The sequence below is a fragment of the Centrocercus urophasianus genome, unplaced genomic scaffold (genome assembly GCF_019232065.1).
Source record: "Centrocercus urophasianus isolate 14NV4802_14NV808 unplaced genomic scaffold, USGS_Curo_1.0 seq_19, whole genome shotgun sequence".
NCBI classification, from domain to species: domain Eukaryota; kingdom Metazoa; phylum Chordata; class Aves; order Galliformes; family Phasianidae; genus Centrocercus; species Centrocercus urophasianus.
In genome coordinates, this window is record NW_024884744.1 from 19,386,792 (window position 1) to 19,519,291 (window position 132,500).

The following is a 132,500-nucleotide window of genomic DNA, read 5'->3' on the forward strand; positions in this document are numbered from 1 at the left end:
CGCATCCCCAATGGCGGCCTGTCCACCATGCGCATGCGCATCCCCAACGGCAGCATGTCCACCATGCTCATGCGCACCTCTCCTCCCAGCCGGGAGCGCGCACGGAGGCACCTCCTCCCGTGTTTCTGCGCCTGCGCGCCGGCGGCACTTCGTCGCGGTAGTCGCGCGAGATGTACGCACTTCCGCCGGCGGCGGCCGGGGCCTATGTACCAATGGCTGCTGGCGGCTGTCGGCAGTCTCTTCGCCGCCGCGCGCCGCTCCGCGCCACTCCCGGCCCCGCGCAAGCGGCCCTTCCGCAGGTCAGCGCTCCGCCGCGTGTCCCTCCGCGCTGCGTCCGGCCCTCGGGCGTGACGGGGTGCCGGTCTGCCCGAGGGTTCCGCTCCTCGGCCCCGACATGACCTCCCTCAGCCCGCTGGGCGCGCTCTGTGCTGTGCGGCCCTGCGTCCCGTAGGCTTTCTTGGCCACCAGGACGCACACGGGTCCTTTTGCAAATTGCTCCTTTCCGGCACGTCTGCACTGATGTGTGCAGCTGTACCTTCCCCAGGCGCGGGGCTGTGTGTGTGACTGAGCGAGATGTAATGGACGTGAACTGGGATGTGGGGAGTTTCATACAAAAATGAGGAATAAAAGCTCCTGTGAGGGTGTCGGAGCCGTGGAGTGGGCTGCACGTGGAGGCGGTGCGGTTTCCTCTGAAGATACTCAAACCCTGGGCACTTTTCTACTATAGGGAACCTGCTTTAACAGGGGGTTGGACTGGATGATCTCCAGAAAGGTCTCCCAACATCTGCAACTCCGTGATTCTGTGTGCAAAGTGAAAAGAAGGGCAGTGCTTTTGCAGGCAGGAGCTGGCGGTGTGCAGCAGAGCCATCCCTGCCACATCCCTCTTCCCAAAGGGAGAGCAACACAGGCTGCCTGCCACGCTTTGGGCACTCAGCTTTGCTAGGAGATCACTGCAAATGTGGGAAGCAAGTAGGGTGGAACTGCTATGTACCAATGGCAGAGGTGTTTTCAGCAGCTGTGCAGTTGGAAATAAGGTCTGAAATGCTGCTTGTCTCTAAAATGACAAAGGTATTCTCAGCTCCCTGTGTGAGGCTGCAAGAAAATCATAGAATGGCCTGGGTTGAAAAGGACCACAGTGCTCATCTTGCTCCAACCCCTTGCTATATGCAGGGTCACCAACCAGCAGACCAGGCTGCCCAGGGCCACATCCAGCCTTGAATGCCTCCAGGGATTGGGCATCCACAACTTCAGTTCTCCATAAGTGTTGTTTCTCAAAATGTACGTGAATGGGACAGGCAGGTGAATGGTTTGGCTGAAATTTTGGATGCAGAGATGTCCTGAGCAAGCACCATTCCCAATCAAAGCGGTGGAGCACATGGTTGAAGTTATACAGAAGTTGCCTTTTTTGTTACGTCTGCCACTTGGGGTTTTCCCACAGTAAAAAAAAGATGAAAAATTATGGATATCAGTGGTGAAAGTAATGGGTAAAAATGAGCTGCTCTTAAATGCTGCATTGCAGCATCGTGTGAATTTCAGAGGAAAAGTCAAACTTCAAACAGCTTTACATGGTAAACTATCACGAAGTGCCTGCAGCAGTGATGCAGGAGGAGATTGGGGAGAGGAGAGAGGCCTGCACGTGGGTGTGTGCATGCAGAAATAAGGGGGTTTGTGACATCTTGTTTTCGCCCCCCCCCTCACTGGTGGGGTGGAATAGAATGTTAGGCTGTTGCCACGGCGTCGCAGGGGGAGTTGAGCCCATCTTGGTGTGGAGGGGAGACACACGTCTGCCTCCTGCAGTGCTTTTTCCACCTTTTTTGTGACTGCTGCTCAACACCCTCTGCTTTTACTTCACCTTGAGAGCCTTAGAGGAGCACATGCTACAGGGGCACAGCTTGAACTCCTCATGAGTTGTGCGTTCTGCTGCATAGCTGAGCTTCTTTACCACTTGCTCTTACTTGGAGTGAGAAAACTCGGAGAACATCAGAGGTTTTTTAGTCTTTTTCTGAATCGTTGAGAGAAAACAAATCCTGCCATGTCCTCAGAACAACCTAAAGAGCCCAAGCGTCCGGCTAAGTGTAAACGGAAAAAACGACATTGCAACAGGTACAGGGTGCAGTGCTGAAGCTGGGGGAGGAGGCCCTTCTCTGTAAAAACTGCTGGTGGTAACGTAGCTGGGTGTTAAAGCCGTGTTTATCTCTGAGTGCAGCCCTGGGGAGGCTTGTGGTGCTGTGTCTCTGCACGAGGTTTGAGCTGGGAGCCTTCTGCTGTGGGCCTGGGAGTGAAAGTTAGCTGTTGCTAAAAGCTGGGTGGGAAGACACACGTGGTGTTGTTTTCTTCTTAATTTAGCCTGCTGAAATATTAAATACGCCAAGCAGGAACGTGGTTTTTTGGGAATAATTTGTGTTTACCACCTATTCCTTGGTATTTTCTGCCTGAAGTTAGCAGCGCAGTAATGACAAATATCCTCTGTTTGACATGAAATGTAGAGCTATTTTGTGTTTCTGATGCGAAAGGGTGACAGTCCAGAGGGGGTGAGATGAGCAGGGCTTGGATGTGTAACAGTTGGAATTGTTTTGATCAAAGAAGGACCAAAGAGTCCTTGCTGTGTAGGGGGAGAAGGACAGAAACACCACTTTGTGTTTTTGGAAGTAAATAGGAAAAAAATAATATATATATATATATATGTAGAAATGAGCTGTGTATTCCCACCATTAATAACTACATTTCTAGACTTTATCTTTGTGACGACTGATGCAGTACTTCAGCTGCTGCTCAGTAAGGAGGGGTGCAGCTGAGAGTGATTGCAATGAGGGGTTGGCCAGCACTGATTTAGCAGTGAGTTATTTATGTGGGTGTACGTGCATTGCTTTCCCATCTTATATTTCCTGTCCTACTTAGGCTTTTTTTTTCCCTCTGCAGCTCATTGTAGTGAACTCAGATGGCTTAGTAATCATCGGCGTATTTCTTTCCTTGAGGAAAGAGGCAAAGCTGTATATTAATTAAGAATTTTTGGTTGCTTGTAGCAGATAGAAAGTATATATTGTATGTTGGAGAAAGGGGCCTGAAGTGTTTTGAATGGGTGAATTAATTTTCTGTGCGCGCTCTGCTGGGTGGGAGACATCAATGGGAGATGCTGCCACATGTTTCTGTCTGGACTGATCCTAGAGGTGCTTGGAGGGGAGACCTCTGGGATAGGAGGATTGATTTGGGAAGTTTGGGTCCTGTGAAGGGAAAGGAGTGTCTTAGAAGCTCATCTGCAGTCCCCAAATGCTGATCTGCACGTGTTTTCCACAGTGTTCAGCCGCCTCTGCAAGAAGATCCTGACGAGCCTCAACCAAAAAGGAAAACATCAGGTACTGCACATTGCAGAAGTAATTAATATGCCTGATTTTTTTTTTTGTTTAGGTTTTGGGTACTTTAATAAACTGGTTTCTGTTCTTCAGCATAAAGGCTGAAGTTTTGAGCCATTCTCTAAATTGTGATCATATGTGTAGCCAATGGCCTGAGGCAGAATTGTGTCTCATGTACTGGCTGTGGCAGGAAGGGGTACTTTTACTGCCAGCAGGAGATGCCCCACGTCTCTCTGGCCATGAGCCCATCCACATCAGCACAGTGAGCACTGTGCATCAAAGCTGAGTGCTCCCTCCTGTATTCATGGTCTGTATTCGTAGTGTTTCACATCTGCCAGCTGAAAAGAGCTGTGTTTCTTCTAAGAAACCACCTAAAATCTGGGGTACAAAGGAAAGCACCTTCAAAGTGACAACAGGCAGAGAAAAAAAAGGCATTTAGGAGTGATGCAGCTATGCTGCTACCTCTGTATTCATTGCACAGATCATGGTTTGAGATCAGAGTTTCCCTTTTTCAGTCAGATGAAGAGGGAGAAGCTTTTTATGCTGTAGGATATTTCCTAGCACAAATTTTATGGGGAAACATGGAGCTCTGTAGCTACTGCTTGGCTTCCCCTAATTTAATGCTGAACTGTTACAGCGTGCTGTTCTGGTATCACTTGATCCCTTTTCAGTCATGTTCTTATATGACCTGTCTTGTTTTTTTTTAAGGTTCTGAGCCTCCAGGAGAAGCAAGCACTTCTGCTGAGGTGAACTTGCCACCCAGGGCAGCAGATGAACACTGGACAATTTCAGATGACAACGTAACTTCAACCACAACCTTGGGAGAAGAGGTCAGCACAGGTTTTGAAAGTAGGCAGTTGGAATTGTTGAATCTGTGGGAGACAAAAGGAAGGAGCTTCTCTGCATAACAAAGCCTGTACAGCAGTAGGGTCGTCTGTGCTATTTGTAGCAGGCAGCTCTGCTGGCTGGGTTTGCCTCATTCAGGTTTGCACACTGTGCTCTAGCTCTTGTAACTAAGGAGCTCAATGTTTGCTGTCTTTCAGATACTCTGTAGTCATTCATAGCTGTAGTCTTAGGATGTTTACAAGTTGTTTCTAAAGCTAGTAGTTAAGGGATCAGTGTGCATCACCTTGCAAGAAAAACTGCATAATTGCTGTGGGTAAAGGTCTCTTTGCTACATTATACACCAGACCACCAGAGGATGCCTTTAAGACTTTGAGTCTTAACCGGTGAACTGTTGCTCCTCTCTGTAGCTTGGTTCAAAGCTGCAGTGTTATTTTTCTCATTGCCCCACTGGTATAAAAGAAGAATAAGAAGCTGCCATGATCCGTTTGTTCTTGAGAGAGTTACTCTCTTTCACAGAACTTATTTTTCAGGGGCCAAACTCACGTTTCAGTGTGGTTAGGAGCTGAATAAGAAGAACTCATGGTTAGATTCATGTCGTTTTAATCACTGCATATAGGAGCTCCTGTATTAAAAAAATTTAGAAAGTGTACTTGTCAGAGATTCTGCAAATATTTGCACTCTGCTGCAGTCTAAACCAGCATATCATGATCCCCGAGTCATCATAGAGCTGCCTACATTCCAGGAACATCATGTTTGCTTGTGTTTGCATTCAGGTGATACTCACAGTGATATTTTGTTTTTATTCCAGCCTCCATCTGCTCCATATGACCCTTCATCTGAAATACCATCAAGCCCTGTGCTGGAAAGGCTGCAGATTGGTAAGGCTGACACCAGGTCACCAACTCATTTCTTTTTCACCCATCCTTTTGCACCACATGACCCAACTTCAGGTTTACATACAGATGATTGCAGGCACAGTGGGTAACATCTAGGGATATTGCATGTGAGCTCTGTTTCTTTTTGATTGGTGAAGCTCTTTACTCTGAACTCAAAACTTTGGTTTCCTTTTGTAGTTACTGATGTAACTTGTGTTCCTGTTACAGATAATATGCCTTTTGAAAGCGATGCTTACTTTGATAGGGTCACACTGGCCCTTTCTCCTGTGACAGTTCCAGATCTCAGGTAAAAATCCTTTCATTTCTTTCTGGAAAAGACTTTCCACCTTTCCCTTTCATTCTTGAGTGTTGTCAAACACCTGGATCATTGTCCACATAATAATAGTTACCCAAATTATTTTGGGACCTGATCCAGTTGCTGTACTGCAGTGAGATATCCAGCTGCCTTTTTTTCCCCTCCCCCTTTGAATCCAGATACTTCATAGACATGGGAGATTTGTTAGAAGAGGCAGCTTTGTTAGCTAGAAGCTTCTGTATTGACTCAGGGCTTGGGCTGCCTTGGAAATGGCCCCGAGAGTATCTGCATCACTTGTGCAGATCAAACAGCAGTGTGTATTCGAGGCAGTTGTTCTGCTTTTAGTTTTACCTGTGTGTACTTTCTCATTAATTGGTTGAAGACAGCAGGTCTTCATCTGAAAGTAATCAACATCTCATGTCAAAACAGTTGTCAGTGCAGGCTGAATTGTAGGTGTTTATTTGAACGTTTTCTTGATGCTGTTTCTTTTGCCTTTGTTATTTTTTAGCAACTACTACACTGAACCTCCTGGAGATGACACTTCAACACCCACTGAGGATGAAGAGCCAAAACCTTCTACTTCAGGAATGGACAAAACAGGGAAGCCTTTGCGCAGTGTTGAGGTACGTGGCTGAGAAAGGCTTTTTGAAATTAAACCATTCAATAATTACAGCTACAAAAACACCCAGTTCCTTCCCTGTCCTTCCCATATCTGAAGCAGCTGTTGGAAAACACGTAATAAACCTAGATTTCATGGGAAAAAGACTGAAGTAGTGGAGGAGCAGGCTGTGGCAAGCAGTGAAGTATGATTAAGATATCCTGGGGACTCATAGCAAGCAGTCATTATGTGTACTGACAGGAATGCATATTAGCCTGAATTATTATGCAAGAGGTGCAGACCGCAGCTGCAGATAAGAGGCCCACATTTGAGGAAATGGTTGTGGAAGAAATGTTGAGAATTACAGTGAGCACAAATCCTTCCCACAGGGCTAACACAAAACAAACGTGTGGGAATTGCTGTTAAATGAGCTGCTGTGTTTAGAGAGCAACCTGTGCAGGCTGCACCAAATCCAGATGACAAGTATTTGCTTCATATGCAGTGATTCTAATCTGTTCTTCTGTTTGTTTGTCCCTCCCTTCTGCTAGGATGCTCAGAAAGAAGAAAAAGAGAAATACAAGCAACTCTTGAAACTACTGAAGGACAAATATGCTAAATACTGCCAAACTGCAAAGCCGACAAGCTCCAAGTAATTAATTGTAGGAAGAAATTAACATAAGATTTGGTGGACATGGAAAGTGGAGGGAAAAAAATGCAGCTTTTGCACTCTCAGGGCTCCTGATAGTGTCCCAGGGCAGGTCTTTGCATAAACTAAGTTTTAAAAGCTCAAGAGATGCTTCCCCTCCCTGCATTCACTTCCTCCAGGTGTAGCAGGAATGTTTTGTGAATGTGTTCTGCAGATGAAAGTTTGTCACTCTGTAGGGATACGTTTCTCTCCCAGTAGATTAAAAAGAAGAAATCTCAGTCTTGTGTACAGAACTGCTGTTCTGAGAGCAACCTACAAGAGGGAACTTGCGTGTAAATGTGATTCATGAGTAGCAGTGATGTGGGTTTGATATCTCTGTTGCTGTGTAAGAGATTGCATGAAGCTAACCACACCAGGAAAAACACAAAAATAAGAGAAGCTCTTATCTCAGTGGGATACTACACCTCAAAGCTTTGTACAAAGAGCCCAATTAGAAAATACTGATGCCAGAATGGTGAAATAGCAGCGTGCCTTTCTGCACAGGCAGGTAGTAGGAAATGCCACGTGAATGCTGTGAAACATGGATTGCTTTAGCAAAGCTAGAATCCCAGTCTCTGCTTTGTCTCACAGCTAGAAGACATGGAAACACAGGGCTTCAGAGCAGAATAGCACATCACATTTAAACATTCTGCTGTGTGAATACAGAAAATGACACTTTGTGTAATTTTAGGTACACCAGCATTAATATTTGAGGTTGGATCAACATGCTGCTTTTGGCATCTGATCTTCCAGCCTCTGGTTATTGTGGTTTGGCCAATATCTCAGAGCAGTCCTGAAGGATGAATTTAAACATTCCAGAAACGTGTGCTGTGTGGACAATGTATTCACAGTGCCACCATTATCTCCAATAAAGGGTTGGCCAGGGATTGTGAAAGAGAATGCTGCCTCGTCCTATAAAACACAGATTGCATCCAGATAACAGATACTGCATGTATAGAAATTCTGATTCTGTTTTGTTTTTTTTTTTTCCTGCTGCACCAAAGTGTTGAGATTTACTACAAAGAGTCACTGTCTGCTGTAACTTTCCTGGAAGAACAAAGATGTGGAGGGGATGCCTCCAAGCTTTTGACACCAAAACCTGGTGAGTGAGCCCTGCTTTATAGTTGCTCTGTTTTATAGCTAGGCTTATAAAATAGAGCACTTATTTAAGTCTTGAAGGTATATTTTATGCTATGCTAGACGTGGTGTGGCTTACATTGGCTCTTAGAACAAAACAAGCTGTCTCTAGAAAGAAAAAGGAGAGCAGGAACAAAACCAGAGACAGTTGTTAGCTGAAATGGCTTTGTAAGTGACAAGCTTTGTTTAAAGCTGTTCCTCCACCCTGGTGCTGTACCAGAGGTGCTCTTAGCTGCAGAAGTAACTGCATGCTGTGCAGGTGAAGTCTGTAACATCTGGCCCTTTGTGCTGGTGGAGGCACACTGATGTGTGTGAACCCTTTAGGTTACCTCACCCAGCTGTGATAATGCATTACTGTTTAATCCTTTTTTATGTGACCATATCCATGATATCAGAGCTTCAACACTAAGCCAGCTGTTACAAACTGAAACATTAACCCAGTGGAAAGGCAATAAGGAGTGAAACAGCAAAAGGGACAAGCATGAAACAGGGTGGTGTTATAAAAGAGAAAGTGCTTACCTGTCTCTGAAGATTTAGGCTCACAAGGGAGCAATCTCCAAGCAGAGCTCCTTCCCCTCAGCCAGGCAGCCCTTAAATGGGGTCTAAGAGAGGTGCAGCCAGGCTCCTCCCCCATTGCCTCCACCTGTGCTCCCAGGTCCTTTCCCCAGGTGCTCAATCAGTGCTTCAGGCTGGGACTCAACAGTTCCCATAAACCAGCAGATTGCTTCTTTCCTGGATTAGCACAGCACCTCTCTTTATAACAAGTTGGCTTGTTTTGTAGATCTTTTCTGGTAAGCTGAAGAATGTAACTACTGAAAGTGACTTTAGATCCTGGGCTTCAGAGCTCACACGCTTTCACATGATGTCCAGGAGGCCTGTTTGCCAGAGTTAAAACTTCATAACCTTGTAGTCATTGTTAGGAAGGTTGTTGGGATTTTTTTTTTGTCTTTTCCTTCATAATCTGAGAGTCATGTTTGCCTGATCCTCATTAAATGCTGACTTCTTGTATGCTTTTTTGTGCAGATGGCAGCAGCCCACGCCACTCTCCAGAACGTGAGCAGCCCAGGTAGAATCTTGGTTCCTCTTTGGTTTTGTTCTGTGTATTCCAGCAGTGTCCAGAAAGAGAATAACCATCCTCATCTCAATGTTCTGGCATGAGAGCAGCTAGCTTGTGGCTCTGGAATTGCTTGCAATCCAGTTGTGTCTCTCATTTCTTCTTTGTGAACCATCTGAGCAGCAGCAGCGTGAGCGCAGGTGGCTGCGTGTTGCTGAAGAAAGCAAAGCCAGTGAGAGAGACTTCTGTATGGCAGTCTGATCTGTGATAATGCATTCCTTAACCAGAAGATGGATGTGTAAGAGTTACATGCATTGCTACAGCCTGCTTCTCTGTTTCCAGTTGCAGTTACGGTACGCCAGCAGAAAAGAAAGGACAAGAGGGACAGCCCAACTCAGGGGTGAGCTTATTATTCAGATGTATGTGGATACATGGGTGTATGGATGCATACTCAAAATACACTTCCAATTTTATACGTGAGCAAGACTTTGTGTTATCCCTTAGCAAATTTGCTTGCTAACTTGACCTCTTTTTGTCTGAGACAGCATGGAGATGAAGTCCCAGAGAATGCCTCCTCTGGATTGCATCTGCCACCCGTTGTGTCTGGAAGACCATCTATCCGTGATGAGGAAGAAAAGAAACTCCCCAGATCCCAAGAACGCTTTCCTCCACTCACAGAGGTACCAGAGTTGTCAGTCCCTTGTTCAAATTAGAAAGCTGTAAAACATCCACATAACTCTTTTTTTTTTGCAGATGGTTCTTGAGCCTGTTTTGCAGTGTTAGGAGCTTGCATTCACCACTTGTAGAATGTCTACAGAGCAAGGGTCAGCAGTAAAGCTGATCTTAAAGGGTTTAATACAATCCACACAGTCCTTTGGTTGTGCTCACGTAAGGGTTTGTGGGAATTGTGTGAGCAGGACCAAAACTGGTCCACGTTTAACAGGTGCTTTTCCAGAGCAGTATTTGGCTGCTCTGATTCCTTGAAGTCCTGCTGATGTAACTGAGCACCTTCTTTTTGGCCCAGTGACGACTGGTTTGGGAAGGGCAAGCAAATTGAGGGTTTGCAAACTGTGGACAGTGAAGCTCCATACAAGACAAAAAAGTTGTTTTTCTCACTTCACTGGCCCAGATTTAACCAAAAGGAAGTGTGCTTTGCATCCCTTAAGCAGGCTTCGATGGAAATATCCATACAAGAACAGTTACACACACAGCTGGGACTCCTGAATGCATGACTCCAGTTGTCGACACCTCAGTTCCCTTTGGAGTTCCCCACTTTTAACTTCTTTTAGGTCCCTGACTCACATGCCTTGGTATGAAAAATGCCCACTGTTGTGCTGGTCTTATCACTCGAGCCTTCATGTAGCAGACCTTGTTACAGCTGAAAGCTGCCCACAGGTTGGTGTGCTCACAGGTCCTTTCCCATTCCATTGCTTGCTTCAGGCCATGGAGAGAGAGATCAAGGCTGCGCTGAGCGAGGGTAAACCAGAGGAGGTCGTGAGCAGTGCCTTCAAACTCAGGCTCAGCCGTGAGGACATCCAGACACTGAACAACTTTTCGTGGCTCAACGACGAGGTAAAGCTTGCTGCAGCACAGTGATGTTTGTGTTCTGGATGTCTCTTCAAATGTCCTCGCTGGGCACAGGTGTCTGATTTCAGTTATTTGCAGACCCTCACTGCAGAACTTATAAACACCTGTTGAGTCTTGCTGTAGGTATATAAAGGTCTAGAGTTCTAGAAACTCTATTTCTTGGGTCACACAGTTTGTAGAAGTTAGTCTTCTGAAAGTATTGCTTCTCTGGTTTTGGTTTTTATTTTTACTTTTTTAATTTGGTGAGCAGTGTCTTATTTTGTATTTTATATTTGCTTTTTACCATACAGGTCATTAATTTCTATATGAATCTTCTGATGGAAAGAGGCAAAAAAGAAAACTATCCATCAGTGTATGCTTTTAGTACTTTCTTCTGTCACAAACTTCTTTCTGAAGGCTACACAGCAGTGAAAAGATGGACTAGAAATGTGAATCTGTTCAAACATCACATCATTTTAGTTCCTATTCACTTGAGATCACACTGGACCTTGGTGGTGAGTCATGCTGGATTTCTTTTTTTTCTTTCAATTGTAGAATTAAATGGGGAGAAAGCAAGCAAGCAAGAAAGGTTGATCAGTTTTTGTTCAGTTTGCTGCATAGGCTCGTGCAGTGTCTGATGGTTACTTTTCAATAACAGGTCGTAGATATCAGAATGAAGACCATCACATACTTTGACTCACTTGGAAAAAGAGGAGACAAGATTTGTGAAGCTGTATTGTAAGTAACTGCTCAGTGCTTTTTGTTGTGAACTCTGAGAAGGTTTTTAGCTATTTGTATCTGAGACACAACTGGAAGCGTTTGGTTTTTTTGTAGCTAGGGAATAAAACCATTCTCATATCACTCCTTCCATCCAGGAAAGTGATGCATGTTTCCAGGATGTACAGAGCATCACCACGAAATGTATGCAAACTAAACATTTGAGTTGTTCCTCCAAATGCTTTATGGCAGTAAAGATCCACTGACATCTTACTGTCCTGCCATTTGGCTTCCTGTGGAATTTCAGGGATCTCTTTTTTGTTGGCCTAAAATACAGAGGTGAAGAGTTGTTTTGTTTTGTTTTAAACAGCCAATACCTGCAAGAGGAGAGCTGGGAGAAACGAAAAGTGAAGCTGTCACTTTCGGAGTGGACCCTTCACAGCATGGAGTCCCATGTATGTGAGCACTACTGGGATCTGAAACCCGCAGCTCCTCGTCACAAAGGCCTTAATGCTTTCTTAACAAGTCTAAGCTTTAAAGAGCATCCATAAACATAAACCATCTCAGGCTGCAAGTGGATTAGGAAGCTGTGCTGGGATGCGAGGCAGTGCCTTTCCTTGCTGGCCAAGTACTTTATTTTTCTATGAGTCTGCCATGTTAGGGTGAATCTGGCTTTGCACCTTTTACACAAGTTGAATTTAAGAAGCTGTTTAGCTGTTGTCTGAGAGAGGAGGCTTCCAAAAGCAGGCAGGGCTTTGAGGTGATTCTTCTTCATGCATGAATTCTGGCAGGTGATGAAGAAAAGGGTTGAGCTGATGTCTTTCAACAAATTAATAGCAATAAGCAGCATCTGCAGGCTCAGGAGACATGACACCACTGTGCTGCTCACAATGCAAACTTCAAGACACCTTGCAGGGTGGATTGCTGCTACCCCTGCAAGTATTTGGATTATGAGGTCCAAGGAAAGGAGACAGAGGGCTGTGAAGATGTGGTTCATGGGTTTACTCCTTGTGTGTGGGATGGGTTGTGCACGCAGGTTTGCAAGTCAGAGTATTGGGGGTGGTGGGTGGTGCTGCCCCCAAGCTGCTTTTCTTTTAAGATAGAAAACATTCTCCACCTTCTTTCCTTTCATTAGGAAATTCCTCAGCAATCGAATGGAAGTGACTGCGGAGTTTTTATGTGCAAATATGCAGATTATGTCTGCAGAGACAAACCCATTACCTTCACTGAGGTGAGCCAAAGCTCCTAATGGTTTCAGATGAGTGCACACGTGCAGGGGCTGGGGAGGTTATGCAGCTGTTTGCTCTGCCTGGGGTGGAAGTTTTGTACTTCCATTTGTGGTGCGTGGCGCCAGGGCTGGAACTCAAAGTGGCCTCAGCAGAGTAGAGCTGTATTCACCATCCTTAGGTCTCAGGCAAACCTTGAACTTCCCCTCGGGCCAGGTATGGTTTTTGTATCTTTTGCAGGAATAGGCCTAACCCTTAGACTGATTAAAATATGAGTTATCTTCTGATGCAGCGGCCTTTAATTAGAGCTTGTTTTAAGCTGTTGTTAATAGTCAGATAAATCTGGCTTCGTTGGGTTTCATCCATGCAGCACCACAGTGGGTGTGAGACACAGCAGACCGTGTTGTACTCACGGGGGCTGCTTTGACAGTGCTTAAAATGAGCTTGATGTGAGAGAACACCACACGTGTTTTCTGTCCCTTCCTGCTGTGCACTGCATGGGTTTTTCTTTCCTTTTCTTTACAGGAAGACATGCCTTACTTCCGCAAGAGAATGGTGTGGGAAATAATCCATCAGCAGCTGCTGTGAGACATGAACCGACAGAGCAGCACGGTGGATCACCTCGCAGTCACTAACTCCTATTTCATTATGTTTGCAGTGCCTTACTGAACAGGAAGCAGGCACTCACATGTTTCTCTTTTAGGCTATAAAGTAACGGTTAATTTTTTTCCTCCATTTCCGAGACGGTGCCTCTCTTTGAAATGAGCTGATGCGCCTTGAGTGAGAGTCTGAAAGTTGGCTGTGACTTCACCAGGGGAGTGGTGGAGAAGAAATGGTGTGAACTTGTGTCGGTGGGACGGAGGGCTGCCACCTCACTGCACACGTGGCCACATTTATGGACAAATGGGACTCTCCAGCCTGGTGGTAACAGTCGTGGGAGCCAAACTGAGCTCCCCGAGGACAATGTGCTTAGCTGCTGTTTCTTCAAGGAGAGTTTTCTTCTGTTTCTGGAACACCTACGATCTACTTGATTCCTAAAACTGGATTTGTGATGACCATAGAAAGGGGGGGGGGAAAAAAAAAAGTATTGACGGTTTTCTTGATTTGTAACAAATCTGTAGTGAAGCCCCTTTAGTTGGGGTGGTTTTGTTTTGTCTGCAGGGAATTATCTGATGTGAAAAGAGAAGTATTTATTTTGTTTCTTTTTTAAAGTAAATATGTAATTTATACAAAGAGCTTTACTGGAAAGAAATTCTACCTGGTGATGAAATAGAGTGTTTTTTCTAAATGAAGAAAAAAAAAAGAAAGAGGTATCAGAGTGATTTTTGCTTGCTTATGTGAGGAGGAAGACTAGCTAGGGTGAGTATCGGAGCACAGAAGCCTCTCAGCGATGTTTGTGAAATCCTGAAGGGGCAATGAGAATGTTTTATTGAGTCCAGTTGTATTTGGTCTGGTTTTGTATCCTGCTGAGCTCATGCTCTTTAACTGGAGTAAGTTTGGGGTCTCTGAGTTCCCTGTGTACTGTTGCAGAGGGGAGGCTGTTGCATGCTTGGCATGTAGGCTGCCTGTTGGAATGGTGGTATTGAGAACCACATCACACTGTTTCTGTGAGGTGGTTCCATTCCCCCAGCTCTGAGGTAAAGATGCTGATTTTTGGAGATGTGCCCTCTGTGCCCGTGTGAACGATCTGCTTTCAGGCTGCTCCTTGCCAGAGGGGCTGCTTTCCTAGGGGAGCTGCTGAGTGGGTTTATCTGTGCTGTGGCCAGGAGCTGGATCAGTCTTTGCTTCCAAACTGATTAGCTTAATCCATCACAAATCAGAGGAGGTTCCCCAAAGAGGTAACTGTTACAAAGGCAATCTGCTGCGGTTTGTCCTGAGGTGATACTTAATCTTCTGTGGATTCCCTGAGGACGTGAGGGATTTTAGCTGTTGATTAGTTAGGACCTGGTAGCTGAACTGCTTGAAGTGTCCTTTTCCAGTTTGCCTGTGGATTGTTACCCTTAGGTCACCGTAAGATGCTCTAAGAACATCCTGTGGTGGGGAATCATCTCTTACATCTTCTGTGACGCCTTGAGAGAGCGCCTGGGGCCTGTGATGCAGTGTGAGTCACACGAGTGCTCCCTGGGTGGGGAGGGGGAGGGAGAGGGGGCTGCTCTCATGCTGCCATGAGCTCTGCTGATGCCGTCAGCTGCGTGGTGACGCAGTCATTACTGGCAGGGAGGACCTTGGGGGGGGGACTCAGCCCTTGTGTCACGATCAAATCCATCACCGAGGTTCGTGTGGGTCATCCATTGGGGTGGGAGAAGTCATTGCTGACTGCAGGCTGGCTGGGGGTGAGGGGACAGACTTGGGAATTGCTGCTGCAACACAAGACCGGAGGCTGCTTCTACAAAGCACGTGGCCACAAGCAGCCTGCTTTGCTGTTTGGAGCTGCCGGTGATGGGTGCACCAGAGGGAAGGAGCCCGCTCCAAGGCTGTGAGTTGGGTTTTCTCTTTTTGGCACCAGCCTTGCTGCCCATGCACACATCTCGCAGTTGCAGTAAATCACAGGTGCAGGGAGCTCCCCCTTTGCACCCCGTTTTCATACAGGGGCAGTTTGAGCCCCATTTAGGCCATTCCCCATTGGCTGCGCACCAATGCCCAGCCCACAGCTGGTCTGCCTGCTCTTGAGAGCTGATACTTAGCAAGAGACATGGCCCCGGGAACCAGCAGGGATGCTTGAGCTCTAGGGCTGCATAAGCACAACTGGTGGTCTGTCAGAAAACATGAGGTGGCCTTGTTTTGGCTTTGCCAACTGGAGAGGCACAGTGGTGATCTCAGTGCAGAGAGGTGGCTTTGATGATGGTGACATCTCTGGAAGTTCATGCAACTGCTGTCCATGCCTGCAACCCCTCCTCAAAAAACTAGATAAAGAGCTCACGTGGGAGGTGAAATGTGGCTGCGGTGAGGCTGCTGCAGCCTGAGGGGGTGGGATGTGGGAGGTTGGGCTTCAACCTGAGTCCATCGGGTCAACATCCAGCCCCAAGGTCAGCAGCGAAGACGCGGCACGCTGGAGGCTGACAGGGACAGCACAGCTCTTCCTTTGGCCATCAGGGCCTCCACGTTGCTGGATTTACAACAAAACCCCCAAGTCCCCAACCGCAGCCCTACAGTCCACCCACCCTTTTCCCCCCCGGGGCCTGTGCTCAGCCTGGCCACGGCCACCACAGGGCACAGGAAAGAAAGCAACGCAGAGCAAGCTCAGGCTCTTGTTAGCTGGATATATTTTGTTTTTTGTTGTCGTTGGCTTTTTTCACAGAACACTTTGCAGCAGACAAAAACTGGCATTGCAGTCTGTCGGTACATCGCTGGCACGGGCTCAGCCTTCAGCACCTCGCCGGGCGGTCAGCCCTGGTCCTTTCTTTTGCCGCTTGGCTTTCATCACCTTTTGCTATTTTATTTTTTTCCTTTTTACCTTTTTTTTAATTATTTTTGTGTTTTTTTTTTCTTTTTTTTTTTAATTTTCCTCTCCTCTTTTGAACGTTTCTCCAAAGGAACGGCCACTGGCTCTGGGCAAGCTGGAGATTACAGAAGAGCTCTCGGACGCGTGGGCTGGTTTTCCTCCTCCCGCCTCGCAGCTGATTTGGTCGAGATAGTTTTCCAACTTTTGTTTTTATTACAAAAATAAAAAAAATTGCTCCAACTATCAGTTTTACAAGGCATACAAAAAATCTCTAAAAGGGAAACACAAGCGCAAGGTGCTGAGGTACGAAAACCTGAGGTAGTTCTTTGTGTGTGTGTGTGTTGTGTTCTTGTAAAAACGTTTGCAAGGTCTTTTCTTTCTCCAAGCCCTGGGCCAACAACGTTTTGAAAATATTTTTTTCCCTCTTATTTCTCCCTTCAATATGAAAAAAAAAAAAAGCTCCCAAAAAGCAATTTATCCTCCAAAAGAGCCCTGGGGAGAGCGGGGGGTTGTTCTCTGCGGGCTGACCACGGGGCAGGGCTGGTTTTGGGGTGCTAACGTTGAGCACAGCTTTGTCTGGCAGTGATGGAGACAAAGAGATGGACAGATGGACAGGGCGTGGGGCAGAACAGATGCAAAACCCAGTTGTGAAGCAAAGAGGAAAGGGCGTGTGAAAGGGAGAGTTTTCTCTGGTAGGAGACGGTATCCCTTCTGTTGGCTCATACAGGCAGTCCCCATGGCACTGCTTTCACAGCCCTTAAGAAACTGCTCGTTAACACTTCTTTAATTGTTGTTCCTGCTGGCAATCCTACAACTCTGTGCTACTGTGCATTAGAGAACCACTGGACTAGCTCTTTTCCTTAAGCCTAGAAAAGCCTGCTTTGACTAAAACAAACATCCCACCCCTGTGACATTAAAAAAAAAAAAGAAAAAAAGAAAAAAGAAAAAAAAAAACAGAAAAAAAAATTATAAAAAAAATTATAAAAATTAAAAACCAGCATTAGTTTTGTTATTGATATATTAATTCTAAAATATAGGACCGGCACGGACACCGGGTGCCGGATGGGATCCTCCAGCCACACCTGGCCAGGGAATGGTTGCAAAACGGGGCATTTGGGGGGAAATAATAGAAACGATTAGAAAAACAAACAAACAAAACAACAAAATCCCAAAGCCCTCTGCCTATGTTAGTCCAACTAAAGGGATAGCGTCAGGAACCGAGTCAGGCGGAGGCTGTGGGATGGAGAGGCCGGGCGCTGCGGGGTGCAGGGGGCCGTCCCCACGCCATCCCTGTGCCCCGCGGTGCTCTTTGGTTGCTCCCTGCCCGTGCTGGCAGGGGTACATTCATCGGTGCGCTGGGAGGGAGCCTCACTTGCTGTGCTGCGAGGCAGGGGCTCCCTGAGCGTGTTTCTGCTCCTGCTGCTTCACCTGCTGGACGATTTCCCTGATCTTGCGCTGTGCAGTCTGGAGAGAAAGCGAGAGGCGGCGGTCAGGGGAGCCCGGGGTGCCCAAATGTGTGCTTCACCCGGACGGAGCCTATCTTTAATTTCTGCACTACCGCCACTGGGGAGAGCTGCTGAGACGCCAATAGTGCCTCCCAGAGCCGCCAGCAAAAGGATGCTCGTGTAGGGCGGGCATCTGGAAGGCAGAACGCGGAGAGGTGAGAGAAGACGCAGCGAAAGCCTCACCTGGCTGGCAAAGAAATGCCCGATGATCTTAACGATGACCTCCTCATTTTCATCCGGGGTTTGGTCTCGGGGCACGATGACCTCTGCGCTCGTTAAGTTTTGCAGCTCGTTCACCTGCAGCAGAAGGCAGAGCCTGTGTTGCTGGGGTAGCCATACCCAGGAGGACCCAGCCCTGCTGCTGCGCCTGCCGTACCGTTTTGCCACCTTTGCCTATCACACGGCCAGCTGCAAAGGAAGGCACCTTGATGTGGGCTTCAAGCTTCACCTCTTCTTTGGGGTTGAAGAAGTTCTCTTCTTTCAGCTTCCCAAATATTCGCCCCTGGGCCTGCGGGAGGGTGATGTGAAACGTAGGAAAACAGCAGCCTGCACCCCAGCACCAATGAGCAGTGTCCCCCAGCCCCATCACCCACCAGGGACACAAGGGATACCCGAGTTGTGCTCCCATTCCCAGCACTGAGCCCACCTTGAACTGTGCCTCAGGTGGCCCCGTGATGATGACCATCCGCTCAGTAGCATCAGGACCTTCTGCTGGGGCAATCTGCAAAATAGGAGGGGGGCAGGAGTGTGTGAGCAGGCTCTGCTTTGGCAAGACCCACCTGGGAGGTGCTGTCCCCAGTGCTCCATGGGGACACCTGGCCTCGTAGACACTACCTAAACCTCCCTTCCCTTCCAAGGAGAGGCTGATCCAGCTCCTTGGCACTTCTGGTGCACACTCAGCCATTGCCACCCACATGCCTGGAGAACATCAGGGTGCTGCAGCATCCCCCAAGACACAGGGATCCACACAGAGAGCTGCAGGGATAGGACCACCACCCCATGGTGGGCACCAGCTCTCTGGAGGAGCCCCTTCCCACCCCCTAGGAGGAGAAAGCCAGATGTGAGGCTGCTGCTCACCTTGATGGAGGCCCCTGCGAAGCGTGCCAGCTGCTTGATGTGCTGCCCCTTCTTCCCAATGATGGCCCCCACTGCCTGCGTTGGGATGAACAAGTTCACAACCTCCTGCTCAGGGAGCTGCCAGGGAGAGCAAAGGTTTATCCTTAACTCCTGCTTTTTTCCATTTGCCATTCCTGATTTTGAAGGTGGTTGGCACATGACCTCCAAAACCATCCCAACCAGAGCCTGCCAAGCAGGAGCATGGCACTGTGTGGGGACAAGTGCTACCCCAAGCTGCATCCCTGCCCTGGGGACAGCAGAGGGGGACCCATGGGGAAACAGGGGCACTTACGGGGTGCTGATGTGGAAAGGCACCAACGGGGGAGGCTCCATACAGCCCTGAGAGGTACGCCGAGGAGCTCTGCAGGGGGACAGGGAGCAGAGTCAGGGACGTCCCCAAAACCCGGGACAGGGACATGGGGATGTCCCTCAGTCTGCAAACCGACACCAAAACAATGCTGTGACCAACAGTGGTACTCAGCGAAGATCGGGTTACAACTGAATCTGTGACTATTTTATGTCATGGATTCATGACATGATTCTCAGTGCCAGAGGAGATAAAGTAAAGGTTGCACCAAGCTTGTGCTCCAGCCACAGGCATCATCTCCTGCACCACAGCACCCTGCCCAGCCCCAGGGACACGGGGAGCTCAGTACTTCCCTACTCCTCCTCACACCACGAGCATCCTTCCTCATGCTCCACACACTTCTCCAAAACTCAGGATTTGAGCTCCAGCCACCTCGATCACCACTCTGACAGCGACATGGATGTAATATTAGGAACAATTTCTTCTTACAAAGAGTGGTGAGGCACCAGCACAGCTGCCCAGGTTGGTGGGGGACTCACCATCCCTGAAGGTGTTCCAGAGCTGTGGAGATGTGGCACTGAGGGATGCGGTCAGTAGGCACAGTGGGGCAAGCTGGGGTTGGATGCAGGGATCTTGGATGTCTTTTTCAACTGTAATGACTTCTAGGATTTCACGTGAAAAACAAGCCCCAGTTCCTTGGGGGCAAGGAACTGCCTGGGAGCCAATTCCCTGTTTAGCATTGGCTTGCTCCTTGTTTTGCTCTGGGAAATACACAGTTTTGGGTAAAGGAACCCAGGAGTCTGCCTGGAAGAACTGAAAGCTGCTCCAGTCCATGAAGCAAGAAATGCTGCTGCCAAATTAGATGTTCCAATCTGCATTTCCCAAAGGCACCAACCTGTACTTCCCATCCTCTCTCAGAGACATACGGACAGACAGACTGACTAAGCACCCCGTAGACATGAAGTATGCTGAGACACTCCCCTGCTGCTCCACAGGCTGAAAGCAGGAAAGGAACGAAAGGGCTCCCTTTGCTTTCAACCTGCTCCAACGCTCTTTTGCCCTGAATTTAGCAATGCCCAGGGGACAGGGACTCATCTGGGTATCACCACACATGGCCACAAGCCCCAAGGTCACACCCAGCCGCCTCTCTGCACCACAAGCCCATGCGCATGGGCTCAGCACTCACCGTTCTCCTCCTGCCACTCTGCTGTTGGCGTTGCCAGAAAAAGAAAACAGTACAAAAGTAAATTAACATGCAGTGAGGCATCCTCCCTGCATTTAAAGCATCTGAGCAAACACACAGAGAGAGATACGGACAGGGAGCTGGACTGGCTTCGCAGGTTTGCACTCTATCTCTTGGTCACACTAAGGGTGCCCTACAGATGCTAGGGGACAAGAGGTTGTTCACCACCACTACAGGGGCCTGGTGTCCTCCCTGCCCACCATCCTCATGGGTTTTTGGCTTCCATGTGTCCTGGTGTGTGTCTGTGCAGCTCAACACGGACACATGTAGGCATAACGCTATAATGGGATGGAAAGCACAGCCATAATAGCAGCATGTCAAAATCTCTGGCTGCAGCAGATGAGGATAAGCCCAAACGCAGAAGCCACGGATGCAGAAATGAAAGGAAGAAACTGTTTACCTTGGGAACTCCTCAGGTAGGCAGGGATCTCCAGCGAGATACCCTTGCCTCCACTGCCAACCCTTAAACAAGGTCTGGGAAGTGGTAGATCCTGGTTCCACCCTTCCAGTCACTCAGGTACAATGCATGCACCTGGGTTGGCCCTGCCTTCCCACCAGGTGCTCAATCACTGCTTCAGGCCATGACTTAGCATTTCCACTACAGTAGGCAACACAGCCCAGATACCCGAACACATTCACATACATCTCCTTCCTAAGGCTGTACCTACATTTAGTAGTTACAAGACTTATGGAAAAATCAGAAAGACCTGTTTCATGTCAACAAGAAGAGTTTCTAGTGGTGTTTCTCTCTGAAGATATGCCCTCAGTAATCACAATCCTCTGAGTGTCAACGAGCAGGGGGTGCTGCTGCTTCTCCCCATCCCAGACATGCTCAGCATGCTGGCAGCAATGCCCACAGGTCCTGCCACAGTTCAGCCTCTCTGAGGAGGTGGTGCACCCACATCTGCAGGGCACCACCTGGCCATGACGCACGGGATGCAGATAGTGTGGGTAAAAAGCAGAGAACCACCATCAAGACATGGCAAGTCCTAGGCAGAGGTGAGATTGAGCTCAGCGCAACACCAGCATGCAGCTCATCTACCCAGGGAGCAAAACCCAAAGTGGGACAAGCCAAAGGCATTCACCTCCTCTCCTCCTAGGAGTGAGCATCTTCCCAAACTAGCCAAGAGCTGGAGCTCTTGCTCAAGGCTCCCCATGCCATTCCTCCCACAGCTACAGCATCAACCCAACTCCAAGAGCTACAAAGACTCCCACAAATTAACACCCACACCCCAAATTCTCATGCACTTACTGCAAAAGGGTGGTAAGGGGCGGCTGCGGCAGCACCTCGAGCCCCCACTGAGGATGGGAGCATGGACAGCCCTGTCGAGAAGATCCCCAGAGCGCTAAGGTTCAGTCCTGGGATCAGGTTGGCCTGTTGCTAGAAATGTAAAGACACACAGAGATGGTTGAGTGGGCTTTTGAGGCTTTTTACCAAATAGCACGGCCCTGTCCACAACAGATTGTCCCCCACAGCTCCATTTTTTTCTGGTTGCCTCAGCAGTGGCTCTGAAGCAGTGGTATGTCAGAGGAGTGGGTTGGGAACTTACATTGACAGCCACGATGTCGTTCTCATAGGCCTCTCGCAGCTTCTTCATGATCTCCACTTCAGCATTGGAACATGCCTCTGTGCTGCCCTTCACCGTGATGGTCCTCTCAGGGTTATAAATAGTTAAATCCTGCAAACTAGCCCACATTCAGACAGAACAGGAGATGCTGTTATATTGCATGCCAAAAAGAAAGGAGAACTATCAAAGCAGAGAATAGGGATCGACCTCGGGACAGCACAGGGCTAAGATGTGATGCTCTTCCCCAGTGCCACTACCCATCCTTGATGAGGAACATACAAAGGAGGACGTGGCTGCATGGTTCAGTGGTGTGCTGGATGGTGGGGAGCTGCCAGCATTACCCAGCACTTACGGTGAGATGGTGATCTTCGTGCCGGTGTCCTGCTCGATCTTCTTCAGGTTGCGGCCCTCCTTGCCTATCAGCCTCCCCACCAGGCTGTTATGTGCTAGGATTTTCAAGGGGATCTCTTCTGCTCTGAAATACGAAAAAAACCCCAAAATCTTAAGGACCAGTTGGCCCAGAGAGTGTTCTCCAGCAAATGGCAGCAGCAACTTGCGGAAGGAACAGAACACCACTGCATCCCACTGCTTTTCCCAGCTTCTGGGGAAGAGGAGCTTGGGGACTTCTCAAACCTGATGGCACTCCTGTGTTTCACATGGTTTAGAATCACAGAATCGTTTCAACTGGAAGGGAACTCTCCAAGTTCACACACCTAGAGCAACCTGAGCTTCTGGACCCCACGGCACTGCCCAGCAAACCCACTGACATGACATGCCTCAGCCAGGGGCACTTACGATTTGGTTTCATCAGCTTCCTTCTGCATGATGTCAAGAATCATGCGGCACGCCTCGGAGCAGCCCTCTGGTGTGGCATGGATGGTGATGGGCTTCTCAGCAGCGCCAGCATTCTCCTTCCGATGGATGTCAACCCTATGGCGAAACAACCAGCAGAGAGAAGGCCCTGAGACGAGGCTGGTGTTGCAAGAAGGTATCTGAGCGTATAGCTTTCAGCTTGCTAAACACAAACAGGCTCATTTCAACATCTGATCCGTCTTTGGGCAAAGCTGATGTAACATCTACTGCCCCTTGGAAGCAGTGTTTTGCTTCCGCTGATTAGATCGCATCTGGCCTTCATGTGCCTCTGCCATCTGCCTGGGAACAGCGGGATGTCAACCCCCATCCAACAACACGCCGAGATGGGGTCGAACAGATCTCTGCTGGACAGAACCCTCAGCAGCCAGCTCTGTCCCTGTGGCTCATCCTGCTGGAGCAGGGATCGGCTCAGAGCCTTCTGGCCAACTTCAATCTCTCTGCACAATACCTGAGGCTGCACAGTACCGCCACGTCCTCCAGGACAGAGGGACGACTTACCCGTGGTTTCCACAGCCTGGAGTCACACGTGCACGTTAACAACAGCTCTTGTACTCACGCCCTTCCATGTGAGACCAGAAAGCTTTCCCCTGCGCACTGGCCGAGCCCATGCTCTATCTCCTCGCTCCTCCCTCGGCAGGTGGCAGGAAGGAGGCACGGGCCTCACCGTGCCTGGCAAGGGCCCTGAGAGAGAGGAGAGAGGAAAGCAGGGTAGGAGATTCCCGGGCACGAACCACACATCTTGAAGAACAGCTTTCCTCCTTTTCCACCGCATCGTTGACCCCCCAGAGGGCAACTCGGTGCAGCCATCTTGTTGGCTGTGTGGCCACCATCTTGCAGCCAGCCTCGACCTCCTTGGAAGGTGCCATACTCGCTGTTAAGTAAATGTCACCAGCGTCACAGGTTCAGCTCCATCGTGGCACTGGCTGGCAACAGCCAAGTTCTTGCTTTTCTATGAGGTCCACGTCCCAACCAGGACTGTTTGTGGGTGCTGCAGGGCAAGCAAGGCCAAGTGTTGTAGTGTGAAGGGTGTCCCCCAGCACGATGCCTGGGTGATGAGGGGTCACAGCAGGTTCACGTGGGTCATCTCCTCCAGGAGCCCACCAGCCAGCACACAGGACTACGAAGGCTTCATCTACAGGGAAGGGGAGCAGCTGGGCAAGCCTTCCCTGAGCTAAATGTCTACTACAGCAGCTTTGAAACGAACTTGGGGGTGGTCTGAGCCAAGCACTGAAGAGGAAGAGCAGAGTCTGGTAGCTTGGAGGGCTGTGTCACTCCAGCAGATGTCCTGCAGCTCTGGCTAGAACTGCTCAGGTAGGACACGGGTCCTCCTTGGACTGTACAAAGAAGCACTGGTTGATTTCATCTCTGCTTCAGTTGTGTCTATGGCACAGTGACCAAGCTGCTTGCTGTCCTTCACACGAGACACCTTCCAAGCTGCTCCAGGCTGCGGAGCTCCATCAGGTTGACTTGGAGGACTTGTTCCTTCAGAGGCAATGCTCAGCAAGCATGGGGACATCCCCTGCCATCCCGTGGTACAGATGGGCTGGCAAAAGGATCACAGAGTGCCAGCAGAGGGGACAACAGGTCCGTGCTTCAGCGTGGTGGTGACATGTTAACACCAGCTTGATGTGACTGTTGGGAGGTACACGGAGGAACCTGTGGCCACTGCAAAGAGAATGGAGCTGGGCACCTTCTTGACCCCACAGGCAGCTGAGGTTGGTGGAGACGGGGCTGTGCCCTGGTATCAAAGTGGAGCTGAGGGCCATGAATGAGCTGGATGGAGACTCCAAAACAGTGAGGATCCAAGAGAAAGATAGGCCAGCTTTCCTGCTGGCCTACAATCCATCTCAAATGTGGATGTGCAAGGATGAGCTCAGTCTGCCAAGAGGAGACAGGACACCAGGAGCAGGCTGCTGTATCCAGGTATGTCCTCCCCACAGAGCCAGAGGGCTCCAGGCATCCCGGTGCTGATAGTGCACAGGTCCAGTTAAGTGGGAGGATGGAGAAGGGGATTGCCATGGAATAGGATGGGTCAGACTAGGGTTGGTTTTGTCCCCAGAGCTCAGGAAGCATCTCTGGCCACTGCTGAGCATGGTAGCAGGCATGGGAAGCCTACACCTCCGCAGCAGAAACTGCCCACACAGCAGCAAACGTTTTGGGGCAGAAATCAGAGCTTGCAGAGGAAAACTTTCCAGTCTCAGGTGGCAAGGGTGAGGGCACACCCACTGCCAAGTACACTCAGGGACTCACCTGGAGAAGCAGGGCTGCCGTGAGCCAAAACCTAGCACACATTGCAGCTGGGAGGGCAGCAGGTGCCTTCACAGCTACGAGGTGGCCACGCTCCCCTCCTTAGGGTGCCGCCCCCTCTCCATACAAACCTCTTTTTGTCAACCAGGACACCTCTAAAACCCATCGCCCATGAGCTCTGGGAGCAGGGGATGGTGGCAAAGAAGATGAGCAGAGCTTGAGCTCCAAGTTCAGCCCAAGGGACGCATGCATGTAAATCTTCAAACATTTCTCTTACCCAGGCTGGAGGTTAACTTTTCATACAAGAACGGGCAGGATGGGCACCAGTCTTTGCTAACTGCTGGCAGGAGCAAGCATCAGCAAAGAGAGCATCCTCCTGAGCTATGCCAAGCACTACACCACTCTGCTCTGCAGATCATGGGGCACAAACACGGGAGACCATAATACAGAGATCTGCAGTGGTCAGCGTGTTTCAGAGACAGCTGAGCATCAGCTGGGGCTGGAAGGAATTCGGCTCAAGCGGATGCAATATTAAGGTTCAAATAATTTCCTCTAAAAGCTCCTCTGAGAAATAGGACGCCCTGGAGGATGTTCTGGTACAGGAGGCTCATGTCCTGTGGGATCAGCGGGTTCAGGATGATGAACATGGGAGAAGACAGCTTTGGGTTAAACACAAACAAATCTGGGTAGAAACAAAGCGTGCAGGAAAACCATGCAATCAATGTAAACATCGACATGAGAAACATGGGAAACTTCAACAAGACAGTCCTTCTCTTGCTTTTCCTTTTTCTTCAAAAGTAAAAACATCAGATTGTGAAAAAAAAAAAAGGCTTCAAATTGCTCCAAAAAGCCCAACCTTCATGCAACACTTGCGCGGCAACCCATTTATCCCTATCTGACATCTCTAATCATTACAGAGCACCAACAAGGAGCAAATCCCATGGGCAAAGTTAGTCACCATCTCTCGGATCCCCATTTTATCCCCAAATTTGCCTATTTTCTCCCAGTGCTCAGCCCAAGCCATGTTCTCAGGGTGAGAGTTCTGTGACCCAAGTGATGCTGGCTGGCTGACTGCAGTGAGCGCATCCATATTGGGGCTGCACTGGAGCTGGCAGTGCTCTCCTGCTTTGTAAAGCACCAAGCTTCGAAATCTCCATTTCTGTCTATTTATAGTACAAGTTTCCCTCTGAGAGCCCTGCTGGAAGCAAACTCCCCCCAGGCCAGCAAGGATGTATCTGGGATGTGGGGTTGATCTGGCCGACCCCATGGGACCCCATGACAACGGGTCAGGCTCGCTGCCCTCTGAGGAAGCTACACCCCAAAAATACAACGTTTGCCAACAGTTCAAAAGCAAGGTAACCTACAGAGTCCTGCAGAAGGAAAGAAAACCATTCGAGGTACTTACTTGGACTGGGTTTGCTTAGTTAGGTTCTTTATGGTCAAGCCCTCCTTTCCTATGATCGCACCAACAAACTGCGTGGGCACCAGCATCCGCAGTGGGAAATCGAGCTGTTTGGGCTGTGAGGAGCCCCCCGGGGAGGAGCCCTGCTCCCTGGAAGCGTGGCCCCCGCGGCGGGATCGCTGGGGGGGCGGAGGGGAGCTCACCTCTTCATCCGGGATGTAGGAAACCTTGAAGGAATAGCTCTCAAGCTGATGGCCGCTGAGCTTCTCGATTGCTCTGTAAGGCAGGGAGAGAAGGGCATGGTGAAGGGGTGCCTTCTAGAAGTCAGTCAGATGCTTCTCATGGCTCCAGGGAGCAGAAATGGAGTTTTTGCCAATCTGGGCCTCCAACTTGGCTTGCCCCCAGATGCCAAGAGGTACACGCAGGACTCCCACCAAAGCAGTGGTTCCTCAGCACCTCTCCCACCTTCCTCTCTGTATTCCTCCTTCCCAGCAGCTGAGGCTGGTTGTACTGGTGGTAACACAGCACATTACCAGTTCAAGTCTAGAAGACAACTCCTGGATGGGCTGCTCATAGGACCTGATACCCACAGGGACCTGCAGGCTGGTAGGAAAGATGGGGTGCGGAGGGCACAGCAAGTGGACACAGCTGAGTGCTGCCTGGGGACAAGAGAAGGCACAAAGGGAACAAGCACAGGGCCATGAGACAGCCCTGGAGGTATTTGAAGATCTACGAGATTAAAAACAACCCAAGGAAGCCGAGGGCTTGGGAAATTGCAACTGCGCTTTGCTGTGAGAATTCATGTGGTTGGCTGGAGATCTGTCTTGCCTGGAGGGTCCACAATGAGGGCAATGGGGCTGGTACTATCTCAGGTCTCCTCTTGCTTAGATGCTGCAGGGCTACAGCTCTCCATGGGAAGTGCCATAGCAATGTGGACAAAACCTATCCTCATGACATGGAGATGCACCAGCTCTTTGGCTCATGGAAAGACGTAAATGTGGCTGCCCCTGCCCATGCACGGTGCTTCACCAAGTTCCCAGAACAAAAAGAAAACACAGACAAGAGAAAAGAAAAAAAAAAAGAAAAAAAAGAAGCCACTTACACTTTTGCTTCTTCTTTTGTTGCATATGTAACGTTGACAACTGCAGTTTCTGTGTCTGTGTTAACTGGGGGAAAAGACAGTGAGTGTCAGTGCACAGCAGGAGATGACCAGCACTACCACTCCATCCTGTGGTACCCCATGTTTGCAGCAGAGGGCAAACCATTTCCTAATCACTGTGAAAACCACATTTACATTTGCTAGGATTGGCCCTTCCAGCATCGGCTGTGGGGGATGCAATTGGGATCAGCAATGGGGCTTTTGCATAGATGGGGGGATGCTGAGAAGAAAACCATGGAATCATGGAGTACCCTGAGTGGAAAGGGACCCAAGGGGTCAATGAGCCCAGCTCCTGGCTCCACACAGGAGCACTCAAAATCCAAACCCTAAGCCTGAGGACAGAAATAGTGAATCACCTTACCTTGCTCTACATTCTCCACTGTCCCATACTGAGCCAAGAGACCATCCAGCACCTGGGGAGAGAGCAGCAAGTGGGAAGTGTGGGGCAGGAGCCATCCGGGCTCAGAACCTGCTCCACCCCTGACCTCCTTCCAAAGTCAGTTTTGGGATGAGCCATTTCTAGGAGGACTCCTCTGCTCCTCAGGGCCATTTTCAAGCCACCTCTACCCAAAAGCTCTATCACCTTCACCCACCCACACCCCATCACTCCAGAGAGACCAGAGGAGAGCAACAGGAAGGAGCCCAGCCCTCCCCACCTCCCAGCTGGGATTACTGGAAGGTAAACAGAGGACCACATGGGTGCTTTGAGGGGGCACAGAGCAAGCGTGGTGCTTCTCACCTCCCACTGCAGGTGCGGGGGGATGTTTCGGATCTGGATCTTTCTGCTCCTGCAAAGAGAAAGCCCCGAGTTGCGGTGGCGGGCGGGCAGCCATAGCAGGGGCTTTCTGGGAAGGAGACAGCAAGACCCCACCAAAGCACCCCGCTGCCCAGAGAGCCCCAGGGGACAGCCCCGAGTCCAGCCCCGGCCACCTCCTGCCGAGCCTGAAGCCATCTCAGGAAAGCTCCATCCCCATAGAGCTGACGTGTTTCCAAGGAAACCTCTCGGCACAGCCTCCACGCACCACAGCAGTGCAAGATGCAGGCACACACCTGCCCTGCAGCCCAGGTGCCGCTGCCACACAGCTCTGCATCCCTGCACTTCTCCCTCTGGGTCTCCTGCACCTCCCCGCTGTGTTTTAACAGATGTTATTTTTCCCCTTTTTGCTGCCGTTTTCAGCCCAGAGCATCTCACAGAGCCTCCTTTCCCTACGGCTGCATGAGCGCTCAGCCCGGTGCAGGGAATCTGCAGCCTGCTTTGGGGACCCACCAGTGGCCAGAGGTTTTGCAAAGCTTTGCCCTTGCTTGGGAGCAAGCTCCAGGTGGAAGCATGCTAGGGATGTGATGCTTCGGGTCACTGTTCCCAAAATACTTTTGCAAAACACCACTAATACACAGCCCCTCTTTGTGACCCTCTCTACGCTGCAGATCTCTCCAAAGGGGGCTCTGCCAATAGCAGAAATGGAGCACTAAAAGACACGGGGAAGCCAGAGCCAAAGAACACAGTCTGCTGCGGCACTACCAAACCCTGATCCCTCCAGTGGCCACAGACTCCTGTCCCTGCTGTCACCAGGGGGATTTCAGGGCTGGGTGCACAGCTGCAAGATCCCTGCATGGCGAGGAAAAAGATTAATCCTATCCCATCCCATCCTCTTCATCCCAGCCCACATCCCATCCTATCCCATTCCATCAACTTTACTGCATCCCACCCATCCTATCCTTCCCAACCCACCCATCCCTACTCCCATCCCACTCTACCTCATCTCATCACACTCATCTTGTCCCACAGCATCCCACCCATCCCATTTTACCCCACGTTCCATCTCACCCCACCCATCCTGTCTCAAACCACCCATCCTTCTGCATCCCATCCCACTGCACTCATCCTTTCCCACAGCATACACCCACACCATCACACCTCATCCTCATTTATCCCACCTACAGAATCACAGACTTGTAGAGGTTGGAAGGGACCTCTGGAGAACATACAGTGCAACCCCCTGCTGAAACAGGATCCCTACAGTAAGTTACACCCCATCCCATCCTACTATTATTGCCACTGAGAGTTTGTACTTCAGACCCCTGCTTGAAGCAGTGCTGGATCACGATACAGATCTGAGGGTTAATTAATTAATGGTCATCATTATTTTTATTAAGTCCCATCTCTGGGAGCACCTCAGGCTAATTTAAGCCCCCTCAAACTCCAAAAGCAGACCCCACGATGAGTACACCTGCACCCCTCCTGCTCTGCAGCAGGCTGGGAGGAATCAAACAGAGTAATACCCATCATCACTAATGATGGTTTACGGACAAGCACCTGACCAGCACTGCCAGCCCCACGGCAGCAAGCTACCCTCAGCTTGGGGGAATGGGTAAATCCTTTGCATGGGCACACGAGCAAAGCCTGCTTGTTTCCCACGGCTTTGCTCACACAAATCACAAACACATGAGGAGAAATAAAAAACAACCAACCAAGTGCAGGCATCAAGAGCTAAAGCCACAGGCAGTCAGGGAGACACCCACCTGCACTGCCCCCAAATACCGAGCTCTGTTGGTTCCCCCCCCCCCTGCTCGGGGTCTCCCATTTGGATATGGGGTTTGCATGGGGAGGAGCATCTCTGCACTGCCCCACATCTACCAGCACGGCGCCCAGGGCTGCTCCTGATGCTCTGAAGGCATTAAGGTCCCCCCACACACGTGACAGCACAGCCGTGGGGACGCATAAGCGCGGGGCTGAGCGCTGCGGTGTCCATCTGCCAAGGTTTTTCCAGATTAAGGGGGGGGATGAAGGGGGGAGAAGGAAAAAGAAAACAAACACACCCTCCATGTTATCCCCTTCCTCCACGGCATTTTTTTCCAACCCCAACCCCAGAGGTGGCCGTGGCCACATGCTGTACCCTGGGGAGGGACAGTGGCACTGGGAGCAGAACCCACCGGCACAGCACGGGGCTCTGCAGTCTAAGTCCTGCACCACCAAAAACATGGAATATCACATGAAAGCAACACGCCAGGGTCAGTGTGTGAGCCCTCCTGCAGCATCACCTCCCTCTGATTTGCTCTGAATTCCATTTTGAACCCGGAGCAAAGCTATTCGTGTCCAAATGAACCGAAAATCCAGTTTTTTCTGCCCTGGTTTTATGGCTGGCAGCACACTGGCCTGCTCTCAGCACGTGTGCAGTGCTGCTCGAGGCTCTGCCCGCAAAGCTCTGCCCCAAAGGAGCACTGCAGCCACTGCCAAGCTGTGACAGTGGCAATACGGGGCCGGGGGCATGAAGCCCGAGTTGTGCCCTGCACCAGTGGGAAAAATAATCCACCCTCCAGAAGGTGCTGCAGCGCAGAAAGGATGGAAAAATAAAACAAAATAAAATGGAATGAAAGATCGAGGGCACCCAGGGGTGCCCAGCACGGAGCCCCCACAGCCTCTGGGGTTTAACAGCCGGAGGAGTAATTCCTGCTGGAAGCCACAAACTCGTTTGGAATCGATTCTTTCCTGAAAGAACCCTTTGAAAACGATTCTGTGTTGGTGGAGGCAGAAAAGGCTCCCCCAGCTCCCCCCCAAGGAGTGGGAGCTGCAGTGGGGCTGTTCCCCCACCCAGAGCACTGGGACACGAGCTGTGCTGTGGCGCCCAGGCTGGGCTTCGGGTGTTCCACTACTGCCAACGTTATCATCATTGCTATTACTACTATTAATATCATGATTCGTATGGCTGTCGCTATATTGCTGTTATTTCCCATCTGCCCCCACCACCGGGATGCTCAGCCCGTCCTTAGGGGCACACCAACAGCGCACCCCCCCGGCGCCCCTAAGCAGAGCTCCCTTTCCCTGCTGCAACCAAACGGCAACCCGCGTTCCCAAAAACTCCCCCAGAACGAAAAACAAAAAAACTTTCGTAACACATTATTTAACCCGCCGACACTCAACACAGACGCACACAAACCCATCCCGACGGCGCAATCACCGATTTTCAACTCGCAAACCACGAAATCGAGGTATAACGAGGTGCGGATGCGGCAGCGAGCACCCGTCGCTGCGGCTCGCCCCCGGAGCGTCGCTGCCCCCGAAAGCACGGCATAAACCACGCAGGCACAAGCGAGGCTCAGCCCGCAGCCGTCGCTTCACACGTCGGGTGGGGAAAACGCGGGTCGGAACCGCGATGTCGCGCTGCCCCCGGCCGCGTCGCGCTCCGGGACACACGGCGCTCGCTCCGAGCTCGTTGGGAAACGGAGCGCTGCGGCCCACCCGGGGCAGGAGAGGTGTTCCTCGCGGGTGGAACGTGGGGAGAGTGACGGGGACACCCCCTCCCCGCGCCCGTGCTGCTGCTGCTGCTGCCCGACCCCCCCCACCGCTCTCTCCTCCCCGCGCGGCGCTTCGCGGAGCGAAAGTAAAAGCGGGCGCCGCTCCCGCGCCCCCCCCCCTCCCCCCCACGCGTGTGCGCGTGTGTGCAGATGCACGGCCCCGTGCCCCCTCTCCCCGCAGATCCCCGCTCACCTGAGCTTTTTGGGCACGGAGTAATCCACCTCCAGCACTTTGCCGTGCAGCTCCGCTTTACCTGCGGGGAAAACGCGCTCAGCACCTCGCCAACCCCCCCCCCCCCCACACTCCCCGGGCCGCCCCCAGGCGAAGCCTTTCCCTGGGCACCCCCCGCTGCATACCCCCCATCCCCACTTCATCTCCCCCACTCCGCAGAACGCGGCCCCGCGGCGCTGCTCCCCCCCCTCCTCCGCCCGCGGCCGCCGCGCCGCGCCGCCCCCCCCTGCCGCCCCTTCGGCCGCCTCCCGCTCCGCGCCCCCGGCGAGTTGGGGCAGCGCACCTCGTAAAATGGTGCCCGGGGCCGGGGGGGTGCCGGGGGGGCGGCCGGCTCCGGGCTCCGCCGTTCGGTCGCCCCTCAATAAAATCGGAGAAAAAAATCAGCGAAAAATTCGTAGGGGCCGGAGAAACCGGGAGGGGGGGAGCGGGAAAGAGAGGGGCGGCCCGGGGGGGGACCCGGAGCTCTAACGGGGAACGGGGGGCGCGGGGGGGGCCGCGCGGGGCCGCTCACCCGAAAGGGTCTCGATGGCGCGGATGGCCCAGTTCTGGTCCGGGTAATCCACGAAGGCGTAGCCGGACTTGAGCAGGACCTGGCCGGCCAGGGGCAGCTTCCTGTCGCCGAAGAGCTGCCGGAGGTCGTCGGCGGTGGCGGCGGGGCTGAGGTTACCGATGTAGAGCTTGTTCATCCTCCGGCGCTTCATGGGGAGCCCCGCGGCTCCTCCCGCCCCGGCGGCCGGAGATGAGCGTCGGGCACGGCACGGCGCTGCGCCACCCGCCCGGCCGAGCCCGCGGCAGCCCTGCAACAGCGCCCCGCCGCCGGGCAGCGGGCGGAGCCGCGCCGAGCCGCGCCGAGCCGAGCCCGGCCCGAGCCGCCTCCCCAGCAGCGCGCCGAACCCCCGGCGCTGCCCCGCCGCCCCCCGGCCCACCGCCGCACGTGGAGCCGCGGCCCCCCCGGCGGGGATGGGCTGTGCCGTCCCCGCCTCGGGGAGGGAGCGGGCAGGGGGTGAGTGCGGGGATGGGAGCGGGGGAGATGGAGGGAAAGTGGGGAGGTGGGAGAGAGGGAAGAAAGTGGAAGGAAAGGCAGGGGGAAGAAAGGTGAAAGAGGGAGAAAAAAGGGAGGAAAGGGGAAAAATAGGAAAAGAAAAATCAGGAAGAAATAAAAGGGAAAGGGACGACAAAAAGGAAAAGGGAAGGAGAGGGAAAAAAGGGAAAGGAAAAGGTGAAAGTAAAGAGGGAAGGAAAATAAATTGAAAAGGGAAAGAGAGAAGGAAGAGGGACAGAAAAATGGGAAATGAGGAGAAAAGGGGAAAAATTGGCAGAATAAAAGAAGAGGAAAGGGAAAGGTGGAAGAAAGAACAGAATGAAAAATGAAAAGGTAAAAAGAAAGAAGGGAAAGATACATTGAAAAGGGGAAAAGAAAGAAAGGAAGAGGGAAGGGAAAGAGGAAAAGGGGAAAAAGTATAAGAAATGAAAAGAGGGAAAGGAAGGGGAGAAGGGATGGAAGAAGGAAAAGGGAAATTGAAAGTCAGAAGGAGGAAAGAAAAGGGAGATGAAAAAAGGGAAAGGGAAGGAAAAGAAGAAAAGGTTAAAAAAGAAAAAAGATGGAAAAGGAAAGGAAAAAGCCAAATTGAAAAGGGAAGGGAGTGGAAAGAAAGGAAAAGGGAGGGAAGAGGAAAAGGAAAAATACAAAGGAAGGAGAAGGAAGGAAGGGAGGTTGAAAAGGGATAGAAAAAAGGAAAGGGGACAGAAAAAGGGATGGAAAAAAAATGAATCTAAAAGGAAAAAAGAAAATGAAAAGAAGGAAAAGGAAAAAGGTAAATAACAAGGAAAAGGGAAAAAAAAAAAAAACGAAAAGAATGGGGGAAAAAAGAAGAACGGAACAAATGAAAAGGGGTAAAAGGAATAGAAAAGTTAAGAAATAAATGAAAGGGAGGAAGTAAATAAAGGAAGGACACCCAAGGAAGCTGTGGATACTGCTGCCAATGCACATCTCTGGCCGAGGGGCTCCAGCAGCCCAGCACATCCCCGCTGGCTGCTGGCAAAGCCCCCAGGCCGGCCACCCCTGCAACAAGCAGTGCCTGTCCCCAGCCCGAGGCCGTGGGCACCCCGAGGAACCAGCAGGTACTGCTGCCTTGTGCTCAGCGAGCTCCCACTGCTCCTGCGACCACAAGGCCGTATCTCTATGAAAGAGGCTGTGAGCGGAGCCTAAATAAAGGCGGTGGAGCCCAGCGTGGCGGGAGGGAACAAGTGTCCTTGGAGGGCAGCGCCGTGCCTGCTGCCAGCTGTCCTCTGCCAGTGGCCGGCGAGCGGATTGCCTGGGCGTGCAGCAGGGCTGAGGAGAGCAAAGCCCCTTCCCTGCTCGTGGCCGTGTCATGCGGCGGCGCGATGGTAGGAATAGCGGTGACGGGTGCTTGATGCCATGCGTACAGCAAAAATAGATGTGGTCAGACTGCGATGATGCAAAGCCAGAAGAATCCTTTCTCCTCCGATTTCTTCTTCTTCGCTCCCGGCGCAGCTCCTGCCGGGCTCAGCATCGGGAGCAGCGTTTTTGGGGGTGCTCGCAGGGCTACGAGGAGCCTCGTGGGGAGGGAGGGTGGTAGGAGCTGGTGCTTCCCATCCCGTGGGCACGTGGCAGCTGCCGGCTTCGTGCCTTCATTGAACTGAAAAATGACGATGCCGCGTGCCTATATTCAGCTCGTCCTGCCCAAGCACTTCACGCAGAGCTCCCACACGAGCTCATCCCTCTGCCCACGATGTTGGGCTTTGCGGAAGGAGCTCGCTGCCTTCCTCCTGATGCCTTCCCAGTGTTGTGATGGACCTTACGAGGAGGTGCGGGGCCCAGGTTTTGTTCTAAGAGCAGTGCAGGTGGGGATGCAATGAGATCGTGGCTCTCGAAGGAGACGTAGGTTGCGTAATGTGTCTGGGAGGCAGCAGAGAGGTAAAAAGGAGGAAAAAAAAGGTGAGAGCAAGGGAAGGTCGAAGGAGGGATTGTTTAGTCTGGAGGAGGAGAAGATAGCAGGCTCGTGTTGTGTGTGAAGAGCTGCTTTGAAAAACCAGGGAAAATCTGGGGGAGAAGGGAACTCGTGGTTGATCGGATACAGGAGAGGAGGAGCTGGGGACATTCTTGGCTGGAGATGCTGGGAGCGGGCAGACAAACATCTTCCAGAGGAGCAGGACCAAACAAAAGGCTTCAAATAGCCCCCAGATAATCCTTGCATCCCCCAGACCAACTCGGTTCCTTTGCACACTGACTTATTTTCTCATTCTGGCCAAGCAGCAGCAGTGACCGCGGGTGCCACAATACGCTGCAGGGAGCTGCAGCCTGCTCAAGAAGCCACAAAAGTACATCAGGTCTTACAAGTATTTATTCCCAGAAAGAGCTCGAGACACGCGTCAAGGACCCACAGGCTCAAGGTAGAGCAAATCCAGCACAGCCACAGAGAGTCTGAGAAACACAGCCTCAATTTCACAGAACAAAACGTTGCTGGTCCTGCCATAGCTCCTGACAAGGGATGGATTTTCAGGAACCGTGATGCAAACACCTCCTTTTCCCAAATCTCTGTGTATCCACTCCTTGTCGAGTTACACAGTGCCAAGGATGAGGATGGATGGTGATGGTAATGTTGGCACTCTGCTGCAAAGGGAGCAGTCTGCAAACTCTCGGATCGCATCAGTGAACTTCCCTGAAACCATCCTTTGGGCTTTTAGAAATCTCCTAGCAAGGAAACGAGCAGCTACTGTGGAAAGGGGGAGGGGGAAGAGCTGCAGTCACCAGCACCAAGCACCACAGCATGAAGAGAGTGTTATTAGCCCTGTTTTGAGAAGATAGTGAACAGTTTGGTTGGAAAATACATGTAATAATTTCACCCACAGTTTGCAAGGACACGAGTGAAGATTTACCAAGTTGCTTCCCTGGCTGTAACAAAACAGCAGGGAGAAATCCTAGAGGTGGACCATGAGGGTCTCCAAGGAATTACATCTTCTCCAGGGCTGCGCAGACCAAGACATAGCGGAGATTCAGTAGGGATGAACTAACAGTTCTTTCACAACGGGCCAAAGGGTTTCAGTGGCTGTCCTAAAGTGACCTTAAAGGTATGAGCATCGAGGACCAAGTCTCTGAAGCAAAAGCCATGTCCCAAAGATGCACAGCCACACAGACCTCCAGTTTTTATGCTGGAGTTACTGGAACCAATACACAAACGACAGAATTACCCAAAGCCAAATGAGGGAGCTGTGATGTAACACCCTGTGTGTGGAGGTGTGGCTTGAACAGCCAGGCCAGCACAGGGATCCGAGCCCCTCCTCACACCCAAGGAGAGCAATATGTTGTAACTCCCCTTAGCACTGATACCCCTGCTCACAGCAGAGGGTTGAATCTCTGAAAGTTCCTTCCACGTGGAACCATACTGGGACTCTGCCTCATCTTCACAGGGTTACAAACATCACCTGGTTTCCTTAGAACCCCAAATCCTGACAGCTCCTCACCCAGCTGAGCTCACCTTGGCTCTGCAGCTCTTCCATCCACCCCCAGTGCAGACCTTGGTCCACATAATCACAGCTACCTATCAGCTTTTCCCGTAACCTTCACATTGTTTTGTTTTCCACGCACTTAAGACTTTGTTTGCTGCAGTGTCTGCAGGAAAGAAGGTCAATGCAGGACACTTTGCATCCACCCAACAGATGTTGCTTTGATTGTGCTACAGCAGTCTGACTAAAATGTCACTAGCAGCACGTCCCGAGCAGGGCTTGAAGGCTTCTTCTCAGCAGACTGCACAGAGAAGTCTGCATTTTGCAGCCCCCGCTATGGTGGAGGTCAGGGCTATCATTCCATGCAGCCTTTCCATCCTTTCCTGCAGTCCCTGGTGCACAAATGCACTACCACAATCCAGCTTCTGCAGTTCAGGATAGGCTTCTCCCTGCTTGGTCAATTTCTGTGCCCAATGCTGGCAGAGCATGCGGACATCCCGCAGTGATTCAGGCTTGTTTCAGAAGTGCATCGCATACCGCAGCAATCTGTCACTCCTGCCCAACAGGGCAGCATTGCACACACTGGGGAGCAGCTCACCAGGGGCTGTTTCTGGGCTTGACAAGCAGCTCAAGTGTCAGCAGCAGGAAACACCCAGATAAGCAGCTCTTCTGATAGCAGTGCAGATGTATCCTGACCAGCTCTGGATGCATTGACCCTACTAGCATGGATTTAGGACTTCTGAGAACCACCAGGTGTAAGAGTGTGGGGTAGGAGTGGGAAGATGCCCTTCTGGCAGCAACAGGCCATCAGACAAATTCAGTTGCCAAGAAGCACACTGCAGATAGTGCAATCCTCATTTTACTAAAACATGAAAAAGCTTACCAGAGAACACCTATTCCTCACTGCATTCGTCAATCCCAGTTCCATGAGTCAAAGGATGTACAAGGTAGTGACTAATAAAACGTGGTCCAAAGAACAAACAGCTTCCCTGCTCCGCAAAGCAGAAAAGTCACACCATGCAGCAAATCCACCTTGAGGGGAAAAGCCCATTCTTGTGTCCTTAACCGCAACCCTAGAGATTGCACTGATCAGGAACAATGCACAGGGATTCAAGCTGCAATGGGTAAATGGCTGCATGCCATCTTCCAGCATGGAATGCTGCTACAGGTTTGAATAGATGTAGGCTGGGTTGGGGAGATTGTTACTAAAAATTAAAAATAATCAGTGCTAAAGATAATTCTTATAGATACAATAAAAACTGAAATAAAGAACAGAATACCTCAGTAGCTGTAGAAACTTCCCTTTGTGAGATGATTTGGCACACTGATGTCAGCATTCCTGGCCTCTGCAAAGATGCCACAGGTAGGGCTCATTTCTTCAGGCCCTAGAATACCATCTCTCCCTCACGCAGTGGCACTGAATGTGCTGAAGTTTGCTTCAGAGAGCAAAAGGGAAAAGCAAGTAAGATGGTATGCGGCCAGTCTTCTAAAAATCTAACAGATTCAGGGACAAATGACTGCCCCTGAAAAGAACTGGGGTGTAGCTCAGATCCTACATGGGTACGTAAGCACTTGTTAAATTAAAGCGTTTGGAAAGGGGATGGAAACAAGCTCACACCAATGCCTTACCACTCAAATCCCAACTGGTGATGGCCTTGGTGGCACTCTCTATTGCTGACAGCCAGCACAGCAGATCATACAACCATGATTTGTATTTTCTAAGTAAGAATGCACTAACAGGTTCCCAATCATCGATCCTTTCCCTCTGGTGCAACCTCATGGAAGAAACTCCACAGAAACCTCTGACTTGCTAGCACTAAACTGCACTTACTCCAGGCCTACTACAAGATACAGGCAGCTACGCTACTGGGATGGGGGCTGCTCCAGTTAGATGTAGTTCCACATTGTTCCCAAATCTTGCAAGTAATCTCCCTCTATGTGTATGATATTCATGAATCCTAGTAGGCAAAAATGGCACTTCTGACTGTTTTGAGTAGAAAATGGAAAGGAAAGCACTGAGTCATACTGCCTCCATCATTTTACCCACATATGCAGGTAAAGATGGACTTTCAAAAGGAAAAAAATCAACACAGTCTGTGTGTTCCTACATTGCCTTTCATAAGCGTGCAGCTATTTACTTCCCAGGAAACCCTCTCCCCCTTTTGAGCTCTCCTTAGAGGATTACATCTTACGTGGGATAAAGCATCTGCTAGCAGCTCACCCCCCCACCCAAAGCTCAGCAGCATTACCGTACGTTGCTAAGTTGTGCTGCTCCATGTGTACACCATCCCTGAGTGCTGCTCCTTCCTCCTGCTACTGTGCACGTTACACATGGACATCTCTACGCACTGGATTTACATACCTGAAGGTATCACAATTAGAAAACAATTACCCAACAACACAACCTTTGTGTGAACTTCACTAATGAACTTTGTGTCATAGGTTATGGAATATCGTGTACGTGTGGGAGTCTCTTTTCAACCCGTAACTTATACTTGTCAAAAGCACAGAGAAAAAAAAAAAATCAAACTTTTTTTATTTTATTTTTCACTTTTTGAAAGCACTTTACACAGGTTTTGATCTTTAGAATACCTTGGAATCAGTAGAAAAAAACTAACTGAACAGTTTGTTTTTACAATAGAAACCTTTCAGGAGTCAAAATTGAGACTAAAAAAATACATGCAAAACATACTCCTTTCAAAACACAACTTGGAACAAAGCACCAAACTACACAAATATGCAGAATGAAACAGCATCACAGAAGTATTCTTCATAAAAGGTGTAAAAGTCACCTATTCACTAGGCACTGTTCACTTGTTTAAACAGAAGAGACAATAAAAATATTGTCCACAAACTCGCAATTTCAACTCAAAGGCTGTAGCTAGAAATTCCTCTACATGTCATGCTTTAATAGCGACCTGAAAGAAAAAAAATACACAGGATTAGACTTCCAAACACTAGCAGATCTTCAAAGTTCTGATTTCACTTGCACACCTCCAGTCCGCATCAATTTCCTAAGTGCCCAATGATCTGCCTGTCAACGCTTAACATCAGCACTGTTCTGTAAGCCCAATCATGTCAGACACACAGGGCTGACATTTCAGCACACAGGATCTATGTGCCCTGTATCTGGGGCTGAAGCCAGTTTCCCCATGTATCAGTAAAAGCACTGTCATATCAGAGATACTTCTTACAAGATACTAGAAAGGTTCTGCAGTGAGCTTCACAAACATCTGTTATTTTAGGGAACGGAAATCACTCTTGCTGGAACTGTCAATACTCTGAGTATTCCCACCCCAAAGTCAGTATCAGTAAAAGCACAGTCCCACCTGTCTTCCTTTGGACACAGACTGTAAATATGAGAATGCTGAGAACACAGCACACTCATCCTAAGTGTATCCATTACGAGGGGAATATGCTAGGAATGCTATTGCATCTTTAACTTTCTGCCAAAATACAGCTTTATCTGTCATGCAAATAAGCTGCTTTGACAAAAGCACCATTTAGGTGCTGGCTTAAGTTAGCCTCCTCTTTTCCATGTTGCATCAGCAAATTTAGTCCCAATATCCAAACCTGTGAGTTCAGCTTTGCTGTTCTACACTTCACCAAACTCTCAACATGCTACAAACTGCTGCCCAATCTGAGTTCCCAAGAAAGAAGCACTACCAAGAAAGAAAAAAAAAAAAAAGCAGCATTACCTAGTTTATTTTGTTGCAATCTAAATATTTGCTCTACCCTCAAGGTTGCCACTTGCTCAATGTAACTTTAAAGGGAACTGTGATTCATAACGACATAAATACAACCACACTAAAGCCATTAGGGATGGGAAAGCTCAAAGGAAGAAGTTGAGGCGAAGTGGAAACGAGCTTTTGACACGAGAGCACTAGAATTACTTACGAGGTGAATAGGACCGAGATCTGGATCGAGATCTGTATCCCCCTCGGCTGTAATATGGGGATGGTGATCTCCTCCTGCAAAACAAGGCCACAGGAACAGCCCCTCTGTTAAACCCCGTGGTGATGAGTGGCAGCAGCTCTATGTAGATACTGTTATCTCAATCAATAGCGTACTGAGGAAAGCTAACGAGAGTATGAAGACCTGATCAATGCTTCTACTGGAGAAAAAGCAAACCTTTAATAAAACTCAAATAGTCTTTTTGTGAATAAAGGGCCAGATTGACATTACAATGGACTAGTAAAGGAAATAAGCTCTCCTACATTCACTAGGAGAATTCACATTCACATTTTACACATATGAGTTTTCCGTTTCAAGCCAAAAGCATCCCAAACACCCAAATCAAAAGCCCAATCACACTTTGAGTTTGAAATACTTGTCCGGATGAAGAATTCTGGGATACCTTTTCAATCCAACCACAAGTTTCTCAGTTCCTTACCTAGTTTCTCCAATCCCTTTAATAGTCATTCACAAAAACTATTCAGGACATTAACTTCTTGGCACAGACCACAAGTTTTTCTTGTGTAAAGCTGCACTAACCTGCCCCCATACTAACCTCACCCCTTCACATAATGAGGAAGCCTTTGAAATAAATTCCACTGCTCATCCAAGATTCTCAAGCATTCAACAGTAGCCCAGTTGCTCTTACTGCATTTGAAGATATCCTCAAACTCGATTCAAATATCCCAAAGATGCCACGCAGAAGAACGTTTCCATTTTTTACCGGACACCAAAAGCTTTCCTGGCATACCTGTAAAACTGATCTCTGTCCTGAACAGCTCTCCATCCTCCTCCTCCTCCTCCACCTCCTCCTCTGTGAAGACAGAAGCAGAACAGTTTTGAAAATTTAACAAAGAAGCTCACCATGCAAGTAAAAAACACGCTCAATCATATGATAAAGTGAAGAGAAGAAAACATTTGGTAGCTTAACTAGATAAATACTTTGTTACTTCCCTACTACCTTCATTTTTGATTCCTGGGTGTTAGCTGAACGCCAAATACTGAAAGTGGCAAGGTGCAGCTGCAGAGGTCTTGCACTCCGCTGGCCAATACTGTGTTTTACATCATACTCTTCAACAAGCAGTGATTTCAGAGCAGTATGAAGCCTCTGCTTTTAAAAGCATTCCCATTCTCAGATGCTTATCCATTCAAAGCATGCAATATTGTTAAGCCTTGAAATCAGATTGCTAAGGAAAGATGACCAAGGTGACACCACGGCTGAGGTAGACACCCTTAACACTTCATCACGCTTAAACAGGGCATCTCCAGAACTTCTTGTACAGAAGTCACCTGGAACTGAACAACAGGTTATAATACTTACACAATATTCAGTGGCTGATCTGCTACTTCCACAGATTTAGATATATAGCAAAGCATTACTGAATCAAGTTTGGATTATGGAGCAGGTGTGACTATCACAGCTCAAAAAGGCAGCAATCATACGACAGTCAAGAAAATCCACTACATTTCTAACCAACAAGTCTCCTATTTTACTTTTTCCCCCCAAAGCAAAGTTTCTCCATTTGGAAGATTAGGTAGTGTGCATTATTTTGCATCCCTATTTTGCAGGCTGAGTATTCCACAGCAACATGAGAAAAACTTTAGCATGATAACTCCATCCTGCATTGTATTTCCCTTCAAGTTTCACTGCACAGAAAGCAAATAAGGAAGAAAACGTAAAGTAATTATTGCTCATTGACTTTCTAGGGTTAAGCAGTACCGTGTAACACTTGCAATTCAGGATTTAGAATTTATTTACCCCATTTCCCTTATTCAAGGGAGAACCCACAGCTTATGCAACACTACTCTGCTCTCTCCTTCAAACAAGCAATACCTGCAGGATAATTACTAAGTATTTAAGTAGAAAAGACCATGGTATTTGTAAAGCAGACACGTGCAAACATCTGTGGCTTACTTTCAATCTTTTCGTATCTGCTTTACCTGCTATATCAGTATCTGAGAAGATATTAGAAAGGTTCTGCAGTGAGCTTCACAAAGATTTGTTATTTTAGGGAACGGAAATCACTCCTGCAGAACTGTCAATACTCTGAGTATTTCCACCCCAAAGCCCTGAATATCACATGACAGACACAGAATGGGAGAGCACGCAGGAAGGTCAGAACATCGCCAGGAGCACAACTGCCTGCAAGAGCTGAACCAACGTGGCTATGAATTCTGCTAGCACTAAAACCAGCACCAACTGAAGCAGTTCACTTCTTGCAGGCCTGCTTTTCTTCCCCTAATTCACGTACTCTTCTTTGTACACAGTCAATCTCAGTCTCTGCATCTATTCTCAGTAGTATGCTCTCAGAAGGGAAAAAATTCAAACTTCTGATAATGTTTTACAAAAAGATCTGAGCCACAGTTCACCATGAGGAACCACAAGGAGTAAAGACATGTTATACCATAATCTAAAGTGAGGAATCTAAAGGAGGAGTAAGTTACAACTGGGAAAAAAAAAAAAAAAAAGTACAGCCAGAAAACCTTGATAAATCCTTCGTAAAAGGAGATCTGTACCACGAGCAAGTTCAAGAAACTGACAACATAAAACTATTATCAAACATTCTATAGCCCTGTTTTTTGCTGGTCTCTGTATGCTTTTGGCATTTTTGTAAGTTTATCACAATTCCCCCCAGAAGGAAGAATGAAAAAAATGGGAGAAACAGACTTCTCTGTTCCCCAACATTTCTGGGAGCTGCTTCAGTTGTTTTGCCTGCTAGCTTTCATTTCATTATCTTCAGGACATTAAGCAAGATGAGGATAATTGTCAATTTTTTGTACCTTGTGCAGAATGCTTGGTCAAAGAGCTACTTTTGGGTCTCGTCTACTTCATGTGGAAGCTTATGTACAATTGCTGGCAAGATGAAAACCAATACATCTTTGTCCTTGTAGCAGCTTAACCTTGATAACAGGCATGCATTTCTCCAGGATGTTCAAAGCCACTGACGTAGCACGGAAATGGATTGTTAAAGGCAGAAAATACTCTTTCCCAGAACTATGAGCAAAGCACTCATGTCTCCAGCATTCACTGTCATGATGCAGAGGCACCTTGATCCTCCCCCTGGCCCCTGCAGTGCAGAAGCACAGCTAGGCAGGGAAGAGAGAAACAGACCAAATCCACAATGACAGGCTGGGAAAAACAAGTGTTTGCGAGCAGTAGGAAAGAGGAGACGGCTGTCCTCAGTGACATACGAATGTCCTCAGGACCATACAAATGTAAACACAGAACATTTTCTTCTACATCCAGAAGAGCACACTGCAAGGATTTAGATTGTTCATTGTCTGTGAGCTATAAGAGAACGTAATTCAAACTCGTGCTTCTCCAAACATTGTCATCAAGCAACCGTCACAGATGTACCCAGTGCTGATGCATTAAAGCACAGCAAACAACGCGGAACGGCTCTATGATTCTGCAACCAAAGGTACATTGGGCAATTAGATAAAAAAATGAAGTGTCATCTTCGTGCCCAATTTGACGTGTCTGAGTCAAATTCTAGGAATTTCACATGACACAACTCCTCCTGTGTTCCGTAATAGAGAACACAGAATATAAAGCCAGCTGTGTCACCAAAACCAATTAAGTGCCAACCAAGTTTTCAACAGATTTTCTATCAACTTTACTAGCCCCCCAGCAATCTATGTTGCCACCTGGAAATTCAGCACTATCAGGGAAGTTAACCACTGTACTATTGAAAACCCAAGACTGCAGACAGAAATAAGAAGCCCAAGTGCCTGCAGTAGAACATCTTCATCCGAGCTGATAACAGTATGCTAAAAAAAGCCTTGCCAAACAAACTTCCAGTACAGAACAAGCAATCCTGTAAGATCTGATTCTTTGCTTTGGCAACATTTGAGATGTCATAATTGTTCATAGGGGATAATGGTGAGTACTGAAGCATCCTACCCATTGTCATTCAAAAACTAATTTAAATTTGGCATTAAAATGCAAACTCAAGTATCAGATCAGCACCTGTATTCCCATCATTTTAACGATGGAAAAGGAAAAAAAAAACAGCATTTAAAAAAAAATGTGAGTGCAGAGAACGGTACTTTGTTTTCCATAAATTAAAAAAAGCAATGCAGAACAAACCACGCTCAAGTTAAACAGCACAAAGCATTTCTCATATCTGAACAACCTCATTTGTACTGACCAGCCATTTTTGTACCGAGATCCCACAATTGGAATGAGCACAGATATCGTGGCACACCGTGGCAGAATGGAGGTGAAGCAGTTCAGCACTACAGCCGTTGCCTCACCTGTATGACCTGCTGTAATAGTCACGATCGTCGTACCCTCTGTCATATCCCCTGTCATAGTAATCCCGCCGCCGGGAGCTGCCGCTGCAAGTGACAACAGAGAATTTCACTTAATAACGAATCAATCAATTCTGTTTGCAATGCAGTCAGTCAAGCATGTGTCATTTTAAATGACTTCAGTCACTGGCCCCCATTCTCACAGTTGAAGTGACGGTGTGAGTGCTTCCCAGTGCTGTGGATGGAAACAGAACTACGTAACAGCGCTGTTTAAAATGCTGCATCTTTAAAGCAGCTACTTTCCTCTTTGTTCTGAAACCTCTCAACGTTTTAAGGCAGGCACACAAGGAATTCTATGTGCCTGCACCAACTCCTCATTCACTTCTAACTCCCAGGAAGCTTTTGGAACAATTTCTCCATTAAAAAAGATAAACTTAGAGCCTCAATACAACACCAATACACAGCCAACAGCACTGTAAGCAGAAAATCTCGGGAAAACAACTGAAAGATTACTTGGGAAAACAACTCACATTGCTGGTAACTTTGTCAAATGTTTACACTATGGATAGGGCAAACTGCAGCAGAGCTGCACAGTAGTATTTGTTGAGGGACACTTGGAAAACTAGAGCTTGCAAAGCCACTGGTATTTGAGAGCACACAGGGAAACACCCACCATTCAGAAACAACATGAAATAATTTAGAAATTCTCCAAAATTCTTACTGCAGGCTTAAATGTACAGACAACTTATGTTTGGACTTCTTAACTAGTGGACACAAGTTTCTGCTTACTGTAACCTAGACTGACTTCAGATCAGCCACTGACAAATTGTTTTGCTGCTGTTATTTTGTTTTTTAGAATACAGGATATGATGTATCCTGACCCTTACACTTCCAGGGGAAAAAAAAGCCACAGTAGTAACTTACTAAGTGGGTCTTCCCATGTAGATTCCAGGGGTAGGTGTGTGAGGTCTTTTTGTTATGGAAAAGTCTACCCGGATTCTTCTTCCATCCAACTCCATTCCATTGGCACGTTCCTTAGCCTAGGCACAGATAAAATACAGTTAGCTGGAGGGATGAACTTTACTACCTACACAAATTCCTAACCACTGCTTGGAATATTAAGAAAAGCCCTAAAAAAATCTCAGTTAAGGCAGTTCTAAATTTCGCTTATGCCTCACATTTATCTGAGCCTAAAAGCTAAGACATCCTAGGCTACGTGGCTATAAGCTTCAGTAATTACTTAAACATGACTTATATTGTGTGAAGTGTCTGTGAGGAACATAATTTACCACTTGTTTCACTGTTTCTGATATGATCAAGAAGAGCCTTTGAAAATGCTTCTACGAGGAATCTTAGCTGCTCCAACACGGAACTTCACACACAGCACAGAAGCCCCCACTGCTCCAAAAGACAACCTCAAACCCTGCCCTAACCTTGAATACAGTAATAACTGAATCATAAGCAGATACTCAACAAAATATTTGAAATAGTTTTTGTTTTTCCTGCCATGTAGGACAGCTGACATTCAAAGCTTCAGTTTACCATGGAAGTCTTATGCCAAATTTCAGGGGGGAAAAAAATAGCCACTCAGATGGTACAAAGTGGAATTTACGCACAAGATAAGCCTAATCGAAGGCCCTACCCAGGGCAGGTCTGAGGGCAGACTTATACACTTAGCAAGCTCCTTTCCCTGATCATTCTGTAGCAATTGTAAGCATATATTCAGTAATTTGTTGTTCAGCAGAGACATCATTTCAATACAAAGCCTGTCTGGCCTTTTACTGTTAGGTGAAATTTTCTCCCCTTTACAACTGAAGCACTAGAAGCAAGCAGAATGCATGTTAATGCCTTCCTAGGGCACCTGAGCATTTGAGAACACTGAAATACCAGTCTGGGGTACTCTTAACATTAAACAGAAGATCACATATGGAATTTTGGAAGAACACAATTAAGAGAAAAGAGAGCACATGTGTTTCTATTTTCCTTTTCTTGTTGGCACAGTTCACACTACAGTAGGTTGATGTTTGCTTCTGTGAATTATACAAGCCAGTCCACACAGACACCAGAATCATAGCCTTGCACTATTTCCTCTAATACAAAGGATGCCTCTTTTGAGCAAACACTGACATTTTATCATGAGGTCTGAAGTACATTTTTGGCTCTGAGAATGCAGGGAAGATACCGTTGCATTAGCTTGCGTTATGCTTATTTCATCTAGTGAAAGCAATTAACACAAGAGGTTCCTGTGTCACATTTTAAGGACAAGCAGTGAGTTACCCAGGCTACATCCTGGTATAAAACATACATCCCAGCAACCAAAAACACAGCAAACATCCCACACAGTCCATGCCACAGCAACTTACCTCCTTAGCATCCTCAACGTTCTCAAAGTACACAAATGCAAATCCCCTTGAACGTCGAGACTGCTGATCGTACACAATGGAAACATCAGCAATTGGACCATACTTGGAGAAAACTTCCCTCAGATCTCGTTCTGTGGTGTACAAGCTCAACCCAAACACACCAAGACAACAGTTTGGATCAGGATTTGCCTAAAGGAAGAGAGAGGCATCAGAATAAACACCTGTGTTTGCTACACCAGGAATAGCACAAGTTTGTATTTGTCAGAGCTTCAACAAAAACACACTGCTGAGACCACAGCCGGGTCAAATTGAAGGAGACACTTCTATTCTAATCAATCCTACAGACATAAATCCTTCTCTCATAGAAATACTTTGTATTTCTGGAAGCCCTGTACCAACCATAGAGGCAGCACACACAAAAAAATACTGTCTTTGCTCCAAAGACATGCTGGTGACTGCTGAATGTGGATACAGAGAGGCATGGATCACATCATACATTTTAGCCATTGCTTCCTCGCCAGCTTTAGCTGGAATCCCACTGCTCTCAGTCACCCGAGATTCAACAGCTTTCTAGTTGCTTTACAAGCTCTTACTTAATGAACCACTAAGCCAGCTTTAAATTAAATGTTTTAGTTTTCCAGACTTTCTAGATCTAGGGAAGACAAATGCCTCTCCCTCCTAATCCTACCTCTGCCCTCACTGCATCCATCTGCTCGTTTACTACAGCAGGCACACCAACATCAGCCTGCACTGCCAGCACTCATCTTTCAAACACACCTCAGCAGGTTGCATTCCACAGAAAAGGAAGACGAACGAACGCACGGATTTGAAGATACGCAGCAGTCATCTGCATGTAGAGCACACGTACCCTGTTCCCAATGTGGCGCCTGCGAGTAGACATGGGGGAATGGCTGTGACTGTGCCGCCGCCGGTAATCGCGACTGTACGACCTACTTCTGGACCTCCTGTGAGAGCGGGAACGAGAGCGTGACCTGGTGTAGTGCCTGCGGGAACTCCTCCGGGATCTAGATCTGAGGAAAAAAGAAGAGGGACAGTGTTTTTCTTCCAGAACCCCGCAAAAGTACCTCAGAGAGTCATAAGCAGAAGTCTGAACAAATACATTTTAAGAACCTGTGGTGGCACGTGATTAAGCTACAATCAATTGAGTCATTAATCTCAAGGACCGATCTCTTGGTCTTAACGTATTACTGAAAAAGAGGGGCTTCAACATTTTGGCTGGCTTTCGATTCCTCAAAAAGCTTTGAACTTGCTTTGCCCAGAACATTCACAGCACTTACAGCAGTATTTAAGTAAAAATAAAATAGCTGAAAATTCTCTCCAAAAGACTTAGTAGAAAGAAGGAACAGGAATTAACAGCAAAGGTGACTGTCACATGCACAACTGGAGAGGTGCACACTTCTGCTCACTCTAGCACTCAGAATAGCACTGCCTTCAATGACACAGATAGACAAATATTTCTTCTAAAGAGTTCATAATGACAAACACAGGAATCTGCAACACGCCCCCAAAACAGAGCTTAACAGGACTGAAGAAGTTAAGTGGTAGTGCACTTATTTACCTTTTACTGTTTTAACAGTTATTTAACATCAGCTGTTCGTACATGCTTACATGTTCACTTTTCAAGTGTATTTAGGCAGAGGTGCAACTGCTCACAAATTTCAGCCTGCTTCTACTTAGAAGTGTTTACTGACAGCACCAGCTCCATGAGGCCAATGAACACTCCAATTCCTCCAACTAAGCCCTCAGCTCTCCCAGTGCAGACAGCCCTGCCTGAACAGCTAGGCAGGCGCTGGAGCAGCTACACCCAAGTGTGGTGTGCTGTTTGCAGTCACTGAATGACCTGCATTCCATGCAGCTACAAAGAAAATGTCTGCAAGACTAAGAAGTGCACTGAACAGTTTAATATCCAAAGGTCCTTAGCCATAAGTTACTCATCTTCATGCTCTTATTTGGGCCTGAACGCTCTTCCCCTTTTGTGGAAGCCGACTGAGCCCAGAAGCCACTGCTGCAGGACTCGGTGTCACACAGTAGCCCAAACACTGCCCTGGGACAAACGATGCTCTTGATCCAAGCCAGTTTTTACTCCCTCCTGAGCATTTAACAGCTTCATCCACTATCAGGTTTTGTCACCAGTTAAGCATCTGTCTTTGACCTGTTCAGAAGTGAGCCCAGCAAGTCTTGCCTTCCCCAGCTTGAAGAATACATACACTTCCAGAAGAAATGACTTCAGCATGTCCCATTACAACACTTAGGTATGCACAGAGAACAAGTAATTGGGAAGGTGGGTGGGGTATAAGAACAAAATATTGAAAGAAACAGAAGAGGGAACCTCCCGGAGGCAGGGAAGATTGTATAAAAAGACAATGAAATAATAAAATGAGAAACTCAGCATGTGCACACAGCGACATCTCAGCCTCTGGTACAGGAAGCCTGAAGACAAACACAGAATCGATGTTCCACATTCCAGAAAGCACCCACTACAATGAACAAAAGCTAGACCCTTCTAAGCTAGATAAACCACTGAGAGAACAAGGCTTATTTTAAATAGGCACTGGTCATATTGCTGTCTTAAATGCTAAACACTACTGCCATTTTTCTCCTCTGCTGCAAAACCATCACAGCTGAAAGCCATGTTCCTTCATCAAGGATTGCTTAGACATTACAAAGAACCAGGCAAAGACAACAAGCCTGGGCAGAATACCTCTTGTTTCTGCTGATGAAAACTTCAAGAAAAACAGCTTTGGATTTTTCAAATCAAAAGTATCCACAGCCCAAAGGACAAACATGCAAAGACACAGATTTGGTCCTAAGAGAAGTTCACATTTATAAAGCTAGCAGCTCAAAAATATATTTGCAACAGAAACAAGCACACACTATGAAAGACTTCACAATGCTCTCTCTGGTGAGAGCCAGAGCTCATGACAGTGATGGCACTTCAAATCAAGATTTGAGGATACTGGTTCTGCATACAATTCACAATTCTGCTAACCAACCATCTTAGGCTTACAAGATCCTTTTGTTATTTCCAGCTGTAGGTATTTTCAGGACAGCTGTTAAATGCTCAGGAAGCTGTGGCAGTCATAAGCACTCACTGTTGTTCATCAAAAAGAAGTCAGATGCCATGGTACAATTTGAAAGGTTCCTTGCAAATGGAAATATTTGCATGGTTACTTTAAAAACTGTATCACAGCAGCAAGACTTGGAAGGCCTAGTTCTTGTGTTTGCCTCTAGCAGCATTTCAAACTATGTGAGGCTGCATTCCTACATGGCATTGAGGTTATTCTGCAAGCGAAAAGCAGCGCTTCAAAGACTAAGGAAGCCCAAGGGGTTACTATGGTGCAGAAGAACATGCTGGGCTGGGTCTTGACTTGCTTGCCACTCTAAAAGGTTCCTCAAGGAAGCTGTGTGGTCTCTACCCACAGAGCCTTTAAAAGCCCAACTGTATGAAGTTCCAAGAACACCATCCAAACCCAGAGGAGTCTGTCTGAAACAGAAGTTTGGACAGGACCTCTCCTGAGCCATCCTCCAATCCCATCACTACTGGCAACACCAAGTATTCATTCCTTCAGCTTCACATTTCTGTTCTTGCACTACAGGTTAAGTGTATGATTTGACAGTTGTGTCTGACTGAAATATACAGCAAAAACAACCTCGTTCCTCTGCTGTCAACATTCTTGAGAAGGTATTTACCTTGCCATTAAAGTCTTTCAGATTGTTCATTCTATCCTTACAATCCAGCCTAAGCACAGTATATACATCATCATTTTCCATCGGGGGTGACTGCGTGATGTCTTCCAGAAATGTTATCCCTCCCACACCCTGACCCTGAGGCTCTGGTAAACCTAATTCAGAGCTTACACACAAAAACACATTGTGAACAGCTCAGCTGGAAACGCTACCACTGAAACCCAAGCTTTTGTTTGTTTTTCTCCTCTGAATGCTTACAAATGACTGAAGGTACCATCAATACATTCATCCTGCACTCGGCACTGAATTCTCTAGACTCTTCAGAAAATAATGCCATTCACCCTTCTGCAGGCTTTGTAGCCTCTTCATCCTTACTTTTTAATTATGTACCCTCTGCACAACACCCATGGTGAGCCCAATGCCAAGTGGGCAGTCCTGACGTTTACTGCCTTATTTTTGGACCATGGGCATATTTTGTGTCTCAGTAAGAAGTCTGTTAGTGGTTTCAAGGGGGATGCTGTCACTGCCTGCAGCCTGCTTAGCAGATAAGTCAAAGGACTGGTAACCCAGTCCTAGAAGCATTTTCATGCATTCAATTCCAGAACAAATAACAAAGTTACTTTCTCCACACCTTTTTTGGAAGCTTAGGAAGCTGCCCAATCTTTAGAGCTCTTCAGATAATTTCAAGTTCAATAAGAACATGTTTAAATGCTAAGACAGGTCAGTTCTGTTTTTTATTATACTTATCTGCTTCTTTCTCAGAGAACGAATCAGCAATTATTCTAAAACATCAGTGCTTCCAGTGAAGAACAGCGTCACCTAACACATAAGATGTGGTGACATGTCAGTTTCTTCCAGTGAAGAGGAAAATAAAACCCGGAGCTCCTGGAGCATCAGGCTCAGAAGCTAGCCACTGTTCGCAGAGAAACTTCAGAGGCAGGCCAACTACAAACCAGACCAGCAGAGATACAGGCCTACAAAGCAGAATGCTTCTCAAAAAGGGCTGCAACAAGATCTAACTTGATCATTCGGCTTTCTAATTCTGAAACCACACAAGCCTCTTTGCGTATGCACCATCACCAATGACCCTCGGTAACAGAACTGGGCTGCAGTGCACTTCAGTTCACCTCTGACACAGTAATCCATAATAATCCAAAGACATCTGACTCGCCAAGAGGAGGAAGAGGTAAAAAGGAACTCACCTGGATTCAGACCTGGATCTAGACTTTGACCTGGAACGCCTTGAATCCTCCTTAGATCGAGATCTTGCAGGGGTGTGCCTCCCCGACTTGCCAGACCCATGAGCACTTCCGCTTCTGGAAGCAGAACGGGATTCCTGCACGCAGATATTGAAAGCCTAATTTGTACACAAGTTCTGGTTTACCTACGGTCTGTAAACAAGCTCCAGTGAAATAAATGGTAAAAATTCATATCTATGTGTCCGGGCAGTTGGCATTAGAACTGCCTAGATTTTTAAGAAGTTCTTCCCTGGTAGACACTTCTTTACCCTGCATGTACTTTTGCTATTAAACAGATAATGCATGCATGTTTAGCAAAATATACAGGGACACATAAACAGACTAGTAATTACTTAGCGTAGTGCTTTCAGATTCCAGATTACTTCTTATCTTAACTTCATTTTTATTCCTTTTCTTCATTCTTCCGTTTCAAATTCTGACTTCTTTCATCTTCCCCACTTCACACAAATTGCTCAATATTCTACAAGTGGGACTTCTGGTCTGATAATTAGCATGCATTCACTTTCTTTTTTTTCAAATTTCAGCTTCACTTATTCCTGAGCTTCAAATAATTCTCATTTATAAAACTTGTCAAATGGCGACTTCCGCATTTTCCTTCTTCAACATTAACCTTAATAGAAAAAGAACAGGATGAAGAATATTTAAAAACTCCAGGATAAAATCTAGTGCCAAAACTGAAACTAGAAAAAAAAATGTTCTGGACTTTTACTACATATGCAGAATCATATCTACCACTTCCCTATTATTTTATAGACAATTTCAGTTTAAGCTTAGCGCTACGTAACTAAATTTGCTATTTATGCCTATATTTAACAGCAAATGCACCACAGATCAACTAGCGACCTACTGATCAATGCCAGCACGAGCAAACTCCCATACTTGGTACTTTATGAACCACGTACTTAAAAAAGTGCCTGAAGTCAAGTTAAGCCCCTGCTGCAGCCAGAGATGCCTCAAAGTAGAAGAATGCAGAAAGCAGTGCAGTTCCTCTTTCAGCCACTTCCTTCCACAACCCTGTTGCTTTCTGGGAGGTGCTTACAGGCCGTAAGCCTGTGGGAGTGCTCCCAGCTCGCTGTGCCGCCTGCCTGCACCGGTTACACACACAGGCCTCACGCCTCCAAATGGGGGTTTTCCAGAGTGAAAACAGACTTCTGTGCAACAAAGCAACACACTCACATGCTGCCCTGCAAGAATATCCCTCCTGCTCTATTATTTACATGCACTCTGCTTTGGTAACAATCTGAGCTAATTAGGGCTTTCAGACATGTTATTTCTTTCCAAATCAGACAGGATTTGTTCAAAAACATTCGATCTATCTCTAACATCTCTTAAATCTCAGCACTCAACTTAGAGGGCACTCTGTATCATTCACAAAATCATTCGCTAAACCAATGTTTAAGTGCACTTAAGCTGCTTCCATGTGACTTACAACAGAGATCTGCTATTCACAATTGCCTACTGTAAAATAACAGTTCAGAGAGAAGGAACTTGCAGCGTGAAGCAGAGTTTTAATTAGTTAATACTAAGAGCAATAGAAAGAAAGCAAAGTTAGTCAAAGCCATGTTCTTCTTTGCCAAAACAATTAAGGTGTTTTAAGCCATTGCCACCATACTCAGCAAGTCTGTGAAAGGCAGTGGAAATACTGAGGCCTGAATTACAAATTAGTTTACCCTAAACCTGCTATTTCCTTCAAAAGAAAAAGCCCACGTAGATGAGTTCTGAGCAAATGTAAAAGAAGAGAGTTGGAAAAAGATTTGAAGAAGGGATTACACACAAAGAAACAACAATTAAGGCCGTTCTTCCTTTGAGGGAATCAACTACTCGCTGAACATAACCCTCTCGACAGACTTCAGCTAGGCAGAAGGAGCAATGCACAGAGACAGAAGGGCTCAGACTGACAGGACAAGAAATGCTCACTGCTGTGGGAGGAAGGCAGCAAGGAGCACCACGCACAGCGGCACCCCCACACCCTTCTGAGGATTTTTGGAAGCCATTAAGCTTTGAAGAAATACAGTAGGAAAGTGCTATTAGCATAAGCTAATGGCTGATGTCTTCATCTGCAAGCCCCAAACTTTATACTCCATTGTGTGACCCGCTGAAGGTCCACATAAGTTTGTCCCACTGCTCACTGATATTGGGATATCCACTACTTTTAGTCTTAACACAGTGCCTTCTTTTCCTTTTTGCTCCTTTGTGAATTTCAAGCTTAAAAAAAAAAAAAAAAAAAGCATCAGGCTCACACCATGGGGAAAAAGAAAATATAGCAGGCACTATTGTTCCTGCCATATTCAAGTACTTCTGGTAAGCAAATCAAAGCTGATGCTCCTTACTGAAAAGCTACTGTTTCTAATCCTGAAAAGCTGAAGCACAGACAAAATCACCACAGGCAGAAGCAGCTGCAAGGTATGCACCAGAACTGTGTTAGATCTCTACTTCCCAATCCAATTTTTCCTCACACTGTAGAACTGTAGATTTGTCTTACAACTTAAATAGTCAGTATTACTGGTACTATTTATACTAAAGCCTTACCAACTCAGGCGTTTCCACTCGTTCTCCTGAAGGAAGGCATACAACCCACCACTGTGCATTACCAAATCTGACTGCAGACTGATCCAAGGTGTCAGGGTGCCAGTTTCACACACGCTCAGCCATGCTATTCCCAAATTTACCAATGGAAAAAAAAAAAAAAAAAAAAAAAAAAAGCAAAAAAAAAACCAAGAAAAAAGCTTCTGCTTGTCCTTTTGAGGCACAGGATCAACTGATCACTCAGTACTGAGAAAAGCCCCTCAGCAAAAAAAAGCCAAATTACTTTCTGACAGCTCAGGATACTGCACTGCCTACCAGGAGATGTGGCCTGAAGCTGGGGGAGGAGGCACAAAGCATGACCTACCTTGGTGGCATTGTGTGACCACACTGCTTCTAACCTTCCCAGACTATCAATTAATTCACAAGGTGAATAGCTATCTGCAGGCTGCAAACATGCAGGGGGCAGAGGAAGCAAGACTTTCTGGCAACCAGCCTTTTCTCCAGCCCTACTTAGCTACACACACTCTACTGAGCACAGTGAATGAAAACAAAAGCATCTTCAGAAACAGCCATAGTTGGTTATGGTGTGCTGCCAATATTCCGGTGCTTGAAGCCATGTATCACTGAATAAGTTATCATTTCTTAGCTTTAAAGTTTCTAGAGTTTAATTTCATCACGAAGCATAAGCTGAGAAAGAGTTTGACTGCAAACATTCAGAAAACAAAAACTATGGCATAAGACAGTTTAAGTTCCTGCTGCCTCCAAAACAGCAAGTGCCATTACTTGTGGAAGCACCCAGTACTGCTTCTTCATCCCCAGAACTGACAGAGTATTCACGGCTACCTCATACAGCTGGAAATGGAATCAGACAAATTCAGCTCATCCGGTTCCCAGATCTGACTGTACAAACACTGCTACAAGGGAGAAAGCAGATACACACCTCTTGACAGCAGCATGGACTTGCAACAGCTTAACAGACAGCTGTAAAGTCATACCCTCGGTTATACATCCAAGCAGAGTTCCTACTCTGCAAGTAAATTTTGGTGCTTGCAGCATAAGGAAACAGAAGGCTACCAACTAAAACAGAAGTTTTGGTTATTCAAACAAACACACTAACCAACATTGGTAGTAACACTCAAAAAGCCACTCCCTCACCTACTCTAGAATAGCAAGCTTCTAACTAAATGGCTGCATCTTTTAGTTTTACAAACAACTGCATACAACTTACCTATGAGTCAAAGCTCAGTTACAGAGGAATAACATTCTTCTAAACATGCTCTAGTCAGTTGCAACTTACTTTAAACCTTGTTCACGATGAAGATGGTCTGTCCATTACTTTTTTTTTAAATAAAAGTACACAAATACAAAAACAGACATACTCTACAAAATTATGTTTCAAGAAGGCTCTACAATAAGGTCTTAATGTTTCCTACCATTCTAACAAAAGAAAAAAAGCTCTATGCAGGTTAGCCTGACAAGTTTCTCTAAAGTTAAACTACTGTCTTAAACTGGTTTTGCGCCTGACTTGCACAACTGCAATTAAATCTACTTAAACTAACATGCAGAAATCCCTGGGTACATGAGATGCAATGCTCACTAATGGGAAACACACCTGGGATGAGAATGGCATGAACTGCGAAGAAAAGAGCACTGAGGGCAGAACAAGTCTATTCCTTAACACCAGTTTTCAGTATCCAATTCCATCCAGCGTTTTCTAGCCTCCAAGGATGACAATTTTCTGACCTACCCTACCCTGAAATAGTAACACTCACATCCTACCAAGCTTTGCTGTAGCAAAAAGGCCATTTTCAAAGAAAGATACAAGACATTGCAGTTTCCCTCCCCCCTCAGTTTTATTACGTTTCAATTCTTTTGACCCCTGCAGTGAAGGTTTAAACTCCGAGCTCCCTACCAGCCCCACAATTCCTCGCTCTGCAAGTTAAAAACTGACGCTGAGACAAGCAAAACACGGCAGTAAGGGCTACAGACCTCGGAGATTAAAGGAGAAACGCCTGCAGTAGAAAACCTCCCCCCAGAAGCGGATGGCGATACAGTTTTGAGGGAGGATAACAAAGCACAAAGAGGCGGCTGGGTTCCTCCTCAGCTCCGCCGCTCCCCTTCCCCACCCCAAGCCCCCGAGCCCCCACAGCCGCCCCGTGCCCCGAGGGGCCGCCTTCCACCGGAGCGGCAGCCCGCGGACAGCCGCAGCACGGAGAAGGCCGCCCCGCAGCGCCGGGCCCGGCCCGCGCCGCCCGCCCTCGGCCATTTTGTCCCTCTCGGCGCTCCCGGTCACCAGCCCAAGATGGCGCCGGGCCGCCTCACCGCCCCGCCGCGCGCCCCCACCTCCTTTCCCGCCGCCATCTTCCCGCGTCGAGCCCGGCCCCGGCCCTCCTCAGCGGCCTCCTCGCCGCCGCCGCCCCTCCCGCTCCGCCCCGACGGCGACGCGGGGGCGGCCGCTCCACCCGCCCGGAGCCGGAGGAAGTGTGCGTGTGAGGGGAGGGGCGGCCGGGCCGCGCGCTCAGGCTCCGAGTATTACCCGCTCGCCGTAGTTCTGCTCCCCGCTGTCGCTCATCGTCCCGCCGCGCCACTCCCCGCCACCGCCGCGCCGACCCGACCCGACCGTCCCCGGCGCCAGCGCTCTCCGCAGAGGAAGTGACGTGTGCCGCTCGCCGCGGACCCCGTCCGTCCCGCCGCCCGCCTTCAGCGCGAGCCCCGCCCAACGGCCGCGAAAAGACCCGCCCTGCGCCGAGGCCGTGAGGAGAAGCCCCACCCTCACTCTTCCCGCCTGAGGAGAAGCCCCGCCCCTCACACCTCCCGCCTTGCGGAGAAGCCCCGCCCCCGAGTCATGGCGGGCATCTCATCCCTGCCCGTGCTTAGGGCACGGTGCCCCCGCAGCCTCCGGCGCTGCTCCTCTGTTTCCGCACCAGGACAAGCGGTGCTCGCCACCTGCAGTGCTGCCAGAGCCCCGAGATGGCACTGCCTTAGGGCTCCCCAGCTCACCTCAGCCGCTTTAAGTGAACGTTTCCAAGCGGTGTGGAAACAGCTATAAAAATCACTGCGCTCTCCGGGGCTTTTCTTTGAGGAAACAATCAGCCCAAGAGCCCTGCTTCAGTGGTGGAAATGGGTCTACTTCCAAAATAGCCACGCGAGGGCAGCACAGCACCGCCGAATGGTTCCCTCACAGCAGCGCTGCTTTTCCCGGGCTCTGCCTCAGGGCTTTGTAACGGTACAGAGCGGTCAGTGGCACTGGGGTCAAAGCAATCATTTCCCTCGCCCTGCGTTACTCAGGGGACTGGATTTTTCCACAGATTCGGCGGTTTTTACATTTCCTAAGCTCTGCGGCCTGCCCTGCTCCGCCCCGGCCGGGAGGAGCCAATGCTGGCGGCCGCCCCGCCCTTAGCGACCGCGGGGCCCGGCCATGAGGCTGAGCCGGGCGGCCGTGCTGGCCCGGGCCAAGGCCGTCGCGCTCGATGGGGTCCGGCGGCTGAACTGCTGGTGGGGGCCTGGGATGGGGGGTGTGGGGATAGGGACAGGGCGGGGGATAGGGACAAGAGGGGCCTTGCCGTGGGATGGGTGTACGTGAGGATGGGGGCAGGCAGGGCCTTGAAGTGGGAGGGACGGGCACAGGGCTGGAGGCAGGCAGGGCGTTGCGGAGGAGTAGGCAGGGCTAGGGCAGGGGACAGGCAAGGCCTTGCAATGGAAGGGCATTGGGGAGGGGTAGGCAGGGCTAGGGGTTGGGGACTGGCAGGGCTAGGGGCAGGGCTAGGGTTTGGGGACAGGCAGAGGCTTGCAGTAGAAAGGACAGGCCTAGGGATGGGGACCAGCTGGGAGTTGGGGAGGGATAGGCAGGACTAGGGCAAGGGACAGGCAGGGCCTTGTAATGGAAAGGACGGGCTTGGGGATGAGGACAGGCAGGGCATTGGGGAGGGGTAGGCAGGGTTAGGGGTTGGGGACAGGGCTAGGGATGGGGACAGGCAGAGGCTTGCAATGGAAGGGACAGACCTAGGGATGGGGACAGGCAGGGCATTGGGGAGGGGTAGGCAGGGTTAGAGGTTGGGGACTGGCAGGGCACTGGGGACAGGGCTGGGGTTTGGGAACAGGCAGAGGCTTGCAATGGAAGGGACAGGCCTAAGGGTGGGGACAGGCAGGGCCTTGCAGTGGAAAGGACAGGCCTGGGGATGGGGACAGGTAGGGCATTGGGGAGGGGTAGGGTTTGGGGACAGAGCTAGGGTTTGCAATGGCAAGGACAGGCCTAGGGATATGGACAAGCAGGGCATTGGGAAGGGATAAGCAGGCCTAGGGTTTGGAGACAGGCAAGGCTGGTGAGTGCTGAGCAGCCTTGAGGTCCCAGACAGGCCTGTGCACAGCAGCCCTGGAGGGGACAGTGGAGACGAGGCAGAGGTGTGTGGGATAGGCCCAGGCCTGCTGCTGGGGGGAGGGCATAGCATATGGGAGGTTGTGGCCAAGGCCAATGCAGTGACAACCCTTTTCTCCCACAGGGGCAGCCGCCTCACCGATGTAAGTACCACTGTGCTGCCATCTGCTTATCTCATCAATCCCCTGTACCTGGAGAGAACTGGCACTGGGAGGGTGCTGGGGCCTTGTGCTCCCCTGGCGGTACAGGATTTAGGCTCATAGGCATATCTGCACTGCAGGAAAGGGATGCCTAGGTGAGAGGGATGGATCCTTCCTGGAAAGCAGCATAAGGACGGCAGAGCTACTGGAAAGAAGAGCAGCGAGATGCTGGCAGGGTGCAAAGGGTGGAGGCTCTGCTGATTCTGTGCTGGCTCTGGCAGCAAATCACTCAGGCAGTGCGAAGCTTGGGTTAGATTGAAGCAACCCGGATTCCTGCTCTTACTTTTATCTTATTTGTGCATGGCTTAAACTGCCTTGGTTTTTGTTGTTGTGTTTTGCTTTGTTTTTGTTTTTTTCCTCTCGGGAGTGCAGTTTAATGTTTCTATCTCTTCCTGCATAGATATCGATATGCCGGGATCTGCCCAACGTTGAGGTGATCACATTCAGGTGAATCCCAAGCTGCTGGCCTTGGAAAGAGTGGAGATCACGTGTTCCACACAGCTGTGTCCTGGCGTTTGGTTTGGTGCTGCCTCTTAGAGTGTGTCTCCAAGCTGCCAGCCTCTCCTCTTTTCTCAAGCAGCAGAGATGTGGAAATGCTTATCCTTCAGCACGCTTCTCTGCACCTGTCCCCTTGCTATTTGTTCTGAGAGGGGCTAAAATGTCGTAGGATTTTTGCTCCTTCTGTCATATTCCATGATTTAAATGGGATTTTCTGGGCCTCCACATGAAGCCAGGTTGCAGAAGGCTGGTTGAAATGCTTGGATCTCTCCAAGCTCCACATTTCTGCCATCTCATGTGGAGTTTCTGCTACCTTTGAAATTGAGCTTTTCAGCTTAGGAATCTTCTGTGGGTTCTCCTTCAGCTTGAGCTGCTAGAGGAAAGGGTGTCAGTGTGATGCATGGTTGGGGGAAGCAAAAGCTGTTTGTCATCTTCAGCAGAGAGCAGCGCCTGCTTTTTTAATTCCTCCCTCTGTTTACAAAGATGAAATGCCATCTTTTTGTTCTGTGCAAAGCCGTAGGCTCCTGAACACCGCCCTCGCTGTGTCGGTGTGAGGCTTCTCAGTGAAGCTGATGCAGAAAAAGGGGCTGAAAAGCTGCGTGCTTCAGGGACCCTGCTCACCACTTAGGGCACAATGAGGAGGGGTGGGCTGAGCCTGTGCTCTCTCTGCAGCCTGAATGGCATCTCAGACCTCGAGCCGCTGAACCAGTGCCAGAATCTGAGCGAGCTCTACCTGAGGAAGAACAACATAGCAAGCCTGAATGAGCTCTTCTACCTCAAAAACCTGCCCCGGCTGAGGGTCCTGTGGCTGTCTGAAAACCCCTGCTGTGGCTCGGACCCCCACCGCTACAGGATGACGGTGCTCCGCAACCTCCCCAGCCTGCAGAAGCTGGATAATCAAGGTGGGTGCTGGCAGGGAAATGAGCCCTGGGCAAGGTGAACTGGAAACCACTCATGTGCTGGTCCCTCTTGTTCAGGTGTCCTTGGTTCTTTGTGATGGGGAGACGTGGTGTAGGTGTGCAGGCAGCCAGGATCTGTTGGAGGTTGAGAGTCCCCTCTGTATACCATTGCTCCCAATGCCCTGCAGTGCCAGGGTTAGTGCTAGCTGGGCTGAAAGAAGCTCATTAGAGCTGAGACTGTACCGTTCATTAGCGGTTTTTCAGAGCTTTCTCCTTTGCTCTGGCAAAGAAAAGGATTCTGTAATTGAATCTGCAGTTATAGAAAGAGCTTTTCTACCTGCTAGCAGTAATTTGGTGGCTTTTGGAGCCTGCAGAGCATTTTTGCATCCCCGCCTGATATCTTTCTCCTTTTAAGAGACGGCCACTCTTCTCTTGCGCAGGGGAATGAAAGCAAAAGGCCTCTACAAAGCAGGATTGTTGGGCAAAATTCTGCCCGCGTAGCTCTGCAGCAGCAGCAGCACATTCCTGATCACAGGCGGTGTCTTTGTGGGCTGCTGGAGTTCGTGGCAAACAAATGGCTCCAGGCTGTTGTTTTTGCTTTCACAGCCGTGACAGAGGAAGAGCTGTCCCAGGCCATGGTTGATGGGGAGGAAATCACGGCCCCACCAGCCAGGAGGAGCATGGAGAACGGCTGCTCTGCATCCACAGAGTCCAGTGCTGCCGAATCCACAATGGAGACTGAGAGCGAGCTGCTGAGCTTCGGTTTGGAGGAGACCAAGTGAGATGTTAGGGCTCCTGAGCTGGACTTGTGGGTAGCATGATAGGACCCTGCCAGCCAAGTCCCATCCTCTGTGGGCCAGCCCTGCAGCGGGTGCAGATTCTGTCGTTCCAGTTAGCTGTGCCAGGTCTGATTCTCTATCTGCCAAACAGGCTGTGCTGTAGCGGGGTGCTTGCTTGCAGCTGCACGTGCAGACAGAGGTGGGTGAGCTCTGGCCTGCTCCTCCTTAGCTCCCCTGCAGCATGCTTTGGTGCTCGTCAGCACCGTGCACGTGTTGGAGTGCACTGTGATGCAGCCAGTTCCCAGTCCCACAGCTGGGAGCAGCCTCCTCGTGGTGCATTGCCTGCTTACGTCCTGTCTCTGTGAGGTTCTCACTATGGTTTTGCTCAGGCTTCTGTATTTGTAGGCAGCTCAGGTGTTGTGGAGATGTGCTTTGAATCCCAGCTAGATACTTGTTGGGTGGCTGCTGGTGACTGGAAGTTTGGCCTGGCAGAGTAAGGTTTTACCATCTGGTTATTGTAACGTTTGCTCTTCTCCCTTTTTTCAGCAAAATCCGAGAGCAGCTTGGTATGAAGCCTGTTCCTAGGGATAAATTTTCCTCCTTCTCACCTCAAGAGACGGACTGTAGCCAAAATACAAGAGTGAGTATCTTTCAACACCAAATTGCTTTTCATCTTCAAGATGCCGTGCAGTGTTTTTATTTTCCCCTGCGTGCAGAGAATGCCTGATGAGGTTTGTGCTCTCCATCTGTCTGCCCATGGGCACGTGTGTCCCTGCACTGTGCTGAGAGCACGTCAGAGGTGGGCAGCAGCTGAAATGCAGCTGGTGAGCGGGAGGATGCTGAATTGAGAGCTTAGGTGCTTCTTCAGCCCCCTCAGTGATGTCGCCCCAGATGAACCTCGTGGATCTTGGCTGTGCAGCTGGGAGCTGCTGTATTCTGGGCTCAGTGCCATGGCTGCAATTGGCATAGGAAGGCCAGAGTGAGGATCTAGGCCATGTTCTGCCTCATTCCAAAATTTGTTGTCTGCATTCTCTTGTTCATTCATGCTTTAAGCTTCCTTTACAGTACCAAGAGCACTACCGCAGGCCCTGGCTTTTTTCCTCTTTTTATTTTTTTTTCTGGCAAAATAAAAATTAAGGGGATGTGGCCACAGGCTGCAGCTGTGGAGCTTCAAGTTGGACATTAGGAAAAAAGTTTTCCCCTAAAAGGTGTCTAGAGAGGTTGTGGAATCTCCCTCTGGAGTTTTTCATGGCATGGTTTGACAGAGCCACGTTCTGGTGTTGGCAGCAGTCCTACTTTGGTGGGAGGCTGAGCTGGGGACCTTCAAAGGTTCTGTCCAGCTCCTGTTTTCACTGTTATCTTGCTGTTGCTCAGATCAGAGTGGGGGCAGGTCCTTTCCTCACCCTTCATGCAGTCACACGATGGAAGGACAGCTGCTCAGTTGAGCGCCCTTTTCCCTGCAGGAGCCAGAGGTGTGCGGGCACTCTATGCAGGACTGGGTGGACGAGTTTGTCCTGCATTCCAGTTAGTCTCCTCCAAGGCAGCCTCTGCCCCTCAGGGCCTCAGGGGGGTTGGTTTGTCCCTGTAGGTGCAGGTGATGAAGTCCCTAGAAGGAGCAGCAACTCGAAAACCGAGTGCTCCCCTTCTCTGGGCCGGCGTTAACGTGCTTGTATAAAGCAGCGTCTGTCTCATCCTGGCAGAACAACGTGCTGAGTGCCATCCTGCTACTCACGAAGGAACTGGACGCAGAGGGTCTGGAGGTCGTCCAGGAGACAGTGGGGAGGAGACTGCAGGCCTTTCGGAAGAGGGAGCTGCAGGAGGAGTGAGGGTGTGTGCCGTGTCCTCCCTGGGGCATTCGGTGAGGCGGGCAGCTCGGCCCCAGCCCAGCAGCACCACTCTGCCCATACATGCCTGGCTCAGCACGTTCCGCCGCACTTCCCCTGCGGATGGGGCGATGCTGGCTGAGTGAAAGTGCCCCTTTAGCTCTCCTGACATTGCCCCTGGCTGCGTGCATCACGTTGGCGGGATCTGCCTCTCGGGAGCTTTCCTGCTGGCGTGGCAGGCTCTGCTGCTGTGTGCGTGTCCTGTCACTGGGGTCATTCGATGGGAGCCACAGCGGGATCAACAAGAAAAAGCTAGCAGGGCTGCGGGCAGAGGTGCTGCTGTGCTCTGCAAATGAAGGGGTTGGCAAAGCCTGACAGCAGCCAGAAGTCCCACTGCTCCATGTTGGCCGAGCGCTTGGCCAGTTGTCATTCTGGGTCTGCGCAGAGCAGGCTCTGAAGGCAGCTTCTCTCACAAAGTTTTGTTTGAATCTTGGAAAGACGCTGCCTAAAGGATTTTCAAGAACTCTCCGGTACAGATGGTGAAGGTCAATGTCAAATTCTTAATTTATCTTGAACTCCTGGTTTCTTTTGGCCATTTTAATACAAGCAGCATCTGACTTGGTGGTCAGGTAGCCCAAAGGAGACCTTGATTCAGCCTGGGTGAAACAGCAAATCCTGAATGCTCAGCTGTAGTTTCGCCCCTGCATGCCCTCGCAGGCATTAGAGCAGCCTAAGGAAATTTTAACCTTGGAGCAAAATATCCCTGTGCATTTAGGGAGAAAATGAGCCAAGCATTACTGTTCAAATGCACAGGAATCAAGGGTGGTGCTTAACTGAAAAAGCTGAATTCAGAAAAATTTTACCAAGCTGTTAAATACCATTTGAAACGTTGTGTCATAGCAAATAAAAGCCATTTTCGCTGTAGGACCTATGAGTTGTGCCTGGGGCTCAGCAACCGTGGTGAGAACAACTGACTCTGGGCATTGCTGTGTTACTTCTGGGTCACAGCTCCCATTGTGAGCCCTGTGAAGCCGGAGGGCAGCTGTTGGCCCCTGCTCCATCCTGCTTCACTGACTGTGAAATGCTTCATCTGACTGCTGTGCTGCTCATGACCAGAACTGCTGCACCTCCCTGCTTTGCAAAGGTGCTTTGTTACTGAGGCAGCTCTCTGCAGCAGCCTGTCTGCAGCTGAGCTGCAGGGAGCAAAGGCACTGTGAGTAGGGATTGGTGCAGAGATGCAAAGCCTGCAAAGGGGGGCACAGCCCTCGGTGTGATTCTCTGCAGGGCCCGGGGTGGTTGTGGCTCTGCTCCCTGTGTGTGTGTGGGCACCCAAGGCCCTGCAGTGGGTTGTGCTGATGGGAATGCTCCTTGGGGGCATGGGCAGCCCTCTGCACACAAGCACAGCAATGTGGCCTTGGGATGAGGGGGCACAGCGTGTCCCTCTGGGTGAGGACTGCAGTTGAGATGACCTAGTTCTTGCCTCCTGTGTTAAGCCCAGCTGCGCTGAACTGGTCAGTGTGATTTATAATATACTGGTCTTGCCCTGACAGCTGAGGCCCCAGAGACTTACCCGGCATCTTGTTTGCATCCTGCCCTTGTGCAGAGGTTAAGGCTGCCTCAACAGCTGCTTGGTGGCAGAATTTGCACCTTTCTGCACTGGGGATCGTGGGAACAGCTGCTGGAGAGTGTTGGCAGGCACCCCACGGCCTGGAGCCCCCCATTTTGCTGGGAGGGGAGTGTCTGGAGCAAGCATCATGGCTCCTCACAGGGCTGGCGGTGGCTGCCGGAGTGCTGAGTGTGGCCTGGGGCCGCTCTGGCGCAGCTCCTTTTTTCTCAGCTCACAGCAGTCAGGCTGTTAATCCCCGCCAGAGCTCTCCGCCTACGTGCCGTGCTTGTCATTCTTGGCTGCTGCTGCTGCTGCTGCTGCTGGTGCCAAGTGCCCCCTCTGCCACCTCACAGCATCTTTGTCATTGGCCTTCCTTCCCCTGTGCGATGCTCGGTGTCCATGTGGACATGGTGTCTGTGGCTGGGCACCGAGTTTCTGGGGTTGAGGAGTGGGATGGGCTCCCCAGAATCAGCATGGGGCAGCGGAGGAACCCACTTCCCACCCCCCCCATTGCCAGGAAGAGTGGTGTGACCTGTGCCTGGGGTCCCCAGGGCAGGCATCACCAGGGAAAAGCTGCTGTTTCCTTCATCAAGTTCTGCTGTTTCTCTGCACTCAGCTCTGGCAGGGATTATGTGGTCGCTATCTCTGTCCAGAGCCTAAAATAAGTGCTGCAGCTAGTAGGGGAATAGCACTGTTGCCCTTAAAATCAAAGGGGCCTCCACACTGGGGCCAACTCAATGGAAAAAAAACCCAGCTCTGTCCAAACCCTACGACTGTGACACGTCCCCATGATGCTGATGTTCGTCAGTCTGGCTCTGGGAGGAAGGAGTCCTGGGAAATGAATTGTCTGGCATCATCTGAGCACAGCCAAGTCCCAGAACCGTGAGCCAGGGCCAAGGAGCTTGGCAGCTGCCCTGAGAAACTGCGTGAAAACCACGTGCATCACCATGACCCATCCGCTTTGAACTTCCCTTGAAGGTGGGAACCAAACCCTAGGAGATGCAGTTTTCCTCCAGGGTTGAGAGGTCTCCTCGCAGAGGGACACGGACTTTGTGCATTCTGGAAGGAGTCACGCATGGGAGGCTGCCTGTGGTCCTTTTCTCCCAGGACCCCAGCTTGGGGCTGCACAGAGAAGGAAACGTCCCAGCTATGAGTTGGGCTCTGGCAAGCTGTCTGCGGCTCAGCTTTCTCACACCCCCTCCCTGGAACAGCACAGGACGGTCCCCCCATCTCAGTGCACACCCCGTGGGGACACGGCCTCCAGTCCTCCCCGTGGCACCGCAATGAGCACGCGCTGACGCAGCGTTGGCTCCAGCAGGTTTTATCTCTAAGACACAAGCGACGCCGCGATGGTGAGACACGGTGGGGTCATGGAGCGGCGGTGAGACGACGGGCACGGCCCTGCCGGTGGCACCAAGGGCCACGTGGCGGTGGTCGCGACAGCCAAGCGTCATGCAGGGTGGCCGGGGACAGGGGGACTGCCAGGACCGGTGCCCTGTGCCTATTGTGGCACTGCACCCCATCTTCCTCCGCTCCCCTCCCGCGCGGGGTCGTCGGCTAAAAGCAGCGATTGGTTTGGGCTATCAAGCCATGACATAAGGAATCAGGAGTACCCCATCATTAAATAATAAACTAGAAGAGGATGATTTCGGGGCCGGGCTGCGCAGCCAAGCACAGGGAAGCCCCCCATCCCCACATCTGCACAGTGACCGGCCCCGAGGAGCAGCAATTTCAGGCAGGGTCTGGGGAGGACGCATCAGGGATGGCCACTAGAAGCCCTTCTCGATGCTGAGCGTGCGCCGGGTGACGTGCTCCATCTTCCCCGAGATGTACTCGGTCAGGCTGATCTGGTAGTTGGCCAGCATCTTCAGCATCAGTCGCAGGTTCAGCCACCACTGCTCCTGGGGCAGCCGGTGCCTGCAAAGTGGGACACAGCTCTCCAGCGGCCCTGGGCACAGCGGCCCTCGCCCCTGAGTTTTGGAAAGCCTGGGGGAGCCGTGGACAGCAGATGGGCACTTACTCAAAATCAGTGACTTTCTTGAGCTCCGTCACAGGGCTGAAGGCCACCACCTTCTTCCTCAGCCCGATGACACAGGCGGAATCAGCCGAGTTGGCAAACACACGCCCTGCAGGGGACACACTGTCATCAGCTGGCAGCAGGCACAGCGGCCGTGCTGCGACCAGCGCCCCCAGCCCCGGGCCCACCCTTGCGGTACGCCTCCTGCAGCTTCTCTGACATCCACAGCACGGCCTTCACGCCCAGCTTGGTCCCATAGTTGCGATCAAAGGGGGTCGGGGCTCCACCCTAGGGACAGAGAAAAGCTGAGGTCATGTCCCTGTGGGCCAAGGCCCGGTGCTGGTGGCCTTCCCAACCCTGTACCTGCTGCAGGTGGCCCAGGACATTGATCCTGCAGTCAAAGATGCCCTTGCCCTCAGAGGAGTAGAGGTTGTAGAGGAACTCCGTGGTGTAGTGCTCGTGGCACTTCTCGTTGCTGGGGGAGCAGAGAGAAGGGATGGGGTGAGCAGTGAGGCACTGCACAGCTGCACAGGGAGGTGGGGGTCATCATCCCTGGAGGTGTTCCAGAGCCACGGAGATGTGGCACTGAAGGACGTGGTCACTTGGCATGGTGGGCTGGGGTTGGCCCTGGGGATCTCAGAGGTCTTTTCCAACCTCAATGATTCTATGAGTAAGGACTCACCGCAGCACCAGCCCTCTCTGGATGTCTGTCTTCATTTTGTCCGTCAGGTGCTCCACGTTGGCCTGCAGGACGAACCCCAGCACGTCCCCTGCGTTCTGCATCCACCCCATGTTTCCCCAACCCCACCAGATCTCATCCACAGCTCTCCCCTGTTCCATTGCCCACCTTTTTTCCCCACCAAAACGGTGCTGCTGGGGTACCGAGGGCCGCTCACCTTCAGGTCATGGATGGTGAAAGGGTCTTCATACACATAGGCAGCATCGGCACCCACGGCGATGCCGGTGACGGTGGACAGATACCCACAGTAACCTCCCATGGTCTCCACGATGAAGACGCGGCGCTTGGTGCCCGACGCCGACTGCTTGATGCGGTCACAGCTCTGTAAAGGGACAACGCCAGTCACAGGGCCGCATTCATACAGCGCAGTGCTCCCACCTCACCGCCTGCCCCTCACCTCCATGGCTGCGTTGACGGCTGTGTCCGAGCCCAGGCTGAAGTCGGTGCCGGGCACGTTGTTGCTGATGGTGGCGGGGATGACACACATGATGATGCAGAGCTCCTCATACTGCCCACGGGCTTCAACCAGCTGCAGCACCCCCTCATATGCCTGCCGTGGGCATGGCCGTCAGCAGGCTCCCACCTCACCCCACCACCCGGGGCCAGGATGGGCCCATCAGGTGTGGGAGATGCGGTGATGCCAAAGGGCGCTTCTACATTCAGTGTTTCCCCGTACCTCAAAGCCACCGATGACCAGCAGAGCTTGGATGTTGAATTTCCGCACGTTCTCCACGATCTTTTCCATGCAAGTCTTGGGCAGAGTCCTGCAAGGGGGAAAGACCCTGCGCTGAGACCCCTGAGAAGCCCATGTACAGCAGTGTCCCTTGTGGCACAGCCACGGGCCACTCACCGCTTGGTGCCTAGCATGGACCCGCCACGTCCCAGCCAGCCTGCCACGTCGTGCCAGCCCACCTCGCGGATCTGCAGGAAGCAGCGCTCAATTCTGGAGCAGGGGACAACCTGCCCACCCCAATCAGAGCCCCGTGGGGCTTTTGGTGCCCGCACGCTCACCTGTCCCTTGGCCAAGCCTTCGAAGCCATCGCTCACCGCATAGACGGTGTGGCCACGGCAGATGCTGATGCGCACAGCTGAGCGCACGGCCGCGTTCATGCCGGCAGCAGGGGCCCCCACGTTCAGGATGGCCAGGCTGAAGGGGCTCTGCAGGGACAGCAGCCGTGTGGTTGGACGGTGGCACGGCCGCCAGGAGGGGAACAGCACCATCCTCCTTAGAATCGAGGGGATGATGGAAAGGACAGCGTGGCACCCTGACTTACCTTCTCCTGCGCTGGCTTCTGGTGTGCCAACAGTTTATAGATGTTCCAGTTGTTCTCAAAGCTCCTGCAAGGACAGCAGCAGCTCTAGAGGAGAACCTCTGTTCCAGCAGGCCTCCCCAGTCACCCCATGGTGGCTCACCTCCCACGGAGCTGGATTGCCTCATCAAACCTCTTCTCATCCATGGCCTTCTGCACGTCCTTCGTCTTGGGGGAGAGATGCAGCACTGCGACACCCGCACGTGGGGTGACAGCAGTGGGATGCCCTAACACCCACTCAACAGAGGTGCCACCAGCCCCATGGAGCTGCCACCAGCCCCACAGAGATGCCACCACTGGCTCTGCACCCCCCAGTGCCACTGTGCACTCACCACCTGGACGCACTCCATCAGCGGCAGCCGCACCGACTGGTTCCCTGACAGGCTGACCACGCAGGCGGGGGTGTCCGGGGTGGCCTCCAGCAGCGCCATCACCGCCTCCATCCCCATCTTGCTGCTCTGTAGCGAGTCAGAGGCACCCCTTGGGTGATGACAAAGTCCTTCTCTTACCTTCTGTTCTCATCCCGCAGCCCCGGGCACCCACCAGCACACGGTCGAAGGCGGAGGGCGTCCCGCCGCGCTGCACGTGGCCCAGCACAGTGACACGTGTGTCAAAGCCCAGGCGCTGCACCACCAGCTGTAGGGCGGAGAGGCTGTCAGAGCAGGCAGGGCCTGGCTATGGGAGCTGGCAGTGGGGTGAGCCTTACGTCTTTGACGTAGTTGGAGGAGATGGGCTTGCCGTTGCGGTCGATGGCCCCCTCCGCGATGATGATGATGTTGAGCCGTGAGCCTCGGCTGCGGGTCTGGGGGAGCAAAGGGCACGGCAGCTTAGCCAAAATTTCTGCCAGCTGAGCGCATCCCGGCCACAAGCATCCTCCTTGCGTCCCCATGGTAGGGACGGGCCCCTCACCTCCCCAAGCCGCTCACACATCATGTCCTCCCAGCCATCCTCTGGGGGGGATTCGGGGATGAAGAGCCAGTCGGCCCCCGAGGCCAGCCCAGACACCAGCGCCAGGTACCTGCAGGGAGCGATGGTGGCACCCCAGTGTCCCCAAGGGCCTGAAATGTCTCAGAAAGCCCCCACTCCACCTGGTGTCCTCACCCGCAGTGGCGGCCCATCACCTCCAGCACGAACGTCCTCTGGTGGCTGCAAGAACACAGTTTAGGGACACAGTGAGTGGGCACGGCGGGGACGAGTCAACGGTTGGGTAACCTTAGAGGTCATTTACAACCTTAATGGGCCTATGAGTGGGCACGGTGGGGTGGGTGGGATGGAAGTTGGACTTGATGAACTTAGAGGCCATTTCCAACCTTAATGATTCCATGATAACCAAGGGATGAAGGTGAGGAGGATTAGAAGAAGGAGGATGAGGAGAGTGGGGGCTGTGCAGGCGCTGAGGCCAGCAGTCTCACCTCTGCGCCGTGGTGGTGATGGCGTCGATCACCTCCATGATGCGATGCAGTGCCGAGTCGGTGCCGATGGTCATGTCGGTGCCGCAGAAGTCGTTGTCGATGGAGCCCACCAAGCCCACCACGTTGAGCCGCCCGTTGGCCTTCGCCACCTCCTCGCTGATCAGCCCTGCGCCCGACGCCCCACGCTTTGGGTTGAGCTCCGGCTTTGGCTCATTGCTACCCATCCCACATCACTCACCGTCGCGCAGCAGCTCATCCAGCAGCCCGGCCCACTCGGCGCGGAAGATGTCGGCACCCGTCAGGCTGCCGTCGCCGCCGATGACGCAGAGGTTGGTGATGCCGTGCTCCACCAGGTTGCGGGCGGCGCGCAGGCGGCCCTGCCTCGTGGTGAAGGCTTTGCAGCGGGCGCTGCCGATGACCGTACCACCCTGCACAGGGGACAATCGGGGGGACGTGGCACGGCGCTTTGGCACGCGGGGTGTCCCAGGTGGGGCCTGGCGATGCTCACCAGCTGGATGATGTTGGAGACGCTCAGCCAGGTGGCCTGCTTGATGTTGTCACCGCCTTCCACCAGCCCCTCGTAGCCCTGCGGGGACACGGAGGTGACATCCCTGCGTGCCACGCGCGGGGGCAGGGCGGCTGGCGGGGGCGCGGGGCGGGCAGACCTCGTAGATGAGGAAGACCTTGGCTCCCACGTAGATGCCCATGCGGGTGACGGCGCGCACAGCGGCGTTCATGCCTGCGGAGGGGACACGTGGCACCGCGGGGATATCGCCGCATCAGGAGGGGACCCACCGCTCCCACCGGGCGCCCATCCCGATGTCCCGCGTCCCCACACTCCCATTATTTTCCCGCGCCCTACGCCCCGCGTCCAGACGTCCCCGCGTCCCTGCAGCACGTCTCCACAGGCCCCCGCGGCAGCGAGGACTCCGGACCCGCCGCACCCTCGCCGCCCGGCAGGAGAGCCGGGTGGTGACGCCCGCCGCCTTCTGCCGCTCCGCGGGGCCTCACCTTGCGCGTCGCCGCCGCTGGTAAGCACAGCGATGGCCATGCCGGCCCCCGCCATCCGCAGCCGCTCCAGCTCCGCCGCCGCCATCGCTGCGCTGCCCGGCACCGGCGTCCCGCCCCGCGCGCCCGCTGGCCACGCCCCTCCCGAGGCCACGCCCCCTATCCGTGGCCACGCCTACCAGGTGGTGCCGCGCCCAGCAGAGGCTCCGCCCCCCCGCGCTGTGCCGCGCCGCTCTGCCTGGCGGGGACGGACAGGCGGACCCGCGTGCGATGCTTTTGCGATGCTCACACACGATAATTGCCTCTAAACTAATTAACGAAGCGCTATCGCTGCCCATGCGCTGGGCTGTCACACTGCTGCGTGCCACGGGGCCCACCGTGTTCCCTTTACTCTGACACGGCCACGTCCGGCAGCGAAAGGGTGCGGGCGTCGTGGGTGAAGGAAATGGGAGAGACCTGGCCGGACTCCCGGCGTCCTCCTCCTCCTCCTCCTTCCCGGCCCCACCTCCCCGGCACCGCTTAACTGCGGCCGCGGGGCCACCGCAGCCCATCCGTCCCCGTCCCGCCATGCTGAAGTTGCTGCTGCTCTGCGGGGCTCTGGGCTGCGGGGCCGGGAGCGACGGTAAGGGGCTGCGGGGACGTGCGGGGCCGTGGGGCGGCGTGGGATGCTCGGGCCACTGCGGGGCTGGAGGGTGAGGATCAGGTCTGGCGTGACATCCGTGCCTCCCAGCAGCCCCGCTCGCCTTCACCATGCTGCAGTGGACGCAGGTGTCCAAGGGCAGCTCCGTCTTTTGGGGCAACGCCACGCTGGACGGGCGGCTCAGCCACATCCTGGAGGATCACAACGTCACTCAGGTGCTGCCCCTGGTGCCGCCCGCAGCTTGGGCACAGCAGCGGGACATGGTGACCAACTACCTGAGCTACTTCAGCGGCATAGTGCAGGTCTTCAGCAAGGAGAGGCCCCTCAACTGTGAGTGCTGCCGGGGCGAGGGGGCACGTGGTGCTGCGCGGCTGGGGATGGCTGCTCGGGGACGGGGACGCAGCCCCGGAGCTGTGGGCAGTCCTTGGGCAGAGGGCTTGCCCTGAGGTCACTGCTTGGAAGCGGGATGCTGAGGGGGAGGAGGTTGTATCCATGCACAGGGACGCTGCTGTGGCTGTGCTTTGACATCTCTCTCCCTACAGCCCCTGTACTCGTGTTCCTTCCTAGAGCCCATTTTGCCCCCATTCATTCCTGCACCTGGGTCTCCAGTGCTATCCACGTCCCCACGTCCGTGCCCTATAGCACATCCCCTGTGAGAGCCACCAGGAGCTCACTGTGCACAGGGCGATTTCCAAATAAGAAGCTGCAGGGAGCTCACGAGTGCAAGCCCACAAGCCAGGGCCGTGCACACACTATAGCTCTACAGCAGCAAAGGACAGCTGGAACCTGATGCCCTCCGTCCCACAGACACCCAGATCCTGCACTGCCGCCTGGGCTGCTGCCTCTTCCCCAACGGCACGGCCCACAGCTTCTACGAGGTGTCCCTCAATGGAACAGCCTTCCTCACCTTCCACGTCCCCACCGCCACCTGGGAGCTCCGCTGGCCACGCAGGGACCCGGTGGCCACTTTTGCCCGGCAGGAGCTGATGAAATACTCTGAGACCACGCATAACCTACAGCACTTCCTCAACACCACCTGCGTGGACATCCTGCGGGCTCAGAGCCCTTACACAGGTGTGTGCCAGGCACGGCGGGGTGCTGGGGGTCCCCCTGCTCCTGGCTCTCATCCCTTGGGAGTTGGGGTGACTTACCATTGTCGCTCCTTGCAGGGAAGCAGAGAGGCCGCTCGCACGCCCCGCTCGTGCTGGGTCTGATCCTGGGGGTCTCCGCGGTGGTGGGTATGGCTGTGGGCATCTTCTTGTGCACAGGAGGGAGCTGCTAGCAAAGCCATGGCTGTCCTGGGTCACTCTGCGGGCACAGGGGACCAACCCTGCATCACCCCATGGGGATCCCAGCTGGGACGGTTCCCCTGCCCCAGGGATGGGGCTCACAGCGCACCGAGGCGTGGAACCACGCTTGGCCTGGATGCACGAAATGCAGAGAGGGGTGAAAGTCAGAAGAAAGCCAAAAAGGGTGAAGAAGGTTGGTATTCAGACCGTGATTCATCGCCACTCTGGGGTGAAAGGGGATGGATGCCTGGAGGACAGATGTCACATCTGGGAAAGGACCCGTCGGTGGCCGTCCATCTCCATGTTGAACAGCCCTGCTTTAGGGCCTGGTGCAATAAAGCCCTTCTGCCCCCAGACTTGTGTCACACTTTCTTGCATAGCAGGGGGGTTACACAGCATACAGTGAGCTTGCACAGCCTTGGGAGAGGCTGCAGGGCTCGTGCTGCCTGATCTCGCCCCAACTGCATGCCGCTTTGCTTGTGCTCAGCTTGGCTGCAATTTTCTCCCTGAGGTCAATTGGTGTCATTTATTTTCTCCTTCACCTCCCTATGGCACACTGAGGCTGACTATAGACGGTTCCTCCTGGGCAGATTAAAGGGCTCATCGCCGTCACGTATGGGCGTGGGATCCCCAAAAGCTGGGTGAAGGAATGGGGAAAAAAAGAGCGGATGCTGACACCAGTGCAAGGCAGGCCCACAGAAAGCACAGACGGGGTCACAAACACAAAATTCTTACCCTTTGGCAGCAAGGAGGGGAAAGCAGGAACAGAAGCGGGATGGGAGATGACATAGCAATGTCCACAACAGGGGACAAAGGTCTCTCAAGAGGCTACAGCTCATCTGCTGGAGCTGCCAGGCAGCCCTGGCCGCCCTCCATCACGCAGCCCCCCACCCTTCAGGGGGCTGCAACAGCAGAGTGAAGCAGCAGCCAAGCGTCCTGGGATCCAGAGCATCAATTGAGGCAAACATCAGCACTCAGCTGATGGGAGGCCAGATGTGCTGTATGTATTGGGGGGGGAAAAAGAGGGGAGAAAGCAGAGGGGTTTGTTTGTGGCACAGGGCAGCAGCACTGTGTCTCCATCACGCGCACGCAGAGTTGCAGGGCAGATTTCACATCGTGGTTCCAAGAGGTTTTGCAACTCGCAGGACATCAGAAAGCGAGCTGGTGGCTCTGGTGGGTGGCAGCCTAAGGACTTGGGAAACTGCGGGGGTCTGGAAAGACAGGGCTTGTTTTGCTTCTGGAATGCATCAGCTTTTAGACAGCTGGGGCCGTCTTTGCTCATAACAGCTCTGGAAAAGCCTTTTTCCCTGTCTGTAGGCTCTGGCAGTGCTCCAGGATGTGGCTGCTCTGCCAGCTCAGAGAAAAGGGCAACAGCTGGTGCCCTCGAGTCCCCAGGCCCTACAGCCTTCCCTGGGCACCGCACCCAAAGCCACCCTGGGTCATTTCCCTGATGGTGACCAATATCAAACAACGCATGACACAAAGGGAAGGGCTATGGCGTACAACTGCACCCCTCCCAGCCTCAAATTCTTCTGCCCACCCTCAAACTGCTTCATCATAGGGTCACCATCACCAGCGGCACACAGGGCCCAGCCAGCAGCCCAGCTCACACATAGGGAGGCCCCAGTTGTTGCTTAAGTGTTTACCATCATCCAGCAGCCACGGCCACGTCCAGTCCTTCAAGCCCTGTGCTCGCCCTCAGAACAAGTGCCAATCCTCAGCTGTATCCTGTCACCCACAGGGCTCTTTCCCTTTCTTCCTGACTTTATCCACCCTGCACTCCCCTGGAGGCTTTCACCAACCCCCCCTGCAGCATCTCAAGAGCAAACCAGGCCTTTCTCTCTGCATGCCAAATACTTTCCATCACTCATACTGCTATTGCTGCCAGCTGAGATAAGAAGCCCAGCCTCTAACGCTGTGTGTTGTTGCAGTGGGTAAGGTGATGCCCTCGGGCTAGGACTGGGTTTCCCCTTCACCTACACATGCATCCCATGGGTGTGCACACATAGCCTTGCAAAGACACACTCATCCTTTGGGGAGGAATGGCATTTTGGCATCAGCCCCACATCCCAGCTGGTGGCTCTGTGTCCTGTCTGTCCCCCACCCTGTGGACAAGGGGCTGCCTGCCACCAGGAGCTGCCCCAGGAACTGGGGATCATAGTATCAGCACTCACCCTGAAGGTGGAGGTGCTGGGTGGGAGTGAGAGCTGTACAGCACCTCTGGGGGTCACACCACAGCATCACTCCTGCTCCCCACACACAGGGTGTTCCTCCATCCTTCTGGTACCAGATTGAGGTCTCCCTCAGCTCAAACTGCCACATTTTTTTTGCTCATCACCAGGACGAGAAGAGTTTATCCTTACAATAAACACTCTATGCACTCAGTGCCTACGCTGCTATCATCAGTGCTGCTCAGGACTAAACAGCCTCGTTCCTCTGAACTGTCCTCAAAGGCCACACACACGTTGTGACAGCCCCAGATGCTTTCCTCCGTGGAATTTCCAGTTTCCAGACATCCATTTTAACTCTGCTGCTGCAGCAGGCTGAGCATGCTTGCTGCATTCAGAGAAATAAGGCACAGTCCTCCTAGAGACAGGGACTTCTTCTTCGGTTGTGTTTTTGACTCCTGGTGAGTTGGGGATCTTTGGAAGCACTGAGATCTTCATCCACCACCCTGCCATGATTATGCCTTTTACTTCTGCATTTGCCTTCTCTAGGAGGCTCCTCTGCCTGTCAGCCTCCTGCTGCCAGGGGTGAGCAGGCAGATCCTTGGAAATACTTAGGCAGAAGAGGCAGAGCTGACACATCCCTCCCACAGAGAGGATGCCCAGCTCCTATCACTGCCCTCTTCTCTTTCCTAACGCCTCCCAGGTCAGTGTGCCTGGCACAGCTGGAGGAAATAAGAGGCAAAAGCTGGGCTCTGGCCACAGTCAACACGGAGCACAGCGATGTGGCAGCTGGGCAAACAGAAGCTGTTGGGCAGTTACTGCACCTCCCTGCCAGCCACAGCTGGGCCGTCCCTGGGTGGGACAAGCATTGGTCTGAGTAAGCCTTGCAAGACTGAGTGAGCAGCTCAGCTCTGTGGCATTGGAGCAGAGCGGCTGCTATCCAAACACCACCTAAAAACATCACTTAAAAGAACAACAGTAAGGAACTGCCACTTCACCTTCCTTTCCTGTCCAGCCCCACACCAGAGGTCCCCAGCTAAGTTCACACAGCTGGATTCCAGGAACGCTGCAAACCTGGGCGCCTTCAGGACGGCAGTTCCCTCTCCCCTCTACTGCCTGTCTCTCAAAAATATGTTTAGATACAGATAAGTATTTTAGAATAACAAACTCTTCGTGGAGGGAAAAAAAAGCCAGCCCACACAACCTTTCCAGAGAAGTTTCCATGGAGGAGAAGCTGCTGTTTGGGAACACTTTCACCCTTGCCTTTCCTTGGTGAGGAGGGGACACTGTGCAAGCAGTTTAACTGGCTGTAGTGAGAAATAAGGCAGCAGCTGCTCTCTCCTGGCCAAGAGCATCAGGAACAAATGCCCTGTGGGGCCACATGGTTGCTAAGGACCCACATACCAAGCAAAAAATCTCCTGTGTACAGTCTCAAAAGTGTAGCATCTGGTCTAGGGTGGGCAGCAAGGCTTTGCAAGCATCAAACCTGTCTCGGAGAGAAAAGAGAACTGGGCAAGGCTGCTGGGTCAGCAGCTGTTGCTTCCCTCTCCTCAGAGCATGCAGGCTGTCACAACGCTTTCTGGAAAAGCCATCCTACACTATGATTTCACCATCATCTACTTTTGATGAGCACTGCAGGACAGGGAAGCCGCCCAAATAACCAGCAGTAGTACCTAGGCTGGCTGAGCAAGAAAGAACAGGTATCCACCTCTGCTCAGTTGAGGTTACACATCTCCAAGCAGAATACTTCCCATCATGTTGCTTAGTGCTTCCTTAGACTTTACTGCGTAACCATTTGCAGTGAGAAGTCCTTTCCCTCCCTACACAAATGCTTTACAAGAGATATTTCTCCCACAAGAACTGAAGGGACTATTTGCCCAGTTACCTCTTCAAAAGCAGTAAGCCAGAGGAATGTACTCACTTGCCTGGCAAGAACAGCTGCAGTTACCTGCTCCTGGCCTCCCTGCTGGAACAGGGAGCAGGGCAGCCTGCAGGACAGCTGAGAACTGATGTGGATGTGGAGCCCTCAGCCTAACCAGAGCCAGCAGGATGCAGCCAGGGGGTAGTAACAAAGCACTGATGGTAGCAGTGGGATCTTCAACTAGAGCTGAGGGAGCCTGTGGTTAGACCCTGGAAGAACATACAACTTGGAGGTGATCAGAAGTATTCACTTTGTAAATCAGGATCCTGTTTTTGGCAGGCAATAACCGTTTGCTTTTTAAAATACACCCTTCTCAAAGCAGCAAGAGCTTCTCTAAAAAGCACATTGTGAGGACAAGCATCTCGATAAAAGAATTGAACATCCCTGCATCTGAACGGCTGGTCCTTGCCTTGCACAAGGCTGTGTGAGATCAAGCAGTCCACGTGTGCTGTGACTCACTCACACTGGTTAAGCCTTACTGAGAGAGAGAAGGCAGTAACTCACAGCCACCAATCGCCACAGAACCCGGGGATCACAGGGGGCAGATACAACTTCTGTGATCCTTAAAGGTGCTGGACTTTCCTGCTGCCAACAGAGCAAAACCCAAAGTGGAACATTTGAACAATAGCCTAGCAAGCACTAAAGCACACAGCTTCCTGGAAAGACAGCACGGAAACCCTGGAGCTCGTCTGAAGGCAGGGACAGCAGCAAATCCCAACTGCACACTACGCAGCAGGGAAAAGAAGGTGGAAGGAAGCCTGGTAGGATTTGAGGCTTTTTCTCTTTCTCTTCTTGGATCACGTCTCAGTGAATTACCTGCACCACAAACAATGCAGCCGTTCTCTGCTGACTTGTGCTTTGCTCTCACACTGGCAAATATTGTGGCTTGGCAGCTATCGTTGCCGCTCGGCACAGCACCGGCCTCTCAGAGCAACACTGATCCACAATGGAAAGGGAAAAACATCCTACAGGAAGGAAAAGAATTAGCATGGAAAGAAAAAGCAGCGGTGGGAAGAAGGAGCTGCGCTCAGAATAAATGCACTGCCTGCTGCTGGGCGTGGGGGTAGGAAGGGTTTCACCACAGCCAAAATCTCGTGCACAGAAGTTGAGACCTGGCTCTAGTTTTTAGCTTTATCTTTGTACCAGCAGCACAGGCCATGTTGGTTGGGGTAGGAAGAAAGGCAGGCCGTGCAGCTGTCAGCAAATAGACCCTCGTAGCACACACTGAGACAAGAACCAGTGCAGCCCTAACAGGTGTGCCTGCCTTTGGAATCTAAGGTTTCTTAATCAGAGCCAAGGGGAGAGGCAGGGCACAGAGCTGCCTACAGGGACCTGGAAACAGCAGGTCAAACAGGCTGATGCTCTAGGTAGCAGTCTCAGCCAGGATTAACACCAAGCATTAATGAGGACTTAGAGGAAGACTAGTGTTGAGACTGAGGGTTTTGCACCCTGGGTTCCCTAATTCCCCACTTTGTTCTGCCAAAGCAAATATACAAAGGATCCAGCAGGAAACCTCCCCAGTGCTGCTGCTTTCACTGCGTCAGCTCCTGCTGCTGCTGGGTGGGACACAGCTGGACCATGGCAGCACAATGCCACGGCTCTCCACCTCACCCAGTTCAGACCCGTGCTGCTTTAACTTGAAAACAAAGGAAAATCCTTAGCAACAAAAGCCAAAGAGAGACTTCCAGTCTCCTGCTGTTGCTCCCCAGAAAGCATTTCCCTGTTCAGAAGCAGATCTCATCTATTTCCCAGCTCAGAGAACGAGGAATCAAGCAGCAGCAGCAGCCACCCCATTTCACAGCCCTCAGGAGCACGGGATGAAGATGCAGAGCAGCATCCTACACCAACAACTGACTCATCTCTCTCGCTGCCTGCATCCCTGCCACAGCAAAGCAGCACGAGGCTGAGTGACGCAGGCACCTCTGGGAACTTTCTTAGTTACCACTCCCAAAGTTCTTGCAAATAACATGCAGAGATGAGCATTTCTGACAAGGGTGCTTAAAGGAGCAGCGCCTTCACGGCAGACACCAGAGCAGCACAGGTCCCTCCCTGATGAGCTGCTGGGCCCTCAGTTCAATTAAAGCAGCTGCAGAGCTTTTGCTGGTGTTAGCAGTAGTTTCACCCTTCGTGGCAGCTTGCAGCAAGATGATCACGAGTCCAACGACTTGCAGCTGTAGCAGAGCAAGGGCTGCTGAAATACATGAGCAGGGAGGTTTTGCCATTCCAACTCAAACGTCTTTATTTCTGCACTGTTACTTTCCCCGTCCTCACGGAGGACAGAGTGCAGGAGGGAAGTAAACTTTAGCAGACAAGCTGTTGGTTACACTCAGGGGTTAGAAAGAATGAAGACCACGAGGAGCCACTCCCATTATTTTCCCCAAAATTTCATGCTGAAAGTCCAAGGAGTCCCTGCTGAGCTGCTGCAACTCTGAATTCAAACTGAGCATTGACTTTTGGGACAGGAGCTTTCAGGAACTCCTTCCCCTGCTTTCCCAGCCACACATGGGCCTAACATGTCCTGCAAAGGCCCTCCTGCCAGCCCACCCCCAACAGCACCTGCATGCCTGCCCAAGCAGCACTCACTCTGAAGCAGTGCCACACTCTGGACTCAGAGGGGAAGAAGATCTGGAATTTAAATCAAACTTAAAAAAACAAAAACAAAAAACCCAGAGACCAACATGGAGGACAAAAGAGGAGAAGCTACGAAAATATGCTGAGATGGTCGAGAAAAGTCACATCAAAATATATTTAAAAACCAGGAATTCCAATCTGTGTGGAATTTAAAACTTCTTTTCCCCCCTTTCCATCTGCACAAGGAATTTTTGTTATTCCAGGACATGGAACACGATAAGCAGCACCCATTGTGTCCTGAAAGATGAGACTTCCCCCCCTCCCTCAACTCATCTGAACTATTCCACCATTTACAAAAAAAACAAAAAGAAATTATATATACCTTAACAATCACCCCACCCTCCCTGTTTTCCATTCTACAGTGGGCAGGAGGAAGAACTGCAAACAGAGCTGACTTGTGATTAAAGTCCTTTTTCACCCCCACCAACATCAATATCCCTGCAATCCGTTGTACACCTTCTGCACAGAGCCTTGTTTCAACAGCTGTTTGAGACCTGCAAGAGAAACAAAAGCATTACCATGCAGCACAAACAGAAGGAGGACTCTGCAGGTGCTGCTTATTGCATTTACAGATGGGACACACAGGCCCTGTGGCACCAGCCTTGAGCTCGAGCACACATTTCTGAATGACAGAAACACACTGACACCACAAGCATCATTTAAACAACAACAAAGAGAATCTCCCCCAGGCTCAGAGGCACAGCAGCTTTACTCCTGCTTCTTCAGCATTCCCACCAGCAGAAATAAGACCAAATAGGACCAAACCATAAGCCAATTCCTCCAGGGAGAAGAATCTCTTTCACTACAAGCTCAGAGACCAGCTCGAGATCCTCACAGCTGTAACTATCTGCACAGCTGACTCCTAGAGCTGCTTTGCTATTGAAGTTGAGAACACATTTGTCATCTTAAGTACAGCTGCATCAAGAAACAGCTTTATGAGCATTTCCAGAGTTGAATTCCAGTAGCTTAGCTCATCTACTCAGCTCCCTTTAATGCCCTACAAAAATCCTCTAGCACTGAGTTTGGGAAGGCTACGTTTGGTTCCTCCTGAACTTGTCAGCTACAGAACTTCACAAGAATAACTACACAAGGGAGGTTTTCACACTCATAAGTAGTGCCTGGGAATACTGCTGACTGCTAGAAGCAACCCCCAGAGAGTAAGCTTGTTTCTCTTACTTGCATCTACAGACTTGATAGCGCCCTGCTGAAAGCCTGCATTTATAGGTTTGAAAGCCACTGTGTTACAAAGGGGTCTAAAGGAGCATCACTGGGTTGGATTCAGCCTTGAACAAAGTGCCATCCTCACCGCTCCTGAAAAGCCATTCATAAAAAACATTTTAAAGAATTGATGACCTGATGTCCTGTCAGCACTCAAGTTTTACCAGAGCCAGATAAGAGAACAGGAAGGTGAGTCAGCACTGTAACCATAATAGCTAATCTATTCTATTGGGCTTAGCATGGCCAGAGGAAGACTAGCAGGTCTTTACTGCTACTTAAGGGTCAAATCTGCACAGAGGAAGCAGGTTGCCAAGAATGTATGCTGTGCACTTTTTCCAGAGGTAAAATCAGAGGGAACTCCCTCTTTGACATCAGCCAGGACTCCCAGCCCTGATGGCACAGCCCTGCTCTGATCAGCACCTAGAAGGATCATGATGGACAGGGGCTGGCAGGACCTGAGATTGTGAGGTTAAACTCCTCACATCCTGGGTAACTTACAAATTTAAAGAACAGCAAAAACAAACAAACAAACCACAAAACAACCCAGCAACAATAGAACCCCACTAAGTTGCTTTAAACCCAACCAAATTCTGCCAGTGGATATCCCCAAAACAGTATCAGCTTCACAACAGCAAGAACTGGCAGCTGGCTTGCAGCTCAACATGACAGAAGACAGGATTTGTCCTGCCTCAGATCAGCCTGCTGGATTGAGGCCAGAGTCCTGGTGAAAAGTCCTGGGCTGGATGCTGACATTTGTAGAACAGATCAGATTAGGCTGCCTAGAAAAACACCTCAGTGGTTATCAGCTTTAAGCAAGGCACGTACGCAGGGAGAAGCACAACCAGTTATTAAAATCAACTCACTCATATAGAAGAGAACCCCTAACATGCAAGTCATTCACAAAAACTAGCCTAAGAGATGATGTGTCTCCCTGCAACCTTTGCCCTGCATGCCTACTCTTACACAGTTCTGTCTACAGGAACTACTGTGCCTTTAGCCCCATCAAAATACTGGAAAACAGTCCTGGAAAGAGCCTCCTACTTCCAGTTCACAGCCACTTCCTGGCTGATGTGTCAGTAGATGTGTCTTTTGGCAATGCAGCCTTTCAAAAGGAAGGACGTCACTGAAGAAAGGTGAGCTCCAATAACCCTGAACAGCATGGCATTACTACTACTGTTGTACCTTGTTTCCTGCTGGCTAGCACTTAAGCAGCTGTGTGCTGGCCTGAAGGATAACCTCATTGGCTCACAGGAAATTTTAGCATTTATCCCCAGCGTTGGGGGCTTGGTTTTCACAGCCAGGAATCCTGGTATTTGGTTCTAATGTGCTCTCAGATATTTACTGGAACCAGCTTGAAGTTCCTCCTGACACCACGAGCTGGTGACAGGTCACAGCACAACTTGGGCACTTTACTGCCTGCTCCTGCTTGCTGAGCACTAAAACATGGAGAACAAACAAACCCCAGCAGCAATGGATTACAGACAAGAGAGGTCACTACTGATCACCAAGCAATAAATTCCCTGATACCACCCAGACAGAGAAGAGCCTGATGTTTCTCTGACTCTAGAGCATCAGGGTTGTGTTCTCAGTGTCTTCCAACTGTACCAGGAGCCATCCATATGGCTATGAGATAAGAAATTAGGAACAGTGCCAACAATAAGAGAAAGGGATGTTTTGAATGCCAAGGCCTGCAGTCTTCCTCTGAGTGCACGCACTGTGCTGCCACACAGCACGAACAGAGCCATTCCCTCATAAAACTCCTTAAATCCCTACATGTTTGGAGATATTCTAGCACACAAGAATGCATCTGACTGCTTACCCAGTCACCTTTCCCTAGGAAGGATGGGATTGCTTCTGCAGAAGCTAAAAACACCCAAAGGCCCTGTGCTTGAACATGCTCATGTGTGTACCACCCTCCTGGGCAGGCTAGCCAGCAGTTCTGACAATCACACAGGACTCTGCCATTGCTTCTAGCCCACAATTTTTTCTCAAACTGCTGAGAGCAGCAGATTGGAAAATCTCAGTTCCATCTGAGAGGTGCTGCTGCCATATGCAGCTTTGAGAAGAGCAGCGCAGTGTGGAAGCAAAAGGCCTTGAACTAATACAAAGACATTCCAGCCTGAATAGCTGTAGAAAGGCTGCAAGAGAATAAGCTTGCAGATGACTGGTCACCCTGGAGCTGTATCTCCAATTAGTAGCTCACACAGCAGCATCAACACAGCAGGAAGTGCTGAGAAGAGACCACCCAGGGCTTGGCTGCCCTCTACGCACTTGAGGAGCTCAGGAAAGCTACACGTTTGCTTCCCTCTAGCAGGACAGCTGCCAGAATCAACTAAGACAGCACATTCAGGGTGATTGTACCTTCTTCTGACCAGCAGAAAGAAGCTGGGAAGCAGGATTTTCTGCAGGAGAGCTGTACTGGTACGTGCAGGAACTTCTTTGCCCCACAGCAGAGGATGGGGCTCCTTGACCTACTCTGCTGCCTTGAGCAGAGAAGCAGAACCCACTGCAAAAGCTGACAAAGCAGAGATCAATTTCCAGCTAGGAGTATAGTATTTATCCTCCTGACAGTGTGAGGATTTCCACACACTTCACTCAAGAGCTTCCATTTTGGCACTGATGCTGATCTCTACTACAAAACAGGTGTATGTGTCTTCACTGCACACTTCTTTCCTACACATGCACAAAGCATGTATGGTAGAGGGAGATGAAGGGATGCACAAACCCTACCCAGTGCTGTACAGCACTGCTCACCCTTGACTGTAGAAGAGTTTTCACAGACTCCAAGAAAGTAGGAAACAGCTTGTGGTCTTATTCCAGGAAAGGCCAATCAGACAGGGGCTCAGCCCAGTTAGCCCTTTGTTCAGGCAGATGGCCAGCTACAGAACACAGCACTGCTAGTAGTGTCAAGTGCAACATCCCAGTAGTGGCACATCCTAACCTAATCCTGTTCCCTACAAACGCAGCAGCCAAGCTTGCAGGCTTCAAAAGAAAATGGAAGTTATTCACAGGGCACTTGGCCGACCATCTTATGCTGTTTAAGGGGTAAATGGGAATGAAAGTCTTTCCTGGTCACTACAGTTACACCAACTTCTTAGCAGCTCCTGTGAGATATCTGTGCAGCCCTAAGCCATAACAGAGCTTTAGAACACCCACCTTCTCGCTGTTCGCTTGTCAACTGCTCTTTGGGGAACTCCACATCAAACGTTATTATTAGTGAGCCTTTGATATTATTGTTATCAAAGTTTGGAAGACCTTCTCCTTTCTTCCACAGTTTGGCCCCAGGCTTAGTAATTTTATCCCGAGCAACATGAACCTAGAGACAAAAGAGATTTGAGAATGCTACCTTTGTTCTGTGAATGCATCTCAGTCTCTCAGATGTCCTCTGCAGCCCACTGGAAAGCTCCAGCTGATATTGATTCCCCACCAAAGTCAATGATATCCAAGGGACCCAGGCAGCATTACTGCCACGATACTGAAGACAAGACATGCAGTAGCTACTCTGAAGGGCTGGAACCTTGATCCTCACCTTGCACCCCTTGTGCCAGGCCTGCTTTGATTCTGGATAAATTGTTCTGGAGGCCTCTAACAAAGGCAGCCACAAAAGGCCAGCAGCTAAATTTTATTTACATAGAGCAGGAAAGCAAATCTTTTCCTCACCTTGTGCCCATCCAAGTGGGTTATATCCATTTCAAAGCCTGTAAGTGCCTCGACCAGCGAGATTGTCACGTTTGTATACAAGTCATCTCCTCTTCTTTCAAAGACTGGGTGCCTGCAGAAATGAGAGATCGTAGTTTTCCTCCAGCTTTCTCCCATCCATTTGTGAAAAGAGTTGGGAGAACTTCACAGAAATCAGAGAGGAAGTCAAGAACGAATGAAATTTAGCTTTGTTTTCCTGTGTGCAAGAGTGCTACTAATAGCCTTTCTATTTCTAGAGCAGTGAGTGGTAAGGAGTGTCAAGTCGTGACTCACTCAGCCTTTCTTACCAGTACATTTTCTGACAATAGGGAGATAGTATGTTTACGGAAAAAGGAGATATCCCCTGTGATTCAGGCAGCAGCTAACCTATGCCAGAATTCAAGGGAAGCAGAAGTGGAATATCATTGCATCATCCTAACAGCAGGGAATTCTCTAGCATCCTCAGGGTTGAGCATCCTGAACTGCCCTGAACACCTGAGCCCTGGCTGTACCAGCACTGAAGAATAAACTAGACACAAGCCAAGCAACACTAGCCAGAAAGCTGTTTGCAGGCTTCCTTGATAGTAACCTGAAAGAGTGGTCCAACAAGGCCAGGCACTTACTTGAGAACTTTTATTCGGAAACGCAAATCACCCGGCTCCCCATCCACGTGGGGCTCCCCTGTGGAGGAAGAAGAGCTGTTTATCCAGTCAGAAACAGCTAAAGAAGCAAGCAGCATATTAAACACAATAGGGATTTGCAGCTCATGTGTCAAAGGGAGAGAAACAACTGCTTGTTTCTCATGTGACTAAAACCCTGCTTACATGTATTTCTTTTGCTAAACAGTTTAGGATTTCCAGCATTCCCTCCAATTCACCCCTCTCTGCTGTTCTGAAGACCTGCCCACACAGCAATGATAACCATCCATTACTTATTAAAGGACATAAACTCCTTCTACAGGAGGGATTCCTTCACATACTGAAGTCTGAAACAAATGTTCTTGTTCAAGTTATCATCTGAAATATAAGATTTAGGGCTTTTTCATTTCTTTTCTTTTTTTTTGTGTATTCTGTAGCAAGAAAGGGAAAGGATCTCAGGAGTGTTACCCAGACTTGCAAAGACTGTGGTACTGGATTTGAGCAGCACACTCTGGAAAAAAAAAAAGCTTCACATAATATGCCCTGATCATTTACCTAGAGCAGAGCAGAGCCCCTTCCACACTGCCATGAAGACCAGCCTTGTATTAAAGCAAAGAAGCAAGCCACAAGCTGGGCACTGCCCATATACATACCCTCACCAATGAAGGGATATTCCATACCATCCCTCACACCTGGCTCTATCTCCACTTCTAGTGTTCGCTCTTCATTCACAAGCCTGCAAAGGGGAATACAGAAGCACAGTTTTCAGTATTAGGTGGTAGCACCTGCTTTGCTACTGGAGAATGAGAACACCCCCACAAATCACACACTCCTTGCTTACACCTAGAGCTGCAGGCCAAGTGCTGCCTTTCTCACTCATTTACAAATTGAGTAAGTTCCTCATCTAACAGATCTGCCCATTTCCACTTTAATTATTAAGTCTGTCTCCTCGGAAATGAGAAGCCTGCGTTAAGCGCTCTGAAATTCCCCCCATCTTCCCGGTCGTACAGACGCTCTTCTCCCTCTGGTGGCAGGTTTTTGAACTAACAGCATATAGCACTGAAGAGCACAACTCACTTGACATTGGGACATTCATCACAAACAACTTCTTGAGTCATCTGGAAACGCCCGGGGCCCAGCTGTGTGGTCCTCATCTCCTGCCGGCAATTGCATTTCCGTTTGCCAGGTGCCTGTCTTGCCACTGGCTTGTTTCTGACAACCTGCAGCAAAGAGGAAGAAGCTGACACCAGCACACAGGCCAGCACCCCAGCTCTTGATCACTCAATCTGAATGCAATTTGGTTTTTTGTGCACATGATCTTGAAAGAAAAAAACAAAACAAACCACACTCTGCATTGTTTTCACCTTACACCTCTTGCTAATCACACAAGAAATGCCCAGTTACCAGAAAATCCCTTTTGCCACCTTCTCTATCCATGTACATCTCTTTAACTGACATCTTTTATGATAACTTCTCTGTACCACATACATACTGTTATATACACATTGAGTTCCTCATTTATCCAGACATGTGTAACAGACTCAAGCAACATAAACTCTAATGCATAGTATTGGAGTTAGCAAAGATTGTCAGCACCAGAAACACAGCTTGCTTAAAGAAAATTAAAAGGCCACCGTATGTTTAAGCATGTAATCCAGAGATTCAGTGACTCGTTTGGCCATAAAGAAGCAGTGAAAAATGCACAGCGTGGTGTTGCAAGAATGGCTGAAAATGGGAAAACTAAGCTGTGTGTTTCAGTCTACGAATGGGCCTCAAATACCACCAAGAGCTAAAGGAAACAATTTTCTTAGCTAGGCACTGACAGCCCGTAAGTTAATATCACAAGAAACATTGTTAAGGCAATTTGCCAGATAGCAAAGAAATAAACACATTGTTCCTTCAGTTAACTACTAACAAATAGCTTCATGACATCCTCAGCTACCAGATACCATGTAAACAAGCATCCATTCTAGTTCTATTCTTTTGAAGATTCAAACAAGCAGCAGCAAGGCCAGTTATCTGAAACTTAGTAGCACTGGAGAGACCAATAGGCCAGCAAACGTACTTCTACAAAGTTTCCTGAATACACCTCCTCCAGTGTAACCTCCAGGTCCACGATGATGTCGCTGCCCCGAGGGATGTTCCTGTCCTGTTGGCGAGGGTTACCTCCAAACATGAATCCAAAGTCCCCAAAAAAGCTGGAGAGAAGCACACAGTTAGTTCAGGAAGGGAATTCTGACCAAGAAGACAGCTACCCAAGGCAGGAGCAATGGGTGCCTGGAAGAGATTTCTTTGCTTAAGAAAACCAGGCTATATGAGAAGACAACACTGGTTTCCATTCGCTGCTCTTGGAGAAAGGACCAACAGACACCAGACAAACTGCTGGAACAACACGTGGAATATCTGCGTATTTCTTCATATCCTTCATGTCACTTTGCATCGCTGCCTCCTGACCAGGTGAGAGGCTTTAACACTGAATCAACCCACATCAAATGCATGCCCAAGGATCACAGAATTAAAGCTCTGTGGAATAACTCAAAGTGGCAAAACCTCCTTACTGTGAGAAGATGTCTCCATGGGAACTCTGGTGCCCATCCTTCAACCCCTCCTCACCATACGCATCATACTGTTTCCTCTTCTCCTCATCTGACAGCACCTGGCAAAGGGACACAAAAGAACAGGGTGTTCACCCACAGGGCACCTGGGTGCTTACACAAAGCTCCAAGAGAAGCCTTGCCAGAGCTCTTAGCTGGGGGACAAGTAGCATTGCTTTACAGTGCAAAAGCATTGGCTAGAACTCGCCTGCTGTGCTGGGAAGTTAAACACGCGTTGGTTAAGTCCATAAAAGTTAGAATTAATTTATTAAAACAACAGATGAAACACAGAGGATATAAAAAATATTGAGTTCACTCTGAGTGAGTTGAGAGAGACTCAGAAAGGAATAACAACTCAAAATCATTTCTTACAAAGCAGGAACTGCTCCTCCATGAGAAGACAAAAAGCACATAACACAAAACAGGGCCCTGGTTCCTCTGCTCTTGAAGCATGTGGAAAGCATTTATCTGACAAATACTTCACAACTATTAGCTATGATGGCAAGTTTGCCTCCCAGGATGAACCTGCTGGGTACAATAATTCCACAGCAACTTCATCACTGACTCAGTTCCTAAGGGCAGCAAAATTCAGGAGCAATCTCAGTACTGAGGCAGAGCAACACATCCCACTAGACAGCATACAAGATCATAAAGCTTCAGTTTTAATTCCTAGGTATTATCTTTGCTTTTGGTCACCACTCCATAGATTTCCAGTCAGATTTTGCCTTCCTTCCCTTTGCTGTTGGTTATTTTTTGGAAGGCTCAAGATGCCATGTTAGCTTTCAGAGAGGAGTGGAAAGAGCTGGAGAAGATGGCTTAATGATGAAAGCCAGCCTCAAATTGTAGGTAATGATAAATGGCAGCAGCAAGAAAGGTAGAAGAAAAACACAACAGTGACTCTAACTACCAGCTTCACCTTCCCAGGACTAAATGTAAGAGCTCAGTTCTCCCTTTGCCACCTGGGATTTGCAATACAACACCCATCTGAGAAAACTGGGATAAGTTCCACAATCCATTAGTAGACTACTAACAATATTACAAGAAAGAAAGGAATAAAGAGTACAAAATATTTGCTTTTCCATTCACTTTGCTTCCTTAGCAGGCTTCAGGAGGTTTAAGAACACAGCACTCTAAATTCTGTAAAGAGAGTTCTTGTTTATTTTAGGTTGCTTCAAAAGCAATGCAATTCAGCAGATAAACTGAAAACCAAAAACAAGATTCCAGCCCCTGGAAGGTGAAAATCACCCTGAGATTAACAGCTGCTATATAAAGGAGCCTCTGAAACTGAAACATCTGTTAAGCTGAGGGGTTCAAATCAGGCTGTTTAAGTGAAGGACACTGAGTCGTTTAATTTACTCTCCCCCTCACTTGTTTTACCCCCCCTCACCCTCCCCCAAAGACTTTTCTCTAGGCAGTCAGCAAGACTAATCTTGAGTAGCAGCATGGAGCCTGAGGCTTTATGGTAAAAACAACAGCAGTTCAGGGGAGGGCATGTTGCATTTGTTTTGTCTGTGTTAGCAACAGAACTCCACATTTTATGCTGAACAAGCTGGGCTCTGTATTTCAGTAGCACTTTGGTAAGGGAAAGGAAGGTAGACTGTCACCACTCAAAAGAGCTTTTGCTGCCTGTGCCACTGCGTCCTCTACTGCTTTGTGATTCTACAGCTGTTTCTTCCCCAGCATTTCTCTGTAGGAAAGACCCTTCTACTGTGGCTAAGACATAAACTGGGACTCTGGACACATAGAGAAATGTTCCCTGTGCATTAAGCACTGCCAAGTGTGACAAGCCCCCAGTTCACATAAACTACTCAGCCCACAGCTGAAGCACGCAGAATGCATCAGCCTTCAAGTCAGAGATGGTAAATGCTAGATCTCCCACCAAAGAATTCTTTACACTCACCAACTTCGCTGTGAGAGCTAAGCCAACTTTTTAAGACTATGTCAGAACTAAAAGGAGTTCTAGCTATAAGACACACACACAAAAAAAATGTGTTCTTCTGAGCAAGGAGGAATACATTCAAGCTGCTTCTCACCTCACTTCCTCATTCATTTTAGATTTACATATCAGAAGAAGGAAGCAGCATCAGGGACAGCAGCAGGAGCCCTGCTAGAGCCACAGATTCAACCACAGCATCAGACTGGGCAGGAAGAAACCCCCTTTCCTCCTGAAGATAACACTGGGATCCAGATTGTCCTATGGCCTGGCTCCTCAAAGCCAGCACAAACCTCCTACCTAAAGTGCCAGCCTGGGCAGGGTCCTGGTGGAGCTGCTCCTGTGCATTTCTGTTGGGTCAAAACTCTCTTCCTCTGGAGCCTTCCTCTGCTCCATGAGGGGAAGCAGGAAGAAAGCGGCAGCAACAGAAGGGGCCAGGCTCTTTTCTGTGGTGTGCAGTGACAGGACAAGGGGCATCGAGCAAAAACTGGAACACAGGAAGTTCCATACAATCACAAGGAATAATCCCTTTACTGTTGAGGGTGACAGAGCACTGGAACAAGCTGCTCAGATTGGTTGTGGAGTCCCCTTCCTCCTCTGGAGATGTACAAAACCCACCTGGATGCCTTCCTGTGCGACCTACTGTAGGGAACCTGCTTTAGTACGTGTGTTGGACTAGATGGCATCCAGAGGTCCCTTCCAACCCCTTTGATTCTGAGATGGGAGGCAAAAGGACAGAGAACATGAAGGAAACACAGTCCACCATCCACAGAAGAGGAAAGACAGACTCTGATTTAAGTGTTGGGTAATTTATATGTGATTTACGTAGCATATGATGCTAGAAGTATAAGTTATTACTTAGATGCTATGCGTCAGCAAAGATATAACAGAACTCATAATGGCCAAGCAACATGAATCTCCAGCCCCCCTGCCACATGCAGGGCCACTAACCTCCCCATTTAATACTGGACCAGGCTGCCAAGGGCCCCATCCAACCTGGCCTTGAACACCTCCAGGGATGGGGCATCCACAACCTCTCTGAGCAGCTGTTCCAGCACCTCATTCTTTATGCATACAGGACTCCAGCAACGATTTTTCACCCCTTACCACATTTACTAGAAGGCAAGCCAACAGCCTTTCATTTCCTACCAGCCAGAACTTACAGCCACTCTCTACACATACACGGACAGGCTCCTGTGCCAACACTCCAGCTGATGCATGCCCGTTTCACACTCAAAGACCTATTAATAAGATCAAATAGCTCAAACTCCATGCTCCCTCAGGTAGGTGAACTGCTGCCCTTTATTGCTCTCAAACAAAGAGATATCCCAGGACAGCCTGGCAGCCTCTCTTTGCTTCGTTACTAGCTACCACACCTCAAATTCAATACAGATTCAACAGGTGAGGAGGGATGACAACAGTGCTCTACAGAGAGTCATTTCTGTTTGCTAGAACTCATCCCAGCCGTTCTGGAGCTCAGCATTGCCCTGACAGTCACAGGCTGGGTGCCTCCCAGCCAGGCCCAGCCTCACTCACAGCACTGTACCACGCTGCCCTCAGTGCCACCCCCAGCCCTCCTCCCCCACCTCGTAGGCAGCTCCCAAGTCCTGGAACTTCTCCTGGGCCCGCGGGTCGTCGGGGTTCCTGTCGGGATGCAGCTGCAGCGCCAGTTTGCGGTACGCCTTCTTGATGTCCTTCACGGAAGCGCCGCGGGACACCCCTAGGATCTTATAGAAATCCCTCCTGAGGGGGGAGAGAGAGAGAGTGGGAAGGCCCCGTCAGCGGGCCGGGCGCCGGAGAGCCGCGGGCCTACGGGATGAAGGGAGGGGACGAAGGGAGGGGGATGAGGGAAGGGCAGCCCCCAGGGGAGCGCTCACCCGGCGGCGGCCTCCCCGCAGAGGCAGAGCAGGAGGAGACAGACGCGGCCGAGCCAGCCGAGGGCCATAGCCGGGCCGAGAGGAGGCCGCCGCCCGCACCCCGTCCCTCACACACGAAGCCGGCGCCCGGCCGCCGTCGCCAGCCAATGAGAGAGCGACCCAGCCGTAGCCACCGGCCATTGGGGAGCGGCCCGGCCCCGCGCGGCTCGAGCTGACGGCCAATCGCCCGCGCACACTTCACCACCGCCTCGCGGGCGCGGCCCAATCGCGTCGCAGAGAGTCGGAAGGAGAGGACGCCGACCAACCGCGAGGCGCGTCGCTTCTTCCCGCCTCCGCGCCGGCTCCTGTAGCCAATGGCGAGCGGCTCCCGAGGGGCGGACGGGAAGCGTCCTCTCGTTGGTTCGCGCGGCCGTCATGGCGGCGGCCGCGGCGCTGTGGCCGCGAACGGAGCCGCTGCTGTTGGGCGCGCTGCCCGTGCCGCCGCCTGCCCGCTTGGGCCCGCACTACCTGCGCAAGATGGCGGCATACGCGCGGGCGCGGGCGGCCGAGGGCTGTTACCCGCTGTTGAGCTGGCCGCGATGGCGGCACATCGCCTGCGGCAAGCTGCAGCTGGGCCGCGACCTGGCCTGGCTCTACTTCGAGCGCTTCCACGACCTCCTCCCGCCGCCCGATCCGCCCCGCCGCCTGCAGCGCGCCGAGGCTGAGGCGGCGTGTGGCAGCGCCGAGGAGCTGGAGCGGGAGCGCGGCAAGGCAGGGCGCGGGGCCGGGGCGGGCGCGGGGCGGCCGGCGACACCTAATGGCCTCTCCCTTCTCGGCAGCTCTCCGTGGACACGCTGCGCTTCCTGCTCTTCCTCTACGTGCAGCAGCTGAACAAAGCCTCCCTGCGAACGTCCCTCATCGGCGAGGAGTGGCCCAGCCCCAGGGCCAGGGCTGCCGGGCTGCCGGGCAGGGCCGCGGGGCACAGCAAGGTAGTGAGGCTGTGGGGAGGGGAGGCTGCCTTGTTGGGCCTTCCTGGGCAGGGCGGGGTGCCGCCCTTCATAGCAAGCAGATTTGATGCGTTCCCTGTAATTGTTGCTAATAAGGTGTCAGTGGTTATATCCATGTAGCCGTATATACTCATGTGTAGCCTGGAAAAGGAGCCTCAGGGGGAGGCCTCGTTGCTCTCTGTAACTCACAGAAAGGAGAGCATAGCAACTTTAGTTTTATTCTCACAGGTGACAGGTGATGGTCTCAAGTTTCACTAGGGAGGGTTAGATGTGGGTATTTCTTCTCAGAAAGAGCACAGCTGCACAGGGAAGTAGGGTGGTCACCGTGCCTGAAGGTGTTCAGAGCTGTGGAAATATGGCACTGTGGGCATGGTGGGGTGGGCTCGGTTGTTGTGAAGCTGCTCTCTTAGTCTTTGTGTTCTCCTTTTAAGAAGCTGCAGCCTTTGCACTTCTTTATAGCCAAACAGGAAGCTTATCCTGTACTGGAAACTGCTGCCCTATGGTTTGTTGTAGAATAAAGAGGTTCCAAGATGCCCCTTAGCAAAGCTACACAAAGTTGTATTTCAGAGGGCTGGAATACATCTGACCACCTATGGATCAAGAGCGTGAAATTGTGATTGTCTCCTGTAAAGCATTCTGAAAGAAGTAAAGTAAGATGGATGTATTGGGTGCAGGTTGTGGGAAGGTCTCTATTTGTCAGTGAAATTGACAGCATTGTCATAAAGGCTGTCTGCATGCCTCAGCTGATTTCTGTTGGGGCTGTTATGAGCTGCACAGGCCTGGGAATGTAGATTGGAACAAGCTGAAACCATTAAAAATGGGCTGGGTGATCTTATACTAAAGGATTTAAAAAACAAAGAGAAAAATGAGAGAAACTGATAAATGGCTGTGGGTGAGGTAGCACTGGAGCATCCAATGGAATTGAAAAGTTGATGTTTTGTTCCAGCTGTGCTTCAGGGGCAGCTATAGAATGTAATTCTAAACAGGAACTAGAGCTGTTCCTGTGTTCCAGAGGATCTTTGTCACAGTGCTACGATCTCCAGCTGCTGTTGTAGATGTGTTATTCCTGCCCCCAGCACAGTGAGGACAAGGTGTGATCATAGCTGAGTATTAATTCTGCACCTTGGCGGCCAGCAAAGCTTGTCTGTATTGGTGCCAGCCACAGCTCCAATCTCCCACTTTTCTTCGAATGGAGCCCTTTAAAATTTGAACTAATGCTTCTTTCAGAGCCTGGTTGGTTTATTGGTCTGCTTGCTTGTGAAGGAATGACCCTCTGCTTTTTTTATTATCTCTGGCTCCACATCAGAAGCACTCAATCACAGCTGAAGGTCTGGAGCAGATGCAGCGATCTTTCCAACAGACACATAGCAAGACCTTGGCTGTCAGTTACTGATTTGTTTCCTCCCTTCAATACTAGCAGCAGATGGCTGAATTTGTGCAGGAAGGATTGTAGGAGAATCTGCTTCTGCTTTCTAAAATGAAATATTTGATACTTAGAGTTAGAATGACACCATGTTTCTTTTTTTGGTGTGCTTGATGGTGAATCCAGCTCCCTTTCTATGTGTGGTAAAAGTAGAGCAGCAGGACCGAGTTTGGCTTGCTTTCCTTCTTTTACAAGTATAAGCAAAGACGTATTGTACAGAGTTGGTGGAGCTTGTCAGCTATGTGAGAATTCACCTTGTTCTTATTTTTCTGCCCCTAAGAACTGGAATGACCAGGACCACCTTGCCTTTGTGCTCACACACCTCTCAGACATGCTGGAGCTGCTGCTGGAGCCAGAGCAGCTCGGTGCCTCCTCGCACGCCACCCACAACAGCTTGGTGTCCTACGAAGCCGTCTGTGCCCTCAGCTTCCTCATCGAAGGCACTGTGAACAACTCGAGGACCATCCATCCTCTGCATGAGCTTGCCCTCTGGCAGCCCTGCCATGGGCAGAACGGCTACTCTAAGATCTCCAAAACCTTCTCCTTCCCCAAACTGGAGAACTGGCTGCGCTCCTGCCTGATAATAAATCCTTTTGGAATGACTGCCTGCCTACGGTCTGGGAAGAAGCTTGCGTGGGCACAGCAAGGTATCTGCAGGTCTTACCTTTATTCTTAGAGACAAACTTCCAGTCTCAGTTCTTCTTGGTGACCAGGCATGTGGCAGTGGCGTTGTGACTGCCTGTTTCCTTCTGCTGTTAGTAAATATAGGGAAAGTGACAGCTTAGGGGTGAGCCTGGGAGAGTAGAGGGTGCTGTGTGATGCCTGTGTGTAGTTTCTGGTCCTCGGGTTACTTTGTGAGCAAACATGAATGACTTTGCTTTCAAAGGCCCCTCTGAGTGAGGTCATTTATCACTGCCATCATTGGTCATTGTTTAGGAACAGCCAGACATGGAAAAGAGATAATGTGATGTGTTTGTGGCAAAGCTGAGAACTGATCAAGGTTCTCATGCCTTGAATCACAGCTCTTCACCTGCAAGGGCACCCTACCCCTTAAAAGGATGGATAGTAGGACTTGTGTGTGGTGACACAGTGTCACTGTACTGCTGTGAAGTTTGGGGCTGATTATTTCCTTGAGAGATTGCTGAGTGATGTGGACAGTGAACCATCATGTCTGTTTCTCTCTGGCAGACATGTATATCCTTTATTTACTTTTTTTATTTTTATTTTTTTTCTTTTTTAATTTAAATGCGTTGATTAACTTTATTTTGCAGTTGAAGGAACAACCAGGAGAGCAAAGATTGCCTGTAACACTCGTGTGGTGCCTGAGGTGTCCCCTATGGTGATAATGAGCCAGGTTTACAAACAGACACTGGCCAAGAGCTCGGACACCTTGGTGGGTGCTCATGTCAGAATTCATCGCTGCAACGAGTCCTTCATTTATCTCCTCTCTCCTCTTTGGTGAGGTTTTGTTCTCTTGAGGCACAGCCAAATGTCCTTTCAGCATTTGCTCAAGTGCTAAGCTCTTGTTAAGCTCTAGTTGCAGTCTTCCCTGCTCACTGTATCTTTGTTGTTTTGCAGCTCTGTGACCATTGAGAAGTGCCAGAATAGCACGTTTGTGCTCGGCCCTGTGGAGGCATCTGTTCACGTCCACAGCTGTGACAATATCAAAGTCATCACCGTTTGCCATTGCTTGTCTCTTTCCTCCACCACTGGCTGTACTTTTCACATTCTGACTCCTACCCAGCCCCTTATCCTTGCGGGAAACCAAGCAATCAGCTTTGCCCCTTTCCACACCCATTACCCCATGCTGGAAGACCACATGGCTCAAGTGGGGCTGGCCACTGTGCCCAACTACTGGGACAGCCCCATGCTGGTGTGCAAGGAGGGCAGTGATGCCAGCGTCTTCCGCCTCCTGCCGCCCTTGGACTTCTACACCTTTGTGATTCCTTTTGAGATGGAAGGAGACACCACAGAGACACCAGGGGGGCTTCCCCGTGCCTATCAGAAGGCACTGAATCAGCGAGAGCAGAAGGTGCAGATCTGGCAGAAAATGGTGAAGGAGGCGTGCCTGACCAAGTGAGTGCTGTATCCTGAAAGGCATCTGAAGCTCAGCACAGTTGTACATCATTCAGTGTGGTTCAGAAAAATGCTTTAGTACTGGGTTTGTTTGTGTGGGCTACATCTTGCCACTTCTAAAGCAAGTCAGCAATCTTGAGATCCTGGCCTTTGGCATTATACTGAGGGGAATCATGTTTACAACTGAAAAAATGCTTTGTTGTGACTGCATTTTCCTAACCTGCAAAGCTGAAGGAAAACATGCCTAGATGCTGCTGAGGGCCAAGTTGAGGTGTCCTGGTGGCATGAGCTTATGGCTTCCCTCATGAGGGTATTGTCTCCTTGCTGTCTCTGTTCTGCTTCCAGTGCTGCATGCTGACATGGGTGAGATCTGGGCCAGTACCCTGAACAACAGCTCCACCAATTGTTGGCCTGCAGCTGATTGGTGATCATTCTTAAACCCAACCTTTACAGTGAAGCTTTAAATTACTGTCCCACCTGTTGTTGAGGTGAGCTAAGCATGTGCATGTGGATTTTAGAATACATCACCTCATGGACAGTAGCTTTTAAAGTTCCCTTTAAAATCCTCTGCCCAGCTTCTACTGTACTAGCTGGGCCTCTCCGTGTGCTGATATGCATCTGTTTGCTCTCTCAACACCTGTTGCTGAGCTCTGAAAGAGTCCACCTTGTTTTCTTTGTCAGTGTGCTTTGTTGGGCTGTCAGGTGTAAAAATCTGTCAGCTTCAGTTTTGCTGCTTTATCTTTCGTGAACTACTTTGATGCAGCAATCTGAGGATCTTCCTTTGCAAATACAGAATGGAGGTAGAAATCCGGATACTTGGTTTAAAAGTCTTGAAGAGGTGAAAACAACTTTTGATCCCTCAGAAAGCCGTATTTGAGCTCTCCATTTTCTTCTTGTTCTGTGTGCTCAGTCCATGAGTTACAGTGGACATGTAACTGGGTGCAGAGAAGCAGTGATCTTAGAGAAGTTTAGTTTGTGGGATGCACAGAACATGAAAACCTGTTGAGTCAAACAGTCAGCACTTCCTGTCACACCAAGCTGCAGAGCTGTAGTCCGTTTGGTTGTTTTTAGAGCAGCCTCCTGAGCTTTCCCTGCTCCTTTCTGAACACCAGCTGCCTTTGTGCAGAGGAGCCTGCATTTGAAAGAGCTCCGGAGTGGGAAGGAGAAAGGGTCCTTAGGGAGGATTTTGCTACAAGCAGAGGATGGCTGAGCAGTAGTGATCCAGTAGTGGTGACAGAGATGTAAAAACCTTCAAACCTCAGCATTGTATCTTGAAGAGCAGCAGAAAGTTTTAACTTCAGCTTTTGTGCTGGAGCATTGTGTCTGTTGGTCTCATCTACAGTGCTCCTCCTACTTCAGCCATTGGAAACATGCAATAGAAACCAAGGCTGCTGCTTCTCACCCTGTTTTTATGAATGTGTTTTACCTACCAAAATCTAACAATTAAAGAAATACTAAATTATACAGATGATGCACTAAGATTTAGCAGCCTCTGCAGCAGGCAGAGGAGGTGACAGCTTGGTACTGGAGTGGCTTATTTCATGAAAGGGGGAAAAACATGCCAGAATTAGAACCTTGCTGGAAAGAAGCTGGGCAGCTGGCAGTGTAAAGTGCCTCTGTGCTCTGTGGGCAAGGAGACAGCTAGAGAGACAACCCAGAGCAAGCAGATTGTCAGACTTGTAGAAAGAAGAAAAGCTGCTGGTGTTTGAACAGGGAGGTGAAAGAGTAAGAAGATGTCTTTCGAGAAGTTGAAGCTGTCTGAAGAAGGAGAGTGGGGGAAAAAAAGAATGTAAATCCTGCCAGGCTAAAGGTAAAAGCCCCGTAAGACAGGACCTGAAAGAGAGCTTGAAGAACAACTTGTAAAAGCGTAAAATCCTGCTTGCTCATTTTCTGAGCACATCAGAGAGAAAGCCTTTAAGGGTCTGTAGCAGATGGAGGTATATAATAAGCACTTGGAGAAGATAAACTCTAAGAGAAGAAAGAAGTGACTGCCTTTGTGTTCATATTCACTGGGGAGGAATTTAGGTTAGTTTCCAGCTTAGAAACCTGCTTTCTGGGGGATCTGTCACTGAACGTTTCCAATGGAAGTGACAGTGCAAAGAAGAGTCTTTAACTTGAAAAAATGGTATACGAGGCCTCTCTGAAGCTGAGTGACACAGAAATGTATGGGAATGGTTTGCTGTTTTTTCCCAGTGCATGATAGAAGCATCAAAACAAATTAGGAACGGGGTCAAAACAAAACCACGCGATCTCCACAGGATATTGGAAACATTCGTGCTTTATGTAGGTTCAGAAATGAATTGTGCAAGCTCACAGGGGGGAAAAAAAAAGAATATCTGTCAGGAGCTATTCAAGAGTAGAAATTCAGGAGCTGAGCTGATCTCAGATGGCTGGGATGCTACTCTGGAGGAATACTGCCATGAGCCTGTGCTGCTCTTGGACATGTGACTGCTGATGGAGTGCCTGAACTAAGTGATGCACCCTGTTGTTGCTGCTCTTAGCAAAAACACAGCAGTTATTTCCCTGCAATGGAAATTATTTGAGGAGTGCTGTTTATATACACACAGTTTTCCTGATCTCCATCCTCTCTCTTCAAATGCTGTCAGTACAAAATTTTATGTCTTCGGTGCTTGAGCACTTGCTGCTCTGTGCACTGAGAGTAAAGCAGAGGAGGCCTTATGGAGCAGAGTGGCTGCTAGTGAAGTGGGGAAGCTTGCATGCCTGAGTTCTGCCTTTGGGGTTAATTTTAGTCATATTCACTTGGTAGAAGCTTTCTTTTCTGGGCACGGTTCTTGAACCAAGCACAGCTCTTAGCTGGGATTTGTAGAGGCTTGTTTTGGAAGTGAAGTTCATAAGCACAGAAAAGTGTTACTTCCGCATGCTTCTTTTCTGATCATCTTTTTGTTGCAGGGATCAAAGGAAGCAGTTCCAGATGCTGGTGGAAAGCAAGTTCTATGAATGGCTGATTCAGACAGGGAACCGTCAGCAGCTGGATAGCCTCGTCCCTCCTGCTGTGGGCTCCAAGCAGGCTGCAGGATAGCATCGTGTTCATCTGCACCAGAAGGAAAGGAAGGGTAAGTGGAAGGTGTCTCTTTTGATTCTTCTATTCCTAGAGGATTTGTCCCATGTTGGTGTGCACAGCCTAGGTGGAAGAGGCTGGGAGCTGTTCAGTGGAGATTCTCCCAAGAGCCTTGTGTTCGGTTTCATTTATTTTGCAGTCAGAACCTCTTATTTGTTGAGTTTTTATGTGTGTGCTCGGCACCTCCTTTGTTCTCTGCAGGTGGTTTGTTGGGATCTGTAAAGGCAGATAGGCATGTTCTATGTGACTTGAAATAAAGACTTGAGCAGCCATCTTTTGAAAGATGTGTATTAATATCTTGCTTACCTGTCTCACTTTTTGTATAAGAGAATTGGGTGAGGCTTCAGATAATTGTTACTTTGCAGTCTCTTTCTTTTCCCAAGCGGAAGTGGTTTAGGAGCTGGAGGCAAGCTCTCATGACTCTCTTCTATTGCATGTTTCAAACCATAAGAAATGTTTTTATTTCCTTTTATTTTTCCCATTTTTCTTTGTCTTCAATAAGTGTTGGGCATAAAATCTGCACCTCTGCTTTGTTGTAGAGTTGTGGGAACAGACAGCGCTGTCCTGAAAACGTTTCCCATAAAGACTTTGCGGCTGTTCTGACTGCACGCGCTCCATGTGGATCTGATGCCCTGCCTGTGTGTGGATTTGGACATCTCTCTGGTTTAGGATTTGGACATCTCTCTGGTTTAGGATTTGGACATCTCTCTGGTTTAGGATTTGGAATAGCTGCTGCTTTCCCAGGAATGTACTGTAACTGTTCTGTTGGTAAATGAGAAGGAAGGTGTGTGCTGCTGGAGGATGATGAGGAAGTACATGTGCCCCTTGCTGCAAGGAGGCTGGTGTCATGGTTACCATCTGTGGTATCTGTGTGTGTGTCCAGCAAAGGAGCCTTTCCTGATGTACAGCTGGCTGTCACACGTGCCTTTATTGTACAGGCCAGCTGCCCTGTTTTTATAAATGTGAAAAACAAATGTTTGATCGTTTATGAATGAAATGCTATAGATTTTTTTTTTTTTTTAATATGAAGACAGCACTTAAGCAGTGTGATTTGGGTGGAATTACCTTTCTTGTATATTTGACGTGTTTGACAGATGTCAATAAAACTCAAGGTAAGCCTGACACAAGCTCTAGGGAATGAGTTTTACCTATACAATTATTGTTAGGGGAACACAGCATCTTCACTTCTTCAATGAACTGTGTACTGGTCAGCTGAGAGAAAAGCACTGATTTCTTAATAGCAGTGGAGCTGAAGTCTTTGCAGGCTGTCTTAGTGCAGTATTTTGACACAAACACAATCTCCTACATTTGTTATTTCTTAGTAGACTATCAACTTGAGTGAGTCCCACTCTCACGTTGTGTTGGTGGACCCTCTCTTGGGGAGGTGTGCTCATAGCTGAGCACCTGAGTGAGCTAGGCAGAGTATGCAGAGGCACTGATTGCATGGATGGCCAAATGCAGCAGCTGTGTGATTTGTTAGGAGTTATCCACACTGAGGGTGGATGGAGGCAATGGAATTCAGTGCCCTGGGGCTCGTGGCAGTCAGGCTGCTAGTTACAGAAGGTCTCTCTGGATTCCTGGGGAGGCAGTCCATTTGAATTAGGAATTGGAGCTGGCATCAGGTACTGATTTGGGGTCTGGTAAACGTGTGCTCATCGTTACCAGCTGAAGATTTGGCATCTTCAGAAGTTGTGCCTTAGGAAAGCATTTGTAAAGCTGAGCTTTTCAGTATCTGAGGGTGAGTCTTCCTCCAAACCTTCAGCACCTGTCCTCTGTCACCTTGGCTGCTCAGTGTCACTTGAGGACCAGACCTTGCTTTCTGTCAACACCTGAGCTCTGGGTCAGTTCTTAATGAAAGCAGAGTTATATTCATCTGCAGTTTTTGTTCTTTGGCACTGATGGTAGTTCTAGTTCCAGTTCCACCTCTGTTTTTAAGCACTTTGTAAAGCTGTAAGATTTAATTCTAAGGCATTAGGCAATACGAGGGGAGTTTTTCATATTTAGTCAGCGTCAGTGCAGTGGAGCTTGGAGATGTCCTGCTGAACTTGCTGGATTGCCTTCTAGTAGGAACTCGGTTCTGGTTGGACTCTGAAACATCTGTGGATGTCTCCACTGCTTGCTAGCACTGAGAGCTCTGAACAGCAGTGCTAGATGAATCAGAACACCTAAAATGGGGAAAGGATGAGGTAGTGCTGTGCCTCTGTCACTGACAATTACATGTGAGTGTAACTTCGTACAAGGTGCAGCAAAGCTGCAGCAGTGTGTGTGGGACAGCAGAGAAATAAGGTCTGTGTGTTTTAGGCACGGCTGTGCCAGCTTCGTGCCCCTTTGTCTTGCTAAGCCTTTGGGATGCTGCAGTGAATAGCTGCAGAGGTGTTTGTTATAATGCAGTGGCTTGGGGAGAGGTGTGGATAGACAGAAGCCAGTATTCCTCTCCCTCCCTGCTCAGTGGGCCAGAGGAGGGCAGAAGAAACGATCCCTTGCTTGAATTGCAAGCAGTGGGGTAAGATTTTTTGAGTGGAATTTATCACTGGTAAATTTTGTCAGCTCGGCTGAGGATATACTATAAAAATGCACAGCATCTCTGCTGTAAAGTAGGCCCTTTAAGCAGAATCTGTTCCTTGCAACCCTGTGCTCTACCCTGTGCATTTGTCCACCCTTTCCTGGCTGCACCCTTCATTGTGAGGGAACGTTCTCCAATAAGTACTTGAGTTTCTTCCTTACAGATGGGGATAGGCCTCTTTAGAGCTGACTGGGAACAATTCTTGTTTGACATGCTTACAAGGAGGAGAGCAGCCAAAATAGCCCCCTACACCCCCGTTTTCCAGGACTGGGCAGGGGGCTGTGTGTTTTGAGTGCGTTTGGCAGAGTTTTGGTGTTCTGACTCAGCAGATGATGACAAAGGGAGGACGGCGAAGCGTTCCTTTATTCCATAATCCTGTTTGCTTTTCTGGAAACGGGCTATAGCCTCAGAATCACTGACTCAATTTTTGGATCCTATTCTCATGACAAAGCGGCTGTCTGGTTTCAAACAAGCCCATTATAAAAAGGGTGCCTGGGTCCTGCCTGTTTTATAACAGGTCCTGACTCGCCTCCAGCACTGGGAAGTTTGGCTGGAACAGAAAATGTCCAGGGCTGGACCAAAGGTAAGCTTGTTTGCAGCCTATACACAATATATACATGAGCTTGATTCACTATGTGCAGCAAAATGTCTGGGATGAGTTAAATCAGTGAATGAGTGCAAATCTCATCTTTTCTCTGTGCCACGCTCATGTTGCAGAGAGGGAAAGAAAAGGCAAAGAAGACCATGAAACGGTATTTCCCACAACCTAAGCAAGTGATGTGCCCTAGAAAGAGGTCACTGCCCCTGTGCTGCTTTATTAGGTACTGCTAAGTATTGCTTACAGTTGCTGCTTATGAGTTTCCTTCTAACACAGCTGCTGTCGGGAAGAAATGTGGTAATTGCTGTTAGGTGGCCGATGCAGTATGAGTTTTGCAGTCATGTAAGGAAGATCTGCTGGGGCAAATCTGTTATCTGCCAGGTAAGCCCCAAAGAAAAGTTTGGACAGTGAGCAGCTAAGGGGATATCACTGTGAGCAGAGCAACTGAATGGCTTTACTGACAGGAGGCGATTTGCATCGGAGTAACGTGTGACTGAGAGGAACTGACGGATCTGGAATTGAAATCTGCAGTTCACCTGTCATCGTCCTGTGGGTGGAAACCATCTGCCTCCTCTGTGTCTGTAGCATCACAGGGAAGTTGAGAAGTGCTGAGTGAGGGACTGGAGTGAACTGGGGGGGTGTGAAGGGCAACACAGGCGGGCAGGAGCCGTCTCCTTCAGTCTCTATGTGCTTTAGAAAGAAAGCAGCAAACCACACCTCTAGTTGGTCACTGCTTAGTGGCTATAGTGTACTTTTCTGTGGCTTTATAAATACAGGGAGAATATCTCCCAAGGAACAGAAAGTAGTGTTGAATTGAAAGATACTTGTGCTCCTCAGGGTGGGAAGGGGACCTCAGATGAGCTCTCTATTACAAAACAGAAGGCCACCTTGGCCAACTTAATAGGCAGATAGGTTGCTGTGATAGGGCACGTGAACCCTGGTCAGTGTGCTGGTCACACTGACTGACCAGCAATAACAGTGGCTAACTTATTTTTTACAGAAAGTGAATGTATAAAAAAATATAGTGAGGTTCTAGATTTGAGTCTAGTTCCAAGGCTGAGATGGCAGCCTTGGACTGTATTTTTCACAGTGATATTAAATCAATACAAGAAGCCAAGATGCTGTAGGTGAAGTACAGCTAGCTGGGATCAAGAGGTGATTGTGTATCTTAATGCACTATGGAATAAACAAGGAATCAGCTGGTTGATGTTTGCTATGACTGGGAAAGCTATGACCAGGGAATACTGAGACTGCTGGTGTTTCTGCTTTGCCCTAGCACTAGCTAAGTCTCCTCTGGGGACAGAGGGTGAAGAAGTCAGGCTGGTGTGCATGGAAAAATGGATTACAGTCCTGCGTGTTAGATGTTTAAATCACCGGGGCAGGGAAAATTCTGTCCAGAGTAGCTGTGGGAATTTGCTGAGGCAATTTCCAATGTTGCCAAACGACCCAGGCAGCATGCATGGGGCTGATGCCCTTCTAAGGAAGCTTGAAAAGGGCAAATGCTGCCTGAGTCTGCACGACGTTGAATCAACTGACTTGCACATCAGTTGTCCTTTCTCTGGAACAGTTGAGTTTGGGAATTCATTTTTTTGCCTTTTTTTTTTTCCTATCTCTCTCCATGTTGGAGGCAGCAGGGGTTACAGACGGGCTCAGATTATGGCTGTGTGCTTTGAAGCGATGCCCTTCCAGTGGCAACACCAATGCTGCTCCTGGAGGGAGGCGGAACCCCCTGCTTCTCTCCCCTGCTGGTCTTTCAGGTCACCTTCTACGAAGACAAGAATTTCCTGGGTCGTTGCTACGAGTGCGACGCCGACTGCCCTGATTTCCACACCTACCTGAACCGCTGCAACTCCATCCGGGTGGAGGGAGGCACCTGGGTGGCCTATGAGAGGCCCAACTATTCGGGGAACATGTATGTGCTGAGGCGGGGGGAGTATCCTGACTACCACCACTGGATGGGCCTCAATGACCGCCTCGGCTCCTGCAAAGCTGTCCACATAGTAAGTGTGATGCTTCCCTAGGGGTGTCTTAGTTCACCAACCTGCCACTTCAGTTGCTTTGTCGTGTCATAGACGGGCTTGGGTTGGAAGAAACCTCAAAGACCATCCACTTTCAGCCCCCATCACGTGTGGGGTTACCTCAGATTAAGTTGCCCAAAGCATCCCATTCATCCTGGCTTTGAGCATCTCTAGGGATGGTGCTTGCTGGTAGCCCCCATCTTCCTGGGGTCCCTAAGAAGAGGACAGCAATAGGTGTGTGGCACCAAGTCCCACAGCTGGCGTAATGACTTTGGGGGGAAGCAGCCTCCAATCTGGCAGGGTGGGAGTATGGTGTTAGAGCTGAGTGTTACTGCCCTGGTGTCAGTACCAGCAGCATAGCTGATGCCTGGTGGGCACAGTGTTGATGGGTCAATAATTGGACTAGCTGATCTTAATGGTCTTTTCCAACCTTAATGATTCTATGATCTGTGCATCACTGACGTGGGTAGCACTACCATGATTTGCCATTGAATGGAGCAGGTCTTAAAGCTGCAAGAGGTTTTTGCTTTCATCTGTTGTGGGTTTGAGGTGTGAGTAAACCCCTTAGCCTAGGGATAGTTGTCAGCTACTTTAGAGCTCTGAACTACTACAAGGGTTGGAGCAAGAGCACGTGGGAGGTGTAAGAGCAGCAAAGCGTCCTCCACCGCCGTGAAGAGCAGAGGTGATGCTGCATGTCCCCTGTGCTTGGCTTCCCCTCCCATACATGGGGAGGTGGCATGGGGACCGACTGATCGTAGATGTTGGTTCAGAGCCCCTGGAGCAGTGACACAGAGCTGTGAGACCCTGCAGAGTTTGGCTGGGGCTGGTAGTGAGAACAGGCGGAGGGGAGGCGGGGGGAGACTGTGTCCAGACAGCCACAGATTAAAACCACCACGGTGCCTTCAGGCAACACAGCGCTTGAAATCACAGTGGAAAATACCCGTGCTGCGTTTGCCTGTAATACAACCCAGCTGGGGTCAGCAGCTCATTAAACTCCTCATTGCCCAGAGGAGCGGGGAGCAGAGGGGTGCATCCCTCCTGATGCTCGCACTGAGTGGCTACAGGCTTTGAGCAGGCTGCCTGCATGGGATAGAGCCCAGCACGTGTTCATCTCTCTCCACACCCATCTGGAACTTGGGCTGTGGTGGGGGTTTAGGCTTAAAGTGCTCTTTGCGTATGATGCTTGGTCAAGAATTACCCCACACTGTGTTTAGGGGCTGATGTGAGCTATTCAGAACCATGCTGGTGTGTTGGGGTGTTGGTGCTTGACCTGAGCTTGGCTGTGCCTTGCCTCTGCTTCTACCCCAGACGCATCCCAAACCCCCTGCAATTCTCTCCCTTCTCCCTTCTTCCTTCCAGCCAAGTGGAGCCCAGGGCCACATCCAGGTGTTTGAGAAGGGGGATTTCGGTGGGCAGATGTTTGAAGCCACTGAAGACTGCCCTTCCATCCTGGAGGAGTGCCACTTTCGTGAGGTCCACGCCTGCCGGGTGCTGGAGGGCATCTGGGTGTTTTATGAGCACCCCAACTACCGGGGCAGGCAGTACCTGCTGCCCAAGGGCGAGTACCGGCAGCCAGTGGAATGGGGAGCAGTGACCCCTGCCGTCCAGTCCTTCCGCAGCATTGCTGAGTGAATGGTGGGGAGCTGGGCCCCCAATAAAGCACTTGAGTCACTCAGAAGCTCTGTCCCGCTTTTTCCCCCATGTGTGAGCCTGTTAGCCAGGTGCTTTCTTTGGGCAGAACAGTCTCCACCAGCTCCCACTGCCTCCAACTCTGGTCTCCAGCTCTGCAATGGGCAGAGACTCTGGAGAATGGGGGTTGCTGGGCATCCTGACTGTATTAGGACCACTAAAATAGGGAAGTTAGAAGAGGATAAAGAGGTTGGACGTGGACAGAGATAATGATCACCTCTCAAAACTGAGTTCTGAGATTGCTGCTTGGATGTTCCCAAAGAGCAGCAGAGGATAGGAAGCAGTGAGTCCCCAGGCCCTGGAGACATGCACTGAGCAGAAGGGGCCACCGGGCTCCCGGTTGTCCCACAGTTTGGAACATCTGCTTTGCCCTGTGCCACTAGATGTCAGGCTGGTTGTGCCCATGCAGGAAGCAGTGATGCAAGTCCCTCCTCGTGGGGACTCCAGCCTGTTTGCATGTGGAGCAGAGGGACCCCAGGCTAATGATGGCAGTGGAAGCAGAGCCCTTGCAGCCACGCTCCCCAGTCTCCTTGGTTGATGTATGAGGTTATTACAGAGCAGGGAGGCAGGCAAAGTGATGTTTGTCAACCTGCAGCCCCCGGGAGCACAGCTCCCTGCAAAGGGCGATGTGTGTCCCCATCCTCCCCCAGTCCCCCCTTTGCTCTCTGCCACGTCTCTCCTTTCCTCTGAGGTTTAATTCTGTCTTCTCAGACACTCCAGCATTACCCAGCTCTTAGCAATTGGGGTCGGTGCACGAGCCATCCCCCAGCACCTTGATCAGCTTCCAGCAAAGCTCTCTGGGACCCTCCCTGGGAGATCTAAAGGTCACTAGCTTGAGTGTGGCATGCATCTTGGGTTTTGTTGCCTTTCCCATTTTTACATGGAAGATCCTTGCAGGTGGGATAGCAGCTGGTGAGTTTGGGCACTGCGATTCCTGCTGCCCCCCCACGTTGGGGCACCAAGCTCTGCTTTGCCCCTGCAGTCACATTACCTCCCTGCGTCCTTCCTGTGCATCACCTAAACGCAATTATCCCAGCTCTTCCCCTCCCCATCCTCCTGCCCTCTGGTAAATTCCACATTGTACCCCGAATGCTGGCAAGCAAGGCAAACAACAGTAAAATATGCTAGTTGTGTAGGTTTTATTTTATTTTATTATTATTCCTGATTACTTTTTCCACTGGGGGCTCCCTCGTTGCGGGTGTCTGGGAGCAGCGGGAGCGCAGGCCATCCAGCCCAGCCCGCTTGATGGCTAATTTCCATTTTTCAGTATCAGGGGGTCTGCTCCGGTAATTGGCATGCAGATTGAGTCTGATGGGCCTGTTCCATATGAGAAAAGGCTCCTCTCGTTAGAATAAGCCAACCCCAGGCTGATGGATGGGGCAGAAGGAGGTCATTGCGAAAGAGAATACAGTGATATGCGTGCACAAGATGGGAAATTTCTCCCCCCTCCCCCCCCCACTTTCTTTATCCGGCCAACTCTAATCTATCATATTTCATTGAGACAAATCCTGCTCCGTTTCTTTCTCCTTTTTCCCTCGAAGGGAAATGTGCTGGAACCTGCTCCTGGATTTAATAAGAAGATGGTGTGGTGGCGAGGGAATTAAAGCGGTGCCATGGTTCATTAGCAGCTGGGGAGCGCGCCGAGCTGGCCCAGATGTTAATTACACTTTGGGAATTAATTTCTATAAGGCGCTCCTCTCCTCTATCATCCCTAATCCAGCAAGCACGCCAGGACTTCTCACAGCAGAAGCTGCAGGGTGGGCATCTGTCCCCTCCTCTGTCCTGTCTGTCTGTCTGTCCCCTGTCTGTCTGTCCTGCTGCTACATACCTTCCCCTACGTTACAGTCCTTGGACCATAGCTAGGCAGTCTTGACAGCATGCTTTCAAGCCATGCAAAGCAGATTCAGAGGCAGAGCCAAGCTGCTCCATGCCCTGTGTTAAACACCCCAGCTTGGAGTTCCCCTACAATCGCAGAGGGAGATGGAGAGAGAAAGGCACAGCACTCGAGGGATCAGCTGTCCCTTTGACAGTCCCCAGCAGAGGGCAATAGAAGCAAATGCAAGAGGCAAGACTTTGCAAGTGATGTGCAAGAGGAGTAGTTTGCAAGCCAGGGACATGCAGGCAGGATGATGTGCAAGCAGAGCCATGTGCCAGTAGAATAATGTGCAAGCAGTGTGATGTGCAAGCCCAACCACGTGCAAGTGGAATGATGTGCAGGTAGAGGTAGGTGCAAGCACAGGCTTATGCAAACAGAGCAGTGTGCAAATGAGGCTAATGAGTTATAGAATCATAGAATCACCAAGGCTAGGAAAGACCTACAGGATCACTCAGTCCAACCATCCACTGATCACCAATAGTTCTCAATGCAATGGAAGCAATGTACGAGTGAGGGCAAGGTGCAAATGGAGCAGTGCACAGGGGGAACGATGCAAACGAGATGTGCAAGTAAAGCAGTGCTTGGGGAGGTGGGGCTTTAGAAAGCAATCAAAGCAAAACAGAGCAATTGAGGAGTATTTTCATAGAATCATAGAATCTTTAAGGTTGGAAAAGACTTCTAAGATGATCAGGTCCTACCACAAACCCATTCCCACCATCCCCACTAACCACGTCCCATTGGTTCTCCATTGGTAGGACTGAAATCGGAGTGCAAACGATTGCTTTAGGTTTGGAGGGAGAAGGAGATCTTTGAGAGGAGAAGATAATGAGGGCAGTGTTCCTGCCTGGGTTCCCAGACCTGGCATTTTTGGGGTTAGGAAATCATCTCATTAGAATGACACCAATGTGCCCATCTCGTAAATATCCCCATTCATTCTACAACATGATCCAGTACATTGGGATTATTACCTGTTCCAGCCTAAGCAAATGGCAGACAGCTATTTCCTAATGGGGAGGTGTTATGGCCACTTATTAACGAACAGTGCGTCGTTAAGAGGGGAGAGATTCAGAGGTCCTAAATGCATTTCAAAGGACACAGTGCAAGCAGAGCCCACCGTTGCATATCTGGGGAACATGGGCAAAATTTCTAGCAAGGAATATACTGGGCTCAATGTAATTAACTAATTCTCAATCAAAAGGGTTTTAGAACTGAATGGTCAGGGAATTCAATTATGGGTTTCCTAATGAAGCGCCGTGTGCCAAAGCAGGGAAGATCAGGGCTGAGATCAGGGCACAGCTCTTTCTGTGGGGCCACTGCACATGTCCCCATGGCAGCTGGAGGTGTTCCACGTGGTGTGACCCCATAGCTGATTTTCGTCACCCCATACCTGATATTTCTCATCCCATACCTGATTTTTGCCATACCAATGGCTCCTCTAGGCCAAAACTTATGGATGGGGCTGGGGGACTTGGGTCCATGCAGCCCATCCCATAGCACCTCCCAAACCCCCTCTGGAGACCCCAGCAGGGGATGTTTCCCCCTCCACCCCCCAAAACCAGCCTCCAGTTAAAAGCAACATTGTTCTCCGTGTATGAAAGGAGCCTCCTCCAATCCTCCAGTAGTTTCCCTTATTATAGAAAGTTGGTTTGCTCACTTTACAAAGGGAAATGTATTATGAATCTTCCCTTCATTCCCCTCCTTTTTTTTCTCCACGTTTAACAACCGATTTGTGTGTTGCATGAAAGTTACACAGTTCTTTAGATGCATTTGCTATTTTATTTTCTTTCATTCAAAAATATGTCAGTAATCTTTTTGTTAACATGAAAGATAAAGGATTAGTAATGCAAGATGCAGTTTTCTTGTAACCTTCTTGAAAGCAGACTATAGTTTCTTATCTGGCTCTAACATTCATTTTCCTGAAATGAAAAAAAAAAAAAAAAAAAAAAAAAAAGGACTTTTAAAATGAAATAAACTATATTCGATTCAGAGGAGAAGCACTAGCGAAGAAATTTATTGCAGCTGACAGAAGGGAGAGCTGCACAGAAGTCCTTCTGCTGCAGCAGCCGGCTCCTCTCAAACAGAACCATGCACGCATGCACACCCACGTGCACAGGGAATGCAGCTTCAGGGGGCAAAGCAGCAAAGCCAAGCCTTGTGCCATCACTGACACATCACAGCTTGGGTCTGGCAGCCATGGCAAGCTGCTGCTTGTGAGGCATTGGGCTGTAGAGCTGGTGGTGATAACTGCATGGAGAACATCCAGCTGGGACATCCCAAAGTGGACCTGGGCTTGGTTAGTGTTGGTGTTCATACTCACTGCATCCCTGTTGGGTTTGGTTTTGTCTTTGAGTTTGGCTTGTGAACCTAGTGGCTTTTGGGGTAATCATGGTGCAGGGTGTCCTGCACACCTTGGAGACTGCAGGGAGCAAGAAGAGGTGGTATTCCTAGCACTGATGTCTCTTGAGCAGCATATGTTCAAGGGAAGGTTGCTGTGGTGGTCATGAGTGCAGCCCAAACTCTCTGATGGCTGTGGAGCATCACAGTGCATGCTGTGCCCATGGCATTAAGTGCCCACAAGCAAAGCTCAGGTAGAATCTAAAAGGAGATGGATGAAACGAAAACCTGACCATTGGAGCAGGAATTATAGTCTGGGACAGGAGGGATGGAGGCAAGAGCTATGGTGTGGGTCAGGAACCAGCAGTGCTTGGAGGAGCCATCACAGCTGGGCATGCAGAGTGCCCGGAGGTGGTGCTGGTGTCTGCAGCTCCTAGGCTGTGTGCTGTATCTTCTGCTGATGGCTCACAGCACCATGCTCTGTGTAGTCCTTGGGTGGACCAGACGGACCTGCTGTCATTTCTGACCCCAGCCATTCTGGGATTGTCTGCCAAGGGAAAACCTTACATCCCTTTGCTTCGTAGACGCGGAGAATGGAAGGTTTCAGTTTGCACCAATCTCCTTGGGTGGAGAAACCACGGCTGTGATAGCAGAAGAAATGCAGAGAGCCCAGGTGGAGCAATGACCCTGGGGCCTGAGGGTTAAATCATGATATAGAATGTCAGATTTCTACAGCAATTAGCTAATGGGTCCTGAGCACGTGCAAGGTGCTTTCCCCCCATCACGTGCATTTGGTTAATACTGAGTTGGCGCTATAGGGAGCTGTGCTTTCAAGTTTGTTTATAACCTCATTTGTTGTTTTGCTCTGGAGAAACTTGATATTTTCTATTGCCGATGGAAATGCTGATGTCTTTTGTGCGTGACATAGCTTGCATCCTGCTCCTTGTGCAGGGCTTCACAATCACAAAATAAAACAAGGAGGCGTCGTCTTTGGGCTCAAATCTTTGTCTTTAGAGTCCTGTGCCAGCACATCTGTGCTTTCATTTGAGGGAAAGTGGGTTTTCATATCAAAGGGGCCCCCCCATGACCAAGCCTTCCCTCTCCCCCTCTCTGCCCCGGCACACACGCTCTTTTAATATTTCATATATTTCCTAAGCTTTTATGCCTCTAAAAGAGAAGTGAATTTGTGGAGAGTTGAGCTCTCTAGAGCTGTACTTCAGAGCTGGGAAGTAATTCAGGGTGAAGCCTGTATTAATCTCAGGTGAGAGAGATATTTAAATTCAGGCTACCAGTGTGAATATAAAATGGGGATCTCTTTACAAAAATTTCAAATTGTAATATGCAAAGCTTAAAGAAAAGAAACCCCAAGGGAACAGCTTTCTTCCGGAACATTTTGTTCCAACCATCATCTCTTTACCTTTATTTTTTTATTTCAGAAACCCTCCCTTTGCCATTTTGTGTATTTTTTTTATTTTACTTTTTTTTTTTTTTTTTTTTTTAAATTAAATCTCATAGAGTTTTGAAAGATGAAATTCTCCATCACGGGGAGAACGGCGGTGGGGCGAAGGAGGAAGAAGTGGAAAACGATGTGCAGACCCAGATTTGAGCTGCAGCAGAAGGAAGGGACCCGCGGCCCCTGCCGTGTTTTTCTTCTCCCCCGCCCTATTTTCAAAGCAGATGCATGGGGTGAAGAGCTCAAAGGCATTGCTGGAAACCCTTCTGCTGCTCTGGGTGCAACAGTGGGAATTGGAACTGAAATCCTAACCCAAATCCCCACCGGGAGGGAGGTTGAGGCAGAGCACGGTGCCCTTGCTGTTGCTGTCAGCTCATGGCACGCGTCCACCCGCTTTCTCCTTCTGCACAGATAACATGTTAGTATCGATCTCTCATCCCAGGCAGCCTATCTGGGAGTGTTTCAGTGGGGAGGTGAATTGGTTTGGCAGTGGATTGAGCCCGGTGTTGTGCTCCTGCCGCTGCTGCACGCCCCTCTGGCTCCCAGGTCAGGAGGAATATGTGACAGATGACACGCCATTATCAGCGCCGTCAATTAATTAAATTACACATTATGCTTATGAGAGTGATACACTGAGCCACTCTAGATTAAGTGTCTCAATTAAGTCTTTAATTTAGATTTAATAAGTAAGTTATTATATGCTAATAAAAGATCAATTAGTTGTTAAAAGAGCATTGATCCAGGTACAATAATTGTGTCAGGGCGACAACTAACTGGTGTCGAGGAGATCGTGTGAACAGCATGGGTACAGTTGGGTATCTGGTGTTGTTGGGGCACTTTGTGCTGAGCCCTACAACCCCTTCTGCAGAACCCAGGCTCCCCATGCTATATAAGGGTGCTGGGACAGCTGGATTCAGTGAGTCTTGGCATGGTGAATCCTTGGGGCTCAGTGTGAATCGTCACTTCTCTTCCGTGGGATAACCCATGGGAAGGAGCCAATCCCTTCTTCCAAAACTCATCTTGATGTGTGGTGGGCGATGCAAGTGATGCTCCCCATAGAAACCCCATGCTGTCATCCTGATGCCTGTCCGCCCCTTTATCCATCAGCCTCGGCTGCTCTTCCCAGAGGGAGATTTTGGGTGAGCAGGGACCACTTGGGAGCCTGAGGCTGGGCTGGGGATGGCAATAGGGGTGAGGATGGGGCTGGGGATGCGGGGGAAGCGCCGGGCTCCAGTGGAGCTGAGCTTTCAGCTGAATATGGATGACATCATTATACGGGTGATCCTTTCAGCGACAGCGAGCCGGGTTTTAAAGTAGCGACCTACAGCATACAAATGATGGGTTTAAAGGAAATAAAAAAAGAGATGATTTGAATAGCATACATTTATAGAAGAAAAGCCTTCTTCCCCCCACCCCCCTCCATTTCTAATATCTTTCTACGGGGCAGGCGCTGTGCGTTGGAAAAGAAATTAAAACACTCCTCCTAAATACACTCCAGGCAGTAACAATGGCAAAGTTAAGAAGGTTACGAGACTTAGTTGTCCCAGCAACATGTCATCAAGTTGAAATGAGCAGGAAACACAGATAATGTAAGAAAGAGGAGGAGGGTGGAGAAGAATAAAACCACAGGAGGAAAAAATGCCAAGAGATTGAGAAAGAAAAGGGAAAACCCTTTTTATTTGCTGTTTCATTAGGATGAATCTGATTTTATAGTCTCTAAAAGAGGCTAAAATATAATCTCCTTTTGTGTAATGCGCGCGTTAGGAAAATGTGTCATCAGCAATTCTTCTGTACACTACAGCAATATTCAAAAAATTAGCAGGGATATTCAAGCCGAGCGACAAAGAAACACAAACAGAAGACTCACATTTCCAGCTCGAGCTGTCATTTAAGAACGTGTTCAACTTTTTATTAACCTCTCTGATTGTCCCTTATGGTTTCTCTCTGTCACGGCAGAAGAGCTCTGAGTTCCAGAGGGAAGACAAAGCTGCTGGAGGGAAAGGCTGTGGATGCGGCTCCGGCTGCCTTGCAAGCCAAGGGCTCTCCCTGCTCCTTCAGCACGGTGGATTCAGTGCCAGGTGCTGGATGTGGGCATGCAGAGGGAGCACGCATGTCTCATGTGGCAGAGAAGTGGTGAATAAAAGGAAATTTGGGCCATAAATGCAACTCTGCTTGGTCGAACATTGGGTGTAGATCCTTATTCAAGGCACCAGCCCAGTGCTAAAGCTCTACAGCAAGTTGTCATCAAGTTGCTTCCATCTCACAGTGTCAAAACTGAGTGTCATGGGGAACCTACAGCTTCCGGGGGATGCATCTCCATGGCCTTGTATGGTGCTTATGGAGCCATGCCCTTCCTGCTCAGGGTGGTTTGGGCTGCCCCAGTGGGACCAGTGACTTCACATGGGCCTCATTCCCATCTGTTGGGCATACTGCCATGGGAGGAGGTTGCCCACCTTGTGTGGGGTGCTGTGGGATTCACAGGGGCAATTCTGGAATTCAAGCCCTGATCTTTGTGTTGCTGGAGAGTTTGGGACAGTGTGGGCAGTGGGCACTCAGGGCAGGGGACCAGGATCACCAAAGCTATGTGTGATGGTGAGGTTTGATCCCAACCTGCAGTCGCTGGGTATTACTTTAATTTAAATAGTAATACATCCATCAAGCACTCAGCCTCCTCTGTGGTTGCTGCAGGAGACTCAGGGCTCCAAGAAGCAAACTGCTTGCTCTGCTCTCAAAACAGAGCAGTAGGCAGCTAGTTCAGTCAGTAGGGGACATTGCTACAGGAAGAAATTGGGCTGAGAGGAGAGAAACCCACCGTCTTCCCACGGCAGAGCAAGGAGCCAGCACCCTGCCTGGAGTGCTGGTGGCATGCTGATGTCGGTGAGTGATGACACCAGCACCGTCTGTGCTGGGAGGGATGGGCTTTGAGGTCCTGCAGAGCTCTTCTAGTTGCATGTCTCTAAATGTAGGCATAGGAACACAGTTTTATGTAGTGCTTTACAAAATGTCAACCCCAGCATTTGTTTGGTGTGTGCTCCAAATCATGACATCCCTGGAGTCTCTCAGCTACGCTCAGCTACGACCTTAGTGTGCTGAGATATTCAGGCAACTGCCTGAAATAATTCTGCTTTCTGATAAAAATCTCTCCCCTCCCCGCCCTTCTCTTCCACAAAGATATTTATTTGTTGTTCTTGTGCTTGTTTTTGTTTTTTTTTTAATTGTCTCTTGCTGTGGCTTCTTGTTGTGGATTATATTTTGAAGCAAGGATTGATTTAGCTAATTGATGGAGAGCTTTGCCTGTGAGGATTTCATAATCCTTGCTATTTTATCTTTGCAATAATTGCTATGACTGTGATTATTTCAAAGGGCTGAAAAAAAGGAGACAACAGGAAAACAGGCTCACCCACTCCTATTTTGCAGCTTTTACAGGCACCTGGGTGGGCTTCTCCTCCACAGGGTGTTCTCTGGGGAACAACAGCTCATGGAGGGCATGAAGGAAATGCATGGGATGAAGCATTCACCAAGGACACCTCAAGGTCCTACAGCCCTCACTAGAGCCACACTGGCTACAGGCCCACTGTGACACCCCATCTGATAGAGAAGGTAGTTTTGCCATGCCGTGTGAGGATGCTGGGTACAAAGTCATACTTGTGTTTGCTATGGAACATGGACATAAAGCCAGGCTGGTGTTTGCTGTGTGATATCAGAGCTGAGTCCATACCTGTGTTCACTGTGTGATGCTTGTCATGAGGCCACGCTGATCTTCACTGTGTGACACTGGACGTAAGACCAGACTGGTCTTCACTGTGTCATGTGAAGCCACATGGATGTGAAGCCATGCTTCATGCCATCAATGGACATTGGACACAAGGCTGAGATGTTGGATGTGAGACCATGCTGGTCTTCACCATGGGATGTTGGGCGTGTGGCCACACCGTCGTTCACCGTGGTGCACAAGATGCATAACTACACTGCTGTCGTTTGCCAGCTGGCCGCTGGAGGCTGCTGCTGTCTTTGCAGTCACTGGAAGCTGCCTGCAGGCCCTGAGCACCTACCTTGAGTTCTGTCTGGTGCAGACACGAAGGCAATGGAGGCTGCTTGGGCCTCTTCCAGCAGCTCATGGGGCAGGAAGCATCCTCCTTTCTGGATAGAAGACCATAAAAAAGCTCCTGGTCATAGGATTAGAGACATCCCTGATGTGATATCAGAGTCAGAGCGCTACCAGGCTCAGGGCAGGTTCACTGGGGGCTCCCATCCACCAATGGCTTCCCACAGGTCCAGGAGCTCCATTTAAGCCCTTAGGCTTGGATCAGGCTGTATGCATGCTTGTCTTTGGTCTTTCTTCTGGTCTCTCTCTTGGGTGAGTCTAGGATTTTGTAGCTTATTTCTGGCCCCATTTCCTGATGGGATCTCATAGGTGGATTTTGGATTTGGTTCATCCGCACTGTTTGGTGGGCGCTGCTGGGTGCTCTGTTCAGGAGCTGTGGGATCATGCCTTGACAGGTGAAAGCACTGCCTTGGCTCCTGGCTCACCCTGCCTTGTAAAGCATCTTGCTGCCTGATGTGCAGCACTAAACACAGCCTGGCTGCAGCAACACAAGTTGCTGAGGATCTTGGTGATGAGCCAACATCCGTCTTCCCTCATCCTCAACTCTCTCTACTTGTTCTTCTCATCACTTTGATGTTCCTTGGCAAGGAACATAATCTAGATAAGGTCTACTCTGAATACCACACTTGATTTAAAACTTAGGTGTGAAGTGAGCTCCAAGTTTGACGTCCAACAGGGAGAGTGCTGGTTACCCTACAGCAAAGGAAATAAGTTCATTCATGCTTCTGTGTTCCAGCTGCTTTCTGTGCATGCCTCATGGAAGAGCTGATGGTTCTGGTGGCACCTCCCTGGCCTCCTGCCTTAAACCTGCCTTGTTTGGGAGATCAGACTGCTCTGTAAAGTGTTTTCCTAAAAGCTTGACAATGACCAAAGATGTAGTGAGGCTTGGTGGCTGTCATTCCACCGTAATTGGAAAAATGTGCCCATGGGAAATGCAAGTCATCTGAGTTCCCTGCTGCTGTCTGGAGAAGTAAGAAGGGAATGATGTGTGGGTTTTCAAGAGTTTCAATGGATGCAGTGAGTGCAGAGCAGGAAAATCATAAATACCAGCTAACAACTGTTTCAGACACAGGGACACAAAAGAGCATGGAAAGAATATATAGCTTGTAAAGGTGCTGATAACTTGCTCTTCTCTGTTTGACTGTAGAGCTAATGCTTTTCCAACTGGGCCAGAATGGACAATCCCACTGAAAGATACCAGTGCATGCTAAGTCTAAGGAAAACACTTCTGTAATTCTCCAAGAGTTATAACTTGGGTTCCCTGGGCTTTTGTTTGTTATAACTTGATCAAGCCCTGGGGATACATGGGAAAACCCCTTAAATTACACAAAGTCCATGTCTTGCATCCAAATGTCTTCACGGGATGGGATCTGAGAAGGTTTCAACAGCTGCAGACAATATTTCTTACCCTCTCTGAAGTGTTCAGATAGAGTCCTAGAATCATTAAGGTTGGAAAAGACCTCTAAGATCCCCCTGTCCGACCCCAACCCATCCCACCATACCCACTGACCATGTCCCTCACTGCCACATCACTCTTGACCAACAGCAGCAGGGAAGGAGGAGGGAGGCAGTGAGATCTTTGGAGCTCCCCCAGCCCCTCTGCAAGGCAGCACCACGCAGGGATTGAGGGCTCAGGACACAGGAGGGGGCCTTCATCAGCCTGAGGAGAATGGATTAGCTCCTGGCAGTGCTTACTGGGTCATCCCCTCCTGCTGCTGCTTCATGCACACTTTCCTGGTGCTAAATCCAGGGAAGGGAAGGCTGGCGATGTGACTGCAGGAGCAGAGCTCAGCTTGATCAGCTCCTAAGCTGGAGTACTGTGTTTTTCCTCAACTTGCAAGGGCTGGAATTGCTCAAGGTGGTCCTGAATTTAAGACGCATCACCTGGGCAGTTAGTTGTATGTTAAAACTTGTACTGAAAGACAGCATCAAGCTTAGCTGTGGGCTGTAATTACCAGCGTTGCCCCTGCACTGAAGTAATGTTAGTATTAAGGAAGGTGGTTTAGACAACAGACAGATCCTACAGCTTTCCATGAGATGGGGCTAACAAACATGTCTCCAGTAAACCAAATGGGGCTTTGATACGATGTTTGGATGTGTTATGCCACAGTTTGACGACGTGCTTCAGGAAAAACCTCCAAAAAGCGATTTTTTAGGGTATGGGAGAGAAGAGTTGAAATGCTGCCTGACTTGGAGGCAACCAGAGAGAGACTGAGAAAGAGTGGTCAGGATGTGGGAAGGTGGCAGAGACTCATGCAGGAGCTCTGCCAAGGTCATGAGAAACTCACTCCTTCCAGCATCTCAGGCAGTATCCCAGGACAGAACCACTCCCAGTAAGAAAAAACTGGCTTTTGTGGCAACTTTTCCTGGCTACAAAGCAGAGCTTTTTTCCCCATCAGTAGGAGAAATTTGAATGCAGTATGATGAATACAATTGTCACCCTGCCTTTAGGAATCTAGGAAATAGCTGAAAGAGATGGAGAACACTAAGGAAGGCAAACGTGGAGATCTGTTGTTGGCTAGAGTGAGACACATCACTGATTTACAACAACTTTGCATTCCCAGAAGTCTTGTGTCTCCGCCTGTATGAGAAGTAAGGACAAGAGATGACACTGGTAAGGAGATGTTTAAAATGGAGAAAGGGATGTGTTTCTTTGCACAGTGTATATTTCAGTGCTGGGTGACTGTCCTGGATATGCTGTTGCTGCGTCTGTCCTGGTGATTTCTTACCAGCCCTGAGGACTGTCATTCTCTGTGGCATTTGTGGGTTGCTTCCCTTCTTCAATGAGCGATCACAGGGGGGCTACCACTGGAAGCTCTTATCCTTAGTCAACCCTAGTGATAAACAGCCATGGCATGGGTTGATGGTGCTGTGCCTAACCATGTGTCTGCTCTAGATCTCTGCTCTTGAGTAAAGAGGGAAAAATGCGGTGTGTTGCCTAGAAATGCCTTGCTATCCTAACCCTGTCTCAGAGCCTACTATTTGTATGCAGAACTTGCTGTTGGGAATCATGAATCATTTAGATTGGAAAAGACCCCTCAGATCCCCAGGTCCAACCCCAGCCCACCCCACAGTGCCCACTGCCCAGTGCCACATCCCCACAGCTCTGAGCACCTCCAGGCACAGTGACCCAACCACCTCCCTGTGCAGTTGTGCAGTGCCTCCCTGCTCTTTCTGAGAAGAAATGTCTCCTAATATCCAACCTGAGTCCTTCACATGTGTGCTCCTTCATCTTCCTGCTATTTGCATCTGGCACACATGGCATGAGGCATTTCCTGAAAGCCTCAGGTGTTTGGGGCAGCTCATTAGCACACAGCTGCCAGCATATTCCTCCTTTATGGGTAGGTGGTAGGAGCAATCAACACATGATGGAGATGGGAATGGGACAGCTTGGAAGTGGCATCTCTGAGGGGAAGAAACAGCCCTTCCTCAATCCAGCCGCTGTTCCTCAATGTACAGAGCTCCTGATCACCTTCTGGTCTTCATGCACTGGGAAAGGAGGGCAGCAGGGAGGGAATCTTGTGAAAGACCTTCTCATGGTTGGGTGTCACCTTAGAGAAGGCAAAATGTCTTTGTCCAAGAACTCTGTGAAGGAACAGAGTTCATTTATAAGCTAATGTACACGTCTCTGAGCCTAGAGAGCTCCTATCCCAGCACTTAGATGGGAAACATTTGTTTGCATTTGGCTGTTGCTTCATTTGCCCAAGCTCATATCGCATGCTGTGACATCCAACGTGATGCCCAGCTCCCATCGTGAACGGGGACAGCTGGGTGTGCTCCACTGGAAATGGAGCACACTATGGAAAGAGGGGAGGAAGAGCAGCAGTGGGGGCTCCTGAAGGTCCCTTCCCACCACCCCACCTGCATACGTGTGCACACACAGCCACTGCAATAGCACTGTGCTCCTGCCAGCAGAAACTTGGAGAGAGGGGGGAGAGGGAGACAGCAAGCATACTTATCAAGTGGCTTGGACCGTAGCCGATTTGAAATATTACTAACCTTGCATTTTCAAATTTGATGCACAACAACCAAGATGCTAATACTTTCCTTAGTTTAGAAAAAAAAATCCTTTCACCCATCTCTTCTAGCCGAAGATTAGGAGAGAAGCTTTAAGAAGATTTAAAAAAAAAAAAAATCAACTTCTGAGCAGCGGAAAAAATGGTTTGTGATTCAGGGGCTCCGGGCAATTCATCATGGAAATTGGGTTTCTTAGCCGACATCATGTGAATCCTTTCGGCCCTGTCAACTTTTTAATACATTACATTGAGAATGTAAATCGTGTTGGTGAGGGGGAAAGAAGAGGGGAAAAAAAAAAAAAAGAGAGAGAAAAAAAGAGAGCTGCTTCATTTTGGGTTTAGAGGGGAGGCAGCTTGAGGCCTGTAATTCATATTAACTAAATAATGCTAAAAAAAAACCCACTCTCCAAATATACAGATATGTATATACACCTCGGGAAGGGAGGGGGGAAGGAAGAGAATGAGACAGACCAAAATTGAAATCATTTTATCCTTTTGAAGGGTGAGTATTTGAAAGGGGTTTGTTATGGATTTATTTTTATTTTCTTTTATTATTTTTTTTTTTAGTTGAGTTTATTTTATCCCTTTCTCTGCTTGAGCTGGTTGTTCCGTCAATGAGGAAAGAAAATGAATGTTTTAGAGGTGGAGGAAGATGGAGGCAACAGAAACGGAGGGAGAAAAATAAGGAGAAGATCCCACACTATCCTTGCAGTGAGTTTTTGTGTGTGTTTGCATGCATGCTGTATCCCGGTGATCTCCATTAACTCTTTCATGGGGGGTGAAAGCTGGTAGTGAGTGAAAGCCCAGCCCAGCCTGGGTGTGCTCTGAGTGTTTGCTCTGAAGACCTCTGGAGGCTCAGAGCAGGCTGTATGCAACACAAAGGCTCTGCATAAAACCCTGGACAGGGCTAAGCTGTGGTGCTGGCTTGCAGCTAGCTCAGATGTGGGGAATCCTTGCCAAGTGTATTCTCATTAGGGGATGCTTTCCCTGTGCCTTCAGTGCTCCCAGCGTGCAGCTGGAACAATCTGGAAGAGACAACAGAGGCTTCACAGAGAGGCCTTCTCTAGTTTTTCCTCACTGGATGGTGCAAGCTGGTGATTGAGAGTGATGTTTTATAACGACTGTCTGTAGATGTCCCTATTCATTGCATGAGATTTGCACCACATGACCTTTAAAGGTCCCTTCCAACTCAAACGATTCTATAAATCATGTCTGAAGGATCTTCTGGAGGTTTCTACACTGTTGCCCTGCTGAGAGCTTGGCAGGCCTTCATGTCCAAAATCCTTCCATATGGAAGAAGACAGTAAAAGAAATTGGAAAGGAGTTGCATCAAGAAGGGTAATGGCAAGTAGAGCGAAGAACCAGTTGGCTTCAGCATGGGCTACGAGAGTCTGTAAGGCCCTGGTGTCCTCAGAGAGGGGAAAAGTGAGGATTGTGGCAAGCTTGTCTAGAAAGGTACTGAAAACAAGCTTGTTTTCTCAGAGGCAGACTTCCAGGAAAGCCTCTGAGAAATTAGACCACTCCTAGAAATGCCAAGCTGATGCTGTTATTTGAAGTACAGTAGTCAGCTTGGGCACCTTCCCAAAATATTAGGTGTCCCTAGTAGGGCAGATAGAGAATGCCTGGAGTGCAAGGGTCAAAGGCATGGCTGGTGCATCTTATAGCAGTGAGCTATAGGCAATGTGGTTTTGTCAGCAGTGTTTGCTTTGCAAAAAAGATGCAAGCAAATTATTTGATGGGACAGCTGAATAGTGGTGTGACACATATAGGCATTGGGGCCATATTGGCAAAATTAGGCATGGATGCATGCTGTGACTTCTTCGGGCAGATCCAACCTCCAAGCAGCGCATATCCAACCTGTTTTGAACCTCTTCAGAAAGGGCTGTTAGGAGCAGGTAGGACAGCAGTGTGTTTTACTAGCGACATTCAGCTCACTCCTGCTTAACCTCACCAAATGGTTCACCTCTCACACTGAGTTTTGGCTGTAACAGGGAAGAGCTGGTTGAGAGAACAGGCTGCCCAAGGAGGTGGTGGAGTCACCGTGTCAGGAAGTGTGGAGATGTGGCACTGAAGGACGTGGTCAGTGGGCATTATGGGGTGGGCTGGGGTTGGACATGATGACCTTAGTGGTCTTTTCCAACCTTGCTGATTCTACGATTCTGCAATCATTTGCCTTGCTCCAAGTTTACAGCTCACATTTGCGATGTGAAAGCCAACAGCAAACAGTGATCCTTCATTTTTCTTTCTCTTGCTGAGACTGGCTGCCTGTCTCCAGCCTCTCTGTGCAGTGAGCTTACATGACTCTCTTGTTAAGCTATCTTCCAGATAGCTTATCCTATCTTCCTCATCCTTACCAATGGAAATGCTGGCTCCCGGGTCACCTCTTGGGAAGCTTTGTCCTTATTCCTCCATCCTCAGTCACCACCTTCCTGGAAATGAGCTGTTGAGGTTGTCAGTACTAATTACTTTTGCATTTGAATGGCCACCTGTATACCTGGGTTTATTGTATGCATCGTGTTCTGTAGATGGTGAAAGGACACAGCCAGCAAATGACAGATTCTCAGTTGACAACAACAGTATTAAAACCAAAGTAATCCTTTGTGGTGGGATCCAAGGAACACCGTATACACTCATTTGCAAAACACTTGCAAAACCCCAACCTTTGTTGCAGGATGTAACTTCAAGGCTTGGCTGACTTTTATACATGATCTAATCAAGCATGCCTGAAAGTGTGTTTAAAAAAAAAAAAAAAAGTGCTTATAATCCAATGTTCTCAAGTCTCTTCAACATTCCTTGAATAGCTGCATTCCTGCCTTGGTTCAGGAGCAGCACATGCTCCCAATGCGTAATCCCCAAACGACTCTTTGCTTGCAATATTACTCAATTCCTACAGCTGTTTGGCTCCTGTTTAAGTATCTGAAATGCATTGTGTGCTTCCTGCATGTTTGGGTGTGTTATCCCACCGATTTTAAGGCAAATTCTCATTCTATGTCTGCATATCCTGAACATATTTGGCAGCATTTTTCTTTCTGTCTGTATGATCTTTGTGTCGCGCTGACTGAAAAGAAAATAACGTTTTTGGAAGGTCTTTTAAACTTTGTTGGACAAGTTAGAGAGTCCACGTTTGTTTTCAGTGATGGCCAAAGGAAGTCAGAGCAGATAGATGTATTTGAGAAATAAAGTATTCCAGCTGTACCATGAACATCCCAATTGGGAGCAGTGTTAAGTCTTGAATAACTGTTCCCATAGTCTTGCAGACTAGAAAATGAGAAAGCTAAGCTGGAGGGCTTTGAGGTTTGTGCTTCAGACTGAGAAGAAATGACAGGTGAAGAAGAGAACTCCAGGAGAGTGATGAGAGGCACCAAATCCTAATAGCGTTTGGGCAGAAGTGGGGGGTTTGTGGAAGACCAAAGCATCTCCTGAGTTGAGATATTCTTGGAGGCATCCCCAAGTATAAGCCATTTGTGACTTTTTTAAAGGTTTAAGGTTCAGAAAATTCAGGAAAAAAGTCATAAGAATTAGAAGCGTGACGGCTGCTTTCAGCAGAAATTGAAAAGAAAGGAAAAGTCTGGCAGACCAGTAGTGTCCTGCTGCTTTTATTTATTTCTACTGAAACTTGCTGCACGCCAGCCCTCCCGGTAATAACGTTAGCTCTGAGGGTAGCAAGGATTTGCATTTTGGCAGGATTTATTAAAGTTGGGTGGGATTTGTTATCGTTTTCAGGAAACATCTGGACACTGCTTTCCGAAACAGGGTCCGATTTTTGGGTGGTGCTGTGTGGAGCCAGGAGATGGACTCAACAATCCTTACACGTCCGCTCCAACTCAATGTGTTTTATGATTCCTTGATCACTGCTTAATATTTATACTGCAGATCTGTCCCAGAAGCTGCATTTGGTCTTGGTTTGTGACGGCTTGAGTATGAGGTAAATGGTAGCCCGATGGTAGCAAGAAAGAAGGTAGCTTTATCTCAAAAGCACCTCTCTCCAGTTACTCCTTCCTCCATACAGGTGTACCCAGGAGCTTCTCTCATCTCCCCAGTGCCCATCTGTAGTGGCGGTGGTGATCCCCACGTCCTGCCAGGAGGCCTGGTGCAGGATGGTGGGCACTGTGTCACTGCCCAGTGGTCCTCCAAGCACTCAGGAAGGGCAACGAATGAGTACAAAGCCTGCCTAAATCTTTGAACAAATGTAAATACTTGTTCAGGTTGGGACATTGATGGGGAACTGGGCACCCCCAGGTGCTTAGCCAGATGAGTTCAGACCATCAGTTCTTATTGTAGGCACTGTGAGTATAAGTGTAGTGCTGAAATCACATCAGGAATTATCACATCAAGAAAGCCCTGGATTTGGAATTTTAATATTTTATCTTACGGTTGATGAGATGGTCACAACAGAGCATGATGTCATATGGGGTATTCTTTTGGGCAAACGGCTCTTTTCACAACCTGAATTGCTGAATTCTTTCTTTCTGAATGAGCAAAACGTGCGAGCTGGCCCATTGTGTGTCAAGGAGATGAACTCCTAGACTAAAATGCATGATGACCCTTGAAATGAATTGTCTTTGGCAAGCAGGCGTGATTGCACGGGCTGCTCTGGAGCTGGGAGCTAATTCAAGAAGGAAGACCACTGAGATTTCTGGTGATGGAAAAATTGTTACTGTGTTAGCACTTTTCAATTACATTGCATGAAAACCATGAGCAGAGTTTCAAGGCTTAAGGGCAAAATGAAACATCGGTTTTAATACCTGAGGAAAAAACATTTAGAACGTTTTTTTTTCTGCGTAAGATTTACAAACGTGGAGTTGGTTCTGAGGCAGAATTAAAGTAAAATTTAGAAATTGTGAAAATTTCACTGAGAACGTTGTCCAGCTTTCAGCAGAACTTGAATGGAGCTAAAAGGACACAAGTTTTATCTGAAGGCCTGCGAGATGGAAATAAACTTAATGCTCACTATAGAGGTGGAATACACTAATGGTGACTTTATACTTACAGTAGTGAGGTTGGTAGGTGAAAACAGAGTATCTGTTGGTCTAATAGGACTCCTTCCTCAAAGTTTTTGTTAAAATAGGAATTTTAAGTAAAAACAGAGCCTTGAAGAACACTGAAGAATGGTGGAGATGTGGCTCTGAGAGACACGGTTTGTGGGCATGGTGGGATGGGTTGGGATTGGACTTTTCCAACCTCGGTGATTCTATGATATTCCCAATCTGGTAAGTAGCAATGTGCTGTAACCCACGGCTCAGTATTGTATTAGTGTACTGTGTTTGAGTCTTGGTCATTGAAGTATGTATGTTTTTTAAATTTATAGCATGGTAAAAATCAAATAGACATTGTAGGCAATGAGGATTGATGATATGTCAAGTAACAGAGCAAGCAGATTGTTTGGGCTACTGTACTCAGCTACGGTAAGCTGGATATAAGTCAAACAACATATGCTTTGGAGCACAGGGATGCATTACACACAGAAGTGAAGATGGCAAGTCCACCATTGGAAGAAGGCCTTCGGTTCGGTCTTCACCCTCTAAGAGGGAGGCCATGAGTGTGTGAAAGCCAGGGGTTCTGCAGCATTCAGTGGGTTCAGGCTGCCAAAAGAAAGCTCTGGAGGATGATTTGACTGCGGTATCTCAATGTCACTGCAGGCATCCTGTGCTATGGGGATTGTTGCTCTAACAGACCCAGCACTTCTTGCTGAACTCGTATAAGAGAGCCCAGAAGATGAGCACTTGATTGGACTAAAGCATGATAAATTCCAGAGGAAAATAAGATGCTGGCAGTGAGAGCAATTAACTGCTGGAGCAGCCTCTTGTGAAGAGCATGAATCTGCCATGGCCTCTTCCTTCTCAACTAAACAGCTCTCTGAAAGGTTTGCCCAGGTTCAAATGCTGCTCAGGAATGGGTACTGAGTGTGTCCTCCTCAAATGCCTTTGTCACTTAGAGCTGCTTCCTGGACCCAGTCAGATTGATCTCATGAATACACTGATTAATGCAGAATCATTGACGGTGATTGGTCAGACCTGCCAAGACCTTTCTTCCTGCTGGAAAGATGTTGTGTTATAAATGCACGTGACACAAGGGCTGTGATCCCTGGCTGTTCCCAAGGCTGAGCACCAGCACCCCAGATTCTTTATCTGGGGTTTAAACCTGGTACCCAGGAGGAGATGTTACAAGGGACATAAGGGACTGCTGGCTGTGACACCATAAACATGGTGCAGCAGTGCACAGAAGATGGGAAGACCAAAGGTGTGCATACAAAAACGACTTGTCGCTTTCTCTCCATGTCTTTCATTCCCACTCCCCTCCAACTTGTCTCCTTCACACTTGTTTCCCTTTTTTTCTTCCCTTCTTGTCTTCCCTGCTATCTCTCTGGCTGTGTGCATCGGCCTTTCTTGCCACAAATCAAACCTATTAGGAGCTCCAGAGGGACTCCTGCCAATGGCCTCTCTTTGTGAACCCTCTGGCTTTTTTTTTAATCTGCAGTGTTCCACATTATATTGCCATTGATTTAATAGTCTGCCATGAATTTTACTACCTGTCAAGCAGCACAATTATTTTGAGTTCTATTGTGGGAGAGCTTAACACCCAGCTCCGGATCACTTTACACTTTTCACCTGAGGGACCCCCTTGTTAATGGGCACTTGCCAATTCAGGATTGCTTTTTGTGTGATTGCAGGGTGGCATTTTGTGCCATTGTTTTAATTTGGCGTTTGGGGGTGGGACTGAATGGATTGGCAGTTGATGGATTAAAAACTCCCACCAAGTTGAACCCAAGGAAGCGACATGTGAGATGTGGCAGCTATTGCAGGGTGGTAAAACCCCAAACTGATGACTTTCTTCCCTCTTGCTGCTCTAAAAAAAAAAAAAAGTGGAAAAACAAGCATCTTTGCTATGGTTCATTCTTCAAGGGCTGATCCTGAAGGCTTCCTGAGCAGGGTGCTGAGAGCCCTGCTGTGATGGGAGTGCTCAGCACCCACCAGCAGTGAGGCTGCATGCCCGTGCCTGGGGGTGCCTTCCCTGTGGGTGGGTGAATAGGAACTGAAAGATACTTTCTGGGAGCTCAGGTTGGCACTTGCTGCTGTGCAGCAGATTTCTCACTTGGAACAATGAGTGGATTACATCTGCTTAAAATAAAGAAAAGATTGGCTAATTCAGGATGAATCAGCCTTTTGTATCCTTTCTTTTTAAAAACCTCTCTTTCTATTATCTTGCATGACCAGGATAATTTTTTTTTTTCAGATGACAGGAATAACAGATTGAGTCCACACTATTCTTGAGGCTTTGTGCATGGAGAACAGTAACAACACACACGTACCCCATGAATGTATTTCAAAATTGCAATGGGTTCCTCAGTGGACATTTTCCTTGAGCATTTTCCTTGAGATGTGTTTCTTCCCCTGCTGAGTGTGTGATCCTTCTCTTAATGCAATGTTCCCACCAGGTTCTGAAGTAGATGAGTTTGGAGTACGATGACCTCAGGGTACAGTTTTGGTAACCATGACTGATTATGGGAATAGTAATAAGGTGTTTTTTTCCTATTACAACAGCTTGTTTTTTTCATGAGAGCCTCTGGTTGAGTTACAGTTGTGGTGGCAGTGTGTGAGGGTGTTAACCCTTCTCTGTCAGATTGGATATGATGAAAATCTCAGAAAGAGCAGTGAGGCACTGCACAGCTGCACAGGGAGGTGGGGGTCACCATCCCTGGAGGTGCTCAGAGCTGTGGGGATGTGGCACTGAGGGATGTGGGCATGGTGGGGTTGGGGCTGGGGTTGGACCTGGGGATCTGAGGGGTCATTTCCAACCTTAATGCTTCTATGATTCTATCTTGAGTCAGGGCTTTGGGAGAAATTGCTCCATATGTCCTTTGCAGTGTGAGACCCACTATGCACAGATGTAATTGACCATGAAGGAGCTGCTGGCCCCTGGGTGAGAGCTAAGAGCTGCTTTGAATCCACCATAGCAAGTGTCCATGCTGAGCAAGTCAAGCCTTGAGTTCAAGTCAACCTTCTCTTCCTTTGACCTGAGAGAGAAGGTGAAATCACTGTGACAGGCGTAGTTAATGATCTATATAGATTAGAGAGAATAGAGAATATGCTTCTGGGTGTCCTTGGCTTTGCAGTGGGGAAGGCTTGTTGTTCCCTTTCAGGAAACTGCTGGGATGGCAGAGGCACCTCATAGAGTTCCGAAACACTTGGGGTTCATGTGTGACCCACTGGGGGCTTTCTGGTTTGAGGTGAGAAATACACAAATTGCACGAAGCTCCAGGGGAAGTCGGAGGCAGGATGAGATGGCTCTGCTGATTGTATGCTACAGGCTCTGCAGACTGATGTGTGGGATTGTGCTCAGTTTCCCCTGCCTCCCTCACAAACACAGCGATGATAAAGTTCAGAGTGCCCAGTTTAAATTCCTCCTCCCCCAGCATTGTGACAAATACGCATCGTGTTCTCTTTTGGAGATCGCAGTCAGACAGAATAATTAGGTGGCAACACAATTTATTGCCTGCGGCCCCATAAAGCTTAGGAAGCACTCTTTCAGCTTTCAGCTGGTATTTAATCAACGAATCATAACTTTTATTAAGCCTAAATGCAGTGCTTCTGAGATACTAAATTTAAAGTGTGCCTGGAAACCAGGGTCATTTTTTGTTTGATTTACATATTGCAGCATCATGCAAACTGGGAATAGGATAACAAGTGGCCCAGATTACAATCATCTCCCAGGGGTTGCTTTGCAGGATTTTTTTCCTGCTTTGAGACTTTCAGTACAATCCCCAGGTATTCCTGCGTGTGGTTTGGAGCTCTTGAATCCTCAGCTGCTCTTACAGACTGAGTGAGCCATGCTGCATGAGATTGCTTAGTGATATGCCAGTGGCTTCAACTGCACATGAAGGCATCCTGGCAGAAGTATCTCCTGCCACAGAAGTCCACGGGTGGGGAAAAATGGTCACAGCCCTGCCAGCATGTAAATTCCTGATCCCAAAGTGCTGTATTGATGGCATTGAGCTTTCCTGGGCAACCTATAGCACGGTTCTTGGAGCATTTTTTTACCTCCTTTGAGCTCTCCCCTACTGGCCCAGCCTTCCAGAAAGAACAGTGAGGCACTGCACAGCTGCACAGGGAGGTGGTGGGGTCACCATGCCTGGAGGCATTCCAGAGCTGTGGAGATGTGGCACTGAGGGACGTGGGCATGGTGGGGTTGGATTTGGGGATCTCAGGGGTCTCTTCCAACCTCAACAATTCAATAATTCTGTGTCTGCCTGCCACAGGGCTGAATGGTGGGTCCTGTTTCCAGCTGTGATGGTTGGGGAGGGTGGAGGCTGCTGGGTCTGTGACAGCACTCCCAGGCCCCACAGCCAGCAACTGCTTTGGATTTGACAGAAACTCCAACTTTGCCAAATACTGGAGACTGACTTAAAATGCTAACGACAATATGTAAAACCCATGAAAATTCTAAAACAAGGATGTTATTAAAGTGGAATTAAGGACAAAGGAGTTGCTAATGTCCTCAAGAAAAGGGAGAATAAGAACATTTGGGGTTTAAATGGTATTAGAATATTAGCTGAAATCTAGAAATAAGATTTATCAGTGAAACATTGCATCTGAGAAGGTTTCAGTTCACCAACTGTCAGGAGTCAGCATCTCTTGTGCTGGGTGATTTTCCTGCTTATGAATCTCAGAGTTTGGGAGAATGTTGCTCTCTGGACATGTGAAGGTTTCAATGGGAAACACTGATGCGTTTGCTTTGATGCTGCCTTCCTTCTCCTCTGTAAAGATCCTGGATTGATGATTTTAGAGATTTTTGGTTAAAAGTTTGCAGCCAATAATAGGTTCCAAGAAAGAAGTGGTTTTACCAACACTGGCTGCTCCTTTTCTCACAGATATTACTGTCTGCAGGGATGTCTGGGTTTGTGTCACTGCACTTAGCTACGCTGGAAGCACAGAGGGGTGGAAAGTGGAAGGAAAGATGAAGAAAAGGACTTAAAGTTCAATTTAAGCTATCTAAGATAATTCCAAGTGAAGACATGAAATTTGAAAAGGCAAAATGCTCCGTTTCAAATGCTGAACTGCTTAAAATTGCTGAACATTTTTATTGCCTGGCTGGTTTCTAAACTGTAGGTGTGGAAGGTATGGAGAAACATTCTTTTCTCTCCAATTATAACAATTAAAAAGAAATGTTTTTCCTACTTCTCACTACTTTCTTGGTGGTTCTACAATGAATGAGTATTTCTACAGTTAATGGAAGTTTGTTTTCTTTTTCACCCTACTGTAATGCTTATATTAGGAACTTCAGCAAGTTGAAGTTGTCCTCTAGGCAACTTACACAGAGGCTGATCCTATGACATAGAGGTCTGATCTGTGATCATCCTTGTGTCCTGATGTGGGGAGAGACTGAGGGTGCAGGGACAGAGATCAGAGCCCTGGCAAGATTTGCATCTTTGGAGCTATTCACCACTCCACATTTTCCTCCAAGGTTCTTACAGATGGCTGGAGATCCGGCATGTTTTCATTGCTTTACATGCTGCCCTCAATCCTTTCTCGCTTCTTTTCCTAATTTCTCAGTAATTAAAATTTCAGCACTGCTGTAAATGCATGCTCTGGGCTGTCATTGTTGAGCAGTGTGGTTAGCAGAGACCCAGCAAAGCCGTGGAGCACGGCCATGGAGCTCCATGAAGTGGGCTTCCAACGCATGCTTTCCAGACCTTTCCTAAACCTCCTGTCATTCTATATATTTGTTAGCACGTGGATGATGCTGAAACTGAGCTATAATTATTGGTGGAGCTGGCAGTGGTGCCTATAATTAAGGTTGCCAGACATTTCCCATTAAAAGATTCTGTTTTCCAATGCTATGTCCTTGCCAATGTGTAACTGTTCAGGCTGAAATTTTCAGTTGCAGGCCACTGGCTCAGGCTGATCTTTGTATGTATGAATGTGTGTGTGAGTAAAATAGAGCTCAGCCAGATCCAGGAGTATGATACAGGGAAAAGCATTGTTTTATAGTTACCTAAGGGGAAAAAAAAAGAAAAAGACAACCACATTGTTGAGAAAGTCATGGCATGTTGAGAAGTTCTGGCACTCCCATGCTTTATTTTTGCAGGGACTTGGCTTTGTGATAGGTCTGGGCTTTCTGTCATTCTCAGTCTCCTCTTCCTGGTTCTGACCAAGTCACAGAGCTCTGCAGACCTGCTGCCAATGTGAGCAGGTTGCCTGGAGATCTGGCTGGCTCTCACATGGCCTGGAGCTTGGGGAAGGAAGCAGGGCTTCCTCCATTCCCATGCGGGCCAGCAGCCTGTTCTGTGGTTTGGCCAGGGAACAGTGAGCAGGCAGCCCAGGTTTCCCATAGCCAGTGTGTTTCTCCAGCTGGTTCATGCAGCAAGGAGGAGTCATCATGTACTTAAGTTGTACAGTCCCCTCTGATTCTCTAGAGCACTACTTCATCTCAAGTTTGTGTTGTTTATATGTGTAATCCTACCTACGCCGCTATCTATCCATATGGAGATACATGCAGGTAGGTAGTTACAAGATGTTCCAAAATTTCCTGGCCACTGGAATAGAATCATAGAATCATTTGAGTTGGAAGGGACCCTTAAAGGCCACCCGGTCCAACTCCCTTGCAGTGAACGGGGACACCCACAGCTCCATCAGGTGCTCAGAGCCCCATCCAGCCTGACCTTGGGTGTCCCCAAGGATGGAGCATCCACCACTAATCTGGGCAACCTGTGCCAGTGCCTCGACACCCTTATTGTAAAAAATTTGTCCTTCATGTCCGATCTAACTCTCCCCTATTCCAGTTCAAAACCATTTCTCCTTGAATAGTAGGGCATGGGGAAAGCTTTTGATGCATGTAGGCCTGTAGCTTGACTTCAGTGAAGTTACTTTGACTTCACCAGCAAAATATCCAATGTTTGCTTGCCTTTTAAGAAATCTAATTATATAGAGGCTCTCAGAAGACATTGGAAGAGGCAGTCCTTTTTTTAGCTTGTTCTTGTTAATTTACCTGGTCCGTTGTCTTTCTTCAGCAAGTTTATATCATCAGTAAAGACAATACTGGAAGTACATCTGAAATAGCACTGCTTGAAGTTCCTGTCCTTGGTTCCTGTGTGAGGTATTTCAGAGACAACTCACGAATGAGGATGGAAGCGTGCCCTCATTTACGACAGGCTGCCCATTCCAAACACAGTACCACTGGGGGAAAAAAAAACACATTCAAATTTTGGAAAAGGCAGTCTTTAGTAGGCTTAGCCTGCAAAAGTGCAGCATTTCTTAGAAAGATGCTGAGAAAAATCAATTTACCTTTAACGAGTCAGTCAGGGTACCAATCTCAGCCAAGATATAGTAAAACAGGCAATTTGAGGCTGGCTAAAGAAAAAATTGCAACGTGACTGTGTAAGTGAATTTGCTAGTCATGCTGCCATACTTATTTGCAACTATAGCATCTGATGTTGCACTGCATTGGTGTGTCTCGCTGTCTTAATTGCACTGAGGTCAGCAAATCCTCCCATCTGCAGGAGCTCTACAAGGAGTCTGTCCTGGAACTTCTCCCATCCTTCTCCACTGGAAGCACCTCCCCTCCTCCATCTTTCTTACATGAACTTTCAGAAGCGTGCCAAATACTGTGCAGCTTAAACTGCTGCCTGGTGAAACCAGCATTTCTTAGAGCAGAAAGGCAATCAGCTTGCTGAGGTGGTGGGGAAGGAATGGTAGAAACCAGATGTTATGTCTTGATGACCTCAGTTATTTAAATGGAAAACGTAA

The 132,500-nt window shown here is 49.4% G+C and overlaps 9 protein-coding genes and 1 long non-coding RNA gene across 15 annotated transcripts; 5 read left to right on the forward strand and 5 right to left on the reverse strand.

The window, feature by feature from the left end:
* Positions 1-204: 204 nt before the first annotated feature.
* SENP2 (SUMO specific peptidase 2) lies at positions 205-13,683 on the forward strand. The gene is made up of 17 exons (XM_042821026.1): positions 205-299; positions 3,295-3,353; positions 4,059-4,180; positions 5,005-5,074; positions 5,300-5,378; positions 5,896-6,010; positions 6,534-6,634; positions 7,675-7,772; positions 8,831-8,873; positions 9,204-9,261; positions 9,407-9,541; positions 10,302-10,433; positions 10,739-10,942; positions 11,086-11,165; positions 11,515-11,599; positions 12,280-12,375; positions 12,896-13,683. Exons 1-17 carry the CDS (start codon positions 205-207, stop codon positions 12,956-12,958), a joined length of 1,635 nt encoding a protein of 544 aa, XP_042676960.1. The 3' UTR covers positions 12,959-13,683.
* Positions 13,684-15,610: 1,927 nt separating this feature from the next.
* IGF2BP2 (insulin like growth factor 2 mRNA binding protein 2) lies at positions 15,611-32,521 on the reverse strand. Of its 2 annotated transcripts, XM_042820692.1 has the most exons (17): positions 32,269-32,521; positions 31,719-31,779; positions 27,972-28,020; positions 27,594-27,645; positions 27,176-27,239; positions 26,277-26,349; positions 26,077-26,144; positions 22,347-22,481; positions 21,904-22,026; positions 21,534-21,669; positions 21,236-21,364; positions 18,726-18,794; positions 18,395-18,511; positions 17,964-18,038; positions 17,694-17,825; positions 17,501-17,614; positions 15,611-17,276 (listed from the first exon to the last, which is right to left on the reverse strand). In XM_042820692.1, exons 1-17 carry the CDS (start codon positions 32,456-32,458, stop codon positions 17,181-17,183), a joined length of 1,683 nt encoding a protein of 560 aa, XP_042676626.1. In that variant the 5' UTR covers positions 32,459-32,521; the 3' UTR covers positions 15,611-17,180. The 2 variants fall into 2 exon arrangements, with proteins under 2 accessions (XP_042676626.1, XP_042676625.1); XM_042820691.1 differs by having other exon boundaries at positions 26,077-26,349.
* A 6,222-nt stretch (positions 32,522-38,743) lies between these two features.
* Positions 38,744-56,918, reverse strand: TRA2B (transformer 2 beta homolog). 3 transcript variants are annotated; one of them, XM_042820676.1, is made up of 9 exons: positions 56,825-56,918; positions 51,706-51,839; positions 47,664-47,826; positions 46,796-46,984; positions 45,357-45,472; positions 44,436-44,519; positions 40,930-40,992; positions 40,122-40,195; positions 38,744-39,142 (listed from the first exon to the last, which is right to left on the reverse strand). In XM_042820676.1, exons 1-9 carry the CDS (start codon positions 56,858-56,860, stop codon positions 39,132-39,134), a joined length of 870 nt encoding a protein of 289 aa, XP_042676610.1. In that variant the 5' UTR covers positions 56,861-56,918; the 3' UTR covers positions 38,744-39,131. The 3 variants fall into 3 exon arrangements, with proteins under 3 accessions (XP_042676610.1, XP_042676611.1, XP_042676612.1); XM_042820677.1 differs by lacking the exon at positions 38,744-39,142 and having other exon boundaries at positions 40,114-40,195; XM_042820678.1 differs by lacking the exons at positions 38,744-39,142; positions 40,122-40,195; positions 40,930-40,992 and adding an exon at positions 41,002-43,120.
* On the reverse strand, positions 52,176-56,695 carry LOC122161315. Its single transcript, XR_006169155.1, has 2 exons — positions 56,632-56,695; positions 52,176-52,372 (listed from the first exon to the last, which is right to left on the reverse strand). It is a non-coding gene; the product is annotated as an uncharacterized LOC122161315 (long non-coding RNA).
* A 785-nt stretch (positions 56,919-57,703) lies between the features above and the next one.
* On the forward strand, positions 57,704-63,786 carry CFAP410 (cilia and flagella associated protein 410). 2 transcript variants are annotated; one of them, XM_042821175.1, is made up of 7 exons: positions 57,704-57,783; positions 58,788-58,806; positions 59,264-59,310; positions 60,034-60,263; positions 60,867-61,038; positions 61,586-61,679; positions 62,740-63,786. In XM_042821175.1, exons 1-7 carry the CDS (start codon positions 57,707-57,709, stop codon positions 62,863-62,865), a joined length of 765 nt encoding a protein of 254 aa, XP_042677109.1. In that variant the 5' UTR covers positions 57,704-57,706; the 3' UTR covers positions 62,866-63,786. The 2 variants fall into 2 exon arrangements, with proteins under 2 accessions (XP_042677109.1, XP_042677110.1); XM_042821176.1 differs by having other exon boundaries at positions 57,744-57,763.
* Positions 63,787-66,088: 2,302 nt separating this feature from the next.
* Positions 66,089-72,767, reverse strand: PFKL (phosphofructokinase, liver type). Of its 2 annotated transcripts, none has more exons than XM_042821069.1 (22): positions 72,746-72,767; positions 70,612-70,685; positions 70,455-70,532; positions 70,185-70,374; positions 69,947-70,112; positions 69,636-69,680; positions 69,444-69,552; positions 69,241-69,336; positions 69,078-69,170; positions 68,867-68,992; positions 68,638-68,702; positions 68,499-68,562; positions 68,236-68,382; positions 68,075-68,145; positions 67,901-67,988; positions 67,622-67,774; positions 67,382-67,546; positions 67,168-67,229; positions 66,849-66,960; positions 66,674-66,773; positions 66,489-66,594; positions 66,089-66,385 (listed from the first exon to the last, which is right to left on the reverse strand). In XM_042821069.1, the coding sequence occupies exons 2-22, from the start codon at positions 70,681-70,683 to the stop codon at positions 66,238-66,240; spliced, it is 2,256 nt and encodes a 751-aa protein (XP_042677003.1). In that variant the 5' UTR covers positions 70,684-70,685; positions 72,746-72,767; the 3' UTR covers positions 66,089-66,237. The 2 variants fall into 2 exon arrangements, with proteins under 2 accessions (XP_042677003.1, XP_042677002.1); XM_042821068.1 differs by lacking the exon at positions 72,746-72,767 and adding an exon at positions 70,958-71,042.
* PROCR (protein C receptor) lies at positions 71,522-73,256 on the forward strand. The gene is made up of 4 exons (XM_042821070.1): positions 71,522-71,576; positions 71,688-71,924; positions 72,402-72,668; positions 72,764-73,256. The coding sequence occupies exons 1-4, from the start codon at positions 71,522-71,524 to the stop codon at positions 72,874-72,876; spliced, it is 672 nt and encodes a 223-aa protein (XP_042677004.1). The 3' UTR covers positions 72,877-73,256.
* A 6,427-nt stretch (positions 73,257-79,683) lies between these two features.
* Positions 79,684-91,649, reverse strand: DNAJB11 (DnaJ heat shock protein family (Hsp40) member B11). Its single transcript, XM_042821059.1, has 10 exons — positions 91,542-91,649; positions 91,251-91,407; positions 87,696-87,793; positions 87,203-87,335; positions 86,215-86,357; positions 85,791-85,873; positions 85,123-85,180; positions 84,482-84,593; positions 83,978-84,137; positions 79,684-80,097 (listed from the first exon to the last, which is right to left on the reverse strand). The coding sequence occupies exons 1-10, from the start codon at positions 91,607-91,609 to the stop codon at positions 80,033-80,035; spliced, it is 1,077 nt and encodes a 358-aa protein (XP_042676993.1). The 5' UTR covers positions 91,610-91,649; the 3' UTR covers positions 79,684-80,032.
* Positions 91,650-91,955: 306 nt separating this feature from the next.
* On the forward strand, positions 91,956-100,227 carry TBCCD1 (TBCC domain containing 1). The gene is made up of 7 exons (XM_042821009.1): positions 91,956-92,291; positions 92,360-92,509; positions 94,231-94,597; positions 95,222-95,408; positions 95,529-96,026; positions 98,937-99,100; positions 99,645-100,227. Exons 1-6 carry the CDS (start codon positions 91,956-91,958, stop codon positions 99,064-99,066), a joined length of 1,668 nt encoding a protein of 555 aa, XP_042676943.1. The 3' UTR covers positions 99,067-99,100; positions 99,645-100,227.
* Positions 100,228-100,325: 98 nt separating this feature from the next.
* CRYGS (crystallin gamma S) lies at positions 100,326-106,698 on the forward strand. Its single transcript, XM_042821010.1, has 2 exons — positions 100,326-104,266; positions 105,644-106,698. The coding sequence occupies exons 1-2, from the start codon at positions 103,967-103,969 to the stop codon at positions 105,914-105,916; spliced, it is 573 nt and encodes a 190-aa protein (XP_042676944.1). The 5' UTR covers positions 100,326-103,966; the 3' UTR covers positions 105,917-106,698.
* The last annotated feature ends 25,802 nt before the right edge of the window (positions 106,699-132,500 follow it).

Bases quoted from the DNA above. Each gene is read 5' to 3' on its own strand.
- SENP2 (XM_042821026.1), top strand. From the start codon at position 205: ATGTACCAATGGCTGCTGGCGGCTGTCGGCAGTCTCTTCGCCGCCGCG. The intron at 7,773-8,830 runs GTGAGTGAGCCC...TTTTTTGTGCAG, and splicing joins GCTTTTGACACCAAAACCTG to ATGGCAGCAGCCCACGCCAC. The intron at 9,542-10,301 runs GTACCAGAGTTG...TGCTTGCTTCAG, and splicing joins GCTTTCCTCCACTCACAGAG to GCCATGGAGAGAGAGATCAA.
- IGF2BP2 (XM_042820691.1), bottom strand. From the start codon at position 32,458: ATGAAGCGCCGGAGGATGAACAAGCTCTACATCGGTAACCTCAGCCCC. The intron at 27,240-27,593 runs GTAAGGTGATTC...CTTTTCCCCCAG, and splicing joins AGTGGAGAATGTAGAGCAAG to TTAACACAGACACAGAAACT. The intron at 22,027-22,346 runs GTAAGTGCCCCT...TTCGTATTTCAG, and splicing joins GAAGCTGATGAAACCAAATC to AGCAGAAGAGATCCCCTTGA.
- TRA2B (XM_042820676.1), bottom strand. From the start codon at position 56,860: ATGAGCGACAGCGGGGAGCAGAACTACGGCGAGCGG. The intron at 44,520-45,356 runs GTAAGTTACTAC...TGTCACTTGCAG, and splicing joins TACATGGGAAGACCCACTTA to CGGCAGCTCCCGGCGGCGGG. The intron at 40,196-40,929 runs GTATGCCAGGAA...CTTGTTTTGCAG, and splicing joins GACAGAGATCAGTTTTACAG to GAGGAGATCACCATCCCCAT.
- CFAP410 (XM_042821175.1), top strand. From the start codon at position 57,707: ATGAGGCTGAGCCGGGCGGCCGTGCTGGCCCGGGCCAAGGCCGTCGCG. The intron at 59,311-60,033 runs GTGAATCCCAAG...CTCTCTCTGCAG, and splicing joins GTTGAGGTGATCACATTCAG to CCTGAATGGCATCTCAGACC. The intron at 61,680-62,739 runs GTGAGTATCTTT...TCATCCTGGCAG, and splicing joins ACTGTAGCCAAAATACAAGA to AACAACGTGCTGAGTGCCAT.
- PFKL (XM_042821068.1), bottom strand. From the start codon at position 71,042: ATGGCGGCGGCGGAGCTGGAGCGGCTGCGGATGGCGGGGGCCGGCATG. The intron at 68,146-68,235 runs GTGAGCGTGCGG...TGCTTCCTGCAG, and splicing joins AAGGCTTGGCCAAGGGACAG to ATCCGCGAGGTGGGCTGGCA. The intron at 66,595-66,673 runs GTGGGCCCGGGG...TGTCCCCTGCAG, and splicing joins GCAGGAGGCGTACCGCAAGG to GGCGTGTGTTTGCCAACTCG.
- PROCR (XM_042821070.1), top strand. From the start codon at position 71,522: ATGCTGAAGTTGCTGCTGCTCTGCGGGGCTCTGGGCTGCGGGGCCGGG. The intron at 71,577-71,687 runs GTAAGGGGCTGC...GCCTCCCAGCAG, and splicing joins CTGCGGGGCCGGGAGCGACG to CCCCGCTCGCCTTCACCATG. The intron at 72,669-72,763 runs GTGTGTGCCAGG...CGCTCCTTGCAG, and splicing joins GGCTCAGAGCCCTTACACAG to GGAAGCAGAGAGGCCGCTCG.
- DNAJB11 (XM_042821059.1), bottom strand. From the start codon at position 91,609: ATGGCCCTCGGCTGGCTCGGCCGCGTCTGTCTCCTCCTGCTCTGCCTC. The intron at 91,408-91,541 runs GTGAGCGCTCCC...CTCCCCCCTCAG, and splicing joins TGCGGGGAGGCCGCCGCCGG to GAGGGATTTCTATAAGATCC. The intron at 86,358-87,202 runs GTACGTTTGCTG...TCTTTGCTGCAG, and splicing joins ATTCAGGAAACTTTGTAGAA to GTTGTCAGAAACAAGCCAGT.
- TBCCD1 (XM_042821009.1), top strand. From the start codon at position 91,956: ATGGCGGCGGCCGCGGCGCTGTGGCCGCGAACGGAGCCGCTGCTGTTG. The intron at 94,598-95,221 runs GTATCTGCAGGT...TTTATTTTGCAG, and splicing joins GCTTGCGTGGGCACAGCAAG to TTGAAGGAACAACCAGGAGA. The intron at 95,409-95,528 runs GTGAGGTTTTGT...GTTGTTTTGCAG, and splicing joins TATCTCCTCTCTCCTCTTTG to CTCTGTGACCATTGAGAAGT.
- CRYGS (XM_042821010.1), top strand. From the start codon at position 103,967: ATGCTGCTCCTGGAGGGAGGCGGAACCCCCTGCTTCTCTCCCCTGCTG. The intron at 104,267-105,643 runs GTAAGTGTGATG...TCTTCCTTCCAG, and splicing joins CCTGCAAAGCTGTCCACATA to CCAAGTGGAGCCCAGGGCCA.